Source organism: Toxorhynchites rutilus, chromosome 1 (genome assembly GCF_029784135.1).
Source record: "Toxorhynchites rutilus septentrionalis strain SRP chromosome 1, ASM2978413v1, whole genome shotgun sequence".
NCBI classification, from domain to species: domain Eukaryota; kingdom Metazoa; phylum Arthropoda; class Insecta; order Diptera; family Culicidae; genus Toxorhynchites; species Toxorhynchites rutilus.
Window position 1 is genome coordinate 4,291,249 of NC_073744.1, and position 144,179 is coordinate 4,435,427.

General features: G+C 39.2%; 8 protein-coding genes, 5 long non-coding RNA genes and 2 other non-coding genes across 25 annotated transcripts; 10 read left to right on the plus strand and 5 right to left on the minus strand.

Moving 5' to 3' along the window:
- The first annotated feature begins 6,252 nt into the window (after positions 1–6,252).
- LOC129763288 (uncharacterized) lies at positions 6,253–7,246 on the plus strand. Of its 2 annotated transcripts, none has more exons than XR_008740877.1 (3): positions 6,253–6,390; positions 6,448–6,659; positions 6,716–7,246. It is a non-coding gene; the product is annotated as an uncharacterized LOC129763288 (long non-coding RNA). The 2 variants fall into 2 exon arrangements; XR_008740876.1 differs by having other exon boundaries at positions 6,917–7,246.
- A 1,186-nt stretch (positions 7,247–8,432) lies between these two features.
- On the minus strand, positions 8,433–48,954 carry LOC129778170 (BTB/POZ domain-containing protein 7). 3 transcript variants are annotated; one of them, XM_055784927.1, is made up of 4 exons: positions 48,702–48,954; positions 48,163–48,413; positions 14,930–17,834; positions 8,433–10,598 (listed from the first exon to the last, which is right to left on the minus strand). In XM_055784927.1, the coding sequence occupies exons 3-4, from the start codon at positions 17,801–17,803 to the stop codon at positions 10,278–10,280; spliced, it is 3,195 nt and encodes a 1,064-aa protein (XP_055640902.1). In that variant the 5' UTR covers positions 17,804–17,834; positions 48,163–48,413; positions 48,702–48,954; the 3' UTR covers positions 8,433–10,277. The 3 variants fall into 3 exon arrangements, with proteins under 3 accessions (XP_055640902.1, XP_055640894.1, XP_055640886.1); XM_055784919.1 differs by having other exon boundaries at positions 48,660–48,954; XM_055784911.1 differs by having other exon boundaries at positions 48,163–48,954.
- LOC129778190 (uncharacterized) lies at positions 32,927–34,227 on the plus strand. The gene is made up of 3 exons (XR_008743393.1): positions 32,927–33,060; positions 33,119–33,208; positions 33,265–34,227. It is a non-coding gene; the product is annotated as an uncharacterized LOC129778190 (long non-coding RNA).
- Positions 48,955–50,166: 1,212 nt separating the features above from the next.
- On the plus strand, positions 50,167–51,594 carry LOC129762402 (uncharacterized). Of its 2 annotated transcripts, XR_008740613.1 has the most exons (4): positions 50,167–50,287; positions 50,342–50,714; positions 50,895–51,072; positions 51,246–51,594. It is a non-coding gene; the product is annotated as an uncharacterized LOC129762402 (long non-coding RNA). The 2 variants fall into 2 exon arrangements; XR_008740612.1 differs by lacking the exon at positions 51,246–51,594 and having other exon boundaries at positions 50,895–51,219.
- LOC129762401 (uncharacterized) lies at positions 51,221–52,349 on the minus strand. 2 transcript variants are annotated; one of them, XM_055760629.1, is made up of 4 exons: positions 52,202–52,349; positions 52,032–52,144; positions 51,679–51,972; positions 51,221–51,619 (listed from the first exon to the last, which is right to left on the minus strand). In XM_055760629.1, exons 2-4 carry the CDS (start codon positions 52,063–52,065, stop codon positions 51,426–51,428), a joined length of 522 nt encoding a protein of 173 aa, XP_055616604.1. In that variant the 5' UTR covers positions 52,066–52,144; positions 52,202–52,349; the 3' UTR covers positions 51,221–51,425. The 2 variants fall into 2 exon arrangements, with proteins under 2 accessions (XP_055616604.1, XP_055616605.1); XM_055760630.1 differs by having other exon boundaries at positions 52,032–52,349.
- A 4,517-nt stretch (positions 52,350–56,866) lies between these two features.
- On the plus strand, positions 56,867–58,913 carry LOC129770297 (uncharacterized). Its single transcript, XR_008742089.1, has 3 exons — positions 56,867–57,686; positions 58,025–58,158; positions 58,668–58,913. It is a non-coding gene; the product is annotated as an uncharacterized LOC129770297 (long non-coding RNA).
- LOC129770256 (uncharacterized) lies at positions 58,267–99,516 on the minus strand. 3 transcript variants are annotated; one of them, XM_055772970.1, is made up of 4 exons: positions 99,090–99,516; positions 78,183–78,571; positions 77,327–78,119; positions 58,267–58,823 (listed from the first exon to the last, which is right to left on the minus strand). In XM_055772970.1, exons 1-3 carry the CDS (start codon positions 99,371–99,373, stop codon positions 77,329–77,331), a joined length of 1,464 nt encoding a protein of 487 aa, XP_055628945.1. In that variant the 5' UTR covers positions 99,374–99,516; the 3' UTR covers positions 58,267–58,823; positions 77,327–77,328. The 3 variants fall into 3 exon arrangements, with proteins under 3 accessions (XP_055628945.1, XP_055628961.1, XP_055628953.1); XM_055772986.1 differs by having other exon boundaries at positions 58,272–58,823; positions 77,327–78,150; positions 78,220–78,571; XM_055772978.1 differs by lacking the exon at positions 58,267–58,823 and adding an exon at positions 60,391–60,410.
- On the plus strand, positions 61,881–63,663 carry LOC129770287 (putative nuclease HARBI1). Its single transcript, XM_055773024.1, has 2 exons — positions 61,881–62,332; positions 62,405–63,663. The coding sequence occupies exons 1-2, from the start codon at positions 62,063–62,065 to the stop codon at positions 63,200–63,202; spliced, it is 1,068 nt and encodes a 355-aa protein (XP_055628999.1). The 5' UTR covers positions 61,881–62,062; the 3' UTR covers positions 63,203–63,663.
- On the minus strand, positions 61,883–64,774 carry LOC129770280 (uncharacterized). Its single transcript, XM_055773011.1, has 4 exons — positions 64,668–64,774; positions 64,249–64,608; positions 64,047–64,189; positions 61,883–63,724 (listed from the first exon to the last, which is right to left on the minus strand). Exons 1-4 carry the CDS (start codon positions 64,729–64,731, stop codon positions 63,518–63,520), a joined length of 774 nt encoding a protein of 257 aa, XP_055628986.1. The 5' UTR covers positions 64,732–64,774; the 3' UTR covers positions 61,883–63,517.
- Positions 75,574–77,535, plus strand: LOC129770249 (TGF-beta-activated kinase 1 and MAP3K7-binding protein 1-like). Its single transcript, XM_055772957.1, has 4 exons — positions 75,574–75,774; positions 75,835–75,903; positions 75,969–77,060; positions 77,123–77,535. Exons 1-4 carry the CDS (start codon positions 75,659–75,661, stop codon positions 77,250–77,252), a joined length of 1,407 nt encoding a protein of 468 aa, XP_055628932.1. The 5' UTR covers positions 75,574–75,658; the 3' UTR covers positions 77,253–77,535.
- On the plus strand, positions 78,630–78,702 carry Trnak-uuu (transfer RNA lysine (anticodon UUU)). Its single transcript has one exon. It is a non-coding gene; the product is annotated as a tRNA-Lys (tRNA).
- LOC129770276 (uncharacterized) lies at positions 87,327–90,416 on the plus strand. Its single transcript, XM_055772999.1, has 2 exons — positions 87,327–87,431; positions 87,831–90,416. The coding sequence occupies exons 1-2, from the start codon at positions 87,373–87,375 to the stop codon at positions 88,771–88,773; spliced, it is 1,002 nt and encodes a 333-aa protein (XP_055628974.1). The 5' UTR covers positions 87,327–87,372; the 3' UTR covers positions 88,774–90,416.
- Trnay-gua (transfer RNA tyrosine (anticodon GUA)) lies at positions 98,504–98,601 on the plus strand. The gene is made up of 2 exons: positions 98,504–98,540; positions 98,566–98,601. It is a non-coding gene; the product is annotated as a tRNA-Tyr (tRNA).
- A 7,408-nt stretch (positions 99,517–106,924) lies between the features above and the next one.
- Positions 106,925–120,220, minus strand: LOC129762404 (zinc transporter ZIP13 homolog). 4 transcript variants are annotated; one of them, XM_055760632.1, is made up of 5 exons: positions 120,065–120,220; positions 116,052–116,481; positions 109,128–109,247; positions 108,671–109,066; positions 106,925–108,603 (listed from the first exon to the last, which is right to left on the minus strand). In XM_055760632.1, the coding sequence occupies exons 2-5, from the start codon at positions 116,263–116,265 to the stop codon at positions 108,269–108,271; spliced, it is 1,065 nt and encodes a 354-aa protein (XP_055616607.1). In that variant the 5' UTR covers positions 116,266–116,481; positions 120,065–120,220; the 3' UTR covers positions 106,925–108,268. The 4 variants fall into 4 exon arrangements, with proteins under 4 accessions (XP_055616607.1, XP_055616608.1, XP_055616611.1 ...); XM_055760633.1 differs by lacking the exon at positions 120,065–120,220 and adding an exon at positions 119,856–120,035; XM_055760636.1 differs by lacking the exon at positions 120,065–120,220 and adding an exon at positions 118,174–118,245.
- Positions 120,221–128,175: 7,955 nt separating this feature from the next.
- Positions 128,176–128,693, plus strand: LOC129778066 (uncharacterized). The gene is made up of 3 exons (XR_008743366.1): positions 128,176–128,318; positions 128,379–128,437; positions 128,493–128,693. It is a non-coding gene; the product is annotated as an uncharacterized LOC129778066 (long non-coding RNA).
- Positions 128,694–144,179: the final 15,486 nt, after the last annotated feature.

Consider the following 144,179-nt stretch of genomic DNA (forward strand, 5'->3'; position numbering starts at 1 on the left):
TGTTTTAGGAAATCATCTGTAATTTTGCAAATATTGCAGTATTTTCAAATGTTTGTAGGCAAATTTTTAACCTAGTGTATCCCCAAAACAGTTGTGAACGTTTCATATTGATACGTTCAGCCGATTTTTCAAGGTTTGGAGTAAATAAGAGGAGTACTCAATCGCAAATCATACCAGAAGTACAAAATGATTCGTAACTTTCGTTTTCACGAGTTAAAAAAAATGTAAGGGCCTGTATCTAGGACACGACAGCTTATTTTCGACATAGAACTACGCAATTATATTATGCAATTCACTTGTTTACCACATCGAATATTTTTTTTTAGAATGCATCGAAACTTTTGTGATTGTGAAATTGTGAAATCCTTGAACGAGTTATAGTTTTGATCTTGACTTAAGAGATTGCGCCTACAGTTAGCAATCGTTTCTGGAGTTACAGTGGCCCACGCATCAGTCGCTAGTTGAATAGCATCATAAAGGCTAAATGATTTGATAACTTCTGTAACTGGGCGATCGCTGTCAGTTTCTAACAGAACACGGCGCAGAAAATTCGATTTATAGATAACTAAAAAATAAAAATAATATTCACTAACTTGGACTCGAAAATGTAATGACATTATTACCCTTAAAAGCATTGATGATTCCTTGAACCATAGGCTGAAGAAAGCTTGTCACATTTGGAGGAAGGAAGATCACCTGAATTTCTGCGTCATCCACTTGAAACTTATCTTTACTGCAATGTGCGGTGCAATTATCTAGAATTAGAAGCGCATTAGTCGGTCTATTCTGTGCAGCTGCCTTCCGTTTGATCTCAGGAACGAAAACGGAGTAGGACCAATCAGTAAACGTCGCACTAGTTTGCCACGCTTTCTTATTTGAAAAATAGTGTATCCCATCAGGCACGCCTTGCGTTTTAAAGCACCTAGGATTTGATGCGCGGCCAAGCACTTGTAATGGTAATTTGTGGCTACCACTTGCATTGCTGCAAGGGTAATTGTCAGTCTCTCCTTCAACGACTTGCGTCCGGGTGCAGTTTTTTCGCTAGAACTAACCAATGACTTTGTAGGCAAGGCTTTCACAGACTATGTTCTTATCTTTGATGGTGAAGACATTATACTTTCGTCTCTTGTATTTCACTGGACGGTCATTTTGATCAGGCTTGCTGTTAGCTTCGCTGACGGTGATTTGTTCTAAAGCAATAGAACAGCTCGAATGAATGTTGGCCGGTAGTAGATCTTCTAAATGTTCATCTAAATATTCTCCTTGCATGTATCCTTCACCAATGTCTACGAAAATTGAGTTCATTTTGCTGTTTTTCTTTTCTGGTTCTAACTTGTTTTTCACATTCTGTTTTTCGTTTGTGCTGTGTTTGTTGATATTCGCGTTGACGGCACTGAGCTTTGTTCCACGATTTCGGGAGCGTCGAAGATAGTAAATAATTTTCAGGCGGAATGAACACGTATTCAAAATTACAATTATGAATAAAAGTTAACCTATCCGTATCGAATTAGCATTCTATTTAAATAAAATACACTTTTTTTACAGGTGGTGAAAATATCTCATACGAAAATTGTGTTTGAAGACAATTTCAATTTTAATGAAAAGTTTCAGTCAAAATATCAGAAATGTATGGACAAACGGTTAAATAAGAGTAAAAAATACGTGTTTCAAGTAATTAAATAACATAATGTAGAAATTTTCATTCAAATTTTAACATTTTAAAACTGCATTCGTGCCTTCTAATCTAATAGAGATTATACTATCTAGTCGACACCGTATCTTATCCGTGTGCTTCACCCATGTATCTGGGCAATAGACGTCGACACTGTATCGTCGCCATCGTGAAATACCTACCCCTATTCTCTGCATTCCGCCGGATTTGCATTTCGTTCGAGTTATAATTTCGCTTTCGCTGTTTCGAACGTTTTGCCCATTTAATGTTCGAAGAGAAACAGATCAAACGAAATGCAAAAACAACTCGAACGGAATACAGAATGGAATTTTATCAAGTCGTTCGAAATATTTAGAATCGATCGAAGTACAGCATAGGGGTGAAAAAGGCGATTTTTTCTGTTTTTCAAAGATTTTGTGGACTAACACAATTTTTTGCTAAGCAACTCAACAGCAAATCCAATTAACCTTACTAACCATAAAAAAAGATATTTGAATCTTTTGCACCGATTTCAAAAAAAGTTCCAAAAACAGGCATTTTAAAGTGTTTTAGGAAATCATCTGTAATTTTGCAAATATTGCAGTATTTTCAAATGTTTGTAGGCAAATTTTTAACCTAGTGTATCCCCAAAACAGTTGTGAACGTTTCATATTGATACGTTCAGCCGATTTTTCAAGGTTTGGAGTAAATAAGAGGAGTACTCAATCGCAAATCATACCAGAAGTACAAAATGATTCGTAACTTTCGTTTTCACGAGTTAAAAAAAAATGTAAGGGCCTGTATCTAGGACACGACAGCTTATTTTCGACATAGAACTACGCAATTATATTATGCAATTCACTTGTTTACCACATCGAATATTTTTTTTTAGAATGCATCGAAACTTTTGTGATAGATTGTGTTCTTCGTTACAAATAAATTTGATGAACGTCCTTTTACGTTTGATATGATGCCTAGGACTACCAAAATATATGAACGGAAGAATTGTCAAACGATCGTTGTATTTTACATTTCCCTCTGAAATTATAGCACATCTCATGTTTACGTAGTTCTCGAACCGCGAAAGTTCATTCACCTCTAGTATCTGAAATGACGATTTCCTCAGGCTTCTCAGTTTAAAAGTAGGTTTTAGTGGATTCCCCCAGGAACATTGATTTAGAAGTCCGTGTTAGGGAAACACAGCTCGGTGAGAACAAAAATACCCTCGAATCCGCGTTGACGGCATTGAGCTCCGTATTACGAAATGGGGGAGTAGGCATGATAATATGGGTTTGCAGAGGAATTGAACACGCTTTTAAAATCAAAATTACGAATGAAACCTATTTTTTCCAAATCAATTTAGTACTCTATGTAAATGAAAATCACTTTTGCTTGCAAGTAGTGGAAAAATGTCATACAAAAACTGTGTCTAAAGATAATTTTATATTATAATGGTAAGTTTTGGTGAGAATATCTGAAAACTCATAGAAAATAATTTAAACTGGGGTCAGAACAACGTATTTCTAGTAGGCAAATAACGCAAAGAAAAAAATTTCATACAAATTTTAACAAATTAAAACTGCCTTAAGGTAGGTTTAGAGTTCCCGTGAACGTGAACGCGGAAAAACACTTTTTGACGTGGGACTACGTCTAACCGGAGAATATGGGGGGGTAAAATCAAAACCTAAACACAGAACATGCAGGAAAAAATGCAAGATTCCAAATGCTTATAACTCGAACATTTTTTACTGGATCGGAAAGATTTTCGTATCATTTGATAGGGAATATTTCTACGTTTCTATCGCAATTAATAAAATGTTATTTTCCATTAGATAAACAATTGAAAAACTGTAAAATGTTAGGCGTTATCTAAACGCCCTAACTGCCTCGTTTCGATTGGCTTGATTTACGGTTTCCCTAACACAGCCATCGAAACCAAGCAGCCTTGGAGAAATTGGCATTGCAAATACATGAAAGTCGGGGGTATTTTTGTTTCGACTGAAATGTGTTTCCCCAACACTGACTTCAAAATCAAGATGTCTGGGGAAATCGGCTTTGCAAATGAATGCAAACTGCGAGTACTTTTGTACTCGCTTGCCTTTGTGCAAACTAGAATATGTTTCCTTAACACGGTCTCCTAAACTTAAGACCTGGAAAAATCGTGCACACACTAGAGGCGAATGAACTTTCCTGTTTGAATCCTCTATAGTATAAAAAGTAGAAGTTGAAGTTGTTGATCCATGCAAGCCGGAGGTACTTCTGCACCCGCATTTTTTTTTTTGCACTCCGAAAAGTGTTTTCCTAACACAGATTGCAAGAGCGGATACGAACATAACGCTTTGGCTCGGTTATTCAAGATTGCATTGAAGGATATGCCTTCATATCTTCTGCTCACTGAATTTCTACGCATAACATTTGATGATTAGGCAAAATATTGATAACCATTTGCTGCGAAAACGCGTATTGATATTGATTAAACAATGTGCGTTCGACGTACATGTCAGAATCGAAACTGAGTGCCTGAAGTTCATCAAATCAAGCAAATTCGCGTTTCGAGAAGTACATACAGTTGAGGGATGCAAACTTCAGAAGGAAACGTAAAATAAAATAATCGTTTGATAATTCTTCCGTTCACATGTTTTGTCCTAGGCATTAAACAAAACGAAAAAGAACTGTCATCAAATTTACTTGTAACGAAGAACATAATCTATCACAATGCGTGAATTGACCTTACATGGCATTATACAATCTTTTCAATCACAAAGCAAATAGATTGAATACAAACAAATGATTGCTAAGCTAAAGTAGCCCCAAGTCAACCTTGCGGTTATATCATAGATATAACCTACCCATTTTTTGTTAACAATTCATCAGTCCATATATAAAACGAGAGGAAAACATCTTAAAACGATAGGAATGACCATTTTTTAGTTGAAAAACATGTTCAAACATAATGTATATTGATAAAGGTGGATTAATTCAAATTTCACAACGATTCTGAATTTCCACCGTGGAATCGAGATGTTGGTGAACTCACCATAGTTCACCGACTTCGGTGAACGTGAACGTGAAAACAGTGGTGAATATAGACGTCAAAATATTCCCTCGTTCATGTTCCCGTTCGAATGTCCCAAGGCATTCTGAAAATGATTTCACCGTGAACCGTAAAAGGATATGTTTAGAAATTTTCAAGTTTTCAATGAAAATTTTGATATGGATGCAATTTCATTCAATCGGATCTCTGCGCGGGTTGAAAAACTTTGTGCTTCGAGATGATTCGTGAACAACTGTAGATTTTATCCGAATAACTTTATTGAAGATCGGTGTTTATTTACTTCACGTTTACTGCCGAACTTGTAATATGAACGTGAACGTGAACAAAATCATTCTATTCACCACGATTTTTTGAGTTGTTTGATCGCAATGTAGTTCACCGTGATATGATCGTACTATTCCACCACCTGTTCAAGTTCACGTTCACGGGAACTCTAAACCAGGCTTTAGAACCGACTAATCTGATAGAGAATAGTTGGCCTCATACAAACTAATGTCGTATCTAGATGTCGACACCATTCCGCCGTCAACGCGAATTGCACATATATTTACAGAGCGGATTTCCACATGTACATCGATGTTGAAGTCTGTGTTGGGAAAACCGTAAATTGGGCCAATCAAAACTTGGCAATTAGGGCGTTTAAATAACGCTTGACATTTTGCAGTTATTCAATTGTTCATCGCATGAAACATAATTGTTGCTACTTGCAACGCTTCCGATTACACATCCAATACCAACCAAACAGAACCGAAGTGACAGGTTCTTAGAACTGTCACAATTGTTGAATTGAACAATAGAAAAAACGATTACTTAAAACTAGAGGAAGATAGGTTCTATTAATTGGCAATTTTCACTGATTGATTCCTTTATATTAAAAATACGAGTGTTCATACACAATCACATTCGCCATTGCTTAACCTAAAATTAATTTGTTCTGGAACAAGGAAACAAAAAGCACTGAATTTGTAAGGATTTCTTTTTTTATGTATATCTTTAGAATAAGCAAATTCCTGAAATAAATATTTTTTGTAGCTTAAAGCACTACGCTAACTAGAATCGTGCGTTATTTCATCCGTTCCCGAACAATAATATTTTAATAATTTGGGTAGACGCGTAGAAATATTGGGCCCGATTCTCTTGCGCGAATGGAATGTGACAGCAATGAACTCCTCAAAGTCACATGACCCAAGTAAAATTTCGGAGTAAAATACCCAATGAATGACAAATGGTGCAGTGTTCATTGAAATATATGTCCAAGCTTGTGTTTTTTGCAAAGGCTCTATGCATTCAATGTGTTTCATGAATACATATTTTTGTGATTTTGAAAATTTTCATTCCTTGTTACAAACATATACAGGAAATAATTTCGTTTATCTTTATAAATGTTTTCCTTTTATTATAATTGATGAAAAATAATATCACTGGGATAAGAAGATAAAAAAATATATATTTTCAAATCTGTTATTGCCGTTTTTGCATAGTCCCTTTGCATTAATATGAGTGTATGTTATTTCAATTGTTTTGATTTCGTATCCGTGTTTTGATTCCGCATTCGTGTGTTGACTTAGTGTCCGGGTACTGATTCCGTAATAATTACGCTAAAAGGTTGGTGGAAGGTTGACTATTCTTCATAACATTGCAGTGAACATTAATTTTATAGTCGCCTTACATAAAAGCCATCAAGGTAAGATATATTTATTATCGCATTTAAATAAATTTAAAAGCTGAATTTTATCCATAGACAATGAGCCGATAAAAATGATAAACCTGTCAAGGATCTTGTAATTCTACTGTACGAAACTGCACTGTTATTGTCTGGATTCTCACTGGATGAGTCAGGTGTGCACGCATCTCGCATCTATCTTATGGTCAAGCTGGGTCTTATGGCGGGTTTACATTAGGGAGATCTATAGCTATAGATGGATTTATTCACGCGAAAATAGGTGTAAACGGGTGAGAATAAATATGATACACTTATTCCAAGTATATATAACTTGAATCATATTCAGCATATGTAAACGCTTGTGAATTTCTCACTGGTGATAAATCACTAAAGTTGGATGCAGTTCTACTTCAGGTGAATAAATTCACCGAAAATATGAATATATTCATTATAGAAGTTCACGCTAGTGTAAACGGCTGATGCGATTTCTATAAATCTCATCATATTTCTTCACATGAATATATCACTAGTCTAAACCCACCCTTAGAATCGATAAGGACGAAGCTATGAGCACAGATGATACTCCAGCCGCAACTACTGGTGAAGATGCTCCACCACTAGAGGATGACACCGAGGATGCTTCACACATGGAAGAAGTTGATTAAACATATACGATTTTTAACTACTTAAGTAGCTTTTTGTAATTTTTGAAAGTCTGATTTTGTGTTTTTGGAGTACGGAAACGGTATGCTGAATTGAGTTTCTCGTATCAGTTAGGGTCAACTATTGTAAATTTACATTTTAATTTTGTACCGCGTTATAGCGGCTGCAGAAGATGTATATTCTTGTCATTCGTAATAGCATACCAAGTACTTGAACCGACTACTTGTTAATAATAAATATAAATTATTTAAAAAAGCACAGTTTAACTGGATTGCATTCGAAACTGCCTGTTTTTGTCTGTAGATGATGACTACATCTTTGAATCTAGAGCAGCAATTGCCCGTTTGGAACTACGAATGATTAGAGATCGTTCAAATTCTTTGGAAACGCCTAATCCTATTTTTGGCTACCATTGCTGGTACTAGTTGATAACAAATGAGGATACGACTTCAAAAGTCACAAAATGGCATGTTTTTCCACTGCCATCGCCCACGAGAATTGAGTGAGTGTTCATGGGAGTTCATTCAAGGTAAAAATCTCACCACAGTCGCTTTCGGAAATTGAGTGAGACAATTTTTGAGAGCTGTCACTTCGCATTCGCGCATTAGAATCAGCCCCATTTTCTATCAATCGATGCGAACATCTTTCCGATCTGTTAGGAAATGTTCGAGTTATAAGCATTCGAAATACGGGTAGGGTTAGCACACAAATCGGCAGAACGAATGTATGGGGGAAAAAAAAGTTCTTACAGTTTTCATAAATTTAAACCGTTTAGAGATTAGCGAATTGTCATGTATGGCATATAAAACAAATCTTAGAGAATTTCCGATTCGATTGGTATGCAAATCATGAGAATTCGTTCACAGTAAAAGTAGTTATTAACGTTAACTTTATTTCATAAAAATGTGACCTGTTTCCTGATTTGGCACCCTTCCTGAAAGACGTAGTTCTACGTCAAAAATTACATCCGTACGACTCTTGCAGTTTTCTTTCCTCCAAAATATCTAAAAGCTAAAATACCTCTTTACTTAGTCGCTTACGTAAAACTTGTTCGAAAACAGGCTAGAATATAAGCCCTGTGGAGACCCGACTTACTGGCCAATCAACGTAAGAACAATTTTAATGTTACGCGCAAAGCAAGTTAATTCAAGTATTAGGACTGAATCATGGACCCCCTTCATATCAAAGAAGATTGAAGCCACTCGCTCCTTTCGGGTGAAAGCTATCTGAATTTCTAAAGAAAGCACCACAAGACAATCATTTGTCGGGATTGAGTTTCGTCAGCGGCATCTAAGCGCTGAATTTACGTAAAAGATAAGAAAAATTCCAAAGATAAGGATGTCATCTACTGAACGATGATTTTCTAGGGCCTACATTCAATTTTTAAAATAATCTTTTTATTTCTGATATTTTTTCTTTCTCCTCCACGACGTTGTTTCTGGCATTGTGTACTTTTTTATTTCCCTTCCTACCGCCTCCTCTTCGCGCGCACAGTTGTTATCTATTCATCGTCCCATTGCTTCCTCTTCTTAAGATCAATATTTCATCTTTTTGTTTGTTTGCTTGCTTGCTTTCACTAATCGTTATTTATAATTATAATATTTTTGCATTTCCATTTTTTAATATGGTAATTATATTGTATTTACGATTTTTAATCCTTTGTTTTGCGCTCCGAAGACCCCCGCTTCCGCCCTGATCCCACTAACACTCGAGTTTCTCTGCTTTTCCGTGTTCTTCTACTCGAAATATACTAAGCTAACCTCTTTGCTGCCTTTTTTGTTCGTATGCTCGATGAGGGCATGCTCTCGAAGACTAATATTTTTACTTGTCTGTCGAGTCGTATTGGAAATCATGTGACAGCCCATTCTTCGTATCTTGCTGACTCGTTTTTAAGAATGAAAATGATTCAAGATACTAAGATGATTCGAAATGAAAAAACGATATTTTCATAACAAAAATAATCTAAAACACTTTGAATCCGAGAAGGGGAATGGATCGGTTATGTTCAATCGGAATGGGATATCTTCGCAAATGGAAACCGCTCGCCCCATCAGCCCTTATTCGATATTTTTTCATCTGGGACGGCTAAGAGCTCAATAATTCAACTCTCTCTCTCTCTTGTGGATTGAACATCACTTGATTATAGAATAGTCATTATACATATTTGCGTACGTACGATACGGTTCCTTTCGTTTACGTTGTGTGTTGTGTAACTCTTCGTCCTTCAGCCAGTTGCTGTTGTTACACACGAATAAATATTCGAAAATATGAAAATGATTTCCGGTTACAACTCGCTCGCGCATTGACACTATATCCATTCCCTTTTTTATTTCAGCTCATCATTCATACACCACGCAAACATTCACAGCTGCGAACCGAAATATCAATGTGTGTAAAGTAACAGCTGATAAAAATTATTCCTAGCCAGTGTGTGCACGTACGACTTAGTAAAAACAAAAAAAAAACGCTGCGAAAAAGGTCAATAAATAGTGATAAAAATTTCATCTTAGAATTAATGTAAAGAACAAAAAAAAAGTCGGCTAAAATAAATAAAAGGCACCACCTACTTGCTAATAGAGAAACAAAAAAAACATAACGTTACACACTCACATTTTCTCGTTCATACACTCTTGCACACGGAATTCGGTTGCCACCACACCACCACACTTCCTTCACGCACAAAATGTGTGTCCTCTTCGAAGAGATAGTTTTGATTACTATTGCGAAATATTGAATCATTGTTTACTCCTCCTTTACTCCTCATTTTTTGAGTGGGTTTTGTTTCCGTTTCTTTGTTTTTTTTCGTTCATAAATATAAAAGATTTCGACTTCTAATTTTACATTTGCTTTTTTGTTTGTTCTCTTCTGTTGGGTGTGTGAGTGTGTGGTTTTTGTTTTATAGTACTTTCATTATCTTTTATATATCCTGTCGTGTAGTTTTTTTAATTCTTTATTTATAATTAATGAAATTCTTAACCCTTAATTCAAATATCTATGTATTTGTAATAATTACTTTTTGTTCTGTGTGTGTAAGTTTGTATGTGTTTTTTTTTGTTTCACCCCTCCTTTCTACTTGGGGTTTCTATCTTAGTTAATTCGTTTAACTAAACGATTGCGCGCATACTTACACTCGATCAAACACACACTCTCGCGTTTCGCTTTGTGTTTTTTGCTTGAATATTTTGTTCTCTTCAGAAAGGCATACTGAACAGATGACGCCTATCGGGGAATACTTGCAGCCGTCTCTATAACCGGGGTCCCGTGTGGTAGGAGCTGTGAGGCAGGCCCGGACTCGCTCGATGCAGGGAGTACGGTGAATTGGAGCGCTGCGAGTAAGACGATGGCGGTAGGGCTTGTGACTGTTGCTGCTGGTGCTGTTGCGAGCCTCCGGAAGATCCTCCTAGAGCGGCTATTCGTGCACTACTCAGGCCACTACTTCCTAAACCTAGGCCGTCAACACCACTACTACCACCACCTAACGCGGATCCCGAGGCGGATGAGGGATGCCCACGGGTCATATAGTGGTGGAAATTGCTCGGCGATTGTGTTGCTGCTAGACGATGATGCTGGAAGGATGAAACGGAATAAGTATTGGTGGCTTCTGATGATACAGTGTGAGGAAATTTGTTTGGTTACACATGGTTAGGTTCTAGGCTTTTATAATTAGTTGGAAGAAAGACGCAAATGAGGGAGGGAAAAATCGTTGAAGCTGACCCGGCAAACCTCCTTCCGCCCGAATGGATTTTTTGTTTTCATTCACGTTTTCTTACTAAGCGAACGATCGTGGGTCCAATCGCACAACTCTTCATTGATTGATCTTCTAAATGACTCTTTATAGTTTCCTTTTACTATAAATTTCCTAGTACTTCCACCAAAACTCGTCATTATAATAAAAAATATTTTCAAACACAATTCTCATTCAAGATTCATCAATCACTTGCAAATAACATGCTTTTCCATTACATGGAATACATGTTTGATTCAGAGAATATAATAAAATAAAGACAGCTCAAATCGAACGAAACGTCGCGTTGGGCGACAAACGTGTTAAAAATTCGTACAGCAATACTATATCCCTTGAGGTGACCTAATTTTTTTGGCTGTTACTTTCCAACGAAATCAAATATCGGAAAATAATTTCAATCATTTCACATGAAAAAAATAGTTTTTTCGACCTTCCAGACCGGGTTCTCCTCTTAAGCTGCATTTTAAAAACGGATACTGTGCATTAGAGTGCCAATGGATGTATGGGAAAAAAGTGTCCCTCGAATTTTTAAAGCGAACTTGATTAAAAATGTTGCAAACTATTAGCTCGATCGGACTTCATTTACTAGTGTCGCACAGCGGTCAAAGTTTGAGTTTTTTGAAAACCGAAAAATCACCCAGGAATCACCAAGGAAATCGGGGTTTTCGAAAAAAATATGTTGATGCCAAATGTATTAGAATTGCATGAAACGTGCAGATTTACTGTTATCTCGAAAAAAATATTTTGTCAAAAATTGACTTTTCGGCCCTTTTCCGGTACACGTTTTTCTCTGAAAAATCGATTTTTGACGAAATTTCCAGAGTGTCCCAGAGCGTCGATTTTTGATAAAAAAAAAAATGGGTAGGTTATATCTATGATATAACCGCAAGGTTGACTTGGGGCTACTTTAGCTTAGCAATCATTTGTTTGTATTCAATCTATTTGCTTTGTGATTGAAAAGATTGTATAATGCCATGTAAGGTCAATTCACGCATTGTGATAGATTATGTTCTTCGTTACAAGTAAATTTGATGACAGTTCTTTTTCGTTTTGTTTAATGCCTAGGACAAAACATGTGAACGGAAGAATTATCAAACGATTATTTTATTTTACGTTTCCTTCTGAAGTTTGCATCCCTCAACTGTATGTACTTCTCGAAACGCGAATTTGCTTGATTTGATGAACTTCAGGCACTCAGTTTCGATTCTGACATGTACGTCGAACGCACATTGTTTAATCAATATCAATACGCGTTTTCGCAGCAAATGGTTATCAATATTTTGCCTAATCATCAAATGGTATGCGTAGAAATTCAGTGAGCAGAAGATATGAAGGCATATCCTTCAATGCAATCTTGAATAACCGAGCCAAAGCGTTATGTTCGTATCCACTCTTGCAATCTGTGTTAGGAAAACACTTTTCGGAGTGCAAAAAAAAAAATGCGGGTGCAGAAGTACCTCCGGCTTGCATGGATCAACAACTTCAACTTCTACTTTTTATACTATAGAGGATTCAAACAGGAAAGTTCATTCGCCTCTAGTGTGTGCACGATTTTTCCAGGTCTTAAGTTTAGGAGACCGTGTTAAGGAAACATATTCTAGTTTGCACAAAGGCAAGCGAGTACAAAAGTACTCGCAGTTTGCATTCATTTGCAAAGCCGATTTCCCCAGACATCTTGATTTTGAAGTCAGTGTTGGGGAAACACATTTCAGTCGAAACAAAAATACCCCCGACTTTCATGTATTTGCAATGCCAATTTCTTCAAGGCTGCTTGGTTTCGATGGCTGTGTTAGGGAAACCGTAAATCAAGCCAATCGAAACGAGGCAGTTAGGGCGTTTAGATAACGCCTAACATTTTACAGTTTTTCAATTGTTTATCTAATGGAAAATAACATTTTATTAATTGCGATAGAAACGTAGAAATATTCCCTATCAAATGATGCGAAAATCTTTCCGATCCAGTAAAAAATGTTCGAGTTATAAGCATTTGGAATCTTGCATTTTTTCCTGCATGTTCTGTGTTTAGGTTTTGATTTTACCCCCCCATATTCTCCGGTTAGACGTAGTCCCACGTCAAAATTTTCGAGATGACGGTAGATCTCGACGTTTCATGCAATTTGAAGACATTTGGCATCAAATTTTTTTTTTCGAAAACCCCGATTTCCATTACTCCCCCCTTGGGTGATTATTCGGTTTTCAAAAAACTCAAACTTTGAACGCTGTGCGACACTAGTAAATGAAGTCCGATCGGGCTGATATTTTGCAAGGGGTAGTTTTCGTGGGAATCAACATTTTTAATCTATTTCGCTTTGAAAATTCGAGATGGCCATTTTCATTGGCACTCGACCCCACACGTTTTTTTTTCCGAAAATTTCAAATTTCACCCCCTCCCCCAGCCCTTGATTAGGAGTTCATAACCAAAATGACTCGAACATAGATTCAGCACCTTCGAAAACCCCGGCACACCAAATTTCAAGGCATTTCCATTCATTTTTCGATTGAATGCCGCCCAGAATTTCTGAGGGACCACTGTGTACCAATGCCCATTGCCTATCATCTCACCACACCCCAGACAGTTTCTTCGAGCCAGTACAAGCCAGAAAAACTATATTTGACGATAAATTCCCTGCTCAGAACGGAACGGGAATAAGCACCACGCTTAATACTAGGTCAAGGAAGCCACAACAGCCTAATTTTTAATGGTGTGCATTTAAATGAACCCCCCACCGCAATATGAAAACTTCCAATTCAATTAAAGCAGTGATTTTCAACCGGTGGGGAATTTGGTCATTAAAAGGGGGGAATTGTGCAAGGGAATATTGTACATTTACAATTATTTTTTGCACATTACAGAATTTTGTTGGATACGCTAAAATTTGTGATCTTCCGCAAACATTTGCAAATCCGAGATGTGATGTTCAATTGAACAACTTCACAATGTTTGAAAGACTTTCGTCAGTAAATGATGATGGAACAGACGACCAAGCAGTACAGAAGACCATTAAACGGAAATTGTACAGCATTTGTCAAGAGTTTTTACAACAAGTTAAAAACTCATTTTCCTTTTATCAAAGAACAAGATCTGGATATGGTTTGAAATCTCTTCCGAGTGGCAGTGACGAAATAAACAAACTCATCGATCTTCAAATGATCGAGTCTTATCCTGATATCTATATATATATATTTCTGTCTGTCTGTCTGATTCTTATGGACTCGGGAACTACTGAACCGATCAACATGGAAATTGGTATGTAGGGGTTTTTGGGCTCTCTAAGGGGGGGGGGGGGGGGTCTGCCAAACAAATGAAAAACAAATTTCTGCATTACTCGAGAATTATTCAAGCAAATGAAATCAAATTAGGCATATTGAGATTTTAGGGTGCAATAAATGTTTCCATGGTAGTTATGGTGTGGAGAGGGGATGGTCTGCCATACAAATGAAACACAAATTTCTGCATAACTCGAGAACTAATCAAGCAAATGGAGCCAAATTAAGCTTATGAATAAATGTTAGACTCACCACCCTCCTCTCTAAGGGGGGCTGCCATACTAATGAAACACAAATTTCTACGTTACTCGAGAATTAATCAAGCAAATGAAACCTAATTTTGCATGTGAAGGTTTTAGGGTGCAATAACTGTTTCTATGATGGTTAGACTCTCCACTCCCTTTCTAAGGGGGAGCTGCCATACAAATGAAATACAAATTTCTGCATTACTCGCGAATTAATCAAGTAAATGAAACCAAATTTGGGATATGGAGGTTTTAGGATGCAATAAATGTTTCTATGATGGTTCGACACTCCTCCCCCTCTCTTAGGATGGGCTGTCATACCCTCCCTGTCTAAGGGAGAGCTGCCATACAAATGAAAAACAAATTTCTGCATAACTGTAAAACTAATCAAGCAAATGGAGCCGGATTTGGCATGTGAAGATTTTAGGAGACACGAAACGTTTCTGTGGTGAGTAGACTTCCCCCTCTCTAAGGGGTGAAGAGAAGAGGGGTCTGTCTTTATTCTATCATATTTTTTGTATCAAACATTTATTCCATGTAATGGAGAAACATGTTTTTTGCAAGTGGCAAGTGGGAGATGTGATGGAGCAAAAAAAGGTTTAAAACCCCTGAATTGAATTTTAAATCGAATCAAATTTACCTGCAAATTGTGTAAACCCATGGCTGCCGCCGCACCGATCATATGGCTGGGGCCATCGCCCAGGTCCAGGTGCAAACTTTCCGGCATATCACCGAGCTGCAGCTGACCGAGGGAAGCGGTTGCCATCGCCACATCTGGCATGATGTCCGACAAGTGTCCTTCGGAGCAGGCACCCGCCGAATCCGCCGATTGGGTACCGGCGGGTGCTGACAGCCTGTATGCAACCACATCCCCACCGGGGATAAGCGAAGGTAGATCCTGGCGTCGATGTGTCCCTATAATACTTGCACTTGGCCCGAGCATACCTCCCTGGGGAACATGCAAACCGCCCCCGGTGACTCCGGCGCCGTGCGGAATCACTTGCGTTGACGGTTGAGGTTGCTGCCGGGGGAATGTCATATTGCGGCCGAAACAGGCCACATTCTGTGGAATAATATCGTTTGGCAGTGCCGGCGAAGGCGGTGGAGTTGTGTCCTCATCCAGTGATTGATTGCTCGCGCGAATATCACCATCCTGAGTCTTCGGCGTGGAACCGTCCGCATCCAGACAGTAGCAGTTGGAGTTGTCCAGCAGATCAGCTACCTCGTCGGGGAAGTTGAACTCACGGACCACCCTCAGTCGTATCTGGCGGTTGATTTCATGACGATTGGATAGCTGTAGTGTCAGCGCTCGCTGACAGCTTGGCGACTGTCTCAGCTTTTGTTCCCTTTTCTGCATAGCTTCCATTGTGGTCGGATCAGGCGCCGGGATCGAAGCAGCCGCAGCGGCTACCACATCCACTCCAGCCGTGCCACCTCCGCTAATGTTTCCACTCGCATTACTATTCAAGCGGGACACCATGTACAGGGTGTCCGGAATATCGGGCATGTGACGTGAACGTCGCATTCTCAGTATCTCCACCTGCTGAGAGGCGATGTGGTCTTCAAGAAGCACCTTAACCTCTTCGTAGTACGGCATGAAAAGCCTCGGACGCACAAACAGTCCATGATTCTTACCGCCCCGAATCCATGCATTGATCCGCAGGCTCTCGCGATCATCTCCAATCATGTGCGACGGTGGCGTACTCACCAGACCCCTCCGAATGGCTTGATTCAATATCTCATTGCTTGGTGGTAACACGTGATCCATACGAACATGTGGCAACAGTTCGGAAAGAATCTCGCGCAATTCAACATCGCTGAGATCTCTTTTTTTGATCCCCTTTCGCGTGACGGAGTGAGCCGTATGGCTCAGCAAATTCGGCTCGCGGTCTTCCATCCGTCGGATAAGCTCCTGTTCACCCCATTTTAACACAGCCTGCAGCACCTCCAGCTCGGATGCCTGAAGGAAGTTATTTTTGAGCGCCTGAATCAGTTGTGATTTGTCGAGTTGGAAGAGCACAGGAGATCCGACGATAGCGGAGAACTCCTCCCTCAGATAGTGGCAAGCTTGTCGGTATACCCAGGCGGAACCGTAAGGCTGGCTACCCCAGCGGAGCACCGTCGCCAGCGTATCGAGCGAAAGCCATTCGAGAATCAAATCCTCACAGCCCTGCGCCAAGATGTCCAGCTCTAGAAAACGTCCGATCTGATACAGTTCCATGGCTTCCTCCAGCGGAGACGGTCGGGTGCGGCCAGTATGTGTAAGCGCCTGCACTTCGCCGAGACTCCCGGCCCCACTTCCGCACCCATTACCACGTAGAATCAACGAAAGATCAACCGTGTCTAGGTAAATCGCGTGGAGCAAAACACGCGCATAGCGCTTCGGTATAACGGTCTCATCCAGTACGATTCGCGTCGGGACATGCAGCGAGCGATCCGTTCCGTGCAACTGATGCTCCTCGTTAATGTTACGTGTCCGTCGCTGGATCATATTTTTGAAGAAAGGCGATCGCGCACTAAGGACAGCCTTGTGGCAGGGCAGTTCCAGCTTCGGACGGAAGCCGTACTCCGAACTGCCAGAATCGGGCCGATGGTAGTCGCCACCCTCGGAGGTGAACACTATGGCGGCATCTGCGTAATCACCGCTCTCGAGCAGATAGCGCAGGTCGTTCTCCAGCGGATTCGGTATGCCGAAGTCCTCCCCTAATCTACGTAGCAGACTTACATCTATGGTCGGATCGTGTGTACATAAATCTCCTGTATACAGATATCTCAGCAACGACGAAAACATCGGAACGTCCACCGGCGAGGAGCGCAGTTCCAGACAGATCCGAGCTCCGTACCCTGGACAGCCGGCGAGCAAATCCCGAAAGTATGGACAACGTGCGGAGAGGAGTGCACGGTGCACAGGGAATACGGTTCCCCGAAATACCAGATCACAGTCGGTGCAGTGTTTGTAATCGTACAAACTGGCGAGATCCTGTTTGAACGTGGTGGCCGGAGGTCGAGCAAGTTCGGCCTGTACCGAGAGGTCTTTCAGAGCAGCCAGCGACTCGTATTCCTCCAACAAAGCGGACAGTTCGATTGGGTTCCAACTGGAGACGAACTCCCGCAGCACTCTGCCGTGATCACATGCTTTCGACGATCGACGTCGCCGTATCAGCTTCTTCTTCAGTGTCGCAAAACCGGTTACCTTCTTCCGTCGCTCTCGCACAATAACTCCGACCACTCCACCTCCTCCTCCTCCGCCCACAATGCCTCCAACACCACCGGGTCCACCACCGAAATGTCCGCCGTATGGTCCTCCGCCAGCCGATGTCAGTGGTGTGGTAGTCGTTGCAGTCGTCGCTGTCGGACCCGCGAATCCCGAGATACCACCGCCACCACCCCCGGGACCACCCGGACAATCAGTTGATGCCGTCGCCCCCATCTCCGTAATGCATGTATCGCTTTTGCTCTCGCACCAGTATTGCAGTCCACAGGGCACCAAACATCCCCATAGACCGAGATTCATTTTTTAGCGGCTGCTGCGGCCAACGGTTGATCTGTGGAGGAAAAGGGAAGCAAGAGAGAAAAAAAAACATTTCAGTGATACCATCAAAACAAAGAACGAAAGAAACAAAATTCAATGATTGACAATTGCGTGAGATCCAAACGAAAATCGCTGCCAAGGGCATTGCATTGATGTGATGTGATGGGGGGAAACAAAGAACGGAAAGAAAATTCCTTCCCAATAGTTTCCGACACGCCACATATCACGTGAGTAGAGTACTATGTGGTGGTGGCCGCAGCGGTGAGGTTCAGCTGTTTTTGTGTTTGGATTTTCCCCGCTGGCGATGAGCGGAGAACGAAGGACAGGGCAGTCGGACGGGTGGACTGAGGAGGAAGCGTGAAGATGCACATGAATTTCAAGGATAACGCTTTCTCTTGCTCGCTTCGTGCAGCGCAACAACTATCTCACGTGTAGCAGCACCAAAGGCATCATAACTTTGCGGACGGACAACAAACCATTTTTGATCCGTTCATTTCCGATGAGGTTTTGACTGGCGTGCAGTAGAAAAGAAACAAAGAGTGGCGCAAGGCGGATAGGCAGAACCGAAAAGCGGATTCAAACGCCAATAATGTAGGGAACTGGGCCACAATAATTCGTTTGGTGGCCAAGTGGCGATGGAATTAACGACACAATACACACGCAAACACAAAAGGTGAATTAATTAGAGGGAGAGGGTACGAAAACACAGCGCGCGGATTTTCCAATTCGTCTGCTGCTGTTGCTGCCACTCGTGGGAAGGAAACATCTGATGTGATGGGTGCGCTGATTGATGGTAATAAAATGGGGTTTATGTTTTCCGTGGTTTAATCCATCTTGGGAAACTGCTTGTCTGTGCGAAATCAACCACAGGGATAGGGATCAGAAGATTGTGGACTTCATTTTCATGTTTTCTAACATATGTTCATTCATAAAACAATTATTTTGACGTAGGACTACGTCTTACATTAAGGGGGCAGGTCACGTTTTTATGAAATAAAGTTAACGTTAATAAATATTTTTGCTGCGAACGAATTTTAACGATTTGCATACCAATCGAATCAGAATCTTTCTAAGATTTGTTTGATATGCTATACATTACAATCCTATAGTCTGAATATGGTTTAAATTGATGAAAATTGGAAGCATTCCCATTTCCCCATACATTTGTTCTGTCCATTTGGGTGCTTTCCCGAACAGAGCTGTCAATAACGAGCAACTTATGCAGCCGCTAGAATAGAAACAGTCGGAGACGAATGAATCGTTGGATTTAAAGTCTCCGTAAATAGAGGAAAAGAAGAAGAAGAAGAAGAATAGAAACTACGAAGGGGGATAGCGAAAAGAGAATATTTGGGAAGTAAGCTGTTGCTAGCGTATAAGTATTGCATCTCCTCTGAGGGAAATTCTCAGAATCTTTCTGTGCCCGAAACAACAAGGATCAGCTTATTCTGCTCGTTTTGTATTTTATGTTTCCCCTCGAGCTGTGAACGCAAGCGAATATTTCACTTGAAATTTATCGCTGCAACTGTAAAAGAAACAAATGGCGACATATGACCAATTAGGGTATAACTCAACTTTCGACGAATTCGCAAATAACAAATTTAAAAAAAAAAAAGATTGCGTAGTCCTGCGTCCTTAGCGGTCGTGCCTCGGATACAACATTTCGAATTTTTTTCAACATTATAGGTTTGAGAAAAATCAGAGAATTTTTTCCCGGTAGATACTTTTTTGTGGAATCACTGTATGAAAACTGTATTTGAAACAAAATTAACAAGACAGCTTCTCTCAAAACATTCTTGAAATGAAATTAGTGATTTTCATCTCTCAACCCAAAATCCGCGTCTTTACAGCCCGTTTACTGGAATATTATCTCTGAATTTATCAGCATTTGATATCCATCATCCACAGAATTCGACCTACAGTCAATCGCAAAATTAAGCGTACACCCCGTGTTGGTTTGTTATTTTTCGGGGTTGAAAAGTAAATAATTAAAAGCGACTCATATTCATCGAAAATTGATCCTTTTCACTCTCATATAGTGATAAGAAAAAAATTAAAATGGTCACATTTCTACTTCATGTTTAAAGAACAAACTTAAAATCTTCGATCAAGGCGTTGCAAAATTGAGTGTACAGTTCAAGTTTTTCTTAAAAAGAAAATTGAAATCAGGTCAGAAATGTTAACAGATCAATACCCTAGTATTTGGTATGGCCCACCTTTGGCGTCCAGCACTTGCTACAAGCGCCAAGACGAGATTTCTGGTTATCGTAGATGGAAGTTCCTCACAGATCTCCGTAACCGTCGTTTCGAGTCCCTTTTTGTTCCCTGAATTTTTATTCTTCAGATGGCTCTTGATTTCCCACCAAAGATACTCAATAGTGTTGAAGTTCGGTGATTTCAAAGGTGTATTAAGTAGATTGGGACATTTTAGAGCAGGTATTTTCCTTCGTACCTTCGTATTTCCACTTGTTTATGATTTTCTTTCTTTGTAGTGGGCTCTTCCGGTTATATCTGCTATTTCCTGCAATGTCTTTCCACGACGATTCATATTTATTATCGTACGTGTAACAATATATATTTCTTTCCTTTCACTTTCCATTTTGTTAAACTCTTTCAAACATCAATAAAAAAACAAAAACCAAGACTGCCCAAGCAATGGTTATGTGTTGACATCAATCACTGATGAAAAAAGTACGCTGATTCGCAAAGAAACTTACTTACAAAACTAATTTGTTCGGAGAAATTTAAGGTGTACACTGAATTTTGCGATGCGATCAGCAGAAAACTTTTCTCTGAATTTTATTGCCGTACAGCTAGTTAAATGTGCGAGTAACAAATATGCATCAAAAGAATCAATGTATTCAAAATATTTTATACCAAACAAATGGAAAGTATCGTCAAGTAGCATTTGTACACTCAATTTTGCGATAGACTGTATATGAGGGTTAGACTGTATATGATAATGCGTCGAGTCGCAAGACACTGATCGTTGCGTCTATTTTTGGAGCGAAATTGCATCCTAAATCATCCACCGTATTCACTTGGAACCCTGTCAAAACAAAATCGAAGGATATTTTTGACGACATTAGGGCCATTTGAATGACTTCTCTAGGCATGAATTTGAATCGCTATTCTATCGATTTATAAAATGTATTTAAACTGAAGGAAACTGCATTGAATCATAGAATCAAGTTAGAATAGTAAGGGGCGGCCAACCTTATGAGCATTACGGGCTTACAAATGAGCTAACAAAATAAACATACATTTCTGCGTTACTCGAGAATTAATCAAGCAAATGAAACGAAACTTGGCATGTGGAGGTTTTAGGGTTCAATAAATGTTTCTATAGGGGTTAGACACTCCACCCCCCTCTCTAAGGGGGGATACCATACAAATAAAGCACAAATTTCTGCATTACTCGAGAATTAATCAAGCAAACGAAACCAAATTTGGCATGTGGAGGTTTTAGGGTGCAATAAATGATTCTGAGGTGGCTAGATACACCTCCCCCCTCTCTTAAACACCAATTTCTGTATAACTCGAGAACTAATTAAGCAAACGAAACCAAATTTGGCATGTGGAGGTTTTAGGATGCAATAAATATTTCTATGGTGGTTCGACACTTCTCCCCCCTCTCTTAGGGTGGGCTATCATGCAAATGAAAAACAAATTTCTGCATAACTCGAAAACTAATCAAGCAAATGGAGCCAAATTTGGCAAGTGAAGATTTTAGGGGGCACGAAACGTTTCTATGGTGAATAGACACTCCTCCCCCCTCTCTAAGGAGAGAAGAGGGGAGGGGTCTGTCTGTCTTTATTATATATATTTTCTGTATCAAACATTTATTCCATGTAACGGAGAAACATGTTATTTGCAAGTGGTTGAAAAATCTTGAACAAGAATTGTGTCTGAAAATGATCTGATATTATAATGATGAGTTTTGGTAGAAGTACTAGGAACTTTTTACCAGTTCTGCTGTTCGACACAGTTCTGCGATTGGACTCATGAACTTGCGCTTAGTAAGAAAACGTGAATTTTTGAAGGTATTGATAACAAAAAACAAATTTTGGGCGGGACGAAGTTTGTCGGGTCAGCTAGTACTAAATATTTATTCTACCATGTAATAATTTACATATTTATTAAAAAATTTTATTAATGTCTAGTGAACTTTCTCACGAATGTATACGGAGATTCTATGAACAATAGGTAGCGGTAATCGGTATAAACAAAATATTACTAGCGTGGAAAGATAAGAGGATCTCTATCAAGGGAAATTAATTCCGACCGCAAAGAGTTAATTTGGTTGATGAAAACAATGAAGTTTATTATGAATTGTTGTGATAAAATTAATAAAAACACCTTCAAAAACACTATCTTTTATGTTTCTCATTTTCAAAATGTTATTTTTATCCATTAAATTAGATGTTTCACAAGTGTATGCTGTACTAAATGTTCTCATCTTTCAAATGGGAGCAACAGAATCGTCTTATGTAGCGTACTTTTTAATATAGAGTCAGCTTGAGACAAACAGAGCCCGAAACAACAAACAAAATCAATAACTCTATTATTGTTGAAATTCGACCATATGCGTAGGATGATTTTTTTTATTAAATATGATCGTCTATCACCTCCTGAGAGATTCTGGATAAATTTATTATTTTTTTTCATGTGAGAAAGGTGTTTTCTGACTCTAAGAGGATGCATCAAAAATTAAATTCTTCTTTTTTCATATTCAAAAAACGAAAAATATATGTATACTTAGTATAGTCAAAAATTCTGGTACACGGAATTTTGGCCACAAATCATATTGGCCATCAAATCATCTTTTTATAATTTTTTTTTCAAAGTTTTATTAAGGCAGTATTGAGCTTGAGCTTGGGTAGACTGTACAATTCGTAGTTGCTCTCCGTGATTGACCTGAACCAACCAAATTGCACAAAGAACACACAGAATGACGCTTGGGACTAGCAAATCATTCTCGTTGTGCAATTTTCGGTGATTCGAGCTTTCAATTATCAATAACGACGCCGGCCACGTCCTTACAGTCACCAGGGGAAGGGTAGGAATGTTAGTATGATATTCGCCGCCCGAAGGCCAGAAGGGTTGCCTCTATAGCGTGGTTCCCTAGCGTTTATCATGGAAGGGATAGTTTGTTAGTGGGAAGGGGTAGTTTTATTAAGGCAGTATTGAAGTCAAGAAATTTGGAAAAAAATCAAAATGTTTTTCCTTCATATTTCTGTAGTTCAGGCATTCAAGAATATACCCTAGAAAGGACTTATCGAAAATCCTATTATTTACCGAGTTATAGCCATTTTAGTGATACGTTATCTAACCTGGTACGGCCATAACAATGAACTTCAAACGCGTTTTTCTCGAAACTAGTTTTTCCAAACTGGCGTCATGTCGAGTTTATATGGATACAATCAGCAGGCATCTCTCTATCGCATGAACCTCAACCTCTGAGAAATGATATTTTCTAAATTTTACTATTTTTAAAAAATCGGGAAACGTAAGAAAAAACATTTTGAACCGTATTTTGTTTTTCAAACGGCCCCGTTTTTTTTTCAAAAAAGATGTTTTTGAATTGTCTGAGATTCATGCAATAGCGGCATCTTTACTGATTCAGGATCTGTTCGATTTGTTTGTTTCAGATAACCAGAAGGGCTGAAATCGTGTACGCCATGGCACAACATGTGGTCGATTTGAATAGTTAACTGTTGAATTTCATATTTATGTTGATTAGCACCCCTGCTACATGTTATATTATGATACTTGAACCACCCTATAACATGTACGGCCTGTCAAAAGTGGAAAAAATAAACAAAAACAGAAAACCAAATGTGAATCTGCGTGCGGAATGTAATTTTTGCGGCTACCAAATTAAGTTTTTTGAGTGGTTTAACTCCAAATTTTGATTCACTGGAGCTCATCATTCGGAGGGTACGTTAACATCGTAGCGATTTTGAGATGTACCAAACAGATAAATTCATTCGTGAGTTAAAAATTTAAATGTTTTAAATAATTGTATAAGTGGGGGGAAAAGGACAACTGCCAGTGGGGGTGAAATGAACAGTTTTTATGCGTTTGATGTTTCTATTCCCTAGGAATGCCTCGCGTCTTCAAGCGAAAATTAAATCGCCAAAGTTGGACTTAGAAGCAACTGGCTGCAGCCAGAAGAGAAGTAAATGATGGTATGTTCGTTAATGCTGCCGCGATCAAATACCAGATCCCTAGAGGTACATTGATCAGACGTTTGGCAGCACCTGAAATGTCTATGAGCATGGGGCTCAGGGAGAGAATTTTCACTGCGGAATAAGAACGTGAATTGGTGCGACATTTGTTGGACTTGGAATGTCGGTTTTATGGCATTAGAAAAAAAAGTGTCAAAACTAGCATATGATTTAGCTGAACGAAACTCCATTGCCCATCCTTTTAGCAAAGTTAAAAAAAAAGGCAGGACGTGACTGGCTTGACGGATTTCTAAAGCGAAATCCAGAAATATCATTCCGAAAACCAGAAGGTACATCGGCTGCGCGCGCTCGTGGTTTTAACAAACCAGCAGTTCATGCTTTTTTCGAACTCTATGAAAAAGTATTGAAGGATAAGCGATTTTCTCCAGCCCAGATATAAAGTCTGCTTCATTTAATATTGGAACACAAACAATTGCGTGTAGTTCAGTCATTTATTAACGAATTCATAATTTGTTTTTCATACAAATGTAGCATTTTCTTTACTCTTTCATAAAAAATTATTCATTGCTGTTTCGAAGAAATTCGCGTACTTTTCCCGTAATACGGCACATTAGGCGGCGCACACCCTTTTCGTCCACCGTTTTGGCGATTTGATTCCACCAGTTCTTCATTTGAGTCATGTTCCTAACAAGTTTTCCCTTTGCCTTAAGCCTCCGCTTCGTGATTGCCCAGTATTTTTCTATCGGCCGGAACTGGGGGCAGTTTGGGGGGTTGAGGTCCTTCGGTATTACGCTGACCCCGTTCGTTCCATAACCGTTTTGCTGTAATGGCAGCTTGCGAGGTCCGGCCAAAACATTACTGGACGGTCGTGGGCACGAATAAACGGCAGAATCCGTTTCTGTAGGCACTCTTTTTTGTAGACTTCTGATGTCATTGTCTTGTCAGTGAGAAAGACTTTGGTTTTCTGTCCACAACTGCATATCCCCTGCCAAATCATGTACTTGCGGGCGAATTTATCCGCAAACACGAACTTAAATTTTGCAGGTACATCCCCCCGAGCCGTCGCCAAATAAAATTTTTGACCTGGGATTTGCCCAAAGTCCGCCTTCACGTAGGTCTCATCGTCCATCAGAATACATCCGTCGAACTTGGTCAGCACTTGGTCGTACAGCTTTCGAGCACGGATTCTGGCCACATTGTTCTGCTTCAGCGTCCGATTTGGCTGTTTGCTGGCTCGGAATGACCTTATTCCTTCCCGGAGACGAATTCGTCGCACCGTACTGTGAGCGGCCTGGAACTTATTGGCCAAATCGCGGTCTGAAAGATTGGGATTCCTCTTGACAGCCTTGATGACTTTCCCACGCAGTTTCCGGTCGACAGTTCCACTCCGACGCTTCGAATGCGGCTTCCGAGCCGTCGTCAATGTTTCCTTGTACTGCTTGATAACACGCCATACGGTATTTCTGGGCATTTTAAGCTGTTTAGCTAGCTTAGATGCCGACAACAATGGATTTTCAAGAAAACTGTGCACAATTTTATCTCTCCGTTCGGCTTCCATGGCGGTTGTTTACAAAATGCTATCGTTTGGTGTTATGACATAAATACATGGTGAAAGGTAACCCGACACGTGGGTGAAAAAAGTTTCCAAATCCGTCCACTAGGAGCGCCACAATGAGCAAAAGAATTTGTTCCAATATTAAATGAAGCAGACTTTACAACGCGGATGAAACCGGAATTAGCACGGTATATAATTGGTATGGTAATACAATACCTGATTCATGATTTTTATTTTTAGGTTCCTCCTAAGAAACAAAAAAAAAATGCAGCATTAAAAGGGAAAAAGCAAGTGGAGTCGATTATCTCCGTCAGAGGTCACGAATATACCTGAGCTGCAGCTCGAAGTAAAACCAGTAGCGATTCAACCTTTTCACTTTATGCCAGAAGGACAGGTTGTCGGTGAACAATCACTTGAGGTAAACACATCTTTAGTCGAGGTCACTAACAACAGCGTTCAAGAATCTCGTTTCAACGTTATACCAGGATTTGTCCACTTTCGAAAATCAAAGGATCGAGAGATTCAAAGAAAAAGCGAAAAGGTGAAATCTCAGTCGAAATTACATCTGAATCCTACCACCAAGTGTTGGCGACAGCGGATGCTGCCAAGGAGATCAGGAGATCAGTATATCCGGAGGATATACTTTGTGACCGGTGTGGATTGTGTTTCACTAACTCCATAAATGGCTCGGGATGGAGTAAATGTTTCAAATGTGCTACTCGTTTCCATAAAATTTGTCATGAAAGAAATAATATATGCAATGATTGCATTTGATGAGTACACGGTGATCTGTATATTGAACCGCTTCACCAAGTAGTTTTACATAAGTTTTATTTGCTTTCATGAATTGAAATACGACTGATTAGAACAACCATGAAACGAAATATGGATTGTAACTTTCGCCTCTTCTCATAACATCAAGACCAGGGTTGCCACATATACAGAATATTCTGTATTTTACAGATGTTTCGCCAAATTTTAGATACAGAATATGTAAGAGGATTGGATGCAGCTAGGAATCTGATCTTCAAACCGATTTGTCGTGACTTCTATATTGAACTCGTGAAACAGATTACAAAGTGATTTGATTTTAGCAATCCGGTTATCAAAACCACGGTCTTGATAAACCCTCAAAATTTCGTGCCTGTGCCTATCTGTACTTATGTTACATAATTCTAGATATATTTTCAAGAAGTTTCAAGATTGTTTTGCACATAACAAGTTTTATTATAAATTTCCAATTCTATAGAACTGTAATGGATTGAATAAACATCACTTGACAGGTTTCGGATATATGAGATGAACATGTTCCGTGGTATGAGAAATGTACAATATCAATTCTACGTGATTTAATTCAGTTCAACGTTCGAAATGAATTCATAACATCGCTGAAAAATCGCGACAGATAAATTTCTACGCCTTGCGTATTATTCAACCTGTCCATATTCCCCCCCACCACATGTCCGTTATACCAGCACCTCAAAAAAAGTTCAACTTTTCGGTCTGTTTTCATTTCAGTGAAAAACAATGGAAAACACATTTTTGTGAAACGTTTCACTGATTTTTTCGAAAATATTGAACTGCAAAATACTCCATTTAATTTTTTTTGAAAACTAGGTTTTCAACGACATAAAGGGTGTGTCACATCAAATTGCATCACGGAAAAAACGCTGTAGAAATTTAATTTTTAGAAATTATATCTTCAGCTTTCGCTTATAATCAGATAAGAGTGTGTAGCTCACGTTGGCCATGCTTCGCTGTAAATTTTTCGTAAATTTGGAAAAATGTCGTCGAACGAAAAAGAGCGTTGTGAATTAATCCTGTGCACTCATTTCGAGAATCCGGAGTTGTCACATCGAGACATCGGTAAGATGCTGGGAATCATCCAATCCACGGTCAGCAGAGTACTAAAACGATACTTCGAGAACCTAACCATCGACCGGAAGGTGAAGAACGGCAAAAATGGATGCTCCGTCAGTGAAAAAGATCACAAGAGCGTAGTTAAGCAGTTTAGACGTGATCCGAGAAGTTCGGTCCGGAATGTCGCCAATAAGCTGAATTTGTCAAGTTCATTCGTCCAGCGGACCAAGCAGCGGGAGGGCCTGCGTACATACAAGGTTCAGAAGGCTCCTAACCGCGACGAAAGGCAAAACATGGTGGGGAAGACGCGAGCCCGGAAGCTATACACCGAAATGCTGACGAAGCCGCATTGCCTGGTAATGGACGACGAAACCTACGTCAAAGCGGACTTTCGTCAGCTGCCGGGCCTGTTGTTCTTCTCCGCAAAGGACAAATTCAGCGTTCATTCAGCGAATTAAAATAAGTTTTTGTTTGACTCGATTGTATACAGAATTTTATTATATACAATGAAAAGCAATTGGAGACTGTATATTATCGAGTCCGCCCTGTATATAGATAAAAATTGAATTTTGTTACGATAGAAACGATCGTAACGTAACGATCATGGCTACAAGAATCTTTCTATTCTATTCTACTTTTTCTTGAAAATACATATTATCACTTAGATTTCAATTAATAAAAGCTTCCCGATTCGTTGAATCAGGAATCACGAATAGACACTTTTGACCCTATTTTAAATGATTTAACACGTTCGATGCCCAACGCGACGTTTTTGAGTTTCTTGCAGAACCCAACTTGCGATTAAATTATTAAATGAAGATCAAACTTAGTTTATAGATAACTTTTACATGATCTAGCAATGTTTGTTTTCAATCGAAGACGAATTGATGACAATAACACATGCCAAAGTCATAGTATAGGGGTTTTGCAAAAAACTGCAGTACAAACCATCCGTACTATAAATTAATAAAGAGTACAGTATAAACAGTATAATATTATGGTTATGATTTTGAGCTTGAGCTTGAGCTTGGGTAGACTGTACAATTCGTAGTTGCTCTCCGTGATTGACCTGAACCAACCAAATTGCACAAAGAACACACAGAATGACGCTTGGGACTAGCAAATCATTCTCGTTGTGCAATTCTCGGTGATTCGAGCTTTGAATGGTCAATAACGACGCCGGCCACGTCCTTACAGTCACCAGGGGAAGGGAAGGAATGTTAGTATGATATTCGCCGCCCGAAGGCCAGAAGGGTCGCCTCTATAGCGTGGTTCCCTAGCGTTTATCATGGAAGGGATAGTTGTTAGTGGGAATAGTTAAGAACAATCAGGATTCACTGTGGTGAGTGATGTGATTATGTAAACGGAAACTATCGACCATTCGACGAAACGAAAATCCAAAAATCTCATGTGACACTGCCACGTAGATTATCTTTATGTATCCTAAAAAGGAAAAGTTGTAAAATTCATTGGATCATCTATATATTCTACTATTCATCGCACGTATTTTGAATTGAAATTCTGGGAAACCTGAGAAGGTAGTTGATGAAACTTCTCTAAAACACGAAAATTTAAAGAACAATACACAAAACAAAACTCAAGCCACTGAATTCCAATAATTGACGCAAAAAAATATGAGACGTAAATGACAAATTTAAAACATAATATCCCAATAACAAGTATGTATTTCTCGAGGCAAGTATGAATTTTCGACAATCGAATATATACTTATCATTATTAAAGTGTCTTAGAAATCTTTGGATGCATGTGTACAAAATATTTATATCGTTCAAAGTTCATCCCACTAGCCAACTATAATTCAAACACTGAAAGAAAACAAACACAGCACCACGATAAAAACTTTCCCAAGCTTAGAACCTCGTTAACCCCTTCCCGTATTATTTAATACGTCACACATCAAGTGATTTCACTAGCCTGCTGAGCGTTCTAGCGCCCTATGTTATGCAAGTACCCACGAGTGAGACTCGATGTTGTACGGGAAAGGGTTAATGTACGGCTGGATACAAATCCATGGAGCGTATTTTGTCTGCCATATGGCAACAGAACCCCTGCATTTACATGTATTGTAGTATGTGTATGAGAATGAAAATAATTGAAAACTTAGCTCCAGCACCAACTCATCATGTTGCACTTCCTGCAATTTCTCTTATGGTGGTATTCACTCATATGGTTTCACTACGATACGCACACCATCACGCACCTCGATTAGCACGAAGTAAAACACATATACAGAACTGCACGAACATGCTTCAACCGGTTCGACAAATGATTGCATCAGCGGTCTTCGTCATGAAAAAAAAAAACTTGAAATTCGGAATCATTTTATGAAATTCCACATGACGACACTACACTATTGCAGGAAAAGACACTTCCTACTTAAGTAGTAGATTTCCTGTAAGTGGAACCAAACCTTTTCACCGGAGAACGCTATATTTCCACAGCAAAAACGGAGCTACCGAAAACACGTCTGCTCACGACGAATGACCAAGATTCTCTCTCTATAATATTATGGTTATGATTTTATTATTTTTCTTCATATCCTATAGTTACATTTAGGTGCCTATTCTATCAAATACCTTCTAAAAATTCTACTCAATTCGAGCGAGGAAAGTGTCACCCATATCTGACGGGGCGTCGAAAGTGTTAAGCTTTAAGCTTTACTTGTGATGAATTGTGAATTTGGACAGCAGTTCATCATATTCTACCATAACGGAAAGCAAACATGCTTTCTTTTTTGAATATTGACGAGTTTTCAAAATCTGGTCGAGCTTAAAATTTTCCACTAAATTCTCGAGTAGTTTTTGAGTTTGTCAAAACGAATTTCTGTTGAATCGTAACTCTCAGATGTAATATTGTAATCAGACCAGATAGCGGCTGTTGAAACTGACATCAGCCAAGCATACGCACATAGGACCCAACTAAGTACTGCTTGCCATCAAATAATCTCGTACCTATATTGGCAGTCGGCAGTCCGGGATATGTAAATTCCCTCAGGAAGAACAACAACCGTCGTCCGTCCTCACAAAGCAACAACGACAACAACAAAAAAGAAAACAACATTAAATCAAAGTCAGGAAAACATTGAATTCGCATAATCCCGGTACGAATCAGTGTACAGCCGACAGCCGACAGAGGCAGAGGGGCAGAGAGGCAGAGAGGCAGAGAGAGAGAGAAAGACAAATCGACCAAAAACATCTCCTTTGGAACAACGTCGCGCTTCGGCTTTGAGCTGCTTCCTTCCAGGAATGGCTTCCCTGGCTTGGACCTACTTTCGATCAGCGGAAATGACGTCAAGCGTCAAGGTTTCGGAACGATGGCAGCGCGTGTTTCTGTCAGGAACGGGGTGTGTGCGTATTTGTATTATACACGCGGCCAGCAGCGCCTGCAACTGACGACGGATCATCATAATCGCCAGTGAAGTATTCCGCTATCATCATCGTACACCGTGCATCCAATGGCGGCAGGTGGGCAGCGACGTTGTCCTACCGCTCCTGCCGATTTCTTTTTGCTCCATGAGGCAAAAAGAAAGCAACGAAAAAAGGAAGGCGCTGATAAAACGGATGATGAAAGAAGGCGAAGGGGCGCGAGGAGAGTGGTTCGGGTGCTTCCTGCGACGAGGATTTGCCTTTTTGGTTGGTTGGTAGGCCAAGATGGGTGCGTGCGTACGTACGGTTTCCGTTCTCCGGAGGTGGGGGGAGAGGGTCTTGGGGGAACATCCACTCCATCAGAGAGCACATTAAAGGATCAATGGAGAAATGTATGCGCAAAAAGTGATGTGGCCTTGGAAAATTTTGCGCTTAATCTTGACGACAATGACGACGAGTTGCTGTGGTTGCGCGGGGGTAGATATTGTGACACAAGTTTTTGCAGCAATGTTAGTAACGATATTTGTCACAAATGGACTATTTTTGTTTGGGGATGTTTATGGATAATTAATATGCTGTATTCTATGGTATTCAAATGTATATTTTTCCGATGCAATCTACTTTTAGTACAGTTTGAAAAATAAAATAAGTGTAGAGTGTAGAGGACTATGATTACTAAACGTAAAATCATTCATCATTCAGATTTTGAGTAGAGTAATGCGGGGCAAAGGTGCGCACCTAACTGTTGTTGTCCAATAACTCTCGAAATAAAAGCAAATAAATTTTTTTTTGCTTACCAAATTGTAACTATATGTATTACCTTCGAAACGTAGTACAAGCATTTCTCGAGTTGTGTTTGTAATTGGACAAATACCTATTTTAATACAAAAAGACAAATGCGCACCTTTGCCCCATAGTGGGGGCAAAGGTGCGCACTTATTGAATTGAACTTCTGAGATAACTTATACCAAAAATCAATGCTTTATCTTCAGAAGCGGGAGAAGCATCATTACTAGAGAGTGTAGGCACCGTCCAGTAGGCAGGAGGGGGGTGTTCTGTGTTTTTTCATGGGTGGAGAAGAGTGGGTGTTATAGTCGAACGTACCACGTGGAAATTTTTGGGAGGAAGGAAACTGACAGTATGAGATATCCGGAAATGTCCAACATTTGAAACAGAATTCGTTTTTATTAACAAACTAGCTGACCTAGTGAACTTCGTTCCACCCACAATTGATATATTTATATATAAAAGAGTTTTTCACACGTACGTAGAACTCATCATCACGGGAGAACGGCTGATCAGATCTACGTCGTCCATATATTTTGTGAGTTTGTCTTACACCCAAATTAGAATGATAGAGTACTTTGGAAAATATTTGAGATGATTGGAAAAATTCGAAAAAAAATGACTATGCATATCTTTCTTATATATAAAATTCTCGTGTCACGATGTTCGTGGTCAAACTCCTCCGGAACGGCTCGACCGATTTTAATGATATTATACTCAGAAAACTTGGTAGGCATGAGAATAGGTCGTAAACTATATATGAGATGAACTATATAGGTATCCTACCTATTATGTACTTTATATTTGATACCGATTAGGGTGGTCCCATGCAAATAAAATCTGAATAACTTTGTTGCCGTATTTTTTTTTGCATAAATTTGGCTTGGAAGAAAAGTTATAACCATATATAACCAATTTTCACCCTCATCTCCTTTTTTTATCGCGATATATGTATTTTTATATAAACGTGAAGCCAAAACGATAAACCAAATAATTGATTCGTCGTTCAGGACGAATTTATTTACGTTGTTTAATGCCAGATGGCACTTCGTCCTCTTCATCGAATTTCACCCTACACATACGCAAGTAACCTCGATTCGACCAAAACTAGGAATATCGCCGGCGAGCTGGAAGCCTTTTTAGATGAGCACAATGAATTATTGAAATTATTCTAATCACACATATGCTCGGAATGCAAAATAACAGTCACGCTATTTGTAACGGCGAGCAAGCTAAGCCCCCCGGTTCAGCCGTTAGTGAATCACCCAATGGTAACGCAAGCGAGGCGGTAGATCGCAGCAATGCGTCGGAGAAGAGCGATCTGTCATCAAAACGTTATCTGGTCGAAGCTGAATTATTGATAGTCCTTTCTTTATTCAAGTGAAGTCTATTGATTAGAAAACTGCTATTATCCCAAGCACTATTAACTTTTGCTTATGCTTAGTGCAAACGATTATTTGTATTGTTAGTGGATTCTTTTGTATTTTATAGCTGTTGCTAACTCGAACAATTTATTCAACAGAACTGCTCTGAGCATTGAAGAACAGGAATAACATAGAGGCATTAGAGAGGAGCTCAAACATTTGTCCTTCTGGTAGTGATCACCAAGATTGTGAGTTTAATGATAATCTGAAGAATTTTTGTAAGCTAATGAATTGAAATTTGTAGCTAAAAGCACATCAATAAAACGTTTGTGCTAAACGGACTTGGTTTCACAACACTATTGTCGTCAATCCTGATAAAAAAAAAACGATTGAAGAGCACGTGTGTAGATCCAATGCGCCACAGTTACTTTAATTATTAGGAACATCATTACTCATTTTGAATTTATATTTTAATATTATGTGGTTGGAGGAGACGAAACAAACAAAAGAGTGCCCTCGATGGATTCCTATGTGTGTCGTTTGATGAATTGGCGCAGTCAGGACAACGTCATTCTAGGATGTCTTGAGCTGTGTCAATAATCCATGGTCAACATATTCGCAAAGGTAGAGAGCGAGCGAACGACTGCGATTCCTATGAGACAATCAACAGAAACGGTTCGAGGAATGATAGCGAGAATGAAGTAATGAGTAACACCTACACAGCCTTTGTTCAAACGACAGCACGTGTGTTCAAACAAAAGAAATGTAGTTTTTAATGGGCTCTATTACAAAATTACACGTATTTCGTCCAACATGTTGCTGGATGTATATATATGGAGATTTATAGAAGAATCGTTAAGTTCGGACTGTTTTCTAAGTATTTAAACAACATCGAGTAATGATTTTCATCCAAATTTAAGCAATTTAAAAATATTTTCGTGTATGCTAATCTGATACAGATTAAATTGCTCCACGAATACGGATTACTTATTTTGAAGTTTATTTTGCGCCGAGGCAAGGTTGCTACATTTTATAGCACTAATGATCAGATTTCTGAATGCAAAAGACGAATCCTGAGATCCGATCGGTCCGGTCCATTTCTCTGTACATCATAGATCTCATCTCCATCTCCACATCACACTCAGGTTCGAGAAGTTCCCACGGTCCAATGCAATACACGGTCAAATCTGCATGTATCTGCTCAATATCCACGTGGAACCTATCCTTCATCGATCATAATCAAATAATTTTATAGACCGTTGAAACATTTGAACACACATGTATTGCAATACATGTATGTACATGTATTGCAATATATTAGCCATTTTTTATTCAACAGTCAAAATATTCACTAGAAGTAATTTATATGGCAGAACAATGTTTGCCGGGTCAGCTAGTATTGATATAAATCATTTTGAACACTCAAGTTCCCACAGAAATTATTTTTATGTACGTAATCTATACTCGCGGTATATAATTTCTTTTTTGACATATAAACCTGATGCAGCCTAAGACGCATCAGTCTTGATACTGGTTGTTTAAATCCGTTTCTCCGCTCTTGAGTTAAATAATGAGGAACGGACGCCAGATCATTTTTATTTATATAGATCAAGTTTATAAATACATAGTTACCTTTTTATTTATTTGAAACTCATTGTTGAAAAAAACAATATTTATTTGAAGTTTATTGTGAAAACATACACATAAACGAAACTTAACCGTTATTGAATTGAATGCATGATGAAAATAAAAACATTTTTCATTTGAAACTGTTTTCGAATTATTTTTAAGCAATTGTTTTCTTTTATTCCTCATCTTGCATTTCGGTTCTGAGGATTCCGACGCTTTGCCTTGGAGCGCTGATGCTTCGTTGTACTGTTGTGGGGTTCGAAGAGACAGACGATGATTCCTCATGAAACTAGAATCAAAATCTCTTACTGCCTGTTTTGCAACTTGGTTGAATTCGTGCTGGAGGTTGTTGGCTTCCGCAAAATCAAACGCCAGACGCCGTAAATCTTTGGGAGTCATACCATAGAAAGCTTTGTCCAGTGCCTTGCAGTGGTCAGCCAGATCCTCAGACTGCTCACTCGTAAATACCTATCTGAACCGCCCTAGGTGCTCGCTGACACATCCCAGCAGAAGTAGAAATGTCAATAGAAGAAGATTCGAATCTTGAATCACTTTCTGATATGAGCCTCTTCCTCAGAGCTGATTCAGAAATATCGAGGTCTGTCGCAATCCGACGCTTCAAGAATCTTTCCCAAAGCCTCTGTCGGGCCATTTGAGCATTTCTGGAGTGCATTTCTTCAAATCAGTTTCCTTCTTGTGGGTCCCGTTAAAAATGTGGTTGAACAAATTTTAGAATTTTTTTTCAGAGCAAAACTCTGGTGCGAACTTTCGCAACCTGGGTGTACATTGTTGCTTCCTTCACTTCATTGCGAACTTCATCGGTGACGATCTGTAATTGTTAACACGTTGAGTCCTGCACCGTTATTGTGGCGATTATCATTCACTTGACATCAGGCGTACTTAATGGGGAACGCTTGCAGAACATCGGGTTTTTCAATAAGAGTGCTACAAAAGTATTTTGACGTAGAACTACGTCTTTCAGGAAGGTTGCCAAAACAGAAAACCGGTCACGTTTTTATGAAATAAAGTTAACGTTAATAACTATTTTTGCCGCGAACGGATTTTGGCGATTTACATAGTAAACGAATCGGAAATTCCGTAAGATTTGTTTAATATGCTAGACATTAGAATATCCTGGTTTGTAAATGGTTAAAATACATGAAAACTTTAAGCGTTTCCATTTTCCCATACATTTGTGTGCTTTCCCGAACAGCGCTGTCAATAACGAGCAACTTATCGACGAGCAGTGAAGGGGAAATCGTAGGATTTAAAGTCTTCGTGAACAAATGAAAAGAAGAACAATGAAGGGGAATACTTGCCTAGAGTATAAACAGTGGATCTCGCTGAGGCAAACTTTCATTCGGCATCGGACTGTTGAGCAATCCAGTTCACTTTGTTTCGCTGCGCTTCGATCCAAGATTGGACCCCACCAGTGGTAATCCAACTTGGATATCGTCGTGTGGTTTTTTCAGTTCGTTTTTGGCGTTATTCGTGTCGTGTGTTTTTCTTTCCGCGTCAAAAATTTGGAGTGTTCGCGTAGTGTGTGATGGGCAAGAAGAACAGGAACGCAAGCTCGAGCACTGCAAAAAGCGAACGCATTGCCAGGGGCAATCAAATTTCGAGGCAAGCGTCATCTAGTGAAGCACGCGATGTTGGTGCAGTGAAAAGCGCTCGCACTGAACCGAGCCTTCGCGAGTGTGACACCGCATCGAACAACAGCGAAGTAGGCGACTTCGGCGCGTCGGTCGAAAATGTAAACGCCTTTACCCAGGCAGCCACCAAAATCAAGCTCCCCCCGCTGGTGGTGAAGGCGATCGCTCTTGACAAACTCATCAGCGAATTCGCATCGATGGATGTTACGGCAGAGTACAAGCTGTGTGGCATAATTCAGTCTTTTTCCAAGCAGTTAACATTGTTTGTTTTTCGTCATCATAAGGGCTTCGGTGGTGCCTTTGAAATTGCATGAATGCATTAAACTGACGTTATGGCGAAGCAGGCATTAAGGTTGTGCGCCAAAAAATTATTTGGGGAATACCAAGCATCTTGAATGTCGTACTGGAATGTTATAAGTTATTTGGGTTCACGTGCCAGTCGCAAAACTGCCTTCAACTAGGATTGCGCTAATCTTGATCATAATAAAGCAATGCTACTGTTTTCGAGGTTGTTGATATTAACAAAAAATGTCAACTGATTCTACAATGAAAAAACATTTCAGAGATTATTCTACTAAGCAGTTGTTTCTAAAATTTCACATACAATGATATCCGAAGGTATAAACAAGCGACTTATATAAAATAACAGCGTAGTTCTACGTCAACAATGCGGTCGTATCTTGGACACAACCTCCTTTTTTTTAAATAAAACAAAAACGGTTTTGGATATCAATAAAATTCTTTATTCGTGTGAAAGGACATTTGATGCCATTATGTATGGAACTCGATTTCTTTTGCATGGCCACCACGGGCACGCTTGCAGAAGTCCAGACGCCGAACCCAATAGTCGACGGTTCGTTATTCGTACGAAGTTCATCAATCGTCGTTGGCTTGTTGGCATAGACCATAGACTTGACGTAGCCCCACAGGAAATAGTCTAACGGCGTCAAATCGTACGACAGAGGCGGCCAATTGACTGGGCCATTTCGTGAGATAATACGCTCCCCAAACCTGGTTTTCAATCAATCGATTGTTAAATTCGCTGTGTGGCTTGTGGCGCTTTCCTGTTGAAACCACATATTGTTCAAGTTCATATAATCCAATTCGGGCCTTTCCATTATGAAATGGCAAACCTTACAGAAGAGAAATGTCAAGTGAGCGGGAAAAATATGGTGTCGTTTGCTGTCCCTATCGGGTTGTTTTTGTAGCGTCCCTATTGAAATACCCGTTATATGAGACGCTGTGATAAACAAGGAGATAGATAGTGGAAATAATGGAAGTGGGGATAGGGTGATAGCAAACGAATTTTACTATAAAACTTGAAAAGCAAAAACATTTTTGATTATAGGAAATAAAAGTTGTAAAGTTGAGACGTCTCTCGATGTGAGACGGTGTAAGACTAGGAGCTTTAACCTCTTTAGCCCTCTTTATGTGAGAACTTTTTACCAAAACTTGACGAATTGTCTCCCGAGAAACATTTAAATTAAAAGATTGCTGTATTTGCACAAGCGATTTTGAGGTATTCGAAGCTGTCTTAACTATTTCCCGCTTATCCCGGTCAGCGAGCTTCGATTTACGTGGAGCTCTCTTCTTCTTACCGTATGCTTGAGGATTCGTCAAATAATTGAGCACTGCTTGATGGAATCGTCCAATCCCACTGATACCAATATTTTCTTGGTGAAATGCATCTGTTGCAACAGCAATATATAACAGTTTTCCGATTTTATAAACACTCACTTTATTGATGGGTTAAAAAATTCCTACAATTTAAATTGTAATTTAGCTTTAGTTTCGAGATATCAAATCATATGTTTTTAAATTCTTCGTTCAACAATTACTCACGTTTAGTGTTTTATGTACTCGATCAATATCAAGCTGCTACTTGCTGAAATCTACACATCAGATTTAATTATTAGAAAATACATTATTGACATGAGCTATGTACCTTCTAATAGATATAATGTTTAAAAAATCCGTATAATTTGCTTCATAAATCTTCTAACTTTTCACTACAATCCTTCTAAATAATTTCTTCGCCCTTCTTTACACAATTCTATGCCTTTTATTCATTCCAAATCTATCTATTTATAATCCTCTGTGTATGTATTGAAACTGCCAGCATTTTGCTGTTTTACTTGTGAGGGTACACTGAGCAATTTAATGGAGGTTTGTCGCAGCTATTGCGACACTCTCCCCAGTACGTGGTGGTCAACGATCCACCTTACTTGCATTTGAACCTACATCTAAGATTGCCAGCTTAATTGCGGGTCTCTCTGAGATGCCATTCGATGTTTGAATGTGGGCGCGCCGTACTTGTCCATCTTTTGAACGGTTGACTGAAATCACACGACCCTTCGGCCAACAGCTTCTAGGTAGATTGTTGTCTACAATGACTACGATGTCACCTTCTTCCACCGGTTTTACAGACTGGAACCATTTTGATCTTCGAGTTAGTGTTGGAAGATATTCTACAACCCAGCGTTTTCAGAACTCGTTTGCGAACACCTGAGACATTTCCCAGGTGTGTGTTAATTCTCCACGAATGTCGTCGGGTGCGATCGGGGTTTTGGAGCCATTCGATGTTCCCAACAGGAAGTGATTCGGCGTTAGCGGTGGAGACATGTCGTCATCCAGAGGAACAAAGGTGAGAGGTCTAGTATTAATGATCATTTCGACCTTGGCAAGCATGTTTTTGAGAATTTCATCAGTTGGAAGTCTTTTGGGTTTTGTTGTAACACCTTTTTCACGGATTGGATGAGTCGTTTCCAGCAGCCTCCAAAGTGTGGGGAAGATGGTGGATTGCATGACTATTTTGTGTCAACTGACTCGAAGCGCTCAGCTAATTTTCTTTGATTCAACAATCCAATTGCAGCTTTCAATTCGCGACTTGCACCTATGAAATTAGTGCCGCGATCGCTTATAATTTGTACTGGAGTTCCACGCCTGGCGATGAAATTACGTATCGCTAGTAGAGACGTCGGTGAATCGTTCGATTAATTCAAATAATCGAATATCTGAAGCTATAATCAATAAATTTTGTATCGAAATAATTCATCATAGACACATTATTTTTGAATGGAATGGTGGCATGGAAGTTCATAGAGAATACCGAGATCCCAAAAAAACCAATTGGGATCGGTATGCACTTGAACTCGAGTCTAAAACTCTAAACTCGAAAATAAGGTCGATTCAGCAGCTTGAATCAGCTACAAAAGAACTAAATGAAACGATAGTCTCTGTCTACAACAGTAATTGCCCACTGAGAAAAGTTTCTTCGACAAGAAACGTTCCTTGGTGGAATAAAAGGCTCGAACGGCTTCGCAAAACGGCGCGTAAACTGTTCAACAGAGCAAAAATTACCTCGGACTGGTCTCAATATAAGAGAGCCCTAACTGAGTACAGTAGAGAACTGAGACGATCTAAACGAAAATCCTGGGTATATAACTGCGAAAGCATTGAAAATACCCCAATCGTTGCTAGACTCTTGGATCGGGCTTGGATCGCTTAAAAAGGATGACGGTTCGTTCACAAAAACCCCCTCACAAGTACTAGACTTACTGATGAAGACTCACTTTCCGGGATCTACATCTGTCCACTCGGATACAAACCCGAAAGTGCAAAGGATGTCGCTAACATAGTTGCTGGGTTAGTCTTCACGAGGGCCAGAGTAGTAAACGCGGTGAGATCCTTTCTACCTTACAAATCTGCAGGTGCAGATGGGATTTTTCCAGCCCTGATTCAAAATGGAGAATCAAAACTAATTCCGTCTCTAATCGAGATCTTTAAGGCAAGTCTGATACTAGAGCACATTCCTTCGATATGGAGACTTGTGAAAGTAGTTTTCATTCCAAAAGCCGGAAAACGCGACAAATCACTTTCAAAGGCTTTCAGACCAATTAGTTTATCATCAATACTGTTGAAAACTATGGAAAAAGTATTATATGAATACATAAAGTCTGTATTCATGTCCAAACACCCACTATCCAAATACCAGTTTGCCTACCAATCAGGCAAATCCACAATAACAGCACTACACATGCTTGTGACAAAAATTGAAAAATCTCTCTTGTCAAAAGAAACCGCATTATGTGCGTTTCTTGACATCGAAGGTGCTTTTGATAATGCTTCTTATCTATCAATGGCACAGGCAATGAGAAGAAGACACTTCGATAATTGTATAGTCGAATGGATCGATGGCATGGTGAGCACACACAGAAAAATCACCTCGGAGCTGGGCGGGTCGTCTAATTATGTGATTGCAACAAAGGGTTGCCCACAAGGGGGCGTTCTATCACCTCTCCTTTGGTCACTAGTAGTTGACGACCTTCTGACAAGTTTAGAGGCAAAAGGTTTTGAAATTGTGGACTTCGCCGATGATCTAGTCATAATGATACGAGGCAAGTTCGACGACGTGATATCGAGCAGAATGCAGATGGCCTTAAACCTTACACAAACTTGGTGTACCACAGAAGGTCTGAGCATAAATCCCTCAAAAACAACAATTGTTCCACTCACCAAAAAGAAAAAACAGCATCTGCAGTCTTTATATCTTGGGGGAGTGGAAATAAGATGCAGCGTTTCAGTGAAATATCTAGGTGTTATCCTATATGCTAAACTCAACTGGAATGCGCACTTAGATGCAATAATCAGTAAGGCCAATACAGCCCTATGGGCATGTTCTAAAATGATAAGAATAACATGGGGTCTTAAACTAAGGAGACTGTAGCTACAAAAAAGCTAAACAAACTCCAACGACTAGTATGCATTGCAATTACTGGAGCAATGCGAAGCACACCCTCGAAGGCACTGGAGGCTATCCTTCACTTACTACCTCTGAACCAACATGTTCAGCTAGAGGCTAAGAAAAGCGCTCTAAAGCTTAAATAATGGAAAAAAATACTAGACGGAGACAAAATTGGTCACTTGAGCATCCTGAATCTCTTACCCGTAGGACCATCCTCAGAGATGAACAGTGATTGGATGGAACCTAGGACTAACTACGACATTCCATACAGTGTAGTCGAACCTTCTCGTTCAATATGGGATGAAGGCGGTCCCAGTGTTCGTAATGGTTCAATCATGTTCTACACTGATGGGTCAAAAATGGGAATCAGAACAGGTGCTGGAGTGTATGGTCCCAGAACAAAAATCTCTGTAGCTATGGGAAACTGGCCAACAGTTTTTCAAGCTGAAATAGCTGCGATAATAGAATGCTCAAATGTCTGCCTTAAAAGAAAATATAGACATGCTAACATCTGCATATTCTCAGACAGTCAAGCGGCACTTAAAGCTCTAAATGCTTTTAAATGCTCCTCAAAAATTGTCTGGGAATGCATTCTCCTCTTACGGCAACTAAGTCGGAAGTTCGGTACAACTGTACTGGATTCCTGGCCATTGTGGAATAGAGGGAAACGAGCGAGCAGATGAACTTGCCAGGAACGGCTCAAGCTCACCTTTCACTGGTCCAGAACCATTCTGTGGAATATCTGACTGTGTGTTGAAAGGTGAGCTGAAGAACTGGGAAGACCGGGAAGTGTTAGCCAACTGGTTGGCGGTACAACTTAACCAGTCAAAAAAATTTATCACGCCGAGTATTAAAATTACTCAACAATTGCTGAGTCTTAATAAGAAAGACTTAGGCACAATCACAGGCCTTATAACAGGACACTGTCCGAGCAAATACCATCTCAAAAACATAGGTTTAGTGCAAGATGATATTTGTCGTTTTTGTAATACCGAAAGCGAAACCTCGGAACATTTGCTCTGTAATTGTGGAGCTCTAACTAGACGCAGACTTTAATACCTTGATAAGGCTATTCTGGAGCCCAAGGAAATTTGGTCTGCGTCGCCGATCAGGATTATAAAATTTATCAAACAGAGTATTCCTGATTGGCACCTATCTCGCTATAGCTTTCAGTCTACTTCTTCATCAATAAGCAGTAGGTAAGCTTGAAGCGGAGTACAAAAAAAAATACCACAATAGTTCAGAATAATGGACGCAGTGGTTCACATCCAACAGGGAAAAAAAATCGAATAATTTGAAATCAAAATATGAGTACATCGAATAATTGTCACTGTAATCGCGATTAATGAAAGAATGAATCTTTCTCAAGGTTAATGCATTTTTAGGCTAAGAATTAGGCTATATAATTTTCTTTCTCCAACCATCTAACATCGACAATCCGATAGATCACGCGACCAGAATGACAACGTGATACGTGATTATTTCAAGAAATAAATATTCGTTCGATAATCGAACATTGAAAGACAATTATTCGAATGAATCGAATATTGAGAAATGCCCCAACGATTAATCGAATAAATGAAAAATTTAGACATCACTAACCGCTAGGATACAGGAGTCTGTGGTGAATGCGATTTCAATGTGGACTGCTCGAACGGTCATGCAAGTGAAAAGGACTCCCCATCGTTTTTCTTTTCTTCGTCCAAGTACTACTTGCATTGGTCCAAAATAATCAATGCCTACATACGCAAATGGTCGGATGAATGCCTGTAATCGCATTGCTGGTAGAATTGTTAATTTTACAATACTGACACTTTTTCCGGATATTGTTTTATATCAATCGAAGCCTGGGTATATAGTACTTTTGGCGAAGTTCGTTTAAATTAGTTTGATGATTTATGTGTATCGTTGGTGAAAATCCATAATAATCAGATGGTGTTCTTCAGGCAAAATAATGGGGCGTTTAACGTACTCTCCAGCGAACTCACATGCGTCTATACGGCCTTTCATGCGTACGACACCAAACTCGTCAAGGAATGGGCTTAACTTATATAACACACTTGTCTTAGGAATTGTTCTCTTGCTTTTCCATGGTTCGGATGACTTTAAAATCGGAATTTCTTCTGCGAACCTCGATTCTTGCGTGATGGTATAAATATAATTTTCCTCCTTCCTCAGTTCTTCTTGTATTAAATGACCAGTATTTCTTGGCTTATTTAGAGTTTTGTTTCGAATATTTACGGAAAATCTTTGAGCATAGGCCGTACATCGCAACAATCGTTCCCAACTGGAGAAATTTTCCATCAGTATCGGCGATTCTTTAGCAATAACATGAAGGGTATACGTTCGCATTTCCACCTTGGTGGTACCATGACGGACCGTTTGTATAGACCATTCCTTGTTCGGTCTCCATAAAGTTCGGGAGATGCATCAACAAAGATGTGAAGCTGGACTGTATTGGTTTTGTTGGCACTTGTCTTCATTCGGTAAAATCGTGGTAGTCGTACATTTTCGACCTGGGGGAGTACTTTCAACAACGTACGCCACTTAGTGTACTGTTCAGGCCGGATGGGCTCATCCCAAGATATCGCCGAACGTCAGATTTCTTGCAGAAGTATTTTAAGGAACATCATCAAGTTTGCGATGGACCTAATGGATCAAAAATCATCACTAGTGCTCTCAACATTTATCGTTGCGTCGGTACATTGTTACCTGATATTATTACAGGATCGTGCCTGGGAGATACTCTGAACGTAATTATGTCGGTTTTCGTGCACCATAACATTCCGAGTACGTACCTTTTCAGTTCCTAGATCCGCAGAAATATTCAGGTTTTTCTCTATAGTTTCTATTGCATTTAGACGTTCTAGTACATGTTTGGAATTTGATAGCCAGTTACGTATTTCAAATCCCGCTTGTGTGTGGATGAAATGTACATCTCTTAAGACGTCTTCTTCTGTTTCCATGCTCATTAGCATATCATCGACGTAGTGATCATTTATGATTGCTTCTACAGCTTCTGGATACAACCTCTCAAAGTGCTTTGCATTATAATTTTTAATGTACTGTGCGAAACTCGGCGTACATGTTGCCCCAAATGTCATGATTTTCATAACGTATACATCTGGTTCGCGACGTTGGTCCCCATCTCGCCATAGAAATCTTTGACATTGCTGATCAATTTCGTTTATTGAAACTTGGTGAAGCATTTCTTTTATGTCCCCAGTTATGGCGATTCGAAACTCCCGAAATCTGTGTAGTACGAAGGGCAATGATGTCATTTGATCTGGACCTTTCAATAAGAAAGAATTTAACGATGTTCCAGAAACAGTCGATGCTGCGTCCCAAACCAAACGCAATTTTCCGGTTTATTAGAGTTTACAACCGGGAATATTGGCAAGTACCAGATTCGGGAATATTTTACTGTCATATCAGTTGGTTGAAGCTTCATTATATATCCTTTATCAATATAATCGTGAATTTTAGCGTTCAAAAGTTCTGTAAGCTAAGGGTTGTTCAACATTCTTTTTTCTAGACATGAAAGTCTTTTTACCGCCATAGGTTTACTATCAGGTAGTACCAGGTTATCATATTTCCAGTTTCGTATCTCTGGTCTCTCAAAAATGTTTGTGTCATCAGGAGTCGATTGGCACGTTCATCCTCTTTAGATAAGAGAAGATTTGTGGGCTTCATAACTCCCATGCTATCCAACGCAAAATATTCCTTGACGGTCTGATGCAGATCTGTATCTGCTTGTGTGTTACATTCGCAGACCCTGATGCTATGATGCGCAGTGTATGTTACGACTGATGCACAGATTTGTGAGGTGCATGGTCCATAATCTAACCAACCTAGTCTTGTCTCAGCGGCAACCAGTTCGTTTTCATTTCGTTCGCGACTATCTAGTACGCTTCCTAAGTGGCAATTATCGATTCCAATCCACACTCTAGGGCGTATATTCTTATATGATTCGACAGGCAGCACTGCGAGGTAATTATACTGAGCCGTTAGATTACTATAATGCATTGACTGTAACGGTAACGCCAAACATTCAACGGTATGAATTTTCGGTGGTTCATTCCAAGATCCCAAGATCCTGCATCTGCATGCAGGTATTTATAATATAGATAATATTTCACTTGAAGTGCATCTGGCATTGCAATTAACACAACCATCCGAGCCATGGCAAAGCAGGCAATAAAGGAGAGGAGTGCAAATGACTACAGATCGCTTCTAGCCATCAGTGTTTGACTTTGTGTGTGTTGCTTGTTTTCGTTGCGCGAAACTTAGAACTTGTTCATTTCCTGTACATATGAACCTTCGATACTTTTAGTTGCCATTCGTATTTGCTCTCGTGTGCTTTGGCTCTGTTCTGATGCAACAAGCTCCTAGCTTTGTTGACGCTACTGACCGAGACTCGAGAAACGATTTTTCATAAACGGCCATTCTCGCGATGTTTCATTTTTATCGCTGCAACTGTGTGCATCTGTTAGACGCATGTTTTATGCTTTTTGAATGGCGATGCACGGAAGATGCCTCTCGTTAAATACTCAGTGCAATGCGTGCATTGATATAAAGAAACAAATTGCGACACATGACCAATTAGTGTATTGTTTTCGCAAAGGCAAGAAAGAGTCGTTGCATCTCGAAATGATTCTACAAAATCACGCAAGTCATTAAACCTTTTCAGAGTCCCCGGAACTTTTTACTGAAGAGTTATTTATGAAATTTCGACGTATTCGCAAATAATATCCGAAATGAAAAATCAACAAATTAAAAAAAAGGTTCTGTAGTGCTACGTCCTAAGCAATCGTGTCTCGGATACAACCTCTCGATTTTTTTTTACTAATGTTTGAGGATACTTTAAACTGTATAAATCCAATTTCTTACTTCTCACGACACATTTACGGAATACAGGTAAACTTCGATATAACGTACATTTCACTTTCAAAATTGTACGTTGTATCGAATTGTACGTTATATCGAAGCATAATAAAGTACTCACAAACGTAGTCTATATTACATTATTGTGTTGCTGTTTTAGTAAAGTTAATAAATAACTTCAATCAGAAGACGAAGCCAGCCTTTCTCATGATGTTTCCCTTCGTACTGTTGATTAAAGCTTGATTCATTTAGAATCCGGAATCACAAAACCAGCTGTATTTCGGAATTGATTGAAGGTACAAAACTTGTTTTAGCATCACAATAAAAATAATTCATTGTTCTATAAGTAAAAAGTATTGAAAAAAATTTTCCTTTACACTTTGGAAATATGTACGTTATATCGAGGTAAAATGTACGTTATTTCGAGTGACGTTATATTGTGGGTACGTTATAACGAGGGTACGTTATATCGAAGTTTCCCTATATATCGATAGACGTTCAAAAGTTTCATTGTTTTAGGTAATAAAATATTCTATGAACTACAACTACAAAACTAGTAGAAAATTGCTAGTCTACATCTGGAATTTTTCTGAAAAATTACTGGAAAACCAGGGATTTTTTTTTCGAGTTTCGAGTCGGCACCCTGGTTGGGCATGATCTGGTGGTTGATGTAGCAATATAACGACTCAACAACAGTATCTTGCTCTTCATACAGTTGCCTTAGTGACCTTCAACACGCAGAAATTCAGCTCCATCAAGAAATGGGGTCAGCCAATGTATTTATAACGTACTCTTCGACGGCACAGGATATGTTTCCATCTACTTTGCTATCTTATTCGAAAGATCGGCCTCCTGAACGATCTTTGTCGTGGAAGATTCCGAATTCATGAGTTACTTATGCATTACGACCAATATATTTTTTTTTGCTAATTTCTTGAGCAGATTAACTGGAAAGCGTTTTACAGACGCAATAATAAGAAACAAGTGGTTCCAATCAGAGAAGCAACATCACTGGAACATTGCACGTTCAGTAAAAGATGGAATGCATATGGACGTTTGTCTTCAGTGCAGTGATTCATATTGGGCAGTGTAACAGGCCACTGCGGCCACGGAATAAATCATTCAAAGGAGACAAATCCTGTAAGTTTTGCTGTTTTGTTTTATCGTCCGCCTGCACTCATTTCCATTGATTTGATTCAGACTATATTTAGAGTCATCGGCATTCGATCGACAAAGAACATTTTGTGATTCTGACCAGAAGAACGTTTGTCCTTTGGTCGTAACTTGCTTGACTCTATGATATGGTTTACTTCCCGCTGCATGAATCTCATGTCTTGAAATCGATATGAGCCGTAGAAAAGCGCCCCCTCCACTACACCATCCTGTCCAAATCGAAGATAACACGACGACGAGATCATCCGAGATCCACAAATTATTTATCCACGTTTGGATAGCTCTGACAAGGAGTAGGAAGGATTATTCAACGTTCGTGATTTTTGGAATCGTTCACACGGAAACAAACAAGCCTTGGGAAATAAACAAGAGCGATAATTCCAAAATGAGCATTGCTCTATCTATGCCTAATTGGACGTAATTTATAATTGGCACCAAACAAGAATGACATTGGCCACATCAAACTGTTTAATTGCATTCGGTCACTCCGCAACGGGTACTAACAAATACCTCCCCTAAACGAAATTGGCACAACGAAAAGGCAACCGGTACCCGTTGCGTTCCCTGGTGGCGATTCGAGGAAGAAAATCACGGTGACAATGTGACAATATTTTGCGCGAGACAAAGGAAACACCTCCCTCAGCGCCTATCCTACGATGCGATGGTCCGCTGTAAATAATGGAGGTCAAAGCACTAAAATGTTATGGTTTCGCAGCGGCGGATATCCGTGAAAAATCTCACGGGGAAAGCACACAAGGTTGACAAAACGCAGGCTATTTCAGGGGTTCACAGCAGAAGCAAGGAAATAGAAATCGGAAACGAAAGCTAAACAACGACGAGCCTTTGGCCAGGAACAACGGACTGACGAATGGGGAGAGAAATTGTTTCATTCTAATCTAATCAATAGTTTCGATCGGGAAGTACGCGAGCCTTTGCATGATGATGCGAGAATGCGAGAGGGCACACGGCAGGAAGGTGCGAACCTCTCTGTGTTGAGGGTGGGGTGAAACAAACCAATAAGCCTTTCAGCTTGGATTGGATGGATGACAGAAGAAGCCATCATTTCCCACGCCTCGATCGAACAAATAAAAACAGTTGTTAGCACAGAAAGGGAACTCACCTGCATACAAACGAAGTACCATTTTGCGGTTGTTTTCGAAGTTCTTCCTAATGCCTATTATTCGTCGATAATTTTACTGTGGTGGAATTTCTCGTTCCGATGAAGAAACACACCACGGGAATTGCTATGCGGTAACAATATTGCACAATATACAAATCAACAAATCGCACAATTTTGTGGGTAGGTTTTGATCGTAGACACGTTTCCAGCTTTGCTGTGGCTATTGTATGCTCTACGAAGAACTGCCTATTCTACAACACAAAATATTTTCCAGCGCACTTGGCTATTTTCATTTCCGTCTTCTTGGCTCTTGTCATTCGGCCATGTTTACATTTTACCATACTCTGATGGTGCTCCTGCCTTTTGTGAAATCGTACGCACATACATACACACACACACACACACACACAAGCACGCACGTAGCACCCTTCTTCCTACAGTGGGAGCACTTTAATCCATCTAGCAGCCATCGATATTTATATGCAACATATACACACCGAGGGAGCCACCTTAATCTCGGGACAGGAAAATTTAACCACCGTCAATCGAAATTTTTCTCCTTCCCCACTGTCGACAAACACTCAACTCGAAATGGGCCACAATCCGGAAGGCCTTGGACACCACTTGCACCACCTTTGAACTGCGTTCGAACACTCGGGAAACTCCTTTCGCGAAAAACTTTTCCACTGCACCCGCCTGAGAAAATTTTTATTTTCCAATTTTTGACACGACTTGAAAGGCAGGCAACATACACACATTAAAAGCAGCAGCAAAAAAAGTTTTCTCTTCTGTTTGTTGGTTCGTCGTGTGCGTGTGTGTTTGTGCAATCGAGAGCCAAAGGCGTTTGACAGTTCAACCACCAGAAGGATAGTTTCAGTATTGACCACTGAAGTGTATGAAGGCGCTGTTTGAATCAAACAGACACAGTGCTGCCCGGTTCAAGGCGCTTATATCAATGTATAACAGGTGAAGCAACATCATCACTTCAATAAGAAGAGGATTACGGTTTGTGGAGCGGGGGTTGTTTGTTTTGGTATTGCTAGGATACGCCATTTTTGCATTTCCGCACGCGAGAGTAGTGGAAATGAGAATGAAATTCTACAAAATCATCCCTTTTTTTTCACATAAATTCGCGAAAGCCGAACATAGTAGGCATCGTTCGAATAAGCGTCGTAGCAGTTTGTAGAGAGCCGCCGGCAGCGTTCTGATGCTGTTTGTAAACAATACCGACAGCAATTCCAATATGGCTGAATATGCATTTCATATGATTGTTTCACCTGGTATATTTAGAGGCGCCGTGGCCCAGTTTAACCGTTTGAGCCAGGGGAACGCGGTAGCGCTCCTTTTTATGTATGCCAAAAGCACGGGGATTAAACCTAGGTAGTGCGGACTGAATCAAAATGACTGTCAAAATAGATCCAACGATCAGGAGTGTTATTTTTCTTATGATAATCAACACTATAAAAGAGGTATTGTTGTCAAGGGCAAAAATAAATAAAATTATAAAATGAACGAACTACATTTTTCCGTCAATTGTTTAATTAACCATTGCATCTCTGAAATAGCATCTCAGCCTTTCACTGAGCAACGCATTTTTAATGTCCCCTCTCTTTGACATAACGTTTTTCCGAACGAAATAAAAACAAACGAAGTCAGAGTTACGTAAATGTTTACTCCTGTGATTTGAAAATATTCGATAAAAAGTGGAAGGAAGAGATGCCAGATGATTTTTAAAAAAAGTCTGTAAAAACATGTGAATGTCTGTTAAAAATGTGGAAAATTCTGTAAAAGTGTGCAGATCTATAGAAATGTCTTTTAACGTTAATTTTCACATATTCATTAATACTTCGTACATCGCGATGCACGTAATACTTATGACAGACATACAGCTGTACTACCGCTGTACTTCGAAAATTGTATGTCTGTCACCATGTACAGCGCTAGAACCAAGATGCTAAACTATAGGTGTTTCGTTCTTGACACTTGACACAGAAAAATTCAAATGCTGTTGAAGCAGAGCAGAAAATATAGGATGTTAGCTTTGATATCTAGGAAGCTCTACAGGAAATACGTTTCGTTACTCTCTAGTCCGGTTAAATCCCGAAAACGTAGGGTGTGGTCAACTGTAAGATGCATTTGAATATCAACTTTAATTTCTCTAACTATATCGGTCTTTCAGGTAGAAAATTCTAGATTTTGGGAAGATGAAGTATCAAAGTTTAGTGATAAAAAGTTCAAAAACACGTTTCGGTTTGACAGATGTACGTTTAATTTGTTGGTCAAAAAATTACATCGCCTGCAAAGAGAAGATACTCTTTGGCGGTCTGCTATTCGGTTGGAGAAACGCATCGCTATTGCCCTGTATGCTTTCGGATCGTCAGCGGAATCATGACAATACGTGAGACGAGTAGCGAGACGTAGCTTTCTGAATTATTTACTTTTTGTTTGGTTGTGTGGTTATGGTTTCATATCAACTCGCTGAGGAAAACAACTGAAGGAAGAAATGAACAAATATATATTCGTGAAAAATAGTGTACTATAGCTGCAATAAGGTATTTATATTATATATTATTCAATACTTTTGGGGGACCGTGATGATTTGATGAGCTTGTGGGTGTGTGGGTGTGCTATAAGTCTAAGAAATCTGTTGTCCAACTCCTCCACAGATAATCGTTCATCTCGCGGTTCTCTATCATGCCAAAATTATATTGTGAATATTTTATTTACTTCAGATGCCGTATTATTGTGCAGTAAAAGGATGTGGAAACAAGGTTCTCATAACGAAAAATAACCCGGACATTGTTTACCACACTTTTCTCCGAGATGGAGATAAAAATCAAGGTATATGCTCACGTCATTTCCATAGCAGCAGCTACGATGACCGACATCAAATGCGCCATGAACTTAATGGTACGAGGAAATATAGGATGTTGAATTCCAAAGTTAAACCTTTTTTCTGCCTTATATGTATCAGCCATTCCATGTCGAACCGATATAGTGGTTCTCCGGATTTCGTGGAAAGTGATAGATTTGTTCTTTATTGTAAAATATTAGATCCGTCTTTTCTTGTTTTTTATTATTAGGGCTGTGTGGTATACGTTGCAAATCGTGAATATTGTCACCGGATTAAGGGCATTGTAGTGATGTAGAACGTTGAACTTTTGACTAGTCTGAAATCGATCCACCGCCGCAACAATAAGAAATTTCTCACCGTGCAATTTTTCGAAATGACTGGTATACTCATCGGCAGTGCGGAAATACTCTCAGCATACAAAGCAGCAGCGCAAAGAGGGGTCCAAATTGTGTTTCAGCATACGTTCCACCGCAGTCACATAACGAATTTCCGATAGAAATCGATTCGCCACTACCATCTCTTTAATTTCCTTCAAAACTTTGTCGTTTTGTAAAATTGCATCCAGCATACGCAGGAATTTGTTTTGCTTTTTGGAAGTTAACTCTGAAAAATCAACAAATATAATCATTCTTTAGCGGAATAAATATATCAAACCGACCTACCAGCGTGATTGTTCTGTTCTTGCTGCTCCAGTAGGTTTCGCAACCGCTCCATGTTGAATTTAAAATGATTTGGTCGATTACCATTGGCATGCTGTTGGATTGGCTCATTACGTGTTATCAAATCGTGGTTCATCAGCACCCAGCCCAACTCGTCCAGTTTGACACGAGTGTTGCGGCGCAGTTTTATCTCTTCGAAAAGTTTCTCGCGTGGTTTCCGTTTGATGATGCCTCCGTCCTTGATCAGATTGTGCCGATAAATTCGTACCACGTACGATTCTATTTCATGCTTTTCCCCTGATGATAAAACAAAAAAAAAATAACACTTTTTTTAAATGCTCAATAAAACCACGTACGAATAAAACGCTGCTTGCTTGGAGAGAAAAGCATTGATTGCGCGGCTAGAAGGTAAAATATACTCAAAACATCCTTCTGAACTGTTTTTAATTCGACCGCTGATTGTAGATATCTGAAAAAGTAGAAGCAATTATGAGAAATTGTTATACGAAAAAATCCAGAAAATTACCTGCCTACAGTAAAGCGCGAGCAGCTATTTTGCCAACGAATGCATTTGTCACCAAAAGATATGATTTGTTATGTAAACAAATTTGTTTTTTCACGAGCAATGGCCGAACAGCAATTTTGACATTGCGGTCCACCTATAGTATAACGCCTTGGCTAGAACCATGCAAGCAACTCGGTACAATCTAAGTGGTGCGGACTAAATCCATTTCATTTTCAAGCAAATTTATGGATTTTTGCAAGCGATTTCTTGCAATAAATTCTCAGACCATCAGAGATGCCAGATTAACAGATATGTTTGTAAATTTACAGACATATCTGTAAAATACTTTTTATTTTTGTTGCAGACTTTTTGGATACAACAATATTTCACAGGTTTTTGAAAAATGAGATCTCTATTTATCACATCAAAGATATTTTAATCATCGTATTACATTTTTTCATAGTTTTAATACATAAAAAGTTTTTATATTTAGTTTATATCAATACACATGACGTTAGATCTATTTTTTGAGTAATTCATTAACACTTTGTCGTCCGGCGTAACCACAGTGGTTATGTGCGCAAACTAGCGCCTAACTGCCGGTGTCACCACAGTGATTACGTGCGCAAAATAGATCGCATTGTAGTGATGTCGTGAGCATAGTATCGCTCAGTAGCCGACGACAGTATTTCAGTATCTTTTGCATTCTGTTGGTGTTTTGTTTGGTAACAATAAATTGTATACGTCAGCGTTTTTCATGATTGCATAAGTACTTTTGCCCTGAAATCATTTCAGACGAAACAGACAATACGATTCTTCACGATGAATGAAAAATTTCATTAAATGTATCTATACTATACTTCAAAATTTCATGACAGTGAGGGAACAGAGTCGAGAACTTATTAGAACTATGAGATTGGTAAAACTTAACAGATTGTAATTTCCCGAGAATATCAAGAACAGCCCACGACAAACCAAGTAAACCGAATTAGCGCTGCCGCCGCCAAGCGAATCATTTTTTAGCAAACGTACGGTGCAACATGTGCGTCGCTAATTTCCTTAAAAATGACTCCTAGAGGGGTATCTTTTGAGCAAACGACAATGAGTTGATTCTCAAAGCCTTAACCCTTTCGTTACGAGCGTAGTCTATAGACGACATCCGCGCGACGAGCTGTGTGTACGAGCGTCGTCTTTAGACGACATAAAATTCATACTGCTCTTCGATCACATCAGCGCGATGTGCATACTTTTCGGCGCAGTACTCCGTACAGGGGTAGCACTTCGATGGAGCTCACTGCCGTAATGAAAGGGTTAATTGAACATCTTTGAGTAATATTAAGATTGACTAAATCCGAGCGAAAACGGAGACCGATGCCAGTCCTTGAGCATCCCTTCAACCTCGCACTGTTAGCCTATATCTATCTATATAAATGAAAATATAGATCCGTTCGTAAGCGGTCCTCGAAGAAGGGATGATCCGATTTTAGCCTTCTTTATTTTGTTGTATTCGTCTCTTCTCGTAGGTCAATATAGTGGAGAGAAAAATCCGAAAGTTTCCGGAAAATTCAAAAGGAATGTCGGAAAATTCGGAAAAATGAATTCCCATATGACCGAAAATTACATCATGATAAGTCCATTCAATATTTATATGATCACCCTAACGAAAAAATAAAAAAAGGGTCTAATGTTTTGCGATAAAGAACAAAACTACCACTTTTCATCGAAATCTGAGAACCACTATATCGGTTTGGCATGAAATGGCTGTATATGAAAAGATGTACATATGCAAAATATACAATAATATACAAAAGACAATCTCACGTGCATCGCGATGTACAAAGTATCAATGAATCTGGAAAAATTAACGTTAAAAGAGATTTCTACAGATCCGCACGCTTTTACAGACATTTCCACATTTTTAACAGATTTTCACAAACTTTTACAGACTTTTTCTAAAAATCATCTGGCAACTCTTCGTTCCACTTTTCATCGAATGTTTTCAAATCGCAGGAGTAAACATTTACGTGACTGTGACTTCGTTTGTTTTTATTTCATTCGGAGAAATATTATATCAGGGAAAGTGGACATCAAAAAAGCGTTGCTCAGTGAAAGAGTGCCCGAATACGAGTGAAAAGCTTTTATCGTATTCCTTCGAAAACGTATTTATAGACGCGCTGGGCCGATTTTTGCGGAGACGACAAACTAGTTCCGAAGAAGGATTCGCGTATCTGTGGAGTAAGTACGATGTTTGAATTATTGAAAACCAAAAGTGTAGCAAACCTCTCATACACATTTTCAGGATTATTTTTATAGCGTCTTAATGCAGTGGACTGTAAAAACTGCTACTTAATCCCGCTGCGCGACACCAAAGCAGCCTTTATGCGGATTGCCCAGCGTGAGAAAAAAAATTCCCCCCGTGGGCGCGATGCAGACTGCCTTCATTGCAGTGATGCAGCGGGGATTTTCCATTCGCATGGAACTTCACATCACTGTGGCAGATTGAGGGACTCGTTTCATCGGAGACAAAACACAACACACGCTTAAACTATAACTATGTACATTGTGTTTTACATAATACTATAGAAATATACATTAAATTATACAGAGTTATAAATTATACAAGCACTTAAATTTCTTCTTAAATTCTGCTTCAAATTTGCTGCTGTTGCGTACACTCTGCTGTCTTTAATCGAACTGGTGTGCTGTCCTTGTACAGCTAAAACTATCATCCAATCCGTTGGCGGAGCATGTTCGATTCTTTTGCAGGAGAGCTGTGGATTGCACTCTAGGGTCTGGCGTCGAGGGATTGCATCGTATGCATGCATCTGTTCTCTCTTCAGTGCGCTTGCGACTGTACAATTTTGATAGAGATACATCGTTACATTTCAACCGGAAAAGAAACCTCGTGAGAAACCGTAATGCGTTCTCCACAATTAAGCCGATAGTTGACTCAGAAGATTACGTCCAACATCAACACGAAGCGCAGATTGCTTTACCGTTATATTCATAACCAGTACTAGCGGATCGTAATTACGCGGATTTCATTTGGCCAGCTTCACTAGCAAAACTGTTTTCACCGACGTTAGAAAAAAACGTCCCCAAAACATTTCACTTTTACTATATTTGAACGTATCAAAATTCGCCAATGTCCAATTTCGCTCCCACAAAAAAAAATCTTGGAGTGAACTAAGCGTTATTCGTAGTTTGTTGATATTCGGTCAGGTTCTGATACCTTGGAATATGAGATCCTCTTTCAGAGATGCAATGGCCAACTAAACAATTGACGGAAAAATGAAGTTCGTTCATTTTATAAGTTTAATTATTTTTGCCTTCGATAACAATACCTTTTTTATAGTGTTGATTATCATAAGAAAAATAACACTCCTGATCGTTGGATCTCTTTTGACATTTCAATTGGATCTTTTTTGACAGTCGTTTTGATTCAGTCCGCACTACCTAGGGTACAATCGCTGTATCTGTACCGACCTATTTCACCGTTGTACATGGTTACCTGAGAATGGTTATGGGCACCTTACACGATCAACCGGATTGACAATAAGTGTCTTCAATATCGTGACAGCTAGGCTTTCAACATCTGATCTAACCTCAATCAATATTTTTCCACCTTACACGGTCAATATCGCCCTCAACCCGAGACAACGAAAATATCCGCGATGGCTAGTGGCGACATTCGAGTTTGGGATCCAAACTATTCTCTATCAGATTAGAAGGCTAAAAGGCAATTTTCAATTGGTAAAATTTGAATTAAAATATCTACTTGGTATTATTTAATAAGTTGAAGCGCGTAGTCCTAACCTTAACTTAACCTACTTCCTCTGAATTTTCAGATATTCCTACTAAACAGTATTATTATAATATAACGTCAATTTCAGACATAATTTTTGTATGGGATTTTCTCACCACTTGCAGAAAAAAAAAGTGATTTGCATTCACATAGAATACTAATTTGATTCGTAAAAGTTAATTTTCATTCATAATTTACACTTTAGAATTCGGTTTTTCTTCTCAAAAATACATCATAATACTCGTTTCACAAATACAGACTGTTCCTTTCAGGTTCAGAGATGCCAGATTATTTTAGTTTGCCAAAATATATGCAAGTTATTTTATCTGCAAGCAAATGTTTTTATTCCATAAATGAGACTATGACAGTAGAACCCCGATTATCCGCGAGCGGGTGATCCGCCCTGCGGATTATTCGTGACTGCGAGTTCCATAGTAAATCAATAGGCCTTTCCGGAATTTGTTAGTGAGTGGTAGGCCCATGCTCTTTTGTTGTGGTCATGGCTTTTACATTATTTAGCCACTGGTGTACACGACCTTATAGATGGATAGTTGATTGATTTTTGTATTGATAGAACATAGTTTTTATGTTGAAACATCTCTTTTCGTGTTTGCATTTTTTTGTCCTTTAATGGGTCATCGCGATATTCGTTAATCGCGGTGAGTTTGCCCGACTATTCCGCGGATAATCGGGATTCTACTGTAGCTTGAATTAACACATGATATTTTTTCATCTGTGATTTCCCCAGATCTTCTCATTCTCCAAATTTTATAGCGGAGTGTGAAGAAACACACAACCCGCTCACTAGCGCAAAGAATGACCGAGTTCAACGTTAAAAAATTCCTAAAACGTTGTTAAGTTTCATCCACTCTCTCACCATCACATTGTCAGTTTACTTTGAAGTTTTGATTTGTATCGTGAAAAGTACCGTATTTTGCTATTCAAAGTATCGGTTTTCCAAACCAAAAGCTTCCATTTATGATTCCTACAATTTCAGTAGTTTATAAATTTTAATTGCAATCGCAAAAAAGACTAACAAAAATTAAATGTGCGCTTGCATATCTGGCAACTCAGTCTGGAAGTCCGTGAGGTAAAACGTCAACATCATGCATCTATATGAAATGTCACGATATTGATGCTCGAAAATCAGAAAATCCGGATTTCTGCGTCGTCGGCCATGTTCAGCTGTCATTATGCTCTCAAATGTCATCATATTGTCAATAAAGTTGACCGTGTAAGGTCCGCTTTACAGCTTGTCAATTTCAACTGCTCGCAGCGCCATAGACGGGTAGTGGTGGCACCATGAACAAGTTTTGTCAACACCGAATCAAAACACCGCAGTGTTAAATATTCAGTTAGAGACGAATGAACTCCCAGAGTTTAAAGTCTCTTAAATCCAACACCAATTCCAATTCCTATTCAGTTCGTGAGGAAAAAAAACTATAAACTATATATACCTGTGGCCAAGAGTAGTTGAACAATGGTAATGGAGCTAGCAAAGAAAAGGAAGGCTACGATGCTCGACAAATCGGGGATGCTGGTCGTCATTGAAGTGTGGAAGGACAATATTCTGTCCCTTCGGAGCACTTCCAAGAACTCCCACATCTACAAGTAAAAGTGTGAGGAGCTGAAAGGCCACGGCGTTATACTTACGGCGGTCGAATTGAAAAACCGGATCAATAATCTCTCTCGGAAGTACAGGTAGATACTTTTTGAAAAGAATATAAAATCAAGTCAAAATAATGGCATATTTGGTCCCTATGTGGGGAAATGTGCCCTTTATCAAAATAATCACAAGTGCCCCTGATTTTCATAAATTCCTGATCCACAGAAAAAATTCATGAAATTAATGCCAGAGATAAGATATTTGTTGTGGCATTTGTGATTATTTTGACAACTGAGCTACTAAAAAGACATATTTACAAAGCATACGGACCAAATATGCTTTTATTTTGGCTCGAATTAACATGCTTTTCGGCTGTTAAAACGTTTGAGTCAGCACTCTACGGGCAATTTTTTGAGATAGTGTACTTTTACAGATCCGAAAGAAACGCCATGGGACCCTCGGGAGGATCACCTTCTTCTTGGGATTATTTTTATATTCTACACAGCTTTCTCCATACTTATAAACAAAACAGCACTCGCGATTTGATGGATGAGGTGATTGGTTCCGGTAAGTTAAAGTAATTTTGACAGTAAATTTTCGAAAGAAGGAGACTGCATGGATCGACTTTCTCTTGTGTTAAACATCATCTAGAAAGCTTTCCTTACCTTTTTTAATTTATTAAATGTGAGATAGGAACTTCCCTTTCAATTTGAGTCGTACAAATATAGTATCAAATCTCATGCAATGGGTGACTTTAGCGGTGGTCCAAATGACCTGTTTGGTATAATTATTCTGAAAAGAATCAAACTGAGACCTTGCAGAATCATGCGCGGAACGTGAATGTATGTAAATAACCACTCAGTCTTAGCATTCAAATTCATTTTCATTGAAGCAGCTTTGGATTTATGAGTAATTTGAGTTGGGTTCTGATTCAAGATAGAATAGATAGTTCATCCGGCATCTTCTGGAAAGTATTCCAGCCAAATTTTATAGTTTTTCACTCAACTTGAAAACAGTTTTTTGATCTATATCAGGCATTAACGAAGCAACTAACAATATCTTTTATTTTGTTCCAGATGATGACTACTGCGATGCTGAGTATTTAGATGAAGCGTACAACCCGGAGAACGACACATTCGCTCAATCTATGTTTATGTCACCTTCTGCGCCGACATCATCATTATCATCGCCATCACCAACACTGCCATCATCAAGCCGCAGGCATTCCGCTCCTAAAAAGAGAAAACAAAATGTGCAGGAAAAATTGTTGGAATTGGCTATAAAATAAAACGAAAATATGGTTACTTTTATGGAGCATTCCAAGACACCAGATCTTCAAATAATAGAGCTCATGAAAGAAAATAACGCGTTGATGAGCAAGCTGGTCGATAAAATTTGAATTGGAAATTGGAAATTTGAACCAAATAAAACATGTTCAAAAAATCAAATGAATACAGAAATTGATGAAAAGTTTGCGGTGGTGGGTACCACCCACTGTTTTTACAGTGAATATAGAGGGAGATAATGGGACAGTTTCCCTGTGATATTTACCGAAATGTACCATCAGTGCGTTTCTAATCCTGGATGCTGATGCGTTTTCGTTTCTTACTATCAATCCTCTTTGTGGTTGTTGCTTCGAATTTAAGGTTTGAATCTGGATCATCCATTTTTTGTTAATATGGTCATTGTGGTTGTTACATAGGTTATGTAGAATGCAGCAAGTTTTGATAATTGTATTGACATTATTTAGGTCGACCTCCAAACCTTTCCCGATTCTTCTGAAACGGGCCTTCAGATGGCCGAAAGCATTCTCTACAACCCGTCGGCATGCTGATAGATGATAATTAAATAACTTTTCATGCTCCGGCTGATCTACAGAAAATAGAAACGGCTTCATCACCTGGTTTGACAGTCTGAAAGCCGAATCGCCGATCAACAGTATCGGTACTACAACCCCTTCGATTAGTTTCGAATGCGCTTTAAATGTCTCGTTCGTGCAGTGTACTTTTTTGAGTTTGGAGTTCTCAAAAATAGTTGAATCATTTGAACGGCCAGGAACTCCTACGTTGATATATGTGAACCGGTAACGATGATCCACCGCAGCAAACAGAATAACCGAATGCCATCCTTTGAAGTTATAGTAGTCGGTTGCCTCATTTTTTGGTACTTTGACTTCTATATGGCATCCATCAATGGCACCGTAGCATTGTGGAAAACCCAGTTTCTCGAAGCCACCGACTATTTCTGATATCTTCTCCGAGGTTGGTGGGTATGCGTCAAACACTTCGTGTTGCACAACATCTACAACCGCATTGCAGATTTCAATGACCAGTTCACCCGTAGTTGTTCTTCCTACACCGAATAGACTTCCAATAGTTCTATATTCCGCTGACGATCCGAAAGCATACAGGGCAATAGCGATGCGTTTCTCCAACCGAATAGCAGACCGCCAAAGAGTATCTTCTCTTTGCAGGCGATGTAATTTTTTGACCAACAAATTAAACGTACATCTGTCAAACCGAAACGTGTTTTTGAACTTTTTATCACTAAACTTTGATACTTCATCTTCCCAAAATCTAGAATTTTCTACCTGAAAGACCGATATAGTTAGAGAAATTAAAGTTGATATTCAAATGCATCTTACAGTTGACCACACCCTACGTTTTCGGGATTTAACCGGACTAGAGAGTAACGAAACGTATTTCCTGTAGAGCTTCCTAGATATCAAAGCTAACATCCTATATTTTCTGCTCTGCTTCAACAGCATTTGAATTTTTCTGTTATTTTGAATCATTTTCGTTCTGATTACGTTCAGCATCCTGAAGAAATAAAGATACAATAAATAAACAAGCAAGAACGTTGACGGCATTGAGCTTCGTATTACGAAACGGGGGAGTAGGCATGACAATATGGGTTTGCAGAAGAAATGAACACACTTTCAAAATAAAAACTATGAATGATAATTATTTTTCCCAAATCAAATTAGTACTCCATGTAAATGAAAATCACTTTTGCATGCAAGTGGTGAAAAATATCATACAAAAATTATGTCTAAATATAATTTTATATTATAATGGTAAGTTTTGGTGAGAATATTTGGAAATTTATAGAAAATAGTTTAAATTAGGGTCAGAACAACGTACTTCTAGTAGGCAAACAACGCAAAGAAAAAAATTTCATACAAATTTTAATAATTGAAAACTGCCTTAGGGTCGACTAATCTGATAGAGAAGAGTTGGCCTCACACAAACTAATGTCGTATCCAGATGTCGACACCATTCCGTCGTCAACCCGAATGCAATAGATTTAAATTCCTGATTGTCAGTTTGACATGCGGTACAATGTACAACCAAAGTATGTCTGTCATGGTACGATAGTACCTGTACAACGCTGTACTCTTACAACGCAAGTACAGCTGTATGTCTGTCCCTGGTATAAGATTGTATTTTGTATATATATACAGCCATTCCATGCCAAACCAATATAGTGGTTCTCAGATCTTCGTCAAAAGTGGTAATTTTGTTCTTTCTCGCAAAACATTAGACTCGTATTTTTTTATATTTTCATTAGGGTGCCCATTTCCATTTTAGAATGATCCAAAAAATCATTGTTTCCACTTTTTCCCAAAATGACTTTTTTCAAAAAATTATAACTTTTGAACCACTTAACCGATTTAGATGATCGACATATCAAATTGAAGCCAATGAGCTTTAATTGAGAAATATTGGACTTGCAGACAATATGGATCCTACTTTCGTAATTATTGATTGTAGTCGTTTTTTAATGTTTTCATGGATTTGGACTAGGGGGCGCCATATTTTTTTAAATATTTTTTCTTGAGAGCTGAGAATTTTTTACATAAAATATCTCGATATCAGAGATGCTATTTTTTCGCTTTTGAAATATGATTTTTCAAAACTAATCAATGGTTCGAAAAACAATTTTTCCCCATTTTCCCCACTACAGAAAATCATAGCTTTTGAACTATTGGACCGATTCATATCATCGACATATCAAATTGAAGCTTACGAGTTGTTTTTCTTTGAAAAAATATTACTTTTGCGAAAAAAATTGAATTTTTGTTTTTGTAATTATTGATTGAGTTAGTTTTTCATAGTTTTCTCGGTTAAAGATAGGAGCGCTCTATTCTTTTATATTTTTTATGGAAAGCTGAGGATTATTTACCTAACATATCTCAATAGGTCATATGAATAAAATGAGTGCTTTACTTGACTTCACTCAAATTCGCCTGTCAAAGCATCCACTCAAGCTTTTACTCACATCCGTATGATAAAAAAACGAGAATTGAGTGTTTACTTTTCGAACATCACAATTCGTATGAATAAAACCGTAACAGTCAAGTAAACACTCCGAAAACTTTGAGTGTGCCTCTAAGCAGACTCAGACCGCACTTCGCAAGGGATCGTTTGGAGAATTACGTAAAATTTAAGTTTATAAGGCATACATCAATATGTACTCTGGGGATTTTTTTAATCTACCATTTCAACCAGTTGTCGATGTTGATGGTATTTATACGAGAAATCGCGCAACAAAAATATACAAAGGGATACGCATAGGTGACGATGACAATTTCAAGCAACTATACAGATTCTCCCGCGAAAACGTTGATCATTTAGCACAATTTTTTTTAGGAAACGACAATGAAACTAGAGGTGGAGCTCTCGGGGACATCCAGCGAATGAAATGTTTCTTGCGTTACTTGGGAGACCCCGGATTTCAGGTAATCTAATTATAAATAATAGATAAGATATTAATTATTGTCATTAATCTTTAAAACCCAAATATGTTTCAGGTTGGAGTTGGAGAGGATCTGGGTATCCACCAAACAACGGTATGCAAAACTATATGGGCTGTGTGCAAGGCAATTGTTATCAAAGCCAACGATTGGATTCGTTTTCCACAGACGACACAAGAACTGGAACATGAAAAGAAAGTCTGGTTGTCCAAACATCGAATGCCCGGTGCAATCGGGGCTATAGATTGTACCCATATCCTGATAAAAAGACCCAATATCTACAAGGATGAGTTCATTAATAGAAAGGGGCTCCATTCTTTCAACGTACAAGCGACTTGCAATGCCAAAGAGATTTTTACAAGCATTGACTGTAAATGGGCTGGTTCCGTTCATGACGCTCGTATATGGCGGAACTCCGAAATATTGAAAATTATGCAGCAAAACGGATCCGGTGCTCTACTGTTGGCTGATGAAGCATACCCTTTAGCACCGTGGACGATGACCCCGTATCGAAACCCAGTAACTGCTGGCCAAAAACAGTACAATAAGATACATACTCAAGAAAGAGTTATTATTGAAAGATGTTTTGGTCAAATAAAACAAAGATTCCCTATTCTGCAATCTAAGGTACGCGTGAGCACTGAGCGTATTCCAAGAATGATTGCAGCTTGCTTCGTTTTGCATAATGTTGCAAAATATGTTAATGATACTGACTTCGAACCATATTCAGATTCGACCAATTGCGAAATAAATCAAAGTTTGTTCGAAATTTCTGACACGGCTGCAAACACAGTACTGCAACGTGGGAAACAACGTCGTGATGCTATAGCTTCGTTTCTATTAGCCAGAAATTAGAGCGTAAGAAACAAAAACCGGTAATAACTGTGGAATGTAACTCGATTACAATTGGAAACCATGTAAAATCATTGAAACTTTAAATTTCTATCGATGTTTCATCAGAAGACTATGCAATTAAAATATTTTCAGTTTTTCTTTAAGAATATATGAATACCTTAAGTATTGAATAACATAGTATTAACTACGTTCGTTTTTATAATATAAACATGTATTTTTGATATTCGTAACAAGTGTAATGTGTATTCTCATTTTTTTAAATATCCGTTTACATTACTCGTCCACACACACGCACACACATACGCACTTATTTACTTATTCATTACTCAATTCCACATAATTATTGTTTCTCAACATTTTAAATTGAAGTAGAGCTACTTCTTTTTTCAGTGCCAGCAGCTCCATTTCTTTTTTATGTCTCTCATCCTGTTGGACTTTTAGTTGAGCTGTATAATCTTGCTGTGCCTTTATCAGTTTCAGTTGTTGCTCCAATATAGCTCGCTGTGTAACGTTAGTTCTGATCTGCAAAAAAAACAATTTAATCAAATATAGTTAAAAACAAATACACAAACTGTACTCCAGAAAATATTCTAGTGTGGCCGTTCCCTCCCGCACATAATACATTTTTGTATACCTATTTCATTGAAAATAATGTGACCCTCAACATCCCGCTCCTCTCTCTATTGAATAGAGATATTTGAATGCTCCCAAAGACCCATACAAAAAGTATCATAGGACGAATTGGGGAAGGAGGGATTACAATGGGTGATTTATAGGAATGTAATTAATGGACGTTCCCTCGTGTGCATTTGATACATAATAGTAATTCTTAAAAATGTATTACCTTCGTCGACAGAGTATCGTTCAAATGTTCCTCAGTACTTGGAATTGGATCCGTTTCATCCATGTTTTCGACATCATATAATGTAGAATCTTCAGAAATTGACGGACCAGCAAGTGAAGTTGTCGACCCAAATGAAACGCCATCTAAACAAAGAAGTTACTTTCATCATTTACATAAAAGTATAATTATGCAGCATACTTACAACATCTTTTGGACACGCTGGGATTTTCTATTCCACCCATAATGTTAAAAAAATCTGTTTCGTGACTTTTTAATGTGATTTTTTTGTTTCCAGTCGCTTTGGTATCCGTCTTTTCTTTGATTCTCGCCTTCAAATTTTGCACTTTCTTGCTTATCTGTTTTCCAGACATCGAAATCCCGTACTGAATCAGAAGCTGTTCTTCTACCACTTTTAGCGCAGTTTTCTTTTTACGTTTCACTTCAGGAACTTGACTTTTCTCCAAAAGAACCTTTCCATAAAGTTTCAAAACTCTGACGAATATTTCATCTCCGCTTGTTTCACTTGCTCCCCAGCGAGATTTATCTTCATCTTTGTCAGTATCTGGAATGTATATGAAAAAATATATCATAAATGACTTTATGCTAATCAATCTAATTTACCGTATTCGCTCTCGATATACTCGGCGTTTATTTCTTCAAAATCGTTGTTACCGTCCAGATCCATGCTTTTATTTCGCAACGAACGGCACCACAAGCAGAATAAATTTCCAACGCTACAAAAATAAACAAACAACTCCATTGACAACAAACCAAACCGATCGTTTTGACAGAGTGAAAGCTATTTTCGAATTCGAACTTACTCCGAGTAAAGCATATCTTTATTCATATCAATATGAGTAAACACTCAAACAGTTTACTTTGCTCAAAGTAGCAAGTTTGTGAGTAAAAGCTAATTTTTATTCATATGGCTTAATATCAGAGATGCTATAATTATCGTTTTTAAGTTATAATTTTGTAAATTTAACATGTTTTAAGTCTTCGATCAATTTTAATATGTGACTAAACTAGACCAATGCTACTAGAATCCAATCTTCCCGCAAGTGTGATATTTTTTTCAAATTTTGCTTATTGGCTTCAATTTACTATATCGATCATCTAAATCGGTTCAGTAGTTCAAATGTTATGATTTTTTGCAGAAAATTATTTTTGGACAAAGGGGGAAACATGATTTTTCGAACCACCGGTTAACTTTAAAAAATCATATCTAAAAAACGAAAAAATAGCATCTCTGATATCGAGATATGTTATGTAAAAAATCCTCAGCTTTCAAGAAAAAGTATAAAAAATATAGCGCCCTCTAGTCCAAAGTTATAAAAAAATAAAAAACGACTACAATCAATAATTACTAAAATATAATTATTTTTTTTGCAAGTTAAATATTTTTTAATAAAAGGCTAGGTCAATTTTATATGTCGATAATCTAAATCGGTTCAGTGATTCAAAAGTAATTAATTTTCATTTGTCATTTTTGGGAAAAAGTGGAAAAAAATAGATTTTTCGGACCACTTAATAACTTATGTGCTGTACGTGTGTTTAAATGTTTCAACGATCTACATATACATACATACACATATATACGCGTTGTTAATTTTTATAGAAATTAGTATTTCTTCGTTGATATGTTGGCGGTCTTGTCGTTGATGAAATCTATAAGAAAATGCAGTGTATATTTTCCATCCGCCATGCAAGGCTATACAAGTTTTAGATCACCACACGGCCATGAACCATGTCTGTGGTAACAATATCGAACAGTAACCCATATTTCGTCATAAGCAGACCCGAAAGCGAATGTAAGTTGTTGAAAATAGAATGAAAATTTTGATTCGATGTTGTTTAAATACTTAGAAGACATAGTCCTGACCCTAACTTAACTATTTTTCAATAAATCTCCTTGCATTTCAGCAAAACAATCGTATCTAGAACAGAAAATAATTATCAGGGACAATTTTCGTTCAAGACTTTTCTTACCTGCAGAGAATGCAATTTTTCATTAATTGTGAATAACCGTATCCTCTCTTTCGTCTGCAATGATGTCAGGGCAAAAGTACTTATGTGTATGAGTTCCAAACTTCATACACACCAGATGCGCCAACCAGAAAGACTGCCGGGCCGCAGGTTGAGTATCGCTGGTCTAACTTCATGTGTATTGATATAAACTAAATATAACAACATTTCTGTATTAAAACTATGGAAAAGTGTTTTACAGATATGTCTGTAAATTTACAAACATATTTGTAAATCTGGCATCTCTGGTGGTCTGAGAATTTATTGCAAAAAATCGCTTGAAAACATGTATGAATTTGCTTGAAAATTAAATGGATTTAGCCCCCACCACTTAGGATTGAACCAGACATATTAACCCTCCTGTACTCGCGTGCAAAATCATAACTCGTATACTCGCGCATGGTGTCACAGACCGAAAGTCCGAAAGCTTCTCTGTAGTAATGATATTATGGTTTTCTCGGGCTTCATTGGTATTTATTTGAAGAAGAGGGTGTTATTGAATGAAAAAACTCCATAAAATATGCTTGCTCCGATTGTATTCAGTTTTGATAGTCATCTAATTCAGCCTCCTCAAAACAGAGTAATGTTGATACTCCAACACAAATAACGAAATTCGACTTTTTTCCTGTTATCAATTGGAAAAAGGCAACTGAATATAATTCATGGAAGTATAAAGAGCTATAAAATAACATAAAAACGTATTAATCGATTGAGATTCAATTGGTGTAAGAATAAGATCAAACCATAACTGCATGCTCGAGACAAACATATTTTTTTACATTTCATGCAGTTGTAGCGTGTTTTTCGGTAGTTTTATCGAAGAGAAGAATGTATAACTTCTCGATAATTACCAGATGATAAAGGTTCTGGAATATAAAGTTTGCATATTTCTAATATTCTTTGTCTCTGTATTCTTGTTAAACTAAGAATTAACGCCTTTTTTAGATGGGGCATAAAAATATGATATAAAAGTATTCCTAGGAACATTTTTCTTGTTTTCTTGTTGACATTGTTCGTCATAAATAAAAATATCCCCGAAACTGTAACTGTAAAAAATAACCATAAGCCACCGATTAGTTTATAGTTTACAATTCTTCCACAAGCGCAATTCTTTCACAAGTGTGTTTATGTGTGACCAAAGTCAAACATTTGCATTTTGCTTCTGAACTGATGAATCTAACGACAAATATATCGATGAATAGTTAATATATGAATCCGTTTAATCCGGTGACAAAAAGGACTAAAATCAAATAAGAATAGTCCGGCATTGATCTTATGCATTATATTCGATAAATATTCCACGCCACTAATATCAATTTATACATTTCATTCAATAATATTCTAGAATATGAAAAAAGTCGGTTGTCCAAAAAAATTACTCCTATACTTGCGGCGGTGTCTCAGACCGAAAGTGTTAAAAAGTGACACACCTCCCCTTCTCACCAATACATACTATATGCTAAACGATGACGAACGACGAATAACGAAGCTAGAGAGAAACGCAAACTCGTAGAGATTTTCTGAGAAATGATCGAATTATTGATTTCTCGGTCTCACAAACCTATGCGCGAGTATAGGAGTATTAACATGAATAAAAATAAAATTCAGGCTTTACTTTACTTAAAACGAGCAGTCGAGCAGTGGGAAAACTGAAATGTTTCCTGCGTTATGTTGTCGATCCCGTATTCTAGGTATGCTCTTTATTACTTAGTATTTTAGATATTCTATGTGGGAGTTGGTGAGAATTTGGGTCTACACCAAACGACCGTTTGTAAAACTGTCCGGTTTTTGTCGCCAAAAATCATCGTAAATACACTCTCTGTCCAACGAAACGAACGGATCACAAAACAGGACAAGCAAAGTGTCGTTTTGAAACCAAACCGAAACAATCAGCTGACAGATGTTTGCCGAAGTGAAAGCTATGCTCGGAATTTGAATACGAAATCAGTAAAGTAAACTGTTATTCGTACGAATTCAAGTAAATGCTAGGCAAGTTTGCTTTACTTGAAATCGAACAGAATAAGTAAATACTTTTTTTAATTCATATGGCCTATTTTCAGTTAACCACAAAACCGAAGTTCGCTAGCTCGATTAGCGAAACGAACTCGACTAGCGGAGCAAGTGAAACTGTCAATTTTTGACAGATGTTTTCCAAAAAGATTTGTATTTGTTTTTGGGACGGAAAAGTAACAAATGGAGGAAGAAAATTTTCACTAAAATATATTCTTTTCATTTGAATAGAATGACCAGCACAATTGCTCAGCAAATTCGTAATCAGTATACTCATAATACTGCTTATAACGCCCGTTTGTTAACATTACTCCTTGAGTATTTGTAGGAAGGATTTAGCTCGAAACTATGGAAAATCATTTTTCATAATTTGTGATTTTATGACCAAATACGAAAAGCGAGATTTTTTCGATCGTAAGCTGAAATGCAACGTATGAAAAAATCAGTGCGGAGATGCGGGATTGGCTGGTAGAGTTATATGCAAGAGCAGAGCCCGAAATCTTCGAAGATGAAAAATGAAGATCGACTCTATCTCTTTGTAGCTTCGCTTCGACTAGGACTACTTTGGCATTCGCCGTCAACATAATGTGAATTGACTAGAAAATGGATTGACGAGCGTTGAGAGCGAGGATGACTGATGAACTATTCTAGTCAATACTTATTCTAATTGACGTGACTAGTGAATACAAATCTGCTCTTAATTCAACCTGACTTCAATCCACACTTTCACTCTCCCGGAATGAATCTTGTTACCCGATAACACAATCTTATTTTACGTCCATATAAAATGAAATGGAAACTTGATTTCTGATGCAAAAAAGTAGTTACACCATTAATGGACGGTTTATTGTCAAATGACCGTGAACTCAAACCAACGAACTTAGACAGTTATCAGGTATGCTATAAGGCTCCTCGCGTTAGCATTAGTAAATAGCGTGCAGTTTGGGATTTGTAAACTAAATTTTTGGGATTGTAAACAAAACTTTAGTTCACTTTATCTCCGGGTGCAATTTTGTGAAAAAATTATTTATATTAACAAAATTTACAAATTTATCAGTGTTTCTGAAAACAACACTGCCAGCTATTCTATATGTGTGCGTAGTTTTTGTGTACGATACAAAAAAATCTAGCCCACCTGTATTATATGTCAAACGTTGAACTCAAAAATCGATATATGTATACGTGCTACATGAGAGAGAGAAACGAATTCATTTTGAGGGGAGTCACTTCATTAGAGAGGGAAGAATGACATGCGATACTCGAGTCGTAGAGCGAGATAGCAACTAAACGCCCAACTGGCTGTTGAGTCTTGTTGACGGAGAAACTGCTGGAAGAAGCCAAAACTCATTTACAAATGACAACTTTCTTCGTAATCCGCTCATTATCTTCAGTTAAATATGACTTTGCCGAGCCCTGTGCAAGAGAATCGGTTCTGTTTTCAGATGAAACAAACGCAATATAAATACATTGTAAGGAATAATCACTTTATTTGTTCTGAAAAAAAGTTCATTCATAAAACTAAACAAAAAACGAACTGTTTTAGAAAATAGTACTAATACCATAAATATATTCTCTTCATTTGAATAGAATGACCAGCCTAATTGCTCATCAAGTTCGTAATTAGTATGCTCATAATACTGTTTATAACGTTCTTTGTGAACATTACTTCTTTGGTATTTGTAGGAAGGATTAAGCTCGAAACTATGGAAAAACAAAAAACAAAGAGTTTTAAAAAATAGTAATAACACCACATTCCGATCAATCACCAGCTTCAAATCATTATAAGCTTCGGAAATATTCGTTATCCATTCGTCGGGCAATCGTCGATTCGTTACAAATCGGTTTGATCGGGATGGTACTCAAAGAAATCGAACTATATCAGCTCAAACGTGTTATACATCATCTACGCAATCAAGTATGTTAGATTTGGGCTTCTCACGGATTCACTCTGGTACTCTCTGACTATCACCTTACAAAATGGATGTCGCTAAACAACAGTCATACCACGATGCAATGCTTGCAGTCGGGCATATTCTGACACACGGAACAAATGTTAACAAATAAGCACTCCCAGAACGTTTTGTTGCGGTGCGTTTGTTTCCAAGCATGTTGAGTATACGGAAATATGTATTTTTTGGTGTCAGATTATTTACGTTGTAGGTCTTCTTGTGTTGGATCTTGGGTCTCTGTCCAAAGAAGGGTTTCGCCATCAAACAAAACTTGACTATTTACATGCTTTTCACACACGGACCAAACCGATTTGAGAAGACATGGTATGGAGTCTGCACCAACATTCGTGTCACACAATTCACATTTCGCCCAACGATAGGGGCGCTTTGATTTTATACTTAACGCACAATATAATTGAAGGGGTGATACCCTTGAAACCCGGTCACGCTACGCCACTGAATTAGGCTCAACAAAATTCAATGAAGGTAAAAGTTATTTCTCTCTAATCGGTGAAACTATAACAGGAGGATATTATAGAATACTTTTGAACTAGCTGAAGCATAAATGTTTTTTTGACGTAAGACTACGTCTTTGATTTCTATACCGGGGTGTAAAATCAAAGTTTCGAAAACTAAAGCGTTACGCTGGAGACCGAGATTTTGAGTGTTAATAGCTTCTAAACAACTGAACTAAATGGTATAATAAACACTTCATCCGAAAGATAAAAGGTCTACGCGTTATATACTTGTTACTTTTGACGTAGGATTACGTCTTTCGGGAACATATTGGGGTACAAATTGAAAATCGAAAATCGAGCACATTGTGAAAATTGTCCAATTTCAAACGCTTATTGCTCAGTCATTTCATGATGGATTAATGAAATTTTTGCGTCAATCGATTGCGGCACTCCATAACAATTTTTTATATTGAAGAAAATAATATATGCCATGAAACTAACTATGGAACAATTGAAAAATCTCAACCCCTATCTTAACGGAAATACCCACTTCTGATTGGTCGAAATTCACGACACATGCGGCGTGTCCCTAACAGAGACATCAAAACCAATTATAAAAGAGAATTGCCTTTTCCATTTCAAATATGTTTTCTCTATATTAAAGTAACATGTATTTACTGATGAGAAAAATTGATAATTGTGTTCGGTAATGGTATTTATCTTATATTACATTGGTGAGTCTCTTTTCTTTATTTCATCCATACATAACACAGGAGGCATCTCGTCTAGGATCACAGAGGGCGGTTTTCATCATATCTCGTTCCACTTCGGTATCTTTTATCTGATACGCACCATCCAACGACTGTTTACCATCATTCTATCATCATCACTCGGTAAACACTGGTGGAGTGAACACACAATACCCAACAACCAAACAAAACGGTCCTTTTGAGGAGGCCACTAAATCATTATCAATGTAATTCAAACGATGTAATTCTTCAAACATATCCAAAATCAACAGATAGCCTAACGGAATCCTGCGTCAACTATGCGGTTGTGCTCGGACACAACCCTCCTGTGACCTTTTTTGATCCAAAAACTTGTTTCAATAGCCTTAAAATTGCTTTCAAAACAGGCTATTGAAATCACTAACTGAAGCTAACTTCGTTCATCATGAAAGCGCTGATGAACGGTGTCACCAAGAGCCTGGAGAGTGATGACACTGAAGAGGCGACCAAGAGAATGTCAGCCTCGAAAAACGGTTCCGCTTGAGACATCGGAGTAGCCGCCACATACACACACGCGGAACTCTTTTCTTTTGGTTGCCATCCATCATCGAGAAGGTACCGAAAAGATGTCATCGTTGCTGAAAAATAATCTGCCAGTTTCCCTTGGAATTGAATAATACAGTCAAGCGCGAAAGAGTTTATTTTAATGTTTTCTATCCATTGGAAATGGAATACAAATCATATCACAATACAAGCAATGTATTATGTACCGGAGACCAGTGAATATGTTGCCATTATACGAAAAGATCCTCGAAATCGTTATCAAAGACCAACTGTTGGAACATATAACGAAAAATGGAATTCTGGTTGAGGAACAGTCAGGGTTCAGGAAAAACCACTCTTGTGAAACGGCTCTCAATTTATTACTCCTGAAATGGAAACAGGCTATCGAAACGAAAAAAATAGTATTGGCTGTATTTATTGACTTGAAGAGGGCTTTTGAAACAGTAGATCGAATGAAATTACTTGATTTGCTTTCCAATTATAATGTAACTGGACCTGTATTGAACTGGTTTGAAAGTTACCTGAACGGGCGAACACAAATCACTATTTACAGGGACAGTGAATCATCGGCGGGACCAGTGAATCTGGGTGTACCTCAAGGAAGTGTTCTGGGGCCGCTGCTTTTCTTGCTTTATATTAATGACATTAAACAGGTGTTAAATGACAGTGACGTAAACTTGTTTGCTGACGACACAGTGATATTCATTGTTGCTGAGACATTGCAAGATTGCTTCGTCAAGATGAACCGTGAACTGCAAAACTTAGACGAATGGTTGAGATGGAAAAAACTTAAGTTAAACATTAGCAAAACAAAGTATATGGTAGTATCGACACGCAATCTTGACAGTGATAGTCTTAGTATAACTATCGATGGGCAAACTGTGGAAAGAACGACTTCAATCAAATATCTTGGCGTTATTCTTGACGAAACGCTGCGCTTCGACGAACATATAAACTATACTATAAAGAAGGCAGCTCAAAAATATGGAGTGCTTTGTAGAATTAATCGATTCTTGACCTTTGAAAGTAAAATTACCATCTACAAAGCATTGATCGCTCCACATTTCGATTATTGTGCATCTGTGCTATTTCTCGCAAATAAGAGGCGAATGAATAGAATGCAAATTGTTCAAAACAAGGCCATGCGCTTGATATTGAGATGCGATCGACTTACTCCACGAAGATTTATGCTTGAATGCCTACAAATGATGTCAGTGGGACAGCGTATCAAATATTGCACTCTTACGTTCATATATAAGATGGTTACCGGCATGACACCGAACTATTTACAAAACATGATAACGTATGGAAGAGATATGCACCGATATAACACAAGGCAAGCAGGTGACCTCAGAACCATGAACTTTCGAATGTCATGTACCCAAAACTCACTTTTTTATAAAGGATATCGCCTGTATAACACATTACCAAATGAAGCAAAGACAGCAACAAGCCTTCGAATATTCCGTAGTATTTGTAAAGAGTTTTTGAAGCATGATTTAGATTTTTGACCCTGCATATAATTAATGTTAGTGTGTAAGATGACGAAGTTTAACGGATATTTGTATTTTCTTATCTTTAGACTATAATGATGATGGTTAACTTAAACAATATTTGTGAAATCTTCAATAGCTTGAGCCCGCGCGCGTTAGCACACATAGACAACTTGAGATAGAACATATGCAAAAACAATTCTTTTTAATGAAAGCATTCAAATGGGTTTAATGTGGAAACCAGAGGTAAGCTAGGGATAGCTCAATCGGAATACTTGTAAATTCATCTTCTCAATAGATAATTATAACAAGATTTTTCTGTGTTGTGGCAGATCTTATTGCAGATTCAGGTTGACACGTTTATACCCCAGATTGAATGTAGGGCCTGAAGTATCGGCTGGAATTAGGCTTAGGTTTGCTCAGCTGTCTGGTTTCGAAAACGATTAACAGACCGTTGTCGGGTATCCAGTGAAGCGGGAATTCCTTTGTAAATTTTAGGCTAATGCTGACATAGGTATTGGGTTCAATTCCTGATCGGTCAAGGATTTTTTCGGGTTGGAAATTTTCTTGACATGCCTTGGGATATGTAAAGCAATGGGCCTGAAGTATTGGCTAGAATTAGGCTTGGGTTTGCTCAGCTACCAGAACTCGGAAACGATCGCAAATGCAGGCCGTGGCCGGGGATCTGATAAAGTGGGATTTCCCTTGTAAGTTCATGGCTAATATTGACATAGGCATGGGGTTCAATTCCCGATCGGTCCAGGGTCTTCCCGGGTTGGAAATTCTCTCGACATGCCATGGGTTAAATACGTTAAGTTGATAACATAAATTGTTCTTCAATTAGGAATCTATGTTTGTAATATAACCAGTCCGTTTGTTTTGTTTTTTACTTCAATGTGCTTACTGGTTATTTTAATAATTGTGACATAAAGATCAACAAGAGAACTCGTACAGCTCAAACTTTTTGAGGTGATCATCATCATTATTTCATTATTTCATAAAACGAGGAAATTATTGTCTTTTGAGTGTATGTGTGTCCGTGTATTTTTCTTGTCAAGACTATGGTGATGATGGTATCTTTTTTTTTTTGCTTTTATATATATATCTTAGTTATTCAATTAAATTTAAAAAATAATTGTGAAGTCTGCAATAGTTTGAGCCCGCGCGCGTTGGCAAACATAGAGAAACGTGAGATTGAACAAAAGCAAAAGAATTTTTGATCGAATAAAACAAAGTCATTCCAAGGGGTTTAATGTGGAAACCTAAGGTAAGCTAGGGATAGCTCAATCGGAATACTTGTAAATTCATCTTCTCAACAGATAATTATATCAAGATTTTTCTGTGTTGTGGCGGATCTCATTGCAGATTCAGGTTGACACGTTTATACCCCAGGTTGAATGAAGGGCCTGAAGTATCGGCTGGAATTAGGCTTAGGTTTGCTCAGCTGTCTGGTCTCGAAAACGATTAACAGACCGTTGTCGGGTATCCAGTGAAGCGGGAATTCCTTTGTAAATTCTAGGCTAATGCTGACATAGGTATTGGGTTCAATTCCTGATCGGTCAAGAATTTTTTCGGGTTGGAAATTTTCTTGACATGCCTTGGGATATGTGAAGTGATGGGCCTGAAGTGTTGGCTAGAATAAGGCTTGGGTTTGCTCAGCTACTAGTACTCGGAAACGATCGCAATTGCAGGCCGTGGCCGGGGATCTGATAAAGCGGGATTTCCCTTGAAAATTCATGGCTAATACTGACATAGGCATTGGGTTCAATTCCCGATCGGTCTAGGGTCTTCCCGGGTTGGAAATTCTCTCGACATGCCATGGAATGAATACTTTAGACAAAGGCTTAAATTGTTCTATCGATTACTAATCTATGTCTGCGGGATAACCAGTCCGTTTTCTTTTCAATTTAAATTGCTCACTGGTTAGTATGATGTAATAAACTCAGTAACTCAATTATTATCAATAAGATAACTCGTCCCGCTCAAGCCTTTGTAGGGGAAAGAGGTGGGACCATCATCATCATTTTCTATTATACAACTTTTGTGTGGTTGCTGAATATTGTGCCTCCAACGTAACGCTCTCGTTTCGAAGTCCCCCAAATATTCATTTATTCATTCATTCAGAATTGATTCAGATGCAACTAAAAACAAATGATCACTGAACCAACGATAGTCCTACGTCACCCTTGCAGTTATAACACAGATATAACTCACTTCCTGTTTTTTCTAAAAAAAATATTAGTCTAGTAACACAGATTTTCGAACAGGATTAAACAAAATATCGAAATTTAAATGGCAGCACTGTATACAGCTGGAAAGTGGGAGGTTTTTGTTTTGATTCCACCGTTCGTTCCTCATATCGGATTTTTTTTTTTGCGCTGTGCTATGAGAGCAGGAATCGATTTTGTGGAGACGGCCAGTGGCACTGGCCGCCCCTGGACGGATGACCTAAAGATTTGTCCCCTCACTGGTGTTGGAGAGGCAACCAATCTGGTTTACAAGTAATGTTTGCATGATGACTAATTTGAACGAGCTTGATCTATCGAACACTGTGTTTTCAGAGAGGACGGTAGCCGTATCGAGGCGTACAAGTCGAGGGATAAGAAATGTCTCTGCATTGTGGACGACACGTGAGTTGGACTGTCCGGTCTTGCACAGTTCACAGGAGCTCATGCAATTTCGCTTTTCGCTCTAGCTTGTTGTACGGCATCTTTTCGGGCCACAATGGTGTTCGCGTGGCGGACTTTGCGCTGCAGAAAATGGCAGCCGATTTGCTTCTCGGTCAACTGAACGGACGTTCCACCGACGAAGCGGTTAAGGACGTCATTCGGCAGGCGTTTCATTCGGTAGAGAAAGGGTATTTTGACTCGATCGATGCGGATGTGGCCACCAAAACTGCGATTCAACTTCAGCTCTCCGTTGGCGGACTCAGTCAGTATCAGATCTCGCAGGAGTTTGGGAATATTCTCGAGAAGTTGGACAAAATCAATCTGGAGCTGTCGGTGGGAAGCAGCGTGGCGCTGGCATTGATCCACCAGTCAAAACTGTACATCGGCAATATTGGCAATTGCCGTGCGCTGTTGTGCAAAACGGATGAGTTTGATACTCTGACTGTTACTCAGCTTAGCGTTGATCACAATCTGTACAACGAAGAGGAAGTGCTACGGCTATTCCGTCTCGGGTTGGAAGCTCAGAATTTCGAAAATTGTCCTCTGTACAGCACCAGATGCATTGGGAATTACATCGGGAAAACTGGCTATAAAGATTGCGATTTTCTGTCCGATGCTTCAACAGAACCAGTGATCTTTCAGCCGGAAATTGTAGGATCGATTCCCATCACGTCGGCATGTAAGTTTTTGGTTCTTATGTCAGGTGGTTTGTGTCGTGCGATGCACGATCTCTACCCGGGTGATACCAGCCGAGGAAATCGCATACTAATTCAGATGATTGCCGAGGAGTTCCAAACGCAATCAACGCTGGCCGGAGTGGCTCAGTCGGTGGTGCATCGTATCGTACAGTTGCATCATGATGCATTCATGCAACAGGTGGACGAAGGAAACCCGGCGACATTTTCCAACCGAGACGATATAACGCTGCTGATTCGCAACTTTAACTATCCCCTGCCGAATGCATTCAATAACCGCAAGAACAGTAGCCGATCGTACACTTCGACCACTTCCACATCGTCGACCACAAGCTCGGATGCTACCCCAACGAATCAAAGCTACAGTGCCGAGATGGACTGCTCGATGACGGGAACTAATATTTCCGTTGCTAGCTCGGATAGGTGAGAAAAAATACCATCCCTGATCGATAAGCACCGAAATCTTTCCCCTTCTCCCATTCCAGGAGTGAAAACGATAATTTCCCGGAGTCGGAGAAAAGAATAAAAGCCTACGTGGACTTTTCGGATTACCACCGACGCGTAGCGGAGGCCCGCAAGCTAGGCCTTCTTCCGCCAAACATAGATTTTGACTAACAGAAAAATAAATTTTATTGTTTGTTCCTAACATACTTACATTCAAAAAAAAAAAAATACAACATTAAACTTACCATCAGGACTTATCAAACTGCCAGCTGAGCCACTGTATCAGTCGTTCGTAATGTTTCCGAATAAAGTGACGCTTGCTGGCCTTTGTCTGTTCGATCTGGTCGGCCTGGCGTCGTTTCCAGACCGCATATTGACTGCTAACCGAGAGCTCCTCGAGCTCGTCAATGCCGGAGGCATTATATCGGGCTAGCTTCCTGTAAACCTGTGACGTTTGATCGTTATAGAAGACACTGGATGTGTTTAGGATTTCATGTAGCTGCGCCAGGGGCCACTCCACCCCGACGACACACAGTGAATGGTTGGCGGAAGCGTTCCGCAGAGATATTTCCCGAAGTGAGGAAGCATCCCGGCCGTCCCGGGGCTCATTCTCGTGCTGATGGTCGTTCGGTTTGTCACTTTGAAAGACGACATAGGTATACTTGTCGTATGTGCTGTTTGCTTTGGGATGATCAAAGCGGATGTGAACCGCTGGGATGATAATCTTCAAAGGAAGAGCGAGCTCGGGACCCGCTACTGTGAGGTTCGCGAAAATGTCCTCCTCCGAGCTGTCTGTTCCGTTGACTTCGGTTATGTTTGACCGTAGTAGATTGACTTCCTCCGTTGTACCATCCGGATCGGCATCCTCCTCGGTCGATGGCTCCTCACTTTCAGTCGAGTCGTCGTATGGTTTCAAATCTGAGGCCGCCAGCGATGGCTTTCCTGTTGTTGTGGCAGTTTGAAGCGAAACCAAATGAATCGTTGGTTTTGCCACCGTTTCCGTGGCTGCGGACAGCTGCAGTTCCTCGAAATGTTTCTCTGGAAGCGTTGCGTTGAGGAAATTATCAAACTAAGAAAAACAGTGAAACGGTAAGAAATTACTTCCAGCAATGAATTTCGGTAATAATTTGGCACCTACGTCGCACGGTCCACACGGTCGGTCGTACAGCGTGGACAGGACGGCAGCCTTCACGTACGAGTACTGTATCAGACTCCACGGTGGTTCGATTATATACGTGATTCGCGAGCACTGGTCCAGCACATATACCTGGAACTCCTTCAGACCGAACATTGCGAACGTGCCGTTCTCGTTCAGTGGATTCGGATACACCGAAATGTTGTAGCTGGCGGCAATACTCGTCACGTTGTCTAGAAAGTCATCGAAATCATCGAAGTTGGTCTCTTCCGGATGGCGACTTGGGGCGGCTCCAAGCATGAATTGCACGTTGCGGTAGTCATTGCTCTCGAACCGATTGAAAAGATTATGGAACCTGCGAAAGAGAAATGGTGGTGTCAATGTGATTAATTTTGAACAATCCCCCTCCAGTAGCCCGGGTAGCTCAGTCGGTAGAGCGTTGGACTTTTAATCCAACGGTCTAGGGTTCAAGTCCCTACTCGGGCGGAAGATCTTTTTTTTATTTGCTTGTGTAAACAAATTTTGGTATAATTTTGAAGAATTATGTTAGCGACGTAAAGCTTTTGTTCTTGAAATATAGATAGCGCTCCATGATCAGGATTATTAGGTGGAGCGGGTGGAGCGGATGGAGCACAATGAGGTGGAGCAGTAGGCAGAGTATATTTGCATTGGTAAACAAACTATGGTGTTGTCATTATTTGCGTTCAATATGGAATGTATATGGAAGAGACGAAACAATACTTAAATAACTTACAATACGATGATGTCATGAGCCAAAATGATCATGAAATCTTGTAACAGATTGTTTTTTAAAAGATGATAATTGTATTGTGACTTACTTCCATCATTTAAGGAGCAAAAACGTCCAGAGAACAGTTGTATTCTTAGTCCTCGGAAATAGCAGAATTTTCAATCAAATGTTGCTTAATTGTAAACTATTTTTCACAAATCACATACACCGGTACTAGGACACTTCAAAGTATCATCATATCATCGCGAAAATAACGAAAATTTGTTCGTTTCTAGGTGAGAGAGTGAAAATGACACACAAAAATATCACTTCTATTCATCTTTTCCTACATCATTTCACAAATATCCACTGCACACTGTCACATTATACGCATATTCAGTGGGAACTCCACGAAAAGATCTGTTTTTAATTGATAAGAAACTTGCAGAAAAAAAGTGACAAAAAATTAGAGGACACAACTCTTCAAAACCAACTCAACAGCAAATCCAATTAACTTTATTACCCTCATTTTATTTGGTTCCTAGAACGTTCCTGTAGGACCTTCCCATACGAAGATATTTCAGTTTGAATGAAAATATACCCCTTTGTCTTTGATGATGAATTATTCAATGAACAAATATCGCACCGCAAATCGAAAGGCAGTTTTGAAAACTCCAATAAATTCTGCACACAGATAATTTGTTACCTTGACGAAAAAAAAAATGTACATACATTTTTAGTATCGATTTGAAAAAAAAAAGGAGGGTTGTGTCCGAGACACGACCGCATAGTTGACGTAGGATTCCGTTAGGCTATCTGTTGATTTTGGATACGTTTGAAGAATTACATAGTTAAACTCTTTGATAATGATTTGGTGGTCCTGAATACTCCACCACTGTTTACCGAGTGATGATGACAGAAAAATGGTAAACAATCGTTGGATGTTGCGTATCAGATAAAAGATACCGAAGTGGAACGAGATATGATGAAAACCGCCCCGACGAGATGCCTTTTATGTTACGTATGGATGAAATAAAGTAAAAAAAACTCACCAATGTAATATAAGATAATTACCAATACCGAACACAATTATCATTTTTTCTCATCAGTGAAAACATGTTACTTTAATATGGAGATAACATATTTGAAATGGGAAAGGTAATTTTCTTTTATAACTTTTACTTTCTGAGTGTTTATTCAACCTAATGCGAATTTTAATTGGACTAACAGCACCTAATACTATATGTAGAGCATATGGGAAAACACCTTTTCTAATATGTATTTGCAATGTCGATTTTCCCCAGGCAGCTTGGTTTTGATTTCTCTGTTAGGGACCTGCCGCATGTGTCGGCCAATCAGAAGTGGGTATTTCTGTTAGGATAGGGGTTGAGATTTTTCAATTGTTCGATAGTTAGTTTCATGACATATATTATTTTCTTCAATATAAAAAATTGTTATGGAGTACCGAAATCGATTGACGCGAAAATTTCATCAATCCATCATGAAATAACTGAGCAATAAGAGTTTGAAATTGGACAATTTTCACAATGTGCTCGATTTTCGATTTTCAATTTGTACCCCAATATGTTCCAGAAAGACCTACTAATCCTACGTCAAAAGCCAAAAACTAAATTTTTATAGTGCTTTACAAAATCCACTATAATTCTGCAAATATCGCAGTAAGTTCTTACGTTTGCAATCAAATTTTTAGCCAAGTATATTCCCTAAACACCTGTGAACGTTTCATATTGATACTTTCATCCGTTTTTTCTAGCCGATTTTCCAAAGTTTGGAGTAAATTAGAGGAGCATTTAATCGCAAATCGTACCAGAAGTACAAAATCCCTTCTGACTCTCAGAACGAACAATTCGTAGCTTTCTTCCTTCCGTTTTGCGGTGCGAAGGTTGTTTTTTTTTAATAATTCATCATCAAAGACGATGGGGGAAATTTTTCATTCAAACTGAAATATCTCTGTATGGGAGGACTTTCTCAAACGTTCTAGGAACCAATAAAAGCTGGTAGCTAAGGTTAGTTGGATTTGCTGTTGAGTTGGTTAGCAAAAAAAAAGTGTTAGTCCAGAAAATCTCCGAAAAAAACAGAGATAAACCTATATTTCATTTATTCCCGATATTGTCGCCCACTGCACACACCAAGGTAAAAATATGTACTCAAAATACTATCATACCTGAAAGTTGTGGCTTCAAAATGATGTAGATCCCATCGGTATGCGTTGATTTTTCACGAAGTTGCAAGGTCTGGAATACGCGCTACCATAGTGCAAGTCGGACGAAATTTCTTCGATGAAAAAATCCCCCGACCAGAACGGGAATCCAACCCGAACCCCCGGCATGTTAGGTGTGACGCTAACCGCATCCTCCCTTCGACATATTTTTCTTCTATATTTTTATTGAAAAGCTCTTCTAATTTAATAAAGTTTGACACATTGTGGTGCCGTGTCGGACTCCAAAATGGAGATATAAATTTTGTAAAAATTAATGAAATTTCAATACTTTGTGAAATCGTAAACATTTAAGGAAAGTGATATGAATAATAGAATCTATATGCGATTCAACATGAAAAACTATATTTAACATTTTATTTTAGGATTAGCCATTCCTAAGATAGAGACAATTTCTTATAATGAAAATAATGTTAGGAAAATGTCGGAATCTCAGTCGTAGTGTGCAGCAGCAGTATGTATTTTCTGATATTTCACGAACATGATTTTGATTAGTTTAAATTGATGATATCTCGAGGATAAAACGCTATATGTAGTTTTCATGTTAAATCGCGTGTAGATTCTTTTATAAATATTACTTTTCCTCAATGGTTACGATACCGGAAAGTATTGAAATTTTACAAATTTTCAACAACTTATATCTCCATTTTGGAGAGTCCGACACGGCACCACAATACGTCAAACTTTACTAAATTATAAAATATACCAAAAAAATATCGAAGGGAGGATGTTTCGATCAGCAGAATAGTGAAATCACTTGATGTGTGATGTACGAAAAAAAAACGCTAAGGGGTTAAATTCAATTTTTGAGTAAGATTTTTAACTTTGTATTTTAAATGTAATCCTAAATAGCTAATTAATTTTCAAATAACTTTGTCAAACATCAAATTTTCATTAGACGTCTGGATTTTGAGTTACGATTTTTAAAAGAAAGAACAATGATTCAGAGTACACCTTTTTGAAAAATCATTCTTAATTTAAATTTATCATATTTGTTATTTTTTGTATTATCATAATTGTTATTTTGGGTAGCTTTCATCATAAGTATTAAGTCGGAGACAGTCGGGTCAAAATTTTCTGTTTTTTTAGCCGAATTGCTTTATATCAATGATTTTTGATACGTCCTTATAAAAATCAATCGATATTAAATTTGGACATAATTGGGTAAAAATTGCAATCCGATTTACCCCAGTGTATGTTGTGTACACGAGAAGTTTGGAAGTCATCTAGACTCTGATGGTCGATAAGGATTTGGAAACAAAACATATTATCAAAACCAGTCTTCAGAATGCAACTCGGTGCTGATGCGCAACAAGATTTTTGTACCCAGTTGAGCTCTCACTCCTTGCGCACACATGCGCTTTGGCGAATGAGCACGCTCCGAAACACAGATGAAATGTTTGGTTGTCAGCGCCGTTGTTACGCAGAGATTTGCGCCCAGTGTTAAGCTGAGTTTTACACTAAAATTTGCACCGTGCTTGCGCCGTATTTCTATACTGCGCGCTTGAAACTAGATTGCTCTCTCTGTTGAGATATTTTTCTTCACACAAGCGTATACGGTTCAAATGGGGGCGCGCTGTTGTTTTTATGCTTTGCTTAGAACGAACGAAGACAAAGCGGGCGCTAGAATTTGATGTGTATGTGTGTGTGTGTGTGTATAGAATGAGACGCGCATCACACAAGTGAGAAGAAATATTTAGTATCTGAGTTCTGCGCCAGGTACATTTTGCGCTGTCGTGCTTATGAATTTTGTGCTCTTCGCACCAAGATAGAATACGAGTTTTCTTTGAGCGCGCGCTGATGAAAATTAAACTCAAGCGCAGCGTTGCGTTTGTTTTCTGAAGACTGATCAAAACGCTGGAGCCGAAATATGGAGTGGAATGCTTCCTTTGAGGTTTTTTCGAATGATGCCGGAAAAGGTTTTGTATTGCGTTGGCGACAACGATCATGTTGATATACTGTGGTTGGACAAGTTAGGAAGGTCAATCATAAATCGAGTGTGGAGATCGACCGTTTCCTGTGATCAATCAGCGAGGTCACAATGAACAGGAGAACAAGATCGGTGCCTGCTGGCTTTTGGTATGGGGCTGTCCACATACCATTTGGACAAATTTAGGGGGGGGGAGGTGTTACGAAAGTGTCCACGCTTGTCCACGACCAGGGAGAGGGGGTTTTAGATAATGTCCACGTGGAATCGGTAAATATTTTTCATGTAAAACATTCATGTTTATGGTCAAAATTGAATGAGATCTGTTCTCTATTTACATGAGAATTCTGTATTCATAAAAAAAAATACTAAGTTGCCTGAGAGTGTTGCCTGGTCAAACATCCATATTTTTTCATAAAACTGAACTTGTTCTTGAAATGTATATTTGAAAGAAACGCACATGAACTTGGATCGAATAATTTATTCCAGTCGATAATAGAGGCCCATGGATTCCGTAAGGACAAAGACGTCCAAAGACATAAAAGGAGTCTTTGTAGTATTGAAAATCACGACTTAAGTGCGGGTTTCGATTCAGCTTCTGCTCTTGATGACAAAACTGCTTCGTTTCTATTTCTGAAATCTCTACAGGTTTTCTGAAAATTGAAACGAACAAAAAAAAAATCTTCCATATTTGCAGTGGCGTAGTGTGCATAGTGTAGATTTAAAGAACATATCCGATGTTTGGAAAAATGGAAGACAAACCACAAAATATCAAATATCGCAAGTATCTAATCTCTCTCTAGAGATGCAAAACGAGTTCATTAAAATCCTGATGGGTCATGTAAAGCAGAAAATAGTTTTGGATAATAGATCATCGAAACAATATGGGATTATGTACGACAGTACTCCTGGTTGCATCGCACAATTATCGAATATTTGAAATTGTCCCACACGTCAAGATTGAAAATGATATGGTCTATGTAAAACAATTTTTGTTTAGATAGGAAATCAGACTGCTGATTTGGGTAACGACCTCCTTCATCAACTGTCTTTTGACATAGGACTACGTCTAACCGGAAGATAAAGGGGGTGAAATGGAAATCTAGGCACTGAACAAGTAGGAAAAAATGCAAGATTTGGAACGCTTATAACTCGAGCATTTCTCAATAGATCGCAAAGGTTTTTGCATCAATTGATGGGAAATATATCTACGCATCTATCATAACGAATAACATTTCATTTTTCTTGAGATAAATAATTGAATAATTGTGAAATATCAAGCATTGTCAAAATGCACTATGTGCCCATTTTTGATTGGTCCATTTTGTGCTCCTCAAATCGTACCGACCAAAACGGGCAACCAGAGCAGCAGCGAAATAGAATGAAGCACGATTGGAATGGAAAAAGAAAAAAATGAACGAAACATTGGTCGCAGTCTCACACATGCGTAATTCTCGAGCCAGCCAGTCAGCTTAAAAATCCCCGCTCCGCTGCCGTAACGATCATTCTCATTCAAACCGTACACCACATCGGTTCGCATCACAACACATCTACAAACCAACCCAAGCAGCCATGTCTGGACATGGTAAAGGAGGAAAAGTGAAGGGAAAGGCAAAATCCCGCTCGAACCGTGTTGATCTGGAGTTCCCCGCAAGGGTAGCTAGGCCGAGCGCGTTAGTACCAGTGCACCAGTCCACCTAGCCGGCGTTATATAGTTTCGGCCGCCGAAGTGATCGAGTTAGCTGGCAATGCTGCTCGTGACGATAAGAAAACCCGCATTCAGAACAGAACACATTCGGTTCGGTGGACATCAAGACAACAGGCAGTTGCAGCGAGTGGCGAGTGGCAAACGCAATCGCAAAACGGCAGCAGGTAGCAGAAGAAAAAAGTTTGTTCTTTATACAATCTGCTTTGGTGGCAAATCCAGAACAAGACGGCATCGAGGGCGTTCGAAATGGTTTTTTCCAAAACCACGAGTACTAAGTTTTCTGAATTGGAACCATTCCATAAAACACGGCGCTTATCAGGGCCATTAAACCTTTCAAAAAAGAGTTTACGAAATACAGTTCAATGCTTTCTAAAATAATATCCAAAATAATAATAAAACACAAATTGATTTTTTCATAATTTGTTTGCCAGGATCTGATGAGTATGTGAATTTGGCAGTTGTTCTGAGCTTATTGATAGTTGGGGGCTTTCCTGATTATTCAATTTTCACCAATTCTTAAATTGTTTCCAGATTGAAAGTACAGTAATTTACAATTAGTTCGACATTTAGCTAATTGGACGGAGATGTAATGCGACATATTTAGTTGGACATTTTTGTAAACATAGAGATCCAAATTATGACCCCACATTGAAAGTCGACACTGTACCACTGTCATCGCAAATGTTCAATTACAGGTTAAAATTGCCTCCAATGCGACACTTAGTGGTGCTTCAGCACGTCGCATTGAATGTAATATACTGTACAACATGTCACAAAGCTGGATGGGAAGAAATTTTCCAACTGTGAAAGCTGTGGCGAGTGGCAACAAATTGCTAAACAGGAAGGTTTAGCCGAACAAGATGGGGATATCGAGTGATAACAAAACAATAAACTCTTTTGATTGAAGATAATTTTGTGATCCTGAAAAGGACCCTTTTTAGCCTGCATGTGAATCCAACGAGCGAACAAATCGTAATGAATGTATTTTTTTGCCATCGCTGCCTATTAACGCTCATTCGTTCGTCTCGTTGGACTCGCCCCTTTGGCTGAGTCTGCCGATTTGTCTCTATCTTGTGAACGTGTACCGCTAAAGTACAAAACGCGCGGATCCGCTGAAAAATATATCATTCTCTTTCAAACCGTAAATCTGTGTGGTTGTATGGCATCGTTTCACATCGCATCAACGGATTGGTGCCGGAGCACTACTATACCTAATAGCGGTTATAGAATTTCGGCCGCCGGAGTGCTCGAGTTGACTTGCAAAGCTGCTCACGACAATAAGAAAACCCGCCTACAGAACAGAGCACATTCGGTTCGGAGGCAACGGTGACCGGAATAAATCGCCACAGTAAACAACTGCAACAGAAACAACCGCTTAGAAAAAGTGTAGTAGGCTAGAAATATTTGGCGCGGGAAAAACATCATGTGCCTCACATTTCTATTATAAATTTATTCTCTTGTTCTCGTTTTTCGAAATTTATTCTGAGGACAATGTAATGGGGACGAAGTCCCCATTTGGCGAGGATAAGGAATCGAGGCGGCCCATGCCGCCAAGATGACGCAATCCGAGTCCACCGCCGACCCGCCGTCGGAAGCGGCGGTGTCTCGCACGCAAACCTGGGATCCACTGATTGCCCGGTTAGTTTGAAACATAGGATACGATCCTTTAGCAATGTCCGACCGAGCTCTAGCGAGCGTCGGACGGTATACGTCTGCCCGGGGCGTTACGTTTGCCTGGGGCGATACGTTTGCCCGGTTAATTCTTGTTTTGAAATACAATACCGCGCCACAATATTTATAGCCTACTACACATTTTATAAGCGGTGGTTTCTGTTGCAGTCGTTTTCTGTGGCGATTTATTCCGGGAACCGGAGGCAACAACTAGTTTCAGCGAGTGGCAAACGCAATCGCAAAACGGCAGTGTGGGAAATAAAGCTGACATAAAATAATATACAGCTATATATATAATTAATTCCTTCAGTTTGCAATTAACCCATTTCTTGTACACTCAAAATAACAGTGTCGGAAAACACAGTTTCTTAAACGTAAGTTCTACCGGAAGGAGAGATGTTCGAAGAGAACGATGATTGCCGAAGGGCGAGCCGAAGAGAAGAGAATGATTCTCTTTACTCCGATGTGAGAACAGGGAGTTCAGATTTTTGGCGGACTTTCCCCATAGATGTTAAAAATATTGAAAAGGATGAACGACAATGGTTTCAGAGAGCTCCATTTATGTTTAGAAAGGAATTTTATTGGGTACGAAGATAAACGCATAAAGAAATAAAATCCCGTGCAATAAAAGGAAAACACAATAATATTGAAGATTGTCTTCAAGTACCAGCTTCTACAATATACGGTCACATTTCGAATATTTACGAGTTGCCGTAAATCTGGTATCACTTCAGGAAAACGAGAGCCCAGAGAGATAATTAAGCGCGAGAGAATTCGATTCTCGAGGTTGGATAATGCATAGCATCGAGGCGAGAGCTCATTCTGTGTACGATTTTTGGGGTGTAAAGTGTCTTTCAGATCGAAGCAATCTGAATTTTAAGATGGCGTCCAAATTGCGGGACCCTGGTCACGACAATGGCGTAGTCGACGCTCCTCCGAAGTAAGTATGCTGAAGAGATGAAAACCAAATTTTGTGGTGAAATTGTGACACGGTTACGATAGCGGTGCAGTTTTCTGGCGAGCAAGAGTAACGTCGAAGTACGTTAAATATGAATAGACAATAGAAATCGGCAAAAGAAAAGGTAAGCCAAGATCACCTTCGGCAAAAAAAATGGAGGTAAGCCGGAAGGAGAGAAACTATAACAGCATGGTAAGCATGGTTGGCAAAAAAAAAACCAAGATAAGCCAAAGAGGAAAAGAAAATGACAAAAAAAAAAAAAATATTGAAAAGTCATCAAAGAAACTGCATCTGCTATGGTACACCGTAATCACATAATGGCCATGTGACTGAAAATATGAGTGGCTAAAACGAAAAAAAAAACACTTGTATAACTTACAGAAAGAAGAGAAGCTCGAAATTAGACACGGCGATGAGGCAACTATCGGAAGCCAATTCCAGTAGAAATCAGCTTACTGAAGAGTTGATGAAAGCGCAAGAGACGATCCGCTCACTGCAAGCTACCTTATCGTCGGCAAGAAGCGAATTTGGAGATGTCAATAGCGTTGAATTTGAAAATGACCTGGGACCTTGCAGCACCGAGCACCCTGTTGGCCAGCGAGGTGAATCATCAGCTGATTTATCGCGCTTTGTTTCTTCTTTAAATCAAATATCGCTATCATCAATAAACGTTCCCGAATGCAAGCCAAGTATGGATGGAGAAGAAATTTCAAGGCTGGATTTTGATGCATGGGTGGATCTTTTTGAAAGCTCATTGGTGTTAGCAGGCATCAGCGATGAAGCAACAAAATATATGGTCTTCAAAGTTAGAGCAGGACAAAAACTCCTCGAAGTTTATAGAGCGACGGAGTCAACGAGCGACGACCCTAATCAAGACACTCAACCTTTTTCTAACGCTCTGTTCCGTCTGAAGAAATACTTTACCTCAACCTCGGATGTCATGCTTCAGCGCCGAAAGCTTGCACTGATGTCCCAAAAGCCAGAGGAGCCGGATCTGGGGTTTATACGACGAGTTGGGATAGCAGCAAGCCTATGCGAATACGCGGAAGGCAAACAATTTGAAGAAATTCTAAGTACCGTGGCGGAGCAAGCGAAGCACAAAGAGGTGAGGATTGCAGCTCTTAAAATGATGAATCGTAAAGGATCCATCACGGATCTCATTAACAAAGTACGGGAGATTGAGACAATACGTTTAAACGAGGAATATGTGTCTAAGAAGCAAGCCGTTACAGGGATGCCAGTGATTGCAGTGAACGCTGTTCGTACTGTAGCTGAAATACCACGGTACGGTGCTTGTAACCAGGGTTGCCAACTATTTTTTTGAAAAATCAGGGAGAATGAAAAAAAAAATCAGGGAAAATCAGGATAGCTCATATTGGGTTGTCCGGAAAGTTCGTACCCATTTTTGAGAAAACAAAAGTATTATTTTTTGAATTTTATATGCACAGTGTTGTTTTGCAAACAATTCAGGAAGTGCTGAAATCTTTCAGGTAGCCTAACAATTCTAAACATTATTTAATTATGGAAGCTAATTTGTTCAGTTGGGAGCAGTATTTGTGGGAATGTATCGACTGGTTGCTTGGTAGAAACTCACAATACAGAATTCCTCTTCAATACCACCTGAACCAGATCATAATTGTTTTTCAGGTGAAGACCGGGTCAGTCTGATTATTTAAAATGACCTGTTTTCATCACCCGCCACGATTTGCTTAAAAAAAATCGATGCATAGATGAAACGCACAAGTCGTAACGATTTACGTAACCATGTTTCAACTGATGCACATGAACGGAGATTTTAAACATATGTAGTGTACCTGCTAATTCATTTGTCGTGTCTCACGGATCATTCTTACAACTTCTTGCTTTACAAACAATTTAATATATTTTCTTCAAGAAATAAAACACTTTTTAATAATAATTACAGTTTAATAAAAAAGATGCTTACACATTCTTACTTCTAAAATTCTTGTAAATTGGATGTTATTTGCTGCGAACATGTAATGAAACCTGTATCGTTTTTATTTAACTGTACATAATTTTTGGTCGCTAATATTCCTTTCATCGTTTTCGTTCCAATTCTGTTTCTAATCTTCGTTTTATTGAGATTGAATTGCAAGAACCTTCGGGCATATGATTCTTATAGATTATATTTCTTTCACGTTAACTTCAAAATTCAAAAAATGTCGACATTGTACCTTCGAAAATGCGAAAAGTATAATCGAAAGAAAAAGTAAAAATTATATAAGCGCGGATCGTAGAGCTTTTTTATGTAGACTATTATGACAGTTTTCATATACAACCAGCAAAACTCCCAGTATATTTATATGGATTTTTTTTTCTGACCAAAAAATAAAAAGTAAAAAATGCAAAAAGCAAAAAGAAAAAAATCAGGGAAAATCAGGATCATTTTATAAAAATCAGGGAAAATTGAGTGTTTGTCAGGATATCAGGGAGCGTGCCAAAAAGTCTGGGAAATCCTGAAAAATCAGGAAGGTTGGCATCTCTGCTTGTAACACAGCCTCCATAAACACCTCAAATCAAAGCTTCAATCGACGGGGTGGACGTGGGCAACGTGTATTCAGGGGAGGTATGAGTTGGCGAAATTCGAGCTCCCAGGTCCCGGAGCGCTGTACTCGATGCAACAGTATCTACCATTCTGCTGAACGATGTTTTGCGATCGAAATGACCTGTCACAACTGCGGCGTCAAGGGTCATTTGTTGAGGGCGTGCAATCAACCAGTTCCACCGAAGGGCGGACAACTATCGGATTCCCGGGAGCGAATTATGCATTCTTCAGAAGTAGCGATAGTCAGCACCAAACCAGAAGCAAAGCCTAACGAGGAAAACACTGAGAGAACTGTAAGCGATGTTTTATCTACATCATCCTAATCGGTGGGCATATGTCTGAAACAATATGTTTGAACTCAAATCTGTATTTTGAACTTGATACTTTGAAATTGAATAATAAAGCAGTTGCAATTGTTAAACTTACCTTACGGATTTGTATGTAACTATTCAGCCCACCCAGATGACAAATTTTGTGCACAGGTCTAATTAAATTATTTTCAATAGGTTTGCAAGTTGTTGGAGTCGAACGCAGAAGCTTTTGCGGTGTGTGTGCAAAGTGATAACGGCATCGTAAATGCTAGTGTGGCTGGAATGAATTGTGAGTTCCTGATCGATTCTGGTGCCCAGGTAAACACAGTCACGGATTCCGTATTTGAACGGTTGATTGCGAATACACAATACAGTGGAGAATTACACAACATTCAACAAGGAACTGACCGTCCTTTGAAGGCTTACGCATCATCGGAAGGCATACAGGTCCAGTGTACCTTCGAAGCACTCCTGTACGTATCGGATGATCGCCCAGTATTATTGGAGAAATTCTATGTGGTAAGAGAACTTCGCTCGCTGTTAGGCAGGGCCACAGCGATCAGGTATAGCATATTGATGCTTGGGTTGAATGTTCCTCTCAGCAGAAACGACCATACTGATTTAAGCGATAAATGGCAAAGGATGGCGTTCATTGAATCACAAGAGCCATTTCCAAAATTTAATATACCTCCAATCAGGATTAGATACGATACATCAAAACCTCCATGCCGCAACATCTTCATGAATGTTCCTGTCGCAATGAAACAAGCAGTTGGTCAACGACTTGATGAACTAACAGCAGCAGGGATTATCAAGTGCGTCAAGGAGCCGATGAACACATCGTTCTGCTCGTCAATGCTAGTTGTTCCGAAGGGCCTAAGTGACTTCCGGCTAGTCATTGATCTCAGAGGACCCAATCGTTATATACTCCGTTGCCCGTACGCTATGCCCACCTTAGAGAAAATTCTCGCAAAACTAGAAAGAGCAAATTGGTTTTCGACTATAGATTTATCGAGCGCATTCTTTCACATTGAACGACATTTGACAAACTTTATGACTGAGTTCGGCATGTATCGCTATGCTAGATTACCTTTTGGACTATGCAACTCCCCGGATATTTTCCAAGAGGTTATGGAGCGTACTATTCTAGTCGGATGCGAGGGAGTGTGCAACTATCTGGACGACATACTGATTTTCGGGAGAACAAAAGAGGAACATGATAAGAATCTCGAAGAAGTTCAAAACAGATTAAGAGACCATAACGTGAAGGTAAACTTTGAAAAATGCATTTTCAGTAGTCAAAAGGTCAAATTTCTCGGGTTCGAACTAAGCGCTACTGGTTGGAGGATTGAACAAGAGAAACTGAGCGCAATCAAGAATTTCAGGCGTCCTACGTCCTGTGCCGAGGTCAAAAGCTTTCTAGGGCTTATAACTTTCGTTGACAAGTTTCTCATTCACCGAGCCACGAAGACAGAACACTTAAGAATCTTAGCCAATGCTGCGGAATTTCATTGGACCGATGTTGAGGAAGCCGAGTTTGTATCCCTGCAAACCGATATGATACAGGCAATTAATACATTTGGGTACTTTAGTAATTCTGACAAGACAGAACTTTTTGTCGATGCGTCTCCAGTTGGGTTGGGGGCTGTGTTGGTGCAATACGATTCGAATGATACTCCCAGAATAATTGCATGTGCTTCAAAAGCACTCACAGCATCAGAGCGGAACTACCCTCAATCGCACAGAGAAGCTTTGGCCGTTGTATGGGGTATTGAACGCTTCACGTTCTATCTAACAGGTAGATCTTTCATTGTTCGATCGGATGCTTCCGCAAATGAATTCATCTATCATTCCAACTTCCGCATTGGCAAACGAGCATTCACCAGATCCGAAGGATACGCGTTGAGGCTTCAACCGTATGATTTCAAGATAGAGAGGGTCAGAGGAGAAGACAACGTGGCGGACGCACTGTCGAGATTGATTCGCGATTCTCAAGAAGCAGAGCCTTTCGAAGGTGAAAATGGTAGCCATTTGTTGTGCACTTTGGATGCAGGTTGTATGGAGGTTACGTTAAGCGAGATAGAATTAAGCTCGGAACAAGACGAAGAGATGGAGAATCTACGGTCTGCCCTGCAACGCGACGATTGGCCCAGTGAATTGCGAATGTACGAAGCACATAAGAAGAACATCCACTGTATCGGAGCGTTACTGTGCAAAGGGGATCGAATCATCCTACCAAAAGCGTTGAGATCGAAAGCCATAGAATCAGCCCATAGCGGACACATTGGCGAAATTGCCATGAAGCGCATAATGAGGGATTTTTTCTGGTGGCCAAGAATGTGTGCTGAAACAGAGAAATTCATTAAAAATTGTGAAACTTGTGCGCTGTTATCTAAAAAAAATCCTCCAGTACCATTAGTATCACGTGAGCTTCCGGATGGGCCATGGGAAATTATTCAGATAGATTTTCTCATGGTTCCCGAATTTGGGTCAGGCGAATTTCTCATGGTGGTTGACACATACTCCAGGTTTTTGTTTGTGGTTGAAATGCATCGCATAACGGCGGACGCAACTAATTCGGCTCTACAGGACATTTTCAAGCGCTGGGGATTGCCACGTGCGATCCAGAGCGATAACGGGCCACCTTTCCAAAGTTCAACATTTTGCAGTTTCTGGCAGGAGAAAGGTGTCAATGTGCGTAAATCCATTCCCTTGAGCCCCCAGTCGAATGGACTGGTTGAAAGGTATAATCAGCCAATTATCAAGACATTGTCGGCTGCGAAAATCGAGGGCAAAAATTGGAGGAAAGCTTTGGAAACATTTGTGCACAATCACAATACGCTAATTCCGCATTCACGATTAAAAGTAACTCCTTTCGAACTTCTCGTCGGTTGGAAGTTTAGAGGTACATTTCCAAGTCTTTGGTCTAGTTCGAGCGACAAGAAGTTGGACCGTGAACAGATTCGGGAAAGAGATACCGAACAAAAGTTCATCAGCACTAAACACGCGGACCGGGCAAGAGGAGCCACATCTTCGGACATTCAGGTCGGTGACACGGTTTTGGTCAAGCAGCAAAAGAAATCCAAAGTAGATCCCACATTTTCTTCCGAACGATATACCGTCGTAGCACAAGAAGGATCAAAGATGGTAGTTGCAAGTAGCAACGGAATTCAATACGCTAGAAGTATCAACGACCTTAAGAAGGCTCCGTCTCAGGCACCACCTGGCGATGCAACAGCTCTGAATTCGGATCACACCGCATTAGATATCGTGGCAGAAGAGAAACACCTGGAAGATAATCGACCGACACTTCGTCGGAGAGCAGCTATGAAGAAACCGGCAAGATTCGATGACTTCGTTTACAGAGTTTTCCAGTGAGAAATTTTCACTCAACAAAACTACTAATGAAGCTGAACTGAAAAACACACACGAATTTAGAAAAGCTGAACACTACTTTATTAATCATTTAAATATTCACATGCATTTACATTTGTTCTTTTATTTTCTTATACTATTATTTGGCATACTTTGTTTTGAAGCACAAAATAAATTTGCACGTACAGAACTACAAGTAAACAAATTAAATATACACGATTGACAGTTGATAGTTTAAACGTCACAAACGTCAGCTTCTCTTATCTAGACAAGTGATTCTCAGGAATGGGCTACTCTAATGCAATGTGAAGCAAGAGTTAAAGAGTCAGGGTATAGTGGTGGTAATATATTCACGTTTTATATACACTCAACATACGCTACTTAGTGTAAATTTCCAGTTGAAAATCAATTATGTATAATTACGATGATTTTGGACGTTTTCAGATGTACTGAACTGAAAAATATACATTATTGTGCAAATGGTTTGATACGTTGTAATTATGAAAAAAGAAACCCGTTAAACGTGCTAGAGATGCGAAACTTCTAATAAACGTAAGTCAATAATAATTGATTTTCCGGACATTCAATGATAATTCGCTGAGATGAACCAGCCTTTGGCTGAAAATCTCTTTAATAAAAAAATGGTCATTTATTCAACGGTAATGGGGAGAGTAGAGAAGGGAGGTATTGTGGGAAATAAAGCTGACATAAAATAATATACAGCTATATATATAATTAATTCCTTCAGTTTGCAATTAACCCATTTCTTGTACACTCAAAATAACAGTGTCGGAAAACACAGTTTCTTAAACGTAAGTTCTACCGGAAGGAGAGATGTTCGAAGAGAACGATGATTGCCGAAGGGCGAGCCGAAGAGAAGAGAATGATTCTCTTTACTCCGATGTGAGAACAGGGAGTTCAGATTTTTGGCGGACTTTCCCCATAGATGTTAAAAATATTGAAAAGGATGAACGACAATGGTTTCAGAGAGCTCCATTTATGTTTAGAAAGGAATTTTATTGGGTACGAAGATAAACGCATAAAGAAATAAAATCCCGTGCAATAAAAGGAAAACACAATAATATTGAAGATTGTCTTCAAGTACCAGCTTCTACAATATACGGTCACATTTCGAATATTTACGAGTTGCCGTAAATCTGGCATCACTTCAGGAAAACGAGAGCCCAGAGAGATAATTAAGCGCGAGAGAATTCGATTCTCGAGGTTGGATGATGCATAGCATCGAGGCGAGAGCTCATTCTGTGTACGATTTTTGGGGTGTAAAGTGTCTTTCAGATCGAAGCAATCTGAATTTTAAGATGGCGTCCAAATTGCGGGACCCTGGTCACGACAGGCAGCAGGTAGAAAAAGGATAAAGTTTGTTTATACAGAGTGCTTTGGTGGCAAAACCAGCCACCGTAAAACACGGCGCTCTTCAGGGCCATTAAAAGCACCATTCAAAGAAGAGTTATTAAAAGTTATTCACAATACCAATGCATTCTAAAGTGACATAATATGACATATAATATAAACTGATTTATTTTGTTTATGCTTGTTCTTGAACTTATTGGTGGTTGGGGTCTTTTAAATTGATCATTCAGTTTTCACAGTTGGTTTTTCAGAACGCTTCTAGCTCGTTTATTTCTCGACAGATCGTAGAGTTCGCCTCCAAAACCACAGTTCTTTTTCATTTTTATTTACTTTGTTTGCGGAGACTACAAATCTTACAATTCAGTCGTCTCCGAAACCACAGTTTGAGGTACGGTAATGTGCTCAATAGTGAAATATACGATAGTGAATAAGCTGATGACCACCTATGCATTTCCTATCACAGCCATCATTTTGATTGTACGATATGTGCATACAGCGAAAGATACCCGGCGTTAAACATTTAATAAGTACAAAGCCTTCAGAAAAAAAAACAAGAATCAAGTTTGTAAAAAAAACGCAGAACCCCCAACATGTTCATAAAGAGTAAACAGTAAACTAATCCATTTTTCAGGTAGATAGGTAGGTATTCACGTAGGAGAAGAAAATAAAGAAATATATTCGAAATATATATTTTGCAAAAGCTGTCCCCTTTGTATAGTCCTACGTCACTCCGATTATGTCCCCGACATTACCCACCCGTCTTTTTTTTGCGTTTTCTTCAATATCCACTTGACGAGAACCCACTATCTCTCTATGGAGCTCTGAGGTTTTGTGACGATTGTAATCTTCGAGCACCACAATCACATTCTTTGCGGCATACAATTCCATCGCCTTCAATTCGCGATTCAACCGAAAAGACCATTCAACGATTACGGGTTTGCTGCTGAAAAGAAAATCCGTCATCAGATGAACGAGCTAGGTAGAAGAACTAGACTAAAAATGACTGAAAAAAATAATGCGTGAATGCTAGAGCATGTTGTTAACATCTGACAGTGAACTAAAAACGTTGATTCTGCAACTGGGAAATTAATACGACGAAGTTTCAGAAAGTGAGTTTTCGTTAGAGATCCCAATATTCCGTAGGTAATTGAATGCCCCTGAAATTAACGTGGACGATTCCAATCATTGGACTAGTAAAAATCATAATGAAATCTTTCAACAAACGCTGCCTACAGTTTTGAAAAACACAAAAAAACTTGATAACAAGGGTTGATTGGTCACGCTACGCCACTGCATAACTGCACGGACAGCATCTCTGGAGATCTATTTCTTGCATTGATGTTTTTTATTGATATCTGGTAATTCTTATAATATCATTCTACAGGTAAACTTCGATATAACGTACATTTCACTTTCAAAATTGTACGTTGTATCGAATTGTACGTTATCGAAGCACAATAAAGTACTCACAAACGTAGTCTATAATACATTATTGTGTTGCTGTTTTAGTACAGTTAATGAATAGCTTCAATCAGAAGACGAACCCAGCCTTTCTCATGATGTTTCCCTTCGTACTGTTGAGTAAAGCTTGATTCATTTAGAATCCGAAATCATAAAACCAGCTGTATTTTGGGATTGATTGAAGGTACAAAACTTGTCTTAGCATCACAATACAGATAATTTATTGTTCTATCAGAAAAAAAATATTGAAAAATTTTTTCCTTTACACTTTGGAAATGTGTACGTTATATCGAGTGACGTTATATCGAGGGTACGTTATATCGAAGTTTCCCTGTATTAGGTTGTATGAAAAGTTCATGTTGCTACTGATGACAATCAAATCGAGACACTTATCAAGATTAATGCTCGATACACGACACATGTATTAGTAGATTTGTTATAGTTCTCTAAAACCACCGTTCATGAGCACCTGATGAAGCATGGGTAAGAAAAGCGCTTCAATGTATGGACTACCTATTAACCCATATTCCGGATCCCGATCGGATTTAACATACCGCAATCCGAACGAGATCAACTTTTGCATTCTGCAATCCAAGGTTGCAACATTCGTACAACCCGATGGGATTTGACTCGATCAGATTAGAGAATGCGACATTGTGCTAATGGCAAATCTAATCGAATTCCGGAACGCATCTCAAGGTGCAATTCGTTTCATAAATGCAACGGAAATACATATTTGTAGCGAACTGTGAAGGGCAAATCAATCACAATTATGTTGAGTTAAAGAAATCTTGGACATGTTAATTGAACCCCAAAGCAGGTTTTCGCCTGAAGGAAGTCACGGTCTGGGTCTGGTGGGTCTGGGAGCAAATCTGTGTTATGAGCTTTTACCAAGCCACTAGTCTCGATGTTTTCAAAGAGCCTGATTTCGTTGTCTGATTTTTTGAAAACACAAACAGCGATCCAATTTTAATAAAAATATTTGGAAGTAAATTCCCAAGTGATATTTTGATATGGATAATATGGAATAGAATATGGATTCACATATGGATAATATGAATAAAACATGGAATAGAAAGTAGAGTTAAACTCGAAATAAAATTTGAGCGAAAAAATTGAATTTTCTTGATTTTTTTCCAAAAACTGTAGGAATGTCCACGTGGACAACAAGGAGGGGGGGGGGGTGAGGTGTTAGTAATGTCAACGCTTGTCCACGGAGGGGGAGGGGGGTGTCTAAAACCATGCTTTTTATGTCCACATGGTATGTGGACAGCCCCTGTAATCAATCGAGCTTGTCCACTGAGGAAGAGGTGGAGCGTGTGCTAAAATAGTTTTTTACCCAACATGTGCGGCAGCAAAACTATTGGCGATCTAACGCAAAACATAAACGATCGGTGCGACATCTGGATTTTGTTTTTGAACTAAGAAAATGATGCTAATGTAACCTAAAACTCAAAAAACAAATCACGTATATTTTACTTCCGGGCTTTCCAAGGTAGTTCTCACATGCAGGAATCGTGCATTTTTCTACTTGTGTTTGATTGTGCTCTCGAATTTCCTTCTTTAATTCAACGATTGTCAACATTTTTATAGTTTTCACTACTGAAAGAGGTAAATAAATAACATGTTATATATAAAATTGCGCAGAATTAAATTTCTTACAAACTCATCGCAATCAAATATTCTTTTATGATTATAACATTGTAATTTATGGGAAGAACTACAAACCTTCCATAAGCTCATATGGCAAAATTTAAAACCATCATCACTTTCGCCGCAGCGCCGCCTAGGTGTAGATTTGTACGTTAGATCGTCAATAAACTCTTCAAAAACTGAAAAATAAAAAAAAATTGGCAACGATTCTCGTCGCTACAAATGAGAATTATCGATTTTTCTTTCCTTATTTCATCATTTTGTCAATGCTCGAATCATATTTAACAATATCTCTCTTGCCATCAGATCCCACACACCCTTCGATAGCTCAGTTGGTAGAGCGGTGGACTGTAGCTGTAGAGTTTAAAACATGATAGTAATCCATAGGTCGCTGGTTCAAATCCGGCTCGAAGGATATTTCTTTTTTTCTACAACGCGTTGCATTTTGTTTTGTAAACAAACTGCCGTCAATACAAGAGCGAAAAATGAGTTTGTTTTGTAATAAGCGCGAGAGAAAAGCACACAACTACACAACTAAGAGAGCCGCGGCGCAATCGCGGAGAATGATGAGAATAACTGCAGTTTACATACACAGAGCGTCATCAACAAGCGGCTTGCAGCAGAATCACCAACAGTAAACGCAAGAAGAGCAGGCAAGGGATTGCTCCGTTTGTTACACTTGTTTAATTGCTTCGAACCTTCGCGACAAGGCAATTTTACCGACGAACGGATGAATGGGTGGATCGGAGGAACACATTTATTGAGTCGTTAATTGTTATTGATTACCATCATTGAACGCCACGAACCGCAGCAATCAATAACACAGCAATAGTAACCGTCGCTTCAAGGGAGAAATGGGAATGGCCCAATGATATTCATACTCACTCAGCCGGAACAACTTACAGCTGAATCTGCTCATCGTATAGGATTTTGTTGTAATAGATCGGGTCACGCTCGCTGTAGATGCGCCGCGTTAGAAACGGTTTCGGTGGAGCCACACTGTAAATCACTGTGATATGGCCGCGAAATTCCTCCTCCACCATCGGGTCGGAGCTGCCCGGCTCCAGGTACTGGTGACGATCCAGATAGCTACAGGTGGCATCCTGGTCGACGGGCATCGGGTGACCATCTGGTATCAACGCTGTTAATCCTGCCATCAGCAGCAACAGAAGCTGTGGCGATGCCATTGCATGAAATCACAAATGAACCACAACAAAACATGCAGGTAGGCAGGCAGGCACTTGGTTGTGCCACTTTTTCCCGTAGCAACCTCGACGTTAATGAGATGCTTACGCGATGAAATGTGAGTACGGACTGATGGTGTTGCTGCGCTCGACGGAAACGCAGTCAGCGACCGCACCGCGCGCCTCAAAACAGCTCGATTCGAGCCGCTCATACGTACGCGTATAGACCCAACCCTGGAGAAAGACAGAGAGTGTAGAGAGTTTAAAAGTGTATCGGAGAAAGAGCACCGACTAAACCACTATTAATCACGCGCTCCCTCGCTTCGATCGAATTTCGAATTCACGACAGCAGCAGCAGCGGTGAAGCAAATGAAGCAGAAGAGAAAGAAAAATACAAACAACAACACATATTAGCGTCACGACACGCGGGTACAGCAGTGAGCGCATTTCGTCACACCCCGGGAAAATGGAAATCAGTTTGGTCGTTTGGCGATTCTACGGCAGCGGAAATCGTGGGAAAAGTGCGGACTGGAATGATTAAGTACACGATTCACAATACAAAGTGGAATTCACCGTTAGACACAGTGTGACTGTTTGAGTTTTAATAGCCTTTGTTGTTGTGCGCGAGTTACGCTTGTGCCAATTACCATTGAGACATTTTAGCAAGCTTGAGCTTGAGTCAGATGAAACTTTGCGATGAAAACTGTCTGTGTGATATGAAGATAATCAGATTAGATGAAAATTTGGTTAGCGTTAAGTCAGTGCGGGCACAAGACAGACAATCGGATATCCCATTCCGGGTTATCTTAGGTAGCCATGATGCTGATCTTCTGCTTCATCTATACCTGTTCCTCAGAAACACCGATGTCAACGTTTAATGATGTTTCCTTCGTTGTGTCCCCGTTTCATATCCCTCCTATCCGATCGATAAACTTTTACTTAGTCGCGGCAATACATACACACACTCTTTACAGATGCACGGGCCGAAGGTTGTGCAGTCCACTGATTATTCAACAAGAGTCAAAGGTTGTACCGCTCATGAAAACTCTACACGAGCTGATGATTGTGCCGGCTAGAGACCATTCTATCCTGGATTCCTCAAGTCAAGAAGACGGACCACGCTATATATGGGGTACAGACTAGGGTTGCGTTGCTGATTAATGGTCAGCTGCATCCTGGGTGTTTGTATTCGTGGAATAACAACTAGAACTAGTGCATCTTTAATGCTCGCAGCTGAAGGTCTACCAACAGACATAAACCTTTTGCGTGAAATTTTCCTGGAAGTGCACGAATAACTGGGAATTTCACGCATTGACGCCTTGGCGGACCTCAAATCACACCGAGCATTCCTTTCCAGTGAACGTACGCAACGGCTACAACATGCTAGGGAAGCAGCAACAAAATTCTACAGTCCGCAAAATTCTCAACGACGCTGACACGCCCTTCACAGGGAATTAGTAGTCGAAAAAATAGTGAAGTAAGTAGAATTAGTCTGAAAGAAACTTCTTCGCCTTCTCAACAGAATACGACTGAAATTTTGATATACTGTCAAAATTTCAATCGCATGAAAAGCCCAGAAAAAATGAAAGAAATTTATCAAAATATTTTACTCGCTTCTTTCAATGTTATTCTTGCAACTGAAACTACAGGGTTTTCCAACTTTAAATTCCGGAAGTAAATTGAAATAAAACACACTTAGAATTCGAATTTCGATGAAACTTTTATTTCAAATTAAAGTTTGGTTTATGCCATTATGTGTGAAATACAACATCATTCAAATGTCCACCTAGGGCTTCCTCGCACACCTTGATCCGGAACAGGTAATTTTCGATGACTTTTCGGCACATATGGGGCGATATCTCGGTCATAACTTCACGAATGTTGTCTTTCAAATGTTCAAGAGTTTGCGGAGAGTTGGCATAGACACGGTCTTTCGCATAACCCCACAAAAAAAAACAGGAAGTGGGTTATATCTATGGTATAACCGCAAGGGTGACGTAGGACTATCGTTGATTTAGAGAGCATTTGTATGAAGTTGAATCTGAAATCATTCTGAATGAATGAATATTTGGAGAACTTCGAAAACGAGAGCGTTACGTTGGAGGCACAAGGTTTTATGCATCCAATATTGGATACGGAAATATCCTACTGATGGGGAAGAATAATCTTCAGAAGCTATCCTGTTGATTGCGATTGATTGAAAAATCACAAAACCTAATGTATTTGGTCACAGTGTTACATGGATAGAAAACATTAAAATAAACTCTTTCATATGAATGTAATTTTAAATTCCCAGAGGAACTGGCAGATTATTTTCAGTAACGATTAGATATTTCCACATTTTCCTCGATACTGGAAGCCCACCAGTGGTTAATGCTAACTCGATAACCATCTGTTAATAGCACTTGATTGAAACATATTTGGTCACAGTGTTACATGGATAGAAAACATTCAAATAAACTCTTTCACATGAATGTATTTTTAAATTCCTAGAGGAACTGGCAGATTATTTTCCGGATCTTTCTCGATCCAAACGGAAAGAATTCCGTGCGTGTATATGTGTGTGTGTAGCGGCTGCTTCGAGATCTTCCCGGGGAACCGTTTGTGGCATCACTCTCCTCCTGATGGATTCCCTTCTGGCCTAAGGTGCACAAACAGGCTCTTGGTGACACCGTTCATCCGCGCTTTCATGATAAACACGAAGAGCTTCACCACAACAGCGACAACATGCTCCAATCGCTGTTCAATTAGAACTGAGTGGATTTCCGAGCGGCGCTCGCTTATATACCGATTGGTGATTTCAATAACCTATTTTGAAAGCAAATTTAAGATTATTGAAACAAGTTTTTGGATCAGAAAGTAACAAGTATAAAACGCGTAGACATTTTATCGAATGAAGTGTTTATCATACCATTTCGTTCAGTTGTTTAGGAGCTATTAACACTCAAAATCTCGGTCTCCGGCGTAACGCTTTCGTTTTCGAAACTTTGATTTTACACCCCGGTATAGAAATGAAAGACGTAGTCCTACGTCAAAAGTCTAGCGGGTTCAAATCGCATGATCTGGACGGCCAATTTGCATCACCAAAACGCGAAATTATGCGTCCCTCAAATTTCGTTCGCAATATGGCCATGTTCGGTCGTGTTGTGTGGCACGTGGCGCCGTCCTGCTGAAACCACATGTCATCCGTATCCATATCTTCAATTTGTGGCAAAAAAAAATCGGTTAACATGCGACCATAGCGCTCACCATTCACAGTTACCGTCTCGCCGTCCTCATTTTCAAAGAAATACGGCCCGATGACTCCACCAGACCATAATGCGCACCAAACAGTGACTTTTGGCGGATGCAATGGCCTCTCAACAATCACGTGTGGATTTTCTGAGCCCCATATACGGAAATTTTGGGTGTTCGCATAGCCACCGAGCTCGAAATGTGCCTCATCGCTGAAGAAAATTTGATGCGAAAATTCAGCATTTTGCTGCTGTTGTTCGTTCACCCAATCGACGTATGCCCGACGCATTCCATGGTCCCCACGCTCTAATTTTTGTACCAGTTGGACTTTATATGGATGTAGGTGCAAGTCCAAATGCAAAATTCGCCACAATGATGTGTTTGACAAGCCCAATTGCTGAGCACGCCGTGGAATCGAAACATTCGGGTCATCCTCCACACTGGCAACAACAGCAGCAATATTTTCGGCCGAACGCACATTACGATGATGCACAGGTTCACAATATCCACTACGGATCAAGTTTGTTCGAATTTACGCACTACATTAGCTTTTGTGTGCTCTGTAGGCCGTCCATGACGACCAAAATCCGTTCGTAATGCTCGAAAAACATTTGTCGGTTTTTCATCATTTTTATAGTATAATTTAACAAAATTAACACGTTGTGCGATGCTAAAACGATCCATATTGTAAAATGGCAGACATTCAACTAACGATATGACGCTTTGGTTGACAGCTATGTCAAACGGTTGTCAGCGCAGGGCTGTATACTTTCGGAAGCCCGAAATGGAAAACCCTGTAGCTGGGACGAAAGCGTAAGAAGCGAAGAATTCTTTGGAAATAATTTTAATGTATTCCGGCACGACCGCAATTTATCGTTATCTCAGAAGAAGTCTGGAGGAGGGGTCCTCATTTCCATTAATGCAAATTTCACTTCTGAAGAACTTATAACCGAAAAACATACAGAATTTGACCATGTTTGGGCAAAATTATCTATAGCTGGCGAAGTACACATATTTGCTACCGTGTATTTCCCACCCGAACACGCAAATAAAAAGTCGTATGAATTATTTTTTCAAACGGCAAATCGAATTACAGAAAAACTAGAGCCAGAAGTGAAATTGCATATCCATGGCGACTTCAATCAAAATAAAGTAGACTTCATTCCCGATAACGATAATGCATGCATTCTACTTCCAGTCGTCGGGGAAAATGAAACCCTTCATTATATATTTGACGAAATTGCACATCTCGGTCTTAATCAAATAAACCACGTAAAAAATTCCCAAAATTATTATTTAGACCTATTATTTACTAACATCACCGACGACTTTTGTGTGAATGAGTCCATGACTCCCCTTTGGAAAAATGAAAAATTTCACAAAGCAATTGAATACTCAATCTTTGTATATAACAGACAATTGCCCATCGACTGGGAGTACGAAGAAATACCGGAATACAACAAGACGAACTTTGAAGCAATCAAATGTAGCCTACAAGCCATAGAATGGTATACTTTATTTAACAGCGAACGAGATGTCAACTTATCCGTACATATTCTTCACGAAATTCTGAATAACATAATATCAGAATTTGTGCCGAAGAAATTCAACCATCGAGATGCATCTGCATCAAATCCAGTAAAAGTCACTTCGGGAGTCCCACAAGGCTCTCATCTTGGACCTCTTCTTTTCATTCTGTACGTTAATGACATCTCCTTCGTTCTCAAGCGTATAAATGTACTTGTGTATGCAGACGACATGAAGCTTTTCGCGGAAATTGGTAATGAAAACGACATCGAAGCATTCCAAAACGAAATACATGTACTATTCCATACTTGGTGTAATAAAAATCTACTAAAACTGAATGTAAAAAAGACGGGTGGGTAATGTCGGGGACATAACCGGAGTGACGTAGGACTATACAAAGGGGACAGCTTTTGTTAAATATATATTTTAAATATATTGTTTTATTTTCTCCTCCTACGTGAATACCTACCTATCTACCTGAAAAATGGATTAGTTTACTGTTTACTCTTTATGAACATGTTGATGGTTCTGAAAAGAACCTTTGGTGTTGTGTTTTTGTTATCACTCGATATTCCCATCTTGTTCGGTTAAACCTTCCTGTTTAGCTATTGCGTTTGCCACTCGCCACAACTTTCACGGTTGGAAAATTTCTTCCCATCCAGCTTGTGACATGTTGTTCAGTAAATTACATTTAATGCGACGTGCCGGAGAAACACTTTGCCACTCACTGAAACTAATTGTTGCCTTGATGAGCATGCAGGCTAAAAAGGGTCCTTTTCAGGATCACAAAATTATTTTCAATCTAAAGAGTTTATTGTTTTGTTATCACTCGATATATGTTGTACAGTAAATTACATTCAATGCGACGTGCCGAAGCGCCACTCAGTGTCGCATTGGAGGCAATTTTAACCTGTAATTGAACATTTGCGATGACAGTGGTACAGTGTCGACTTTCAATGTGGGGTCATAATTTGGATCTCTATGTTTACAAAAATGTCCAACTAAATATGTCGCATTACATCTCCGTCCAATTAGCTAAATGTCGAACTAATTGTAAATTACTGTACTTTCAATCTGGAAACAATTTAAGAATTGGTGAAAATTGAATAATCAGGAAAGCCCCCAACTATCAATAAGCTCAGAACAACTGCCAAATTCACATACTCATCAGATCCTGGCAAACAAATTATGAAAAAATCAATTTGTGTTTTATAATTATTTTGGATAATGTTTTAGAAAGCATTGAACTGTATTTCCTAAACTCTTTTTTGGAAGGTTTAATGGCCCTGAAAAGCGCCTTGTTTTATGGAATGGTTCCAATTTAGAAAACTTAGTACTCGTGGTTTTGAAAAAAACCATTTCGAACGCCCTCGATGCCGCCTTATTCTGGATTTGCCACCAAAGCAGTTTGTATAAAGAACAAACTTTTTTCTTCTGCTACCTGATGCCGTTTTGCGATTGCGTTTGCCACTCGCCACTCGCTGCAACTGCCTGTTGTCTTGATGTCCACCGAACCGAATGTGTTCTGTTCCGAATGCGGGTTTTCTTATCGTCGCGAGCAGCTTTGCCAGCTAACTCGATCACTTCGGCGGCCGAAACTATATAACGTCGGCTAGGTGGACTGGTGCACTGGTACTAACGCGCTCGGCCTAGCTACCCTTGCGGGGAACTCCAGATCAACACGGTTCGAGCGGGATTTTGCCTTTCCCTTCACTTTTCCTCCTTTACCATGTCCAGACATGGCTGCTTGGGTTGGTTTGTTGATGTGTTGTGATGCGAACCGATGTGGTGTACGGTTTGAATGAGAATGATCGTTACGGCAGCGGAGCGGGGATTTTAAGCTGACTGGCTGGCTCGAGAATTACGCGTGTGTGAGACTGCGACCAATGTTTCGTTCATTTTTTCTTTTTCCTTTCCAATCGTGGTTCATTCTATTTCGCTGCTGCTCTGGTTGCCCGTTTTGGTCGGTACGATTTGAGGAGCACAAAATGGACCAATCAAAAATGGGCACATAGTGCATTTTGACAATGCTTGATATTTCACAATTATTCAATTATTTATCTCAAGAAAAATGAAATGTTATTCGTTATGATAGATGCGTAGATATATTTCCTATCAATTGATGCAAAAACCTTTGCGATCTATTGAGAAATGCTCGAGTTATAAGCGTTCCAAATCTTGCATTTTTTCCTACTTGTTCAGTGCCTAGATTTCCATTTCACCCCCTATATCTTCCGGTTAGACGTAGTCCTACGTCAAAAATGCAACTCCATTACATTTAGCAGAAAAAATCATGTACCAAATGTTGTAACACGTCTTGGAAATCAAAATGTAGAGAAATAGTGTGTTAAGCTTTGTCAAACGCTTCTCACATAACTTCCAGTACCCATACACAATCAAGCTTTTATATATCACATACGTAAGGCCCATTCTGGAATACTGTAACATCGTTTGGAACCCGTATATGGTCGTACATGAAAAACGCATTGAGTCAGTCCAGAAACAGTTTCTCCTATTTGCACTCCGTAAGTTGAACTGGACATCATTTCCACTTCCTTCATATGAAGCACGCTGCATGCTCATAAACATCCAAGCACTAAAGGAACGCCGTAAATTTGCAATGCTTTCTTTTGTTAATGATTTATTTTTCAGAATCTAGTCTTTGTCCTGATTTTCATGAGAAATTCAATTTTGTTGCAGAATCAGAATTATTTTCAGTGTATTATGTCTAATGGAGGCCTGTCATACAAATGAAACACAAATTTCTGCAAAACTCGAGAACTAATCAAGCAAACGGAACCGCATTTGGCATGTGAAGGTTGTAGGGCGCAAGAAATATTTCTATGGTGGTTCTATGCTCCTTCCCGCTCTCTAATGGAGGGCTGCCATATAAATGTAACACAATTTTTTTGCATAACTCGAGAACTAACCAAGCAAATGGAACCAAATTTGACAAAACGAAGTTTTAAGGAGCAATGAATGTTTCTGTGGTGGGCAACTTCCCTCCTCGACGCGCTTACCATCTGCGCTATTGCTAGATTTTGCCAGCTATTGCCAGATTTTACAGTCAAACAATAGTTTTCGTGCGGCTGCTGAAAAATGGGCTATTCTGAACTAGCTGATGTAGAGTATTTCGTCTTGGCAAAACGAGATTCTATCTGTTCGTGGATGACAGTAATTCCTGTCAGTTCACAGACATTCTTTGGTGTGTCTCTGCGAGCAACTTCTGCCTCTTCAGCTCGCATTTTTCAGAGGGTTCCTTTCGATATTCGGGTTCAAGGAACATTCCTACAGGTGATACACTTTCTTTCCGTTCGGTGTTTACGATCAGTTAGTTTAGTTTCAGGACTATCGGATTAGTTTTCCCACCATCGACAAATACACAATTTATCTACATCTTAATCATCACGAGCAAATTTTCACTAAAATCGATCACTTTTATTAGTTTAGCTTGAATATCATACGTGATATCACAACGCATCGCCTTCGTTGGCGTCAAACATCTTCAAATCTATACTTCCTTCTTTATCTTTGCCAATCTGTTCGAGTAGTGAACACGCGCAAACGCTTCGATGCGCACATGCAAATCCATCTGCGTTTGCATTTGTATCTCCCCTCTCTATAGTAATTATATACACAATGTAGTGAAGAAAAACGACCTACAGATTATCGAATCTTACCACACTAGGTTTGCTCCGTCCAATAACTGACTAACAACTAAAGAGTTTACATATATATATGGAGTGTTTTTTGATGAACACTTCCTCGACTGTCCGCCGATTGCTGATTGATAACAATATCACATGGTGGAATGAGCCCACGTTAAAAAGCCGCAAGACCGGAGCAAAACGGGGGCTATTCCAATTAATCGCACCGAGTTTTTTTTGTTTGTCTGCTTTGTGCTATCAAACAGTCATTAACAGAGTTTGGGAATTAACAGGTTAATTTGTTAAGGGTCTAGTTTATTACCTACGCGTTAGTAATTTGATGTGTTAGGGCTATGGCATACAGAATACACGATTTCCATCGAGGAGATCGTGGCAGAGTTCCATGAACTAGAGCACAATTTGGGGAAAACATCTTGTGTGTGGGAAATCATTGGGTGGGGTGACATTCCGCTCACACAGAGAGAGATTTCTAGTGTTCGAAATACACGGTCATAATCGCCATCAGTGCAATACCCAGCAGCAGAGCGGCAAACTGTTTAATCGATTCGCGCGGTTCGCTCTCACTTATAAGGTCGGGTAACACCGTTACCAGGGCGATGTGAAGAAATCCTCCCGCGGTGAAAGGCATAATCCAAGATGTTCGAGCTTCCATCGCGGTGGTGGCTCCCGAGCCACCAATCGCTACAAGCGCCCCTAGGAGACCTGCTCCAGCGGTCAATAGTTGGGCTTTGGCCGCGTCCCATCGGCTGAAGCCGGACCGCAGGAGGATTGCGAAGTCACCCACTTCGTGGGGAATTTCGTGGACTAAAAAAGAATATATATAACTATCAACATTCCAACCGCGTCAATAGAAACCAAAAGCAACACTTACGCAAAATGGCAAACGTGGCCAGCACGCCATGTCGGAACGATACCAGAAACGAACCGGCGACCGCTAGCCCATGGGTAAAGTTGTCTATCGAGTTCGCCAACAGATTCAGATATCCCGCCACCTTCTTGCCGGATTCTTTCTTCTCTTCAGCCTTTCCCGCCAGGAAACATCCATTGGGCACATCCTCGATATCACAGGATCCACCGCCACAGTTACCCACGAAGCCTTCGGGTAGTTTACCACTTTTGCGCAGTAAACATGTCGCTATTTCGACACACTTCGGCTGTGGGTTGTCCTCATCGGCGTTCGCATAGCCGGAGAAGATCTTCTCCACGATTGTGAATATCAGCACCCCGCTCAACACCCACATGCCACTGCGCATCGAGGGATGCCCATCTACAAATGGACAAACACTAAAAATGAAAGCGTTCAATTCGTGAGTGCGATGGTAGCATACCTTGCTCGCTCTTCCCCAAGTCGCTGCTCCATGCCTCCGGCAGCAAATGCAGAAACACATCGCCCAGCAATCCTCCGACCGCGAAACTGAGTAGAACTTTGAGTGTTTTCGATTCGGCGGCTGCAAATAAAAAAAGGGAGGGAAGATGAGTTGGATCAGATGGCGACAAAGCAGCATCGATAGCTCTTCACTCGCCGATCGAAGACACTCGATTGCGGTGTGGACTGTTGCAATAAATTAAACAAGACAATAGTGTTCGACAGGAATCGCGTTCGAGAGCTCACGTACCGGGCGATAGTGATCGTTCGTGTGCGCTGGCTGGCTGATAGCAACAAAGTACAACTGCAAGACGTATTCCCTCTCTGACGAAGGTAACGACGCTGCACTGCGCGGAGCTATATTTTGGCTTAAATTAGGAATGCATTTCTATCGTCTCTCCCACGAACCAATGATTAGATTTAGAAATTTAGATATCTGTATAGTTGAAATGTAATAATTTTCTAAACTCAAGAATTGGGGGTAAAATGAAAACCTAAACACAGAACATGTAGAAAAGAATGAAAGATTTCGAATGCTTATAACTCGAACATTTCATAATACAACATGGGCTGAGAAGTCCCGGGATTTTTAATGAAAACAATCATTTTTTGGGCAAACCTGTATTTATTCCTCAACATAGTTTCCTTCGAGGGCAATACACTTGGTATAGCGAGTTTCCAACGAAACGTGTAAGTCTTCGAAATATGCTTGTCAGTCTCTCTGCAGGTTGGTTCACAAAAAAAGTTTTTCGATGTTTATTACTGAAATTAAAACATACCAAAAAGATTTTTTTTTCGATGGGGGTAATATGGACATATATTAGGGGGGATATGGACAGGTTTGTATTATACGAAGCGTAGAAGTTAATTGCTTGTGAGAGGAATCATTTTATTCAACCAAGGTCTGAATTCATCACGGATCTATATATATAAAAATGGAGTGATGTCTGTCTGTCTGTCTGATTCTTATAGACTCGGAAACTACTGAACCGATCGACATGAAAATTGGTATGTAGGGGTTTTTGGGGCCGGGGAAGGTTTTCGTGATATTTTGAGACCCCTCCCCCCTCTCTAAGGGGGGGCTGCCATACAAATGAAACACAAATTTCTGCATTACTTGAGAATTAATCAAGCAAATGAAACCAAATTTGGCATGTGGAGGTTTTAGGATGCAATAAATGTTTCTATGGTGATAAGATACTCCTTCCCCCTCTCTTAGAGGGGGCTGCCATACAAATGAAACACAATTTTTTGCATTACTCGGAAATTAATCAATCAAACGAAACCAAAGTTGGCATGTGAAAGTTTTAGGGTGCAATAAATGTTTCTATGATGGTTAGACAGTCCTTCCCCCACTCAAAGGGGGGGCTGCCATACAAATGAAACACAAATTTCTGCATTACTCGAGAATAAATCAAGCAAATGAAACCAAATTTGGCATGTGGAGGTTTTAGGATGCAATAAATGTTTCTATGGTGTTAAGATACTCCTTCCCCCTCTCTTAGAGGGGGCTGCCGGACAAATGAAACACAAATTTTTGCATTACCCGAGAATTAATCAAGCAAATTAAACCAAATTAGGCATATGGAAACTTTAGGGTGCAATGAATGTTTCTATGGTGGTTAGATACCCCTCCCCCCTCTCTTAGGGGTGGCTGCCATACAAATAAAACACAAATTTCTGCATTACTCGAGAATTAATCAAGTAAATGGGCGGGACGAAGTTTGCCGGGTTAGCTAGTGTTCGATAAATGATGAAAAAATCGAATTAATCCACCTGAAATTAGATGCGGGTAAGACGGACAATGGGAGTATGATGGACATGGTATAGCTATAGTATACATTATTAATTTCAAATTTCTGTTGATGCGAAACCTTTCTACATGCTGTTCTATAATATTGAAACCATCCTATGGCAATGAATACTGATCTTAAGTGGAAAAGGTAAACCAAACACGATTCCGCGTGTGGATGTTATTTTTGTGGCTTCGATAATTGGCATCTTAGGTTGTGAGTTAACAAAGAAGCATAAATAGGTATGTACAGAAAAATAAAATCATTTGTGAGTGGAAAATTTAAATGATCGAAATAATTGGTGGGGTGAAACGGGCAATGGTAGTGAGATGGACTGGGAAAAGTCTGGTCATTCTATTCCTATAGAATGCTCTGCGTCTATGAACGGAAATCAAATCGCCACTGTTTCCAGACACCACAACATCTCAGCTGTGGAGGCGATCTGGCGTAGTGGTAACATCCATGCCTCTCACGCTAAAGGTCACGAGTTCAATTCTCACTCCCGACATTCTTCCAAAAATGGAAGTAAAAGTGACGAACCAGCCTAATGAGTTGAAAATCACTATAATACAGATAAAAAAAAAACATCTCAGCTTCGACAGTATGAGTTTCAAGCTAGATCGATAGTTTTCGAAAAAGAACAAAGCTAGGGTAAACTGCAGGTAGAGATTACATAAGTAAGTGATCAATTGCAACACAACCTGGAGGTGTCCGGATTAAGCTTTTAAGGCGAATACGAAACAGTACACGTATCCTATCTACCTCCAAAATTGATTTTTAGCTCATGTTTTGTCATCCCAATTTATGACATTAAATGAGACATAACAAAACAGAAAATGTCATGACTCACAAATACTGGTAAGCATTTGTATGATATACATGGCACAGCAATATAAGATTAATAGGGCTCTTGCTACACATACATGCAGAGCATCTGTTGGGCAAACATCATATTTACATTCGTAGCTTCTATGCAGCAGAAGCGGATTCATTATCAATCAACGTTCTTGTAGATGATTGAAATATAGTTGCGATCTTTCTATTAGCGCGAAATATTTCATAGAACTAACATGAACTTTGTGAAATAGTTAGACAAGCTATTTACCGTACAAGAGCTTTTGTGTGACGCATATTGCTTAACTTCCTAGCACCAATTTCACGATGTTCATTGAGCGACTTTCCCACTAGATTTGAATCGAAAAAATAACAGGAAATGATTATCAGCATGTTCGGACCTAGATTCAAGACACAGAGGCTCGAGCTCTCGTTCGAACGCTTCCTTGTATTTTCCATGAATTAGCCAATTGATGAATTTTCTTCGTTTCCGATCAATTCTCTTATAACCATATTTCACTTCTCCGCAGAGCATTCAGGTACCCGGAAATCATATCTGAGGATAGGTTGTTCTTCTTGGCTGAATATGTTCTTTATTTCAACATAATCATCTGCTTTTTTGACGAAACTAACCACCGATTAAGGATATCTGCACACGAATATTCATTATAGTTCACTTCTTCACGATACCAGCATTTCAGGGCAAAAAGCACAAAGCCTAAATGGGAGCACACTTCACTTAATCCGGCTATAAAATTGCAACTTGCAATTTGCATTGTTTCTGTGAAACTTTTTGAATAATCAATCTGCTTCAATTGATATGGATCATACCCATAACAGAAATTTCTATTTTTCTCCGTGTATATGGCTTTGACGCTTAAAGTGAATATTTTTATGTAAAGAGACTGTGCCGATAGAACCCCTCGTTATAGCGATGCAACGTTACATATCGACGACAACTTCACTCGGCATTCGATCCATAAAAACCAGTTCGAACGGAAACAAAACAAACAGAGATCTTTCTAAAGACAAAAAGCGAATAATCGAATCATCGTTAAAAGCAGTGCATCAATTAAAATTCTTTCCATTTTTTCTCAAATGATAGTACACCAAATTTGTAAGTTTATTCGTTATGAAGATTAAATTTGAATTCTAAATAAATGAATTATTGTAGCTTGAAGCACACAGAAACAAATATCGTGTTTGCTATCGAGAGTTGGCGAAAATCTATCCCCACAGAGACATATATTCGCATGTTATTAATATAGTGTAGCGCGTAATTTCTAACTATTTCGCTAAAATAATTATTTAAATAAAGCTCAATCTTGTCGATCCATACAAATGCTATGCAGCGATCTCTTTTGCCTGCCCAACACATCACTAATACATATGCACGCTGCAAGCGCCCTATACGAGAGAGCAAATAAGCTTTCCGCATGCTTTGCCACATACACGGTCCAGACCGAGATAGATATTGTTCTCCTTCATGTGCTTCTTTTTACACCTAGAAAACACTTCCCAACTTCATTTTATAATCAGGTGCAATATTGGACCTGATCAAGAACATCACTGTTACGTACGCTTTCACGTCACTTACACTTCACTTAATCTTTTTGTGTCTATCATCATTGTCACGGACAGTTGCGCGTAAAAATGAACTCCGTGAAGTGAAAGTGTTCATTCTCGTTTATAAGAGACATGTTGGTTGCATAATGTTGGGTGTTTGAACGTTGTGTCGGTTGCATAATTTTGGACGTTTGAACGTTATGTAGGTAAAATTAATACAGCGTATGAGATAATACTCCATTTAATTAATCGTATATTTTAAAACAAGTTTGCGATTATACCTCGATGATTAGTTTTCTGAATCAAATGCTGGCTCAAAGATGAGAAGGAATACTTGGTTGCTCGGAAATAATGTAGTTGTTGAGCATATGGGAATGTAATTTTACGCTAGAGATAAAACATGACTATTATGTTTAATAATCGAAATCTCGCATACTCTTATACTTAGCTCTGTTTTACTCGTTTGAATAGTGATAAATATTTAGAATCATTTTTTATGAACCGTTTCTACAATTTTGATGAATAATAATATCTTCGACTTTATCCTCCTCACGATCAGTATAATCTGAGCTACTCCCATATGGGATTCTGAAACTTAATCCTCTTATCCTTCCCATTCTTGTGTAATTTGATATACGCGGCATGAGGTTTGATTTAATTATTTGAACAGAAACTGGTCAGCAGCGTCGGTCAGAAGCATAATCCTCATAGAAAATATCTGATGGGTTTCGAGGAATTTGACAAAAGCGGAAGTGATTCAGATTTTCTTTAGACGGATATCAAAATTATGGAAAAAGAACTAGAGAAGAACTGAAAAACAGTATCTTATAAATGCTTTGCCATGATAGACTAATTTTTTCCTTGTTTGAAACTTATTTCACTTTTTTAGTGTTCTTTCCTTCAAAGTATGTCTTCAAAACAATACCGTTGAAAATATCTATAACGTAAAAAGTTATGATTATCGTCCTGATTCCGGTCTGGTCCGCCAATTGTGAAAGTTTGAATTACAAAAAACTAACTCTGCAATGTTGGAAAAACTTTACAGTTATTATTTTATATCCAAAATATCAACAAATCAATTTTATACAGAATCAATCATAATAATCGTATTTGGGCCAGTGACCTCCATTGTCATTTCATGGTGTTGCAATTCTCTTTTAGTCTAATCCTAAAAATAGAAACAAAAAATTTCCGTTCATTCAAGACAATCGTAAGTAGACCTTCGCCATGTTTCAATGGGCCTACGGGAACTACATTTTTAATCCTTAAATTCATCCCATAGCACATTTGCCGAATCCAAATAAACAAATGTTCGTCCTCTGGATACGTCAGAATTTCATTCTAAAAATTCCACCAGACGGGTAAATTGCTGTTTGTTTATCTTTTGTTTCTTAAACAAGACAAGACAAGATTCAACAAGTTAGCAAAAATGCTAAATAAATACGAAATTAAACTTACTCCATTCCGCGTGACTAGCTTTCACCATCTAAAACACAAGTGACAAATATAGTAGATGTCGACGGTCATGGAGAGCTCCTGACGATTTTTTGCCCTTGTTGGATGTGAACCACTGCGTCCATTATTTTGAACTATTGTGATATGCCCCATTTTCTCTACTGAGATCTGCATCTTGTTAGAGCCCCGTAATTGCAGAGCAAATGTTCCGAGGTTTCGCTTTCGGCATTACAAAAGTGACAAATATCATCTTGTACTGAACCTATGTTTTTAAGTTGTTATGTCGTTTTGTTTATTTTTTTAGCCTCATGGCGGGTTTACATTAGGGAGATCTATAGCTATAGATGGATTTATATACACCGTGAAAATAGGTGTAAACGGGTGAGAATAAATATCATACACTTATTCGAGGTATATATAACTTGAATAAACTTGAAAAAAGCATATTTAAACGCTTGTGGATTTCTCACTGGTGAGAAATCACTAAAGTTGGATGATATATTTTAGACTAGTGATATATTCGGGTGAAGAAATATGATGAGATTTATAGAAATCACATCAACCGTTTACACTAGTGTGAACTTCTATAATGGATATATTCATATTTCGGTGAATTTATTCACCTGAAGTAGAATTGCATCCAACTTTAGTGATTTCTCACCAGTGAGAAATCCACAAGCGTTTAAATATGCTGAATTTATTCAAGTTATATATACCTCGAATAAGTGTATGATATTTATTCTCACCCGTTTACACCTATTTTCACGTGAATAAATCCATCTATCGCTATAGATCTCCCTAATGTAAACCCGCCATAAGAGTCCCGTTTTTATTCCTGAACAATTTGTTCAGTCTACTTTTGAGTGAAAATCGATGTTAATGATAGCGAACCATATCGTATCTCATCGGAGTTTTATTTTCTTCTATGTGCTTCGACAGTGTTTGTGCTTGTCAATAACGATACACGAGTGCTGTGGCTCATGAATGCGAATATCAGCAACCTTGAGTGAGAGTGTGAACGAACGAACGCTCGCCGAAATGAACATATGGAACATTTGACTCAATATTCCGCGAGGAAGCGCGCTTCAATCTCTTCCTTCCAACTGTGATAACGGTGTCATTTAGTTCTGGTATATGGATACTGCGAAATCCTAGTTCAGAACATGTTCTCTCGTGGCTTTCGCTCTTATCGTTGATCAACACCACAACCATAACGGAAAACGAAATTCACTACTCACGATCTTTAAACTCAGCATCTTTACTGTCCTTGTCGCCGCCCGGTATCACCAGCAGTGGTAGGATCCCGCTCAGTCCGATGAGGGCCGACCCGAGCAGCGAGAAAACCCACGGCGTGTACTCCATCGTCTTGAAGTACGTCGGGACGTAGTTCTCCATCATCTCCCGGTACAGGTAGACGAGTGTTTCGTCCATGAAAACGGTTGAGATGTTCATCTCTACACACCCCCTGGCCGCAAGGTGATCCAACAAGTTAGACACCCTTAGTTTAAGCTTCGGTAATTATCCGGACGTCCAGTTGGGAAGAAAAAACGGGGGAAAAATAAAAATTAATTTCGAACAACGGTCTGTTCGCGGTTGATTTCGCAGCAATCCGTTCTAATTTATCGGCACATTTCGCGGAACCGGTTGTCACACAGCGGGATTTCGCGTCTGGAACGAATTGGGAAAAAAGAAGAGCACAGATTAGATTGATTCAAGGAATCGAAGAATGCGATAAAAGTGACCGGCGCAACCGAGACATGGGCTTCGACTAACTTGCTAAGATTGCGAATCTATCATACGGTGGCTGTTTTCTAAGTTTGTTTTCAGCGCCGAGCAGAAGAATAGCGTAAATGTTACCAACACAGAGAAATAATTCCTCGAACGCTGCATGGGCTGCGAGTTGTGGTGTCCGCCAAACCATTCAAAAACAAAACAAAGCGTCTTGGTTTTGTGGAAGTGTTTGAGTAGTCGGGACCTGACTGATTGATAACTTATCAGCGCTATCGTGAGCGAGGGTGGGATCGATTGGTTTGTGCGCCAAGCCAGCAATAAATCGGGTATAATCGGACGGAATTTGGTACGGAGCATTCTTTGTGTTCGGATTTGTTTGCTCGATAGTTGGCGATATGATTGTGGTTCGGTGGAGAACTGTTGATGCGAAGCAAACACAACTTATGATGTAGACAGACAAAATGCCTGGTTACTACAGCCGACAATAATGTCTGTATTGTATCAACAATTGTTGTCCAATTGACTCGTACGATACTGCACAAAACGAAATTCGCTGCTCGAATCGGAGATATGCGCTTTACCGCTCTTCAAGGTCGTCAACCCGAATGTACACGTGAAAAAGATAAGAATTGAGAGATAGTTTTTTCAAATTCATCCCAATAACAACGATCGACCGGGCCTGCAAAAAACCATTGGTTCACAGCACATAACCATGAGCAATTTCCCTACCTGCAGAAGCAACCAGTGCACCATTGATCATGACTCAGCGCCAAAGATCACGTTGGTAGAGAACGTGCTCTCGCATACCAAAACCACCCGACGTTGAACCATGAAAACGGTTTTGTTTATTTTGCGCACGGCACTCGCCTTTCAGTCAACAATTATGGTTTTCACCCGCCACGATAGTGTAAACCACATATGGTTTGTTCGAGCCATTACAGCAGTATTTGTAACCATACCGTGTAAACAAGTTAAGCTTTCTGCCATCTCTCTGCCACTTTGTGGTGGAGAACAAAGAAGTACACTTATCAACCATGTGGTTGACATCGATGTGTGCGTGTTCGCGTGGTTTCCTTCTGCGTACCATTCGACGTGAATGAGTAAGCGGATTTGGCAGCTTACATCGTCGATGCTATGGGCTGTATTTGATTCCCTTTTTATTCTTCTGTTTCTAAGTACATGCTTCCTAAGCTGTGACATTATTCTAATCGATGGTCCATTCTCTCTTGTAAAAATCCTTCTAGAGCGCTCATCCTTTCCACTTTTTAAATGTCACTTTTGTTACAAACGAAACCAGTTTCAGAGTTGTTATCCTTGAACCTGGCAAAGTACCGGCCGAAGCCGGGAACTAAAGCGAGCATGTGGGACAGTGGGACGCAAGGAAGCCATGCTGTCCAGGCGAGTCATCATAACGCCACGAATTTGGATAGCAGAAGCGGGTGTGCGAATTTTTGTCACGCGTATTCGAACCATCCAATCGTTGTTTGTTTACCAATTCGCAAGGTGAATGGGTTTGTTGTTTTTCAGCGTTTAAAGGTTTGAATGCTTCCGTATGTGTTACACGCTTCGAAAGGTTGCTAAGGAAAATGGTTATTCATTCGATTCACTGTAAAGCCGATTCTTGCTTACTAGTTCTGATAGTTCAACCAACCCGCACAAGGACACAAAACCCTTCTCGTTTATCCATTTCTGAATATGCAGTGTCCATTCACAACCAGAGTTGCCAACTATTTTTTTGAAAAATCAGGGAGAATGAAAAAAAAATCAGGGAAAATCAGGATAGCTCATATGGGGTTGTCTGGAAAGTTTGAGATTTTTGAGAAAACAAAAGTATTATTTTTTGAATTTTATATGCACAGTGTTGTTTTGCAATCAATCAGGAAGATCTGAAATCTTTCAGGTAGCCTAACAATTCTAAACATTATCTAATTATGGAAGCTAATTTGTCCAGTTGCGAGCAGTATTTATGGGAATGTATCGACTGGTTGCTTGGTAGAAACTCACAATATAGAATTCCTCTCCAATACCACCTGAACCAGATTAACTTCAAAATTTAAAAAATGTCGACACTGTACCTTCGAAAATGCGAACAGATAAAGTATAATCGAAAGGAAGAGTAGGCATTATATAAGCGCGGACAAGAAAGCTTTTTAATTTAGACTATTATGACAGTTCTCATACACAACCAGCAAAACTCCCAGTATATTTATATGGATTTTTGACGTAAATCTACGTCTTACATTAAGGGTGCCAAATCAGGAAACAGGTCACGTTTTTATGAAATAAAGTTAACGTTAATAACTATTTTTGCTGCGAACGGATTTTAACGATTTGCATATCAATCGAATCGAAAATTTTCTAAGATTTGTTTGATATGCTATACATTACAATCCCATAGTCTATATATGGATTAAATTGATGAAAATTGGAAGCATTCCCATTCCCCCATACATTTGTTCTGTCCTTCTGTGTGCTTTCCCGAACAGAGCTGTTAATAACGGGCAACTTATGCAGCCGCTAGAATAGAAACAACGGAGGGGGATAGCGAAAAGAGAATATATGGGAAGTAAACTCCTCCCTTGCATAGTGAGTAAACTGTCGCTGGCATATAAGTATTGCATCTCCTTTGAGGAAAATTCTCAGAATCTTCGTTCTGCTCTTTTTGTGTTTTATGTTTTCCCTCAAACCGTGAACGCTAGCGAATATTTCACATGAAGTGTGTTTCGATGTTTCATTTTTATCGCTGCAACTGTGTGCATCTGTTAGACGCGTGTTTGATGCTTGTTGAATGGCGATTCCCGGAAGATGCCTCTCGATAAATACTCAGTGCAATGCGTGGATTGATTTAAAGAAACAAACAGCGACATATAACCAAATAGTGTATTGTTCTCGCAAAGGTAAGAAAGAATCGTTGCTTCTCGAAATGGTTCTACAAAACCACGCAAGCCATTAAAACTTTTCAGGATCCCCGGAACTTTTTACTAAACAGCTATTCATGGAATTTCAACGTATTCGCAAATAATATCCGAAATGATAAACCAACAAATTAAAATAAGATTGCGTAGTCCTACGTCCTATGCGGTCGTGTCTCGGACACAACCCCTCGATTTTTTTTTCTAAGCAAAAAGTAAAAGGTAAAAAATGCAAAAAAAGCAAAAAGTAAAAAATCAGGGAAAATCAGGATCATTTTATAAAAATCAGGGAAAATTGAGTGTTTGTCAAGATATCAGGGAGCGTGCCAAAAAGTCTGGGAAATCCTGAAAAATCAGGAAGGTTGGCATCTCTGTTCACAACAAAGAAAGCACACTTACACTCTCTTCAAAATGATTCCGGAAACGAGAGTAAAATTTTCGCTTCTCTTGCAAACAATTATGTCAAAAAACAAAGTTCGAAACCCGAGGAACACATCTGATCGCAGCCTACTTCTATAGGCGGAACAAATTCCTCGCCAAACCACGATTTGTTTTGCTTTCGACACACTGGAGGAATATTTTCTTTTCACCGCTCCACTCAAGCTTACCTAACCAACAGCTGTCGATGCTTAACTTCGCTCTATTGGCACATAACAGCAGTACACATATGTAAATCTAACCACCGAATCAGCTTAACTAAGCTGCATTGAGTGGGGAAAATTGTTTTTATTTTGTTACTTTTGCGTATTGAGTGTGTGTTTTGACAATTATCACTTATTATCTCTTTCTTCCCTTCTCATTTCGCGACGTGTGGACGGAATGTCGGAATTTCGGGTGTTGTTGTATCTCACAACCAGATGGCAGGACGTTTTTCTGTATACACTGAACAAAATGAAACAGATCCTACAAACAAATTGTATCTAAAGGGAAATTAACTCTCAGTTTTATGAATAAACCGAAAGTTACAATAAAACGCAAATTGGTTGACATTTTATGGAGAGTACGAATAGCATATGCAGCACACCCCCGATCCCCGTTCTTTTAAATTCTGATCGTCCACTGTTTAAGTGATTCCGTTAGTTAGGCGTCGTGCACAAATTACGTTATACCAGGGACAGACATATAGCTGTACTTGCGTTGTACGTGTACAGCGTTGTACTGGTACCATCGTAGCATGACAGACATACTTTGGTTGTACATTGCACCGCATGTCAAATTGACAATCAGAAATTCGACCAATTTTCACCTAATGTTTCAATGAAAAAGTTTTTTATTCAGCGTCTGAACTATCAAACACAACACACAAGTTTCCAATCTGAGTTATTAACTTAAGAGAAAGTTAATGAAAAGAATATTTACCAAGTGTTTTGATTCAGTTTGTTCATGCTACCCACCACTAACCGTTTGTGGCGTTGCGCACAGTACGACTGTAGTCATGTACAACGGTGAAACAGGTCGGTACAGATACAGCGATTGTACCGAGTTGCTTGCATGGTTCTAGCGCTGTACATGGTGACAGACATACATTTTTCGAAGTACAGCGCAAGTACAGCTGTATGTCTGTCATAAGTATTACGCGATAAGGAGGGGGGGGGAGGTGTCGGGGTTGCGTTACTTTCTGTGTATTAGAGATAGGAAATTGCGTTACGAAGGGGGGGGGGAGGTGGTCCAAAATCCGGATTTTTAGCGTTACGTAATTTGTGCACGACGCCGTATCAACGGAAACGAACTTTTAGAATGTACGAAATATTTCGACAAATATTTCTACTGTACATCAGATTCGATGAAATGTTTTTTTATAGAAAAAAAAAATGAACGACTCTTCTGTCTAGCTAACCTATTAACAAATATACAGCAGATATTTTTGAAATTTGGTAGTTTTGTTTCTTATCGCAAGATATTAGGCTCGCATTTTATAATTTTTTTTTAATTAAGAAGCTCATTTCCATTTTAGGGTGGACAGAAAACTAATGTTTAACCCTTTTTACAAAAATTCATAACTGGACCGAGTGTTCTTTAAAAAAATACTACAATGGATTTTGGATTTTGTTTTTGCAATCATTGATTTTATTTGTGCGAACTAGGGTATCCAAGTTTCCCTAGTTATTGTTATTCCTCGAATTTGGTTTGGCTCCTCCTCTCTGGGGCCACCAATTTTACTCAGGAAAACTATTTCACTGGATTTTAGAAGTCTTTTCGAAATCTTGCATTAATAATTAAATCTCTTTTGAGGGCTAAAGTAAATCACAGTAAATCACGAACCCTTCAAAATACGACGCCTCGAGATTGATCCGTCCGAGTGTACTATGTGGTCTGCTTTTTGGATTGGGATTTGCCCTGTTATTCTTACCAGTGTTCTTTGACCTCCTTCCCTGTTAGGAGTTCTGGTGTTGCCTTGCGGATGACTCAGCTGGAATTGGATGGACTCGGGGGGAAATCAAATCGTCATTTTTATTAGTAGTATTTAGTTGAGATTTCTATGTCGATAAGCACGCATTGAATGTATTCTAGAGTAACAAGCTATAGAATACGCATAACATCAGTGCAAGTCGAAAGTTTCTTTGACGAGAAATCCCGCGGCCAGAATGGGAATCAAGCCCGAACCCCCGATATGATAATGTGTGACACCGACCATTCTTCAATTTTCAATAGTAGTAAACAATATCAAACACCGAACATGGAAAAAATCAACTGAAATATTCAAGGTAACCTAACCATGTACCGACAGGTTCGAAGAACAGACTGAAAAAATATTTTAGGCATCCAATAATTGAATATTTGCTTGTCGGTAGGTATTTCCGTTAAGATAAGGGTTGAGATTTTTCAATTGTTCGATAGTTAGTTTCATGACATATACTATTTTCTTCAACGTAAAAGATTGTTATGGAGTGCCGAAATTGATTGACGCAAAAATCTCATTAATCCATCATGAAATGACTGAGCAATAAGCATTTGAAATTGGACAATTTTCACGGTGTGCTCGATTTTCGATTTTCAATTTGTACCCCAATATGTTCCCGAAAGACGTAATCCTACGTCAAAAGTTTCGAGCACACTCAAATGGACCTTTTCCTGTTCCAAATAAACAAATAAACAAATAAACTTAATATGGTATCGATTGCATCGTCATTATGCACAGCATGAGCTTTTGAAAAAAAACCGGGAGTTAATACTCATAACCTATATGTTTTTTCAAACTTCAAAATTTCGAAGACCAATTTTCAATGCAGGGGATTTCGTTTGGCGACTACAGCAAAGTCTTCAAAAGTCTGGCTCAGCATAGAGTAGTAGCTTCCGGCCTTTTAATCGATAGCGTAGAAGTCTGTTGTCGGTAATTAGTCAGGCAATCTTTTCCAGCCATTTCGTCTCTCTTCTATGTAGCTGGCATCAGAATCCGGAATTTGGGGCGCACAGCCGGTTTCTTGCTCCCATTTGTTTTGGCATTTGTACCGTTCGCCCTAAAGTGTGTTGAAATAACCTCCAGATAATACCAGAGACAGACATACAGCTGTACTTGCGTTGTACGTGTACAGCGTTGTACAGGTCGTACCATGACAGACATACATTGGTTGTACATTGTACCGTATGTCAAACTGACAATCAGATATGTTTCCCATTTCCACCACATATTTCAATGAAAAAAGTTTTTATTAATGTCTAAACTATCAAACACAACAAACAAGTTTCCAATCTGAGTTATTAACTTAAAAGAAAGTCAATGAAAAGAACGTTTATCAAGTGATTTGATTCTGCTTGTTCATGCTATCCACCACTAACCGTCTATGGTGCTGCGCACAGTACAACTGTAGCCATGTACAGCGGTAAAACAGATCGGTACAGGTACAGCGATTTTTTTTTTTATCCAAAATATATATTTTATTAAGGCTCATATGGCGTCAGCCTAACGGGGCCGGGAGTTCAATATTTTGACAATGTTTGCTTAGACTATGTTAGTAATATGTAACCGATTACTCGCGGTTGACTCGAGGTTAGTATTACAAGTGTTCTCATAATTGGTATGTCGCAGTCTTCGATGCTCTGTACGTGTGCCCGACACGGGATACTTCCTATTGGGATGCAGCTGACCATTAATCAGCAACGCCCCCCATAGTCTGTACCCCATATCTAGCGTGGTGCGTCTTTCTCGACCCGAGGAATCCAGGACAGAATGGTCACTAGCCGGCGCAATCATCAGCTCGTGTAGAGTTGTCATGAGCGGTACAACCTTTGGCTCTTGTTGAATAATCAGTGGACTGCACAACCTTCGGCCCGTGCATCTGTAAAAAGTGTGTGTATGTATTGCCGCGACTAAGTAAAAGTTTATCGATCGGATAGGAGGGATATGAAACGGGGACACAACGAAGGAAACATCATTAAACGTTGACATCGGCGTTTCTGAGGAACAAGTATAGATGAAGCAGAAGATCAGGATCACGGCTACCTAAGATATCCCGGACGGGAATATCCGATTGTCTGCCTTGTGCTCTCAGTGTTCTAGAGAGCTGAGAGCGAGCAGCATGGAACCGGATACACGACCAGACAACATGCTCGGTACAGCGATTGTACCGAGTTGCTTGCATGGTTCTAGCGCTGTACATGGTGACAGACTTACAATTTTCGAAGTACAACGCTAGTACAGCTGTATGTCTGTCATAAGTATAAGCTACATTACTTGATGCATTCTTGTGAGTTCTGATAATCAATATTAGCGTTTATTATAGTTAATGAAAATTTTGCAGCTAAAAATACAAATATGACAATTACATTGAAAGTGGTTTGTGCGATGGTTGGTATCAGGTTGTCTCGTTTCAAATACGCTGGATTTAGCAGTAAAACGTGTGCTTTCTATACTTCATTTTCATTTTTATATTTAGTCTTCGATAAAAAAAACATCGCATAGACACTTATAAACTAATTCTTGATATAACATATATTATGAGATGTTAAAGTCAAATTTTTCTAGAACTTCGTTAAATAAACGGCAAAATTTATCCAGTGGGTTGTTCTGTCCATATTGAGTCCTGTCAGTTTGTGGCCGGAAAAACTTAACACGTCGGGTCGGTCTCAATATGCGTGAAATCAATTTTTTCCTAGTAGTTCGGTGAGGTCTATGCTGTTGGAAACGATATCAAAAATTAAAAACCACTGAAGGATTATTCTCTTTTTTTCCAGTGTCGGCAGATGAAGGAGTCTGCAGCAATCCTCGTAGGTAGGCGGGTATAGAGGATCGGACCACGGTAGCAGTCGAAGAGCGTAGCGAATAAAACATTTTTGCACGCTTCCGATTCCCCGGATGTGAAACGGCACTCATACTGGAACAGCATACTCTAGTATATTGCGAAGTATAGAACAGTACACGGTTTTCAGGCAGTACACACGTACACATATTCGAAAGATAGAGTGTTCCTACGAATGAAACCCAACATTGAGAAAGCCTTGGCGGTGTTTAATGCTTCGTGTTCCACGAATCTCAGTTTGTGATCTAGATATACACCGAGATCTTTTATTACGGTGACTCGTTCGATGGTCGAGGATGACATTTTGTAGCTGAAAGTAATTGGTGAACGTGACCTGGAGAACGTTATGGCATTGCACTTCCGTACATTTACTTCCAAGCCGTTTATATCACAAAATTCAGTAAGCACATCAATATCCAACTGAAGTGCGCAACAATCCAACGGAGACGTTATGCTTCGAAAAACCTTCAGATCATCAGCATACATCAACTTCAGAGATTTCATCATTTTATACAGGTCGTCAATGAATAATACGAATAAGAGTGGGCCCAAATGATTTCCTTGTGGAACTCCGAAAGAAATATCGAAGGTTGAAGATATCTGTTGTCGCTTTTTCATTCTTCCATTCCAAATTGGAGATGTAACACATTAAGTTTGTTATTGTACGACGTCTTCTAACAAAACCATGTTGTTCTTCGGTGATAACGTGATGCACGGACTCATATATAGCATCATGCACCATGCTTTCGAGTACCTTCGGCAAACAGCTGAGTATGAAATTGATCGGTAGTTGCTAACATCGCATTTATGAATCGGAGTTATTGCCGCTATTTCCCACAAACTCGGGAAAACGCAGTCGTCGAATGACCGATTGAAGATTATGGAAACAGAAAAGGCGAGGGAGACCGTACAGTTTTTAACAAATAGAGAAGGCAGTCTGTCCGGACTTGCGCCTTTTGAAGTATCAATGGATACAAATTTTCGGATGATATCTTGTTGACTGAAGTTTACTCGTGGTATATTGAGATTGTAGTGCGGCGAACTGTTCAGGTACGATTCTGTCCAGGGTGGTGAGTTATTACTTAGCACACTTTGAAAGAACGACGAGAACAAGTTTGCAGAATCCAACACAGTTTCAGCAGACACCCCGTTGAAGCGAATGTTGATGGGTATACCTTTTGATTTTTTGCGGTTTGCGATGTAGTCTTCATAGGGGTTTGCTGACTTAAATTGATGTACATTTTTGGAGTACGACCCCATTAATTCATTAACATCAATGCCGTTTTCTTCCCGTTTTTTTTTTCAATGGTACTCTCTTAACGTGAAACCCCGAACTAAGTTGTGGCACACTCCATATTCCGTCAAAGTCTAAGATAAGATCAGACAATAGGGGGTCTTTTACGGGCCAAATTTCTGTCAGATACGGACCAAAATTTCTGTCAGTCGTTCTGATTTCTGATTGGCTGATTTCGATAAATTTTGTAAACAAAGTCGATTTTTTCAGTGTTGCCAATAGAAATAGATAGAGTTGGATTTGTATTGAATTTAGAAATAGTGAATTTAATGAATATTACGATATTTAGTTTAAAAGAAATGTGAAGGAATTATATGCATGTTATGTATGTGTTTTGACGTAGGATTAAGTCTTTCGGGAAAATATTGGGGTACAAATTGAAAATCGAAAATCGAGCACATCGTGAAAATTGTCATTTCTTGATGGATTGATGAAATTTTTGCGTCAATAGATTTCGGCACTCCATAACAATTTTTTGTTTTGAAGAAAATGATATATGTCATGAAACTAACTATCGAACAATTGAAAAATCTCAGACCCTATCCTAACGGAAATACCCACTTCTGATTGGTCGAAATTGACGACACATGCGGCGGGTCCCTAACAGAGACATCAAAACCAAGCTGCCTGGGGGAAATCGACATTGAAAATACATGAAAGTAGAGGGTAGTGATCTCCGATTTATGAAATTAATCGTTCATCAGCTTATCGAATACTTTTCAGCAGTTTGATATGCGATACGATTAATCGCCCCAAATAATCGATTAATCGATTAATCGTCACACTGAGAGGAATAATTAGTTAGACTAATATTTCTCATTTGCTAGAAAGTCATCTAGAATGTTCATTCCGCCTGATAATCAATTATTATCTTTTACGCTAAACTCGTAAACGAAGCTCAATTCGCGTTAACGGAATTAAGCTCCCTCGACGAGTTCAGGGGAGCGTCAAAGATAATAATTGAAGTTCAGGATGGAACTGCAGCGGCTGTACGTTTTTTTCTCTGGATCGATTAATCGACGAAAATTATTCGTTCGCTTCGATTATTGGTTGCGCAGTATTCGTTCGATTAATAATCGATTTCTGTAGGAAGTATTCGATTAATCGATTAATCGAACGATTATCGGGAATCACTAGTAGGGGAAACTTTTGTTCCTACCACAATGTGTTCCCTAACAGAGACATTAAAACCAAATCAGTATCAAAGAGTTTAACGATGTAATTCTTCAAACATATCTGAAATCAACAGATAGCCTAACGGAATCCTACGTCAACTATGCGGTCGTGTCTCAGACACAACCCTCCTGTGACTTTTTTTCACAATGGAATAAAATGAACGGCAAAACACTCATTTTTCAATTTAGCTTCGTTAGATCCCTAATGCGATTTTACATCTCGGAATATAATTTCCATTGCTAAGAAGAAATGGAAAGTCTCATCATTCACTATGCAGATGGAAGAGTTGTTAGCTCTAGCTCGTAAATATGAAAAAGAGATGGTTGATACCATCCAGGTAGTGTTTTGCTGACTACCAATTGTTACACTGCTGACATGTTCCTTCCCGCTGACTTATTTTGATGATGTAAAGAGCTGTATAGAACAACAAATTTTGTTCTGTTCTGCCGAGGAAAATTTTCGCTTCATCGACGGTTACTCTTAGTTGAATTCAATATTCATGCCATGCACATTATCACTAAAATTAAATGAAGTTGAAATTCGATATGATGTTGATGCTGCTTCACTGTTCATCAATTTCTAGGCTGAACATTCTTTTAGCCGATTTGATAGCAAGTCCATCAAACCAACAAGATGTTCTTGTGTATCGACTGTATACGAAGCATTCGGAACTACGGTCATGTGTTGCGAAAGAGTCACAATTTTCAAGTTGTTCCTGAATAGCAATGGAGTTGAGCGCCGTTGTTTTGCACGGAGAAAAGACTCTCCAGATAATCTTGGACAAGTTGTTATGGATATCATTATTATATTATAGATATGGATACTTAAAAGACTTATTTTATCTTTTTAAAACATATTTTTGTGATTGCTTAATTGAAAATATGGAAAATCATTAAATTCGCACCAATCAAATGTTACGATTCATGAAAACCGAAAAAATCCTAAATTTTATAATATTTGGCAACTCTGACATCTTCATGTCATGGATTCGTTTTTGGACGACGAAGAAGAGTAAGAAGCCAGTTGTCTCATCTTCACTGGAGAAAAACATTAGTAGATGCAGCTACTAAATCTTTAGTAACCGAAACATTGGTAAAATATACACGTTTTTTGTACATATTACCAAATCTTTGTAAAACTTATATCAAATGCAATGTACATCCTAACGATTCGTACATTTTACTTCATAGCATGAGTAACCTTGAGTATTTTCAGGCTTAGCAACTGTGTGTGTGCATTCGCCATTTCTCTAGTGGAAGTGGAGCGATTTGGAGGTAAACATTTTGTTTTTATTGATTCATTGTACCTTAATATTTCTTTTTTTTTCAGCTTCTAATTGTAGAAAACAAATTGCACTAAGCAATCATCAGCTGAACTAAACTACCAGCGCCGATTCGGACAACATCGTCTTGGATGAGGAGCAGCAGCACCTGCGCAGATCTTCGGTGTTGGCCCAACTGCTGCTCACAACAAACTTCTGCGAAAATGAAAAACTGCAAAGGTTTGTGTGAATATTAATATTATAATATAACCAAGAATAAAATTATTTGAAAACAGATTTTGAAAAATTTCTCTATTGAAAGAAAAATTTTAACGCTTTCGCGTGAGTTCTGTTACAATACTAAAAAATTTATTCAAAAGTTTCACAATATATACATGGTTCCTTAAACTAAGATTGACGAGGAACATCTCCTCTCTCTCTCTCTTGAAAACCGATAACATATCGGTTTCGTTTAGATCATCTACCTTCCTTGTCCCTTCTTCTAGCGTATGGTAACGTGCAGTCTGAGACGGCTGCACTACCCTAAGAAAATACCTTAAGTTTATAGCACCTCGCCGGTGCGCCTATCTTATTCTTGGATTTCCCCTTTCCATCCTTCGCTCTAAATAACATCCTTTTATTTTATTACACCCTGCTGGTGTATCTGGCTGAGCGCAGCTAGGGATGGAAAAGGGTAATAAAAATGCATCCTAAATGATGCATGCATTAAATTGTTTACCGGACGCTATTTAAATATTCGTCCATTCTGAATTTATGACCGGCAATAATTTCGAACTACAAGCGTTTTCTAGCCTAACAAAACACTTGAGCTCTTACATCTTTTAATTGCCTTACATTGGTCCTTTCTAAACGTTTCTATACCTCGCTTGGAGGTCTTTTCTAAATATAATCTCAAATATTGCTTATCTTATGGATCTGTAACTCGATCCGCGATAAGCCTCAGCTGTCCGTAACATTCCGGACTCCGTAAATCTACTACATAGATTTACTCAATTATAGACAACTATCACGGTTTAAAATAATAGGAATATTTCTTGATTCTTCCTGAACTCTATTTAGCCGTATCATGTCTAATAACGAAGGCGGATCATCATTTCTTCTATTATTTTGTCTATTACTTCTTCTCTTTAATTTTATGTATACGTAAATTCCTACTATTATAATCATTGAAATAACAGTTATGGTACCTCCAAATGTATATACGTGTTTCTTTTTTATAAAATCGTCTTCAGGTATTACTGTATCCTTTATATCTACCTTTTCATATGGATTTCTACTCGAGATAGTTGTATTCAAATTTTCATTTATGTTTGGTTTTTCTAGTACATATGGTAGTTTCTGAATAGGTTTAAAAAATATTCTAGCTTCCCCGTTATGTCCAGATATTTGGGCATAACGAATAGTTTTTTCTGTTAGGATCTTACAATCTGGGAACAGTTCTATGATCGCGTTCTTATAAGGCGGTGACATGGCTACATTATTACAATGGATTATTATCTTGCTAGGGTCGCTCGTTGTGTACAATATAGAGTTGATCTTATTCAATTTTGTTAACATGGTGTATGGTTCTTCCATCATCTTTGTTGAGCATTTTTGTTTTATCGTTTCATGAAGTAATGCTCCAGCTATGCAATCTGGAACTCTGGTTAATTCTGGCTGATTTACTACATAATGACTTTCATTAAGCTTTATTAAATTTCCATCTGGGTAAAAAAATTCATGTTTATTATTAATTGCTATTACATGGTGATCTATTTTTATAACACTTCCATTTTCAGGAATAGGGATTACATTGAATACTTCGAAGTTTTCCTTATTAATAATTACATTTTCCATTATTATATTTACTGTTCCATTTTCAATTTTAATGTTGTATTTAACTGCAAGTGGGTCTCTAAGGATTGAGTATCCTTCTGGTAATTGCTTCTTTATATTTTGAATTGCCTTTTGCATTTCATTTTCGGCTAAAGGGTGAGTCTTAATTATCCTGTATTTTCGAGTTATGCCATCAATCAATTGCAAAGCTAACGTTGTGGTCTCAAAACATTTTCTTGCGAATATATTAGTTCTTTCTTCGGAATACTTTCCCTTCAAAGATAACATTCCTTCATTTAGTCTACGAATTCTTACGCTTAATTCATCTCCCATATTTTTGCTTCTTTGATTCAATAGTCTCATGGTTTGTGAGATATCATGAAGTTTTTGCTCTTCGTGAATACGCAAAGACTGTACTTCGTCTTCCACATCATTACTCCCAAATAACAGGTCTTTCAAAAACCCAAGTATTCCACGACTCCTTTTTGATCGTGATAAAAAATTTATTTCTTGTTTTGCATTGTTACATTGTCGTTCTATCGACATTACAAGTTCTGTCAAAGCGCTGTCTTGAGTTACATTCCCCATGAACTTCAAGGTTCTTTCTATGTTCGAATGAATAGAGTCTAGCATAGAAATATCGTCGTTAGGAATTAAGTTGGATACAATATTTGTCCTCCAAATTCCTCGCTTTACTATACATGACCCAACATGATCAAACATTAAACCCCCTTCCTCAATAGGCTGGATGTTGACGGCATTTGTCAAATTTACCAGTACTAGAATTGCCATTGCGGTTACGATAGCCTTTTGTATCGTGCCGGTATATGGTCTTATTTTACCTATGACTTTCTTTTTTGTTTGTGGCTTCGGTTTCAATTTTGACGCCAGCTCTTTTACATGCTCGATGTTAACCGTTTTTCTTACTCCCCATTCTTGAGGATTTCGCGGTCCCTTAATTTCCTCTTTACTCCCTGGGGCACTTTTAATTACTCCAACAAAGTTAAGAGGTGGTGAGGAAATAGTGGTATCTTTTGAGCTCTCGATTTCATTGTTCTTACTTACATCTAATACTGCTAATTTTACAGCTGGTCTAGTAATTTCACCTTTAATTGTTTCCACGGTAGCGGATCTAACTTGCCCATCCATATTAGTTGTTGTTCTTATCACCTTGCCCTTATGCCATTTACCTTTCTTTTCTTCATCGGCAAAAACCACGATATCCCCTACCTTTATAGGTTTAGTCTTCTCCAACCATTTATTTCTTTTAGTTAGGGTTGGGAGGTATTCTTTTATCCACCGATTCCAATATCCCTTAACAATTGATTGCGCTCTTTTCCAGTGTTGACGAGTTGCTTCTGCTTTGGAAACGTCGTCGATCGTAATGACAGCTTCACCAGCGCAACCTAACAGAAAGTGATTAGGAGTTAAAACCTCATCGTCTTCTGTATCTAAAGGAATATGCGTTAACGGGCGATTGTTAATGAGGAATTCAACTTCGGTTAGTATGGTTCTAAGTTCATACTCTGGTATGGTTTCTTGTTTTTGAGGTAAAAGGCTTTTAACTTCTCTCACCATTCTTTCCCATACTCCACCGAAATGCGGTGAAGCGGGAGGATTAAAATGCCATTTGACTCCGTCGTCTGATAGCCTTCTAAGAATTTTCTCAAATTCGTTTCTTGCTCCAATGAAATTAGTTCCATTGTCGCTGAACAACTCTTGCACTTTACCTCTACGATATTGTAAATTTCGGAAACATATAATAAAAGAGTCTGAGCTCATATCTTGTGCTAATTCGAGATGTACTGCTCTTGTTGTCATACAAGTAAACAAACATCCCCAACGTTTTTCAGTGCGTCTTCCAATAGACACGCCATAAGGGCCGAAATAATCTGTGCCTGTATACGTGAATGGCTTACAATATGGTGTAGTTCTAGAACGTGGTAGGGCTGCCATCATTGGAGGAATTGGCTCCGCAGACATATTTTTACAAAATTGGCACTTCCTTCTAACTGTCTTAATAGCAACTCTGATGTTTGTTATCCAGAATTTTTGTCGCACTGCCGCTATGGCAGTCTCCAGGTTTTTATGTCGATATTTTTCGTGATAATGACGTAATATCAAAGTGCTCACATAATGCTTGTAGGACAGAATGATAGGTGTTCTGGCTGAAGTTGGTAAACAGTTAGCGTTCTCAATACGTCCCTTTGATCTCATTATTCCATCCGTGCAAATTTCCGGGCTAAGTGCTCGAATTTCACTTCCCTTATGAATTTTCATTTTATTTTGTAAGAGTTCCATTTCTTTGGGATATGACTCCCATTGAGCCTTATATATTAAAACGAGCTCAGCATAATCCAGGTCCTCCTTGTCAATATTTTTATTGAAGCTTTGGTTCCTGCATTTTGATTTCAGCCAATCGATATATTTGAATGCAATTGCAACAGAACGCTTCAATCTCACAAAATCCGAACACCAATTTATGTGAATGCTTTTCAGACCACTAAACTCTTTCGATTGAATAGTGTGCAGTGGTCTTAATTCTTCGTCAGTGTCGCTTCTCTGAACTTCATTTGGCCAGTTTTCTTCATTATCATATAAGAACTGTGGGCCTGTAAACCAGATTGAATTACTATTTGATAATTTCGTAGCTTCATCCGCTGGATTATTCCTACTATTCACCCATTTCCACTGGTTTACGTATGTGGTTTCTAATATTTCTCCTATCCGTAAGGCAACAAACTGTTTGTACTTGCGTGGTTCTGAACGAATCCATGCTAATACAGTTTTGGAATCTGACCAAAATACTACTCTATCTATTGATAGACGTAGCTCGTTTTTTACTGTCTTAGCCAATCTGCTTCCTAATACAGCGGCTTGTAATTCGAGTCGTGGTATGGAAAGCATTTTAGTTGGTGCGACTCTTGCCTTGGCAGCCACGATATTGACATCAATGTGTGACTCATATACACTCCTTAAGTATACTGCTGCTGCATAAGCATTCTCAGATGCATCAACGAAGACATGTAGTTCTCGTTCTTTTGGGTGAGAAGAATTGGCATATGAACGTGGTATTCTTATTGCTCTTGCTTCTTCCAGTTTTGTGTGCCAGTTCTCCCATTTTTTCTTTAGTGCTGGGTTTAATTGTTCATCCCATGTTATTCCACTTTTCCAGAGCTCCTGCATTAGAATTCGAGATTGAATTGTTATATGTGATAATAAACCAAGTGGATCGTAAACACTCATGCTTTGTGAAAGCAGTTTTCGTTTCGTAAACTCCTGTGTAACAGGAATATCCACCTTGTAGCGAATAAAATCCTTTTTTGTATCCCAATACACTCCGAGTACTTTTTCATATGATTCCTCAAATTTTCCTAATAAGTCTTCTTTAACTTCCGTTCTATTTTCTTCCGGGATTTGTCCCAATAGCTCATTACTGTTGGATATAAAATTTCTGATATTGAAGTGCCCATATTTGTGAATGGTAATAACTTCGTTCACAATTTTTGAGGCATTTTCTAAATCGTCGAAACTATCTAGGTAGTCATCCACGTAATGGTTGTTTTGAATGGCCTCTACTGCCTGAAGATGACTTTCTCTGAATTTCTCAGCATTTGTGTTTTTAACAAACTGTGCGCATGCGGGCGAGCAGGTAGCTCCAAAGGTCATCACTTGCATCACATACACGTCGGGATCTTCGTCAAAGTTTTCCCTAAATAAAAACCTTTGGGCATTTTGATCTTCCTTTCTTATTTTAACTTGATGAAACATTTCTTTGATGTCTCCAGTTATCGCAAATTTTCCTTCTCTAAATCGTATTAACACTCCAAATAGCGACGTCGTTGCATCCGGGCCTTGTAATAAATTCGTGTTTAGGGACTCTCCCTTAACCTTAGCAGCGGCATCAAAAACAAGCCGTGGCTTTATGGGCTGTTTATTTAGGTTCACAACTGTAAAGTGCGGTAAGTAAAATATTTTTGGATCACGTTGCTGCTGTTCTGTGGGAGTGAGTTTTCTAGCGTATCCCTTGGTTTCATATTCCTTTATTTTCTCAACATACCATTTACGTAGACATTGATTTTTACGCATTTTTGATTCTTGACCACGTAGTCTGTTCATGGCTGATTGATAGCTATGCGGAAATTGTACATCCTCCTGTTTCCAAAGCAGCCCAATTTCATAACTTCCTTCTTCATATTTCAAAGTGGAATTCATGATATCAATCGATCTTTTTTCATCGTTAGACATCAAGGTTTTTACAGGTACTTTTATCCCGAAATCTTCTAGGCTAAAATAATTTTCCATCATTTTATTGAAATAATCTGATGAATCAATTTCGTCGTTCATCAGCACGTGTCCTTTCAATTTTTTATGTTCGTTAGTTTGCCCGAACAAAACCCATCCGAGTTTAGTGTTCTGTGCGACTGGTTCATTAAATTTACCTGATCGCGTCTCCCTACCGCTTATCAAAAACGAATGCGGTAAACCTAACAGTATTTTTGGCATAGCATTTTCATATCCTTCGAGAGTTATATCTTCTAAGTGATTGTATTCTCGTCGTAATTCATGAATATTCATTGACTGTGAGGGAAGAGATAATTCCGACACAGTCCTCAAATTATGTATGTTATAACGTTGATTATTGCATCCTTGTATACTTAGGGAAATTTCTTCACTATCTAGTTCTTGCTGAGTTTCGCCATTAGTCCAAACCAGCGTTAAGGGGTTGTTACGCCCTTGTGTTCCAAGTTTATTTTTAATATCAGCGTGAATCAAACTTACTGATGACCCAGGGTCTAAAAATGCGAAAGTTTTAATTTCCTTTTTTCCGCAGCCCAATGTAACTGGAAGGATTTGATACAGTATTTTGTTCTCTTTATTTACATGACAATTAACGCTTTCTGTATTATTAAGGTTAGCATCTCTCTGAGTTGCTCTATGCAGTAATGCGTGGTGTCTAAGTTTGCATCCATCGATTCCACAAGGCTTTGCGATCCTGCAATCTTTTGCCATGTGGTTTGTATAATTACAACATGCTAAACATAGCCTGTGTTTAAAAATAAAATCACTCCTTTGTTGAACGTTCATATTTTTAAAAATTGAACATTCTGATGTCTTATGCTCGTTTCGGCATGCGAAACACTTTGGTAGGCGCTTCGGCCTATATTTTTGTTCCTTTACAGCATGTGTATTCAAATATCCGCTCTTATGAGGTTTTTCTTTCCTCTCCGACTGTAGCATCGTGGCCAACTCTTCTTGAGGTTTTAACCAATTATAAAGGTCCTCTAGCGTCGGTATAAATGGATCAATTATATCTCTTGTTTTCTTTGTATCAGCTACAAACTTGATCCATTGATGATGCAAGTCGTTTGGAAGTTTTAAAACTAAATCACGAATCAATCTAGGATCATTGAGATATTCATCGTGTTTTAGTATTTTTATATTTGTCACGAAACAATCAAGCGATGTTACAAAATCAATCATTGTTTGGGGTGATCCAAAATGTGGATTCCTCGCATTTAGCATTTCCTTCAATAAATTCGAATAAATGGTTTCGGGATTTCCGAACCGTAGATTTAGTTTTTCCATTATTTTTGGAACATTAGCTTTATCGATTAAAAGAGCGCTCACTAATTTCAGCGCGTCTCCTTTGAGATATTTCTGTAAACGATTTATATTTTCTAAATCGGAAAAGTTTCCTTGAAGGGTAGTTTCTTCGAACGTTATTTTAAATCTAGGCCATATCTTATATGACCCATCAAAATAGGGGAGGTCTAAGAGAGATTGCCGGTGTAACAGTCTATTTGAATCAGGGGTTTCTTCTCTACCCTCGTTCTTAATTTTAAGAGTTTCTACTAGAGCCCGCATAGATTCTCTATGGATATTCATCATCTCTTCTATTGGTGTTGGTTGTGTTTTTTGAAGTCTTAACAATTCGTTCTCTATGGTCTTGCATTTGGGGCATATCCATCTTTCTGTTTGTTTAGGTTTTTTATTTAGGCCTGCGCATGTCAAATGGAACCATCGGTCACATTCATCGCACGCGACTAAATCGTCCCTAGAATCAGGCTCATTGCACAAGCGGCAATTGCCATTCTTATTCCTAATGAATTGATAAGACATGACTAAACTAAAATGGAAAAATCACACCTTTTTTGTTGATCCGGTCCTATCTCCGTCTTTCCGTGTTGGTGCTTGGGCGATTCTCTCCTTGTCCTGGCCTCCTTCTGGCTCGGATGTTGTTGTCACCTCTGGTGGTGCTACTGCTGGTGCTGCTGCGTCTACTGCTGCTTAAGGTTTTTGCTGGTTAATTCACTTATATTTGTCTCCGTTTGAAAGGAACACTTTTGGCATCCACTGCCGGTTTCTTAATCAATTCACAATGTTTATTTCGGTTGAAAGAAACACTTTTGGCATCCACTGCCGATTGAAGAGTTCGCAAATTATCTTTGAAAAAGACTTTTTATTCGCGATTAACACTGTTGGCATCCACTGCCGATAAATTTTCGCGAATTATCACTTCTCGCATCCACTGCTGAGAAGAGTTCGCGAGTTAACTTTGAAAAGACTTTTTATTCGCGATTAACACTGTTGGCATCCACTGCCGATAAATTTTCGCGAATTATCACTTCTCGCATCCACTGCCGAGAAGAGTTTCACTTTTGGCATCCACTGCTATTTGAAGAGTTCGCGAATTAACTTTGAAAAAGACTTTTTATTCGCGATTAACACTGTTGGCATCCACTGCCGATAAATTTTTGCGAATTATCACTTCTCGCATCCACTGCCGAGAAGAGTTTCACTTTTGGCATCCACTGCTATTTGAAGAGTTCGCGAATTAACTTTGAAAAAGACTTTTTATTCGCGATTAACACTGTTGGCATCCACTGCCGATAAATTTTCGCGAATTATCACTTCTCGCATCCACTGTCGAGAAGAGTTCGCGAGTTTCACTTTTTTCCACTTTGGAAATCTTCACTGCTCCTCTCTGGAGCCACCATGAAAAATTTCTCTATTGAAAGAAAAATTTTAACGCTTTCGCGTGAGTTCTGTTACAATACTAAAAAATTTATTCAAAAGTTTCACAATATATACATGGTTCCTTAAACTAAGATTGACGAGGAACATCTCCTCTCTCTCTCTCTTGAAAACCGATAACATATCGGTTTCGTTTAGATCATCTACCTTCCTTGTCCCTTCTTCTAGCGTATGGTAACGTGCAGTCTGAGACGGCTGCACTACCCTAAGAAAATACCTTAAGTTTATAGCACCTCGCCGGTGCGCCTATCTTATTCTTGGATTTCCCCTTTCCATCCTTCGCTCTAAATAACATCCTTTTATTTTATTACACCCTGCTGGTGTATCTGGCTGAGCGCAGCTAGGGATGGAAAAGGGTAATAAAAATGCATCCTAAATGATGCATGCATTAAATTGTTTACCGGACGCTATTTAAATATTCGTCCATTCTGAATTTATGACCGGCAATAATTTCGAACTACAAGCGTTTTCTAGCCTAACAAAACACTTGAGCTCTTACATCTTTTAATTGCCTTACATTGGTCCTTTCTAAACGTTTCTATACCTCGCTTGGAGGTCTTTTCTAAATATAATCTCAAATATTGCTTATCTTATGGATCTGTAACTCGATCCGCGATAAGCCTCAGCTGTCCGTAACAGATTTCGAATCGAAGATTTATTATTCGACAAATATCGTTATTGCTTTGATTATCCCTTTACAAATGAGGGCCAACATCTTCATTGATATTGCCCCAAAATTGTGCCAACATTGCACCTACAAACCGTGATTTTGCTTGAAATTTGTGTCTACCAATTTGTTTTTGTAGAATGTACTAATAATTAGTTAGGTAGAAAATGACTAGCGAATTGGTAATATTTAATAAAAAATTTGTCATATTTACTAATTATTTCTCTTAGTGTTATGTTAGGTCAAAGTATGCTACGGTGTATATTGTCTGCAAGAAACTATGTATGTATCGAACATTGTATACGACTGATAGTCTTGCTCTAAGCATGCAGATGGCGCTTCTTTCAAACAATACTGCAATACGGTTTTAACGAATCTTCGTTAGATTTCCAACCAGATGGCGCAGCGAGTCAAATGATTTTGTTTTGAAATTCGTTTGAATTTTTTTAGAAAAGTCTGAATTTTTCTTCAAATTTTGCGGTTTCAAGCATTATTCCTATCATTTTTTGATGTTTCCGTTCAGTGACAGTGCTAACATTAACTTAATAATATGTTCCGAGTCTGAGCCGGAAACTCCCGGCTTTATAAGGATGATCCTAACCATTCGGCAGCGTGAGCCCCTCGTCCTATTTGGGCTCATTCCCTGTGTTTTACTGTTGAACCATAAAATACCATGGACCATTTACGTAAATTTTGGCTCAGTAGTCAAAAAAGATAAATAATAATTGCAATTTAAAGGTTCATACAGGAACACCGGAACCAACTAACGTCAAAATAGGCGCCAACACAGTTTCTACTCAGCTGATATGCATAAGTGTAAGCGCATCGGAAGAGAAAAGGTCCTGATTCCTTTTAAACTATTGTTCTCCTTGAGCAGCGCGAAAAAAAAGTTTAAATACCCCTCGAGCACAAAGGATCCTTTTTCCTCTCCGCTGTTACTGTTGATGTTGCTGCTGTTGCTGCAGAACCAGAAAATCTCGATTCAAGATTGCCCTTTAGGTAAGGGCTGTTTTTTCCTCTTTTCGTCTCTTCTTCTCCTTGCCCGCAAGAACATTGTAGAAAAGAAAAGAAAAGAGACGAAGAGTCCTTTGCGAAAAAACTTGACGACGTCAACGGACTGCGATTCAGCCACGACGACGACGACGACGGAGCTGACTGTTGTTTGTCCCTTTAAACTGTGTGCTTCCTTGGGTTCTGCTGCCGCCAAAATCCAACCCTTCCTCCGGAAGATTTAATTGCATTTTTTGTTCGAACGCTGAGATGAGTTTCGTAGCGTTGCAGCCGAGTTGTTAATTTGCGCGCGCTTGCTCACATTCAAACTGTCTTCCGCCTTTGCTGGAGTCATGCTGATTGCGTGATTCCAATATTTGGGCGCTGAAAGTGTACCAGCCTACTGTGAACCAAGGCGACTAGGAAGGTTGGAATGATAGTCTATTCTCTCCCTTCAGAACTACAGCGGAATTTTCAAGCGCCCACCCAGAAAAAAATGGTACCAAATATAGATTCCAAACTCCTACACGGAAGAGCATATCAACGTTAGAATCGGGATTTCCCTGGTATGTGATTTCTCACTTAGAGCTGCCGGGATTGAAATGTCGCCCAGAAACATTTTCCAATTTGCTTTCTCATCCTCACACGTTCCTGTTCTCGCCCTCGAGTGGTGCCGTAAGAAGGAGTACATTCAACCCACAAGGAGTCATCACCTTAATGAAAAAGTCACCCCCGTATAAAAGGCAAGTAACAAAACCCCGAAACCATCTCGAACAGCTGACAGTTTCTTCCTATTTATAGTCGAGCGCGGAACGATCCTGGCACGCACCAAAACTTCCTTCCTTCCTACGCTTTCGTTTCTGTCCTCGCTTCGCCACCGATGAGGTCCTCTTTTCTACATCTTAGCACGCGCCAAATCCATTATTGTTACAATTCCAGCACCCGTAGCCTGCCTGATGAGCACCTCCACCCTCTTCGTCTGATCGAAAATCGAAACACTCACGCGTATTACCTTCTGGTTTATTTCAGTCACCGTCACCAGGCTGAGTTTTCTCCACGAGATCCTCACAAGGTTGGAAGACGACGGTTTACGGGAGTTTTCATCCGCTGGAAAATTAGGAAATTTGAGACACTCTCGCTGGGACGAGGAAGTGGGTGTTCGAAACAAAAAGGTTATTAACCGCTATTTCGGTATCTATCTGGTAGAAACACAAATCACAACCGCTCAGCCGAGTGCGCCGTTGCGCTCGTGGAGTAACTGCCGGTTATTTTTGTTTTTCATGGCTCGCATTTACTTTTCGCACCCCTTTTCCAAGGATAGCGTTAAGTGAGCAATCCTTTTACCCTCGCGATCGTCAGCACTCCCTCGCACGGCGTATGGATTGACAACGGCGAAACCGTTACCGCCCGATTGGTGCAGCGAATTGAGTAGTTGTTTGGTGATCGCTGTAAGAGCCCCGTTCAACACAATGGAAGGTGATTTATGAAAACATGTGGGCTGCATGCAGCAGGGGCGAAAATGCGTTGCTTGTAGGAAGCTAATTCTATTGGAATTGTTATCAGGGGGTGATTTCGAATGCGGCGGCGCAATATGTCCTATCCCTCTGAGTTGCGAGTTGCTTTCAATAGATGGCGTCATCTGTCCACAAGAAGTCATCTGATAGAGATAGTTCATAGGGGCTGTCCACATACCACGTGGACAGAAAAAGCATGATTTTAGACACCCCCCTCCACCCCTGATAATGTGAGACGCTAACCACTCGGCCACGGGTGCAACTGATTTTATATTATAATAACCAATGTTAGCGGTAATATCATAGTAGTTCAGTCGAGGTCAGGACTACGGGTTTCAAGTAATCAAATAAAACAAAGTCAAAATTTCCATTCAATTTTTTTAAATTCCAATGTGAACGTAATATGTCTCAGAATCCATTCATGTACATTCATGGTCGCGGATTGCGAAATATTTTCTCGTTTTACAGCAATCTTAACAGTTGATAATCAATGTCTGGTGAGTAAGGCGGGTGGAGTTTTAGAAGCGCTCTTGAAGCGTTCTAGATCGTTGATTCTAATACGTTCAGCTGCGAGCAGTACTTGTTGGAATTCATCGAGACTAGTTGCATGGTAGAAGCTCATAATGCAGATTTTCTTCCAGTCCTACCAGACCCATAGAACCTGCTTCGGGGTTATATTCACTTGCCCAATATTTGTTTAACTCAACCTAATTGTGAATGATTTGCTCTTCACAATTTGCTATCAATATGTATTTATGTGCTCCCGTGGCCGAGTGGTTAGCGTTACACATTTACCCCTATTCTGTATTTCGATCGATTTGAAATATTAAGAAAGACTTGATAGAATTTCATGCTGTATTCCGTTCGAGTTGTTTTTGCATTTCGTTCGATCTGCTTCTCTTCGAAAAATAAATGGACAAAACATTCGAGATAGAGAAAACGAAATTATAACTCGAACGAAATAATGGTTTCGAACAAAATGCAAATCCGGCGAAATGCAGAATCGGGGTGATTATCATGCTGGTGGTTCGAGTTCGACTTGCACTGAGGTCACGCGTATTCTAGAGCTTTACACTCCTGAATACATTCAAGGCGTGTTCTTCGGCATAGAAATCTCAAATAAGTATTACTAATAAAATGACGCAAGTAATACCTACGTTGAGAAGCCTAAAGTTCCACTAGGAACGTTAGTGCCATCCAAGTCAAGTCATGCATCTTCGTTGCGTTTATGAAACGAATCGTGGATTGAGATGCGTTCTTCCAAATGTTTTTCGATAAAATAAACCCTTATTCCGGAATCCGGTCGGATTTGAAGTTAGCACAATATTGCATTCATTCATCTGATAGCATCAAATCCAATCGGGTTGTGCAAATGTTGCAACCTTGCAAGTCACTAGAAGCGTATTACAAAAATTACCAGATATCAAAAAAGAAGAACATCATTGCAAAAAAACAGATCTCCACAGAAACGACCCGTGCTCTCATGCAAGAAGCTGGGAGCTCTCAGAAAAAAAATACGAATACGTTTTGTCATCAAGAGCAGAAGCTGAATCGAAACCTGCACATAAGTCGTGATTTTTCATACTACGAAAATTACAAAATTCTTTATGTCTTTATCCTGACGGAATACATGGTCCTCTATTACCGATTGGAATAAATTGATCGATGCCAGTTCATGCGCGTTTCTTTCAGAATATACATCTCCGGAAAGAAGTCCAGCCATATGAAAAAATATGGATGTCTGACCGGGCAGCACTCTCAGGCAACTCAATCTATTTATTTTTCAGTACAGAGTATTCAGGGTGGGCGTAAAGTTAAAAATATCTTGTAAATATAGAGCAGATCTCATTGAATTTTGACTATAAATATGAATGTTTTGCTTAAAAATATACTTTACGTGTCCACGTGGACATTATCTAAACCCCCTCCCCCCTCACCGTGGACATGCGTGGACATTTTCGTAACCCCTACCCCCCTTAAGGTTGTCCACGTGGTATGTGGACAGCCCCATACAACATTAATCTAATGGATTATCGAACGTGGATGATATTCCGTTCAGTGCAAGACACATCGAGTGACATTCGTTTTGGAACAAATGAATATTAAAAATGCATTGCATAAAAATATCAGTCAGAATAATAATTGTTTGCATTTTTATAAATACAAAATTTCATACAAAATATTTAGTACTAGCTGACCCGGCAAACTTCGTTCCACCCAAAATTTATTTTTCGTTATCACATTCAATTTTTTACTAAGCGCACGTTCATAGGTCCATTCGCAGAACTGTTCATTGATTGATTTTCTACTCTACCCTTTAAAATTACCATTTACTATAAAATTCCTTTTACTTCTACCAAAACTCGTCATTATAATATCTGATTATTTTCAGACACAGTCCTCGTTCAAGATTTTTCAACCACTCGCAAATAACATGTTTCTCCGTTGCATGGAATAAATGTTTGATACAGAAAATATGATAGAATAAAGACAGCCCTAAATCGGACAATTCCTTTCTCGAGTTTTGCTCTTATCAGCACATTCGGTGATCCATTTTTATTTATATAGATAGAAGAAGATAGAGGAGTGCGTTTTATCACATTAAAAAAATTTCAATTGTCATGTTTGGTTGAAATATGTGTATTTTTTTTATGGGACCCCCTCTCCATTTCAGATGAGGGAGGGGTATCATACCATCATAGAAACATTTCTCATTTTCTCAATTTGTATTTCATTTGTATGGTAGCCTCCCCTTAGAGAGGAGGGAGGAATGTCGGACCACTATAGAAACGTTTATCGATCCCTAAAACCTCTATATGCTAGGTTCAATTCCATTTGTTTGATTAGTTCTCGAGTTGTTCAGTATCTTCCCCTCTTCATTTTTAGAGAAGAGAAAGGAGTGTCAAACCACCATAAAAACATTTATTAATCTCCACATGCCAAATTTGGTTTCATTTGCTTGATTAATTCTCGAGTAATGCAGAAATTTGTGTTTCATTTGTATAGCAGTCCCAACCACACACCACCCCCCCCCTTCCCTGACCCCAAAAACCCCAGCATACCAAATTTCATGTTGCTCGCTTCAGAAGTTTCCGAGTCCATAAGAATCAGACAGACAGAAAGACAGAAAGACAGAAAGACAGAAAGACAGAAAGACAGAAAGACAGGAAGACAGAAAGACAGAAAGACAGAAAGACAGAAAGACAGAAAGACAGAAAGACAGAAAGACAGAGAGACGGAAAGACAGAAAGACTGAAAGACAGAAAGACAGAAAGACAGAAAGACAGAAAGACAGAGAGACGGAAAGACAGAAAGACTGAAAGACAGAAAGACAGAAAGACTGAAAGACAGAAAGACAGAAAGACAGAAAGACAGAAAGACAGAAAGACAGAAAGACAGAAAGACAGAAAGACAGAAAGACAGAAAGACAGAAAGACAGAAAGACAGAAAGACAGAAAGACAGAAAGACAGAAAGACAGAAAGACAGAAAGACAGAAAGACAGAAAGACAGAAAGACAGAAAGACAGAAAGACAGAAAGACAGAAAGACAGAAAGACAGAAAGACAGAAAGACAGAAAGACAGAAAGACAGAAAGACAGAAAGACAGAAAGACAGAAAGACAGAAAGACAGAAAGACAGAAAGACAGAAAGACAGAAAGACAGAAAGACAGAAAGACAGAAAGACAGAAAGACAGAAAGACAGAAAGACA

Coding starts and splice junctions, on each gene's coding strand:
- LOC129762401 (XM_055760629.1), bottom strand. CDS start 52,065: ATGCTTTTCTCTCCAAGCAAGCAGCGTTTTATTC. Junction 51,973..52,031: donor AAGCAAGCAGCGTTTTATTC/GTACGTGGTTTT, acceptor TTTTATCATCAG/GGGAAAAGCATGAAATAGAA. Junction 51,620..51,678: donor AGAACAGAACAATCACGCTG/GTAGGTCGGTTT, acceptor TTGATTTTTCAG/AGTTAACTTCCAAAAAGCAA.
- LOC129770249 (XM_055772957.1), top strand. CDS start 75,659: ATGAGAGCAGGAATCGATTTTGTGGAGACGGCCAGTGGCACTGGCCGC. Junction 75,775..75,834: donor GCAACCAATCTGGTTTACAA/GTAATGTTTGCA, acceptor CTGTGTTTTCAG/AGAGGACGGTAGCCGTATCG. Junction 75,904..75,968: donor CTCTGCATTGTGGACGACAC/GTGAGTTGGACT, acceptor TTTTCGCTCTAG/CTTGTTGTACGGCATCTTTT.
- LOC129762404 (XM_055760632.1), bottom strand. CDS start 116,265: ATGAACATCTCAACCGTTTTCATGGACGAAACACTCGTCTACCTGTAC. Junction 109,248..116,051: donor AGATGCTGAGTTTAAAGATC/GTGAGTAGTGAA, acceptor TTTTATTTGCAG/CCGCCGAATCGAAAACACTC. Junction 108,604..108,670: donor GGCCACGTTTGCCATTTTGC/GTAAGTGTTGCT, acceptor ATTCTTTTTTAG/TCCACGAAATTCCCCACGAA.
- LOC129778170 (XM_055784927.1), bottom strand. CDS start 17,803: ATGAATCTCGGTCTATGGGGATGTTTGGTGCCCTGTGGACTGCAATAC. Junction 10,599..14,929: donor TGGGTTTACACAATTTGCAG/GTAAATTTGATT, acceptor TCATCCTTCCAG/CATCATCGTCTAGCAGCAAC.
- LOC129770256 (XM_055772970.1), bottom strand. CDS start 99,373: ATGGCATCGCCACAGCTTCTGTTGCTGCTGATGGCAGGATTAACAGCG. Junction 78,572..99,089: donor TACGATGAGCAGATTCAGCT/GTAAGTTGTTCC, acceptor TCTCTTTCGCAG/GTTCCATAATCTTTTCAATC. Junction 78,120..78,182: donor ACCGAAATTCATTGCTGGAA/GTAATTTCTTAC, acceptor CAACGCTTCCAG/AGAAACATTTCGAGGAACTG.
- LOC129770287 (XM_055773024.1), top strand. CDS start 62,063: ATGTACTCTGGGGATTTTTTTAATCTACCATTTCAACCAGTTGTCGAT. Junction 62,333..62,404: donor TGGGAGACCCCGGATTTCAG/GTAATCTAATTA, acceptor AATATGTTTCAG/GTTGGAGTTGGAGAGGATCT.
- LOC129770280 (XM_055773011.1), bottom strand. CDS start 64,731: ATGGATCTGGACGGTAACAACGATTTTGAAGAAATAAACGCCGAGTAT. Junction 64,609..64,667: donor GTATATCGAGAGCGAATACG/GTAAATTAGATT, acceptor TATACATTCCAG/ATACTGACAAAGATGAAGAT. Junction 63,725..64,046: donor ACGATACTCTGTCGACGAAG/GTAATACATTTT, acceptor TTTTTTTTGCAG/ATCAGAACTAACGTTACACA.
- LOC129770276 (XM_055772999.1), top strand. CDS start 87,373: ATGGCGTCCAAATTGCGGGACCCTGGTCACGACAATGGCGTAGTCGAC. Junction 87,432..87,830: donor GTAGTCGACGCTCCTCCGAA/GTAAGTATGCTG, acceptor TATAACTTACAG/AAAGAAGAGAAGCTCGAAAT.